Below are 134,131 nucleotides of genomic sequence, written 5' to 3' on the forward strand. Positions count from 1 at the left end.
CAGAGGGTTAGATAGGGTGGATAGGGAGAGCCTTTTTCCTAGGATGGTGACAGCGAGCACGAGGGGGCATAGCTTTAAATTGAGGGGTGAAAGATATAGGACAGATGTCAGAGGTAGTTTCTTTACTCAGAGAGTAGTAAGGGAATGGAACGCTTTGCCTGCAACGGTAGTAGATTTGCCAACTTTAGGTACATTTAAGTCGTCATTGGATAAGCATATGGAAGTACATGGAATAGTGTAGGTTAGATGGGCTTGAGATCGGTATGACAGGTTGGCACAACATCGAGGGCTGAAGGGCCTGTACTGTGCTGTAATGTTCTATGTTATATGTTCTATGTACTCTGAGGAGCTCCTGCAGAGGTGTCCTGGAACTGAGATGATTGACCTCCAGCAATTTTGACCATTTTCCAATGTGCCAGATATGACTCTGACCAGCTTCTTAATACCCATTGATTCCAGTTTTGCTGGGGGTCCTTGATGCCAAACTCAGCCAAATGCAGACTTGATGTCAAGTGCCATCACTCTCACCCTACCAATGCAATTCAGCTCTTTTGTCCATGTTTGAACCAAGGCTGTAATAAGGTCAGGAGCTGAGTGGCCCTGGCGGAATCCAAACTGAACTCTTGCAATTCAGTTAATGTGTACTCTCCAGACTGAGATGATTAGGGAATATGGGGATACAGCAGGAAAGTAGAATTAATTAATACATTTAGCTACAGGATGTTCTAATTGAATAGCACAGGCTCAAGGGGCCTTATGCTTTACCCTTCCCCTTTTTATTTTGTTCAAACCTACTGTCAACTTGCCAGTTGTGAATGGCTCCCTTATAATGATTAAGTCACAAGTGCCCATCCCCTAGCTCACTGCAATAATAAGGAGTGCATATGGGGATTTAATGCTTTTAAGTTCTTCTTAGACACCTGGAACACCTGATCCTATGTACCTTATGTTTCTTTGATCTTACAAGTAATATAATTGAACTGGGAATGCAAGGCAATGCCACTGAGTGAGATTACAAATGTCATTTTCTGGGCACCAAAAGGAAAGTAGGTAGTTCTGTGCCTCATCTCAGAGAGCAGGAAGCACAATTATTACTCAAAAGTTCTTTCAAATGTAAATAGTTCCAAAAATGCTGATCATGACATTAACCTTATGCTAACTTGTTTCGGGAATTGAATCTAAATGACCCTCCCTTGTCATATCCTTTCCTTAGCAGCACACTTGCCTCTGAGTCATGAAGATTAGGGAATTTGAGGCCTGCACCAGAGGTTAAAATGCAGTCTAACACCTGACTGAATGTTACACTGACTGAGGTAGGCCCTGTTTGCCTTCTTAAGTGCGTGCAGTGGAGACATAATCAGCATTTAAAGGAGGCCATCAGAGATCTATCTGGTGTTGTGGTGGGTGAATGTTTATCCTTCAGTCAGCATTGTTAAAACTGGTTATCTGGTCATTTCTGCTTTTGTGACATTGGAGAGTGTAGTTTGGTTGCTACCTTCCATACAGTACAATGTTCCCAGTGAAATATGTTGGAACGTTTTCGGGTTGTGAAAGGTACCATATAATTGAAAGTTCCTTCTTCTGTCTTCAGTACAAGTTCCAGAAATCAACTTTCCACTCTGCCTCATCACCTTCCTATATGCCTAAAACTCTTCTTCAGTGTGAGTTGATACATTTGGTCCGACGGTACTAGATATTTGAGAGATTCCAGTAATACACAGAAGAGGCCATAATGGTCATGTAACTGCATGAGTATCCACTGTGCTATGACGGCATGAGTTCAAATCCCACTGCAACAGTTGTTGAATTTAAATTCAACCAATTTTTGAAAATCTGAAATTGAGTGCCACTTTTATTTACAGTGATCATGAAACTATGATTGATTGTTGTCAACATCCATCTGGTTTACAAATGTCCTTCAAAGGAGGAAATCTGCCATGACTATAGACTCATTGCAATGAGGTTAGAAATTAGGGATAAGTTACAAATACCAGCCATGATAGTAATGCCCACTCTTTATGAATGAGTCAAACAAAAGTCCACATTCTCCAGGTCTGACCCTGTTCCAGCAGAATACCTTTACAAGGTAGTTGATGTCTTAATACTTTTGCAGTCAATCATTTAATTCTGCTTTCTATTTCTTAGAAAGTATGTTGCTGGTCATCAAGGAGGCTAGCTTTGATTTTCTTTAAATTACAGCATATGTCGTTTGTTTTGAATTAAGCTATTGTAATTATTTCACCCATTTAGCTTTCTTGGAGCATATAAACAATTGCTTACTTTTTCAGTCCACAGCAGGGACACCACAACCTTCAAGTTCCCCACTAAACTACTCACCACCCTGACTTGGAAACATATAGTCACTTCTTCGCAGTAGCTGGATCAAAATCCTGGAATTCCCTTGCAAATGGCATTGTGGGTCAACCCACATCAGAAGGACTGCAATGGCTCAAGATGGAAACTCACAACCGCCTTCTCAAGGGCAACTACAAACGGGCAATAAATGCTAGCCAGCCAGCAATGCCCACATCCCACAAATGAATAAGACGCAGTTGCCCCATTCTTCAGAAGCCAGCTGTGGATTATCCACGTATGGACAATGAGGGTAGCTCCCTATATATCCTCAGAAACCATTCATTCAGTATCCACTTATTCGGGATGTCTTTAAAACGAATAAATTTCAAACACTCTAATATCAAAAATTTTTTTCTATGTTTAAAATGTTCTCTTTCAAAGTAAGAAAATTAAAAAAAACTCAAGAAACAACGTATGATAAAAGCAAGCAGATTTTTATTTCACCAACCCTGCCAAAAATAGAAGATAATAAAACGCGAGGCTGGATGAACACAGCAGGCCCAGCAGCATCTCAGGAGCACAAAAGCTTTTGTGCTCCTGAGATGCTGCTGGGCCTGCTGTGTTCATCCAGCCTCGCTTTTTATTATCTTGGATTCTCCAGCATCTGCAGTTCCCATTATCACTGATACAAAAATAGATAATTGTTTGATAAATTCTTAAAATTACCATGCATAATCTCTATACAGCTCCCTGGTAAGTGGCTCTGAATGTTCTGAAACTCAGTTGAACATTCATAATGTCTTCAGCTATCAGAACAAATGACTCCAGCTCACAGCCTTTTGAATTTGCAAAAACAATTGGCACTTGTTTTTCTTGAATCTATACCAGTTGTCCTGTCAAATCAAGAGTCTAAATGCAGATAGGGGCTGTATTTCTTTTCTAACTGGCAGCTTCTGAAAGAGCTTCAAAGGACTCTGGGCACTGAAATCATTCTGAATTATTACTGTAGAAATCCCAAACACTGTTGTAAATACACACGTGTCTTACAATATAACGTCTAAATAGCAAAACTGACAGGTTTTCTTTCTGATTTCAAAGCTGACAAAAAAAAAATCCAGGAATCTGTTGATTCCCCATTTGGGAATGGGGATTAAGCCTTCTCTAAGATACATGTCTACTTACTAAACAATTATAGCTCGACTTAAACTGTGAGGGAGGTTTAACTGCCCAGACTTTCAATGGTGTTGTGCAGTGTGCAGCATGCAGGTGAGTTATCTAAATTTATATCTTGTGCTGGTGAAAATTGGCAGAAATGGAAAGGTAGGCTTGAATCCCAGATTCAGGATGGCAGTGGCAGGAAGTGTTCAGGCTCCTGAGCCCATCTGTTTCAGATCACCAGGCCTACCGCAATTTTTTATTCCCCATTTCTTTACATTTAACATCAATATTCATCTTACCATCTTTTAACGGCTTTGGGGGAGGAAGGATGTTTTGAGATGTGGTTGCAGTGGTGAATGTGGTGTGGTCCATTCCTTGTTGCTATTGTAACCGCGTCCTGGTGGGTCCTGCGGTGTGCTGGTCTGCCTTGGTGTCTTTGTTGACAATGTAGGTCCAACCCCGGGATTCCAAAGGCTCGGTGTGTTGGTCTGCTTCCACGCAACGGTCCAAGATTCGACAGGCTTGATGTTGACTTTCTGCGGCAGCAGAGAATGTGGTTCCTGTCTATTCCTTAACCCTGGGAGCCCACGAGCCATAAAAGGGTAAAGATGGACTTTGTCTTAATTTATTTTTATATATGATTTCTGTTACTAATATAGATGATGGAGTATAGCGACTTAAAAGCTTTTCACTTTGTAAAAATGCAAGTGACAATAAATTACTATCCTATTCATTATCGGATCCCAGCTACCATTTTAAAAGGGCTCACAAGTTGTCCAAGCTCAGTTAAAATTGAGGCCAATGTATCTGGTCTTCATCATATTGGTGTTTTGGCAGGAAGTGAGTGGGTATCTTGCCGGGTCCAATTTGACTACCCTGATCCCTAACCACAGCTACACTTCAAAAAAAGAGTTGTAAAGTGCAGTGGAGTGTCCTGAGGCCTGATGGAACATTGGCTAGGCTCCAGCTTATATGAGCAGGCCCCAGCACAGGGGGAGGGGCAGGCAACCAGGGTCCATACTCTAGGGTCCATACCCACCGGCTCACAGCTTCTTCAGTGCCAGTTAATGGAATGTCTGTTGCTAGGAGACTGAGGGTAGCTGGTGGTGTAATGATAATGTCACTAGACTAGTACAATGCCATTCTGGGGACATGGGTTTGAAGCCCACAATGGCAGATGGTGAAATTTGAATTTAACAAAAATTTTGAGTTAAAATCTAGTCTAATGGTGCCCATGTAACCACTGCTGATTGTTGTCTGCCCTAGACCTATGAGGACGTGGTTGAATCTGAACCACCTTCTTTCCAATTAGGGAAAAGAAATACAATGCTGGAAAGAACATGATCAACTTTGGTGGGATGATGTCTGGTCATGCCACTGAGACCATGTCCTTCTCTCAGGAGATTTCATTTCTTTGCAACTCCTTCCAAAACAAGCATAAAATGCATCTGTGTGGAACCAACACAGATCTAACAAATTGTTCAACTCTGCTGCTTGTAGAAGATGGCTGACTTTAGTCCTCAATTGTTTTCTCCACCAGCAACTGATACACTGTCAAATTCAAGAGAGTAGATAAAACTTACAAGACTCAGAGATTACATTAGAAGCTATGCTTGTCATAGAAAAACACTCCAAGACAGATCACAGGAAGATTATCAAAGTAAATTTGACATTGAGCCCCCTTATGTTGTTTGGGTGGAAGAGCAGAAGCTTGGTCAGTTCCGAAGAAGTTGCATTGGATTTGAAATGTCAACTCTGCTTTCTCTCCACGGATTCTGCCAGACCAGTTGAGTATCACCAACAGTCTTAGTTATTATAAAAGCGTTAGTGTTTATAAATTGCAGAAGCATTCACAGGGTTGCCAAATAAAGAATCAGGTCAATTGAAGACCAAAAAGGTCTTAAATTAACAGAGGACACGGCTGAGATGCTAAATAAGAATTTACATCCGTGTTCACTAAAGTTGAGGATGTTGCCAGTGCTACAGTTAAAGGAAGAGAAAGGTAGCATGTGTTTTGGTATCAATATGGGCATCGCTGAATGGCCAGCATTTTATTGCCCATGCCTAGTTGCCCTTGAGAGGGTGGTGATGAGCTGCTGTCTTGAACTGCTGCAGTCCATGTGCTGTGTGTTGACCCACAATGCTATTAGGGAGGGAATGCTAGGATTTTGATCCAGTGAAGGAACAGCGATATATTTCCAAGTTAGGATGGCGAATAGTTTGGAGGAGAACTTACAGGTGGTGACATTCGATTAACTTGATTGAATTCTTTGAGATATTGATGAAGGTCATGCAGTAGGTGTTGTGCAAATTGACATTTGACAAAGTACCACAATACTGGTCTTGTTAAGTCCAGGAGGCAGCAGCCTGAATTCCAAATTGACAGAGACAGAGAGAAAGCAGAGAGTAATGATGTATAAAGATAAAAGAAAATTCTGGAAATACTCAGTAGGGCAGGCTGCATCTGCAAAGAAGGAATTAGCTGATGTTTCCAGCTGTGATGCTGCAGCATTTGAAGTTCTGCTGACATGTCATCAAAACCTATAAAGTTACTTCTTTCTCCAAAGATGCTGCTTGCCCTGCTTGTTATTTCCAACACGTTGTATTTTTCTTTAGCATCTGCAGAGTTTCGATTTTGCAGAAACGGCTGTTTTCCAGATTGTATTCACAATCCAGCATCAATCTTCCAGCTCAGTGCTCACTCGCCACCCACACCAGAAGGCGGCGGGAAATGCATTCTGGGGGCTGTAGTCCACTTGCCCGCAGCAGGACTACATTTCCCGGCACGTGCCGCGGCCGCGCACGCGCAGTAAGCGGCGGTGCCGTGAACAGTCGGAGTGAGGCGGACACGCGGAGTGGGCCGGACGGAGCCACCCAGCGACCGACCGACCGACTAACCGACGAGAACTAGGCGGTAGGTGCGGGCCGGGAGGCCCGGGACATCCACCGCGCGGCACGTTACTGCGTAAGACGCCGATCGAGCCCGCAGAGAATGCGCGCTTGAGGCCTGTGAGTGCGTTGCCTGAGGCCGGGCTCAAGATGCGGCTTCCTTCCAGGCCTTTGGTCTACCTGACGGCCTCAGTCTGTCCGCCCACTCCCCTGGGTGTGGGTGATCGAGGCGGCTTTTTCTGAAATATGGACCGGGGCCTCTGGGCCGCAGCCAGTGACTAAAATACGCACAAAGCCCGGCCACAAGCCTGGAGGGGGGAGGGGGGGCTGCTGTCTTCCACGCTGGACTCTGCTCCCTAGTCACACCCTTCCCCCAGCTCCTCCACTCCCTGCTCGTTCACTCGCCCATTACCCCCGCCCCCAGACCCTTATTCCTTTCCCACACCCCCCATCATCCTCTAACTCCAACCCGAATAACATCTCCCGATCGCCATATACCCCAACCGCCCCCCCATCGCCCCCCGCTGCTGCCCACACCCCCCCAATCGCCCCCCCTGCTGCCCACACCCCCCCGATCGTCCCCCTGCTGCCCACACCCCCCAGATCGTCCCCCTGCTGCCCACACCCCCCCGATCGCCCCCCCACCCCCCGCTGCCCACGCCCCCCCCCGGATCGTCCCCCTGCTGCCCACACCCCCCAGATCGTCCCCCCCGCTGCCCACACCCCCCCCGATCGCCCTTGTGCTGCCCCCCCCAGGATCGCTCCCCACATGCCCCATCGCCTTGCTGCTTCCCACATCCCCCCACTTGCCTCCCTGCCCCCCACAACCCCCCTGATCTCCCCCTGCTCACCAACCCTGATGCCCCCCGCTCCCCACACCCCGCCATCGCCCTGCTGCTCCCGACACCTGCCTGATCACCCCCCCCCCCCCCGGCTCTCCACACTCCCCACACCCCCAATTGCCCCCTGCTTCCCACACACACCCCAATCACCCCCCCAGCTTCCCACACACACCCCAATCACCCCCCCAGCTTCCCACACCACCCCCCCCACTGCCCACACCCCCCTATCGCTCCCCTGCTCCCCACACACCCCCCCCAGATTGCCCCCTGCTCCCCACAACCCCCCGATCATCCCCCTGCTCCCCACAAACCCCACGATCACCCCCCCCGCTTCCCACACCCACCAATCGCCCCCCTGCTCCCCAACCCTGATTGTCCCCCCCGATCATGCCCCCATCACCTTGCTGCTCCCCACCCCCCACCATCATCCTGCTGTTCCTGACACCTGCCTGATTACCCCCCTGCTCCCCATACTTCCCCCATTGGTCCCCTGCTCCCCACATGCCCCCACCCCGACCGCCTCTGCTCCCCACACCCCCAATCGTCTCCTGCTTCCCACACACACCCTGATCACCGCCCCAGCTTCCCACACCCCCATCCTGATTGCCCCCATCGCCACCCCTGCTCCCCACACAACCCCCTGGATTGCCCCCCCCCACCCCACACCCCCCGATCGCCCCTCCTGCTCCCCCCCACCGCCGATTGCCCCCTTCTCCCCCAACCCCCTCAATCGTCCCTGCTACCCACACCCCCCCCCGATCACCCCCTGTTTCCCGACCCCCTCAATTGACCCCTGCTCCCCACCCTCATCTGATCACCCTATGCTCCCCACCACCCTCCTCCGATCGCCCACACCACCCCCAATTGCCCACTTCTCCCTGAACCCCTCAATTGCCCCCTGCTCCCCACACACCCCCGATCGCCCTCCTGCTTCCTGCATCCCGCGCTGATCGCCCCGTGCTCCCCACTACCCCCTGTTCCCCCCCGATCACCCCCGTTCCCCAACCCTCTCAAACGCCCCCAGCTCCCCACACACTCCTGATCGCCCTCTGCTCCCCACACACCCCCGATCGCCCTCCTGCACCCCCCGCGGATCGCTCCGTGCTCCCCACCATCGTCCTCTGATTGCCCCCACCACCCCCGATTGCCCACTTTTCCCTGATATCCTCAATCATCCCTGCTGCCCACACCCCCCCCAATCACCCCCTGTTCCCCAACCCCCTCAATTGACCCCTGCTCCCCACCCTCATCTGATCGCCCTCCTGCTCCCCGCATCCCTTTCCGATCGCCCCGTGCTCCCCACCGCCCTCCTCCGATCGTTCCCCTCTAATCGTCCCCCACTCCATGCACCCCCTCTGATCGCCCCGTGCTCCCCGCTGTCCTCCGATCGCCCCCACCCCCGATTGCCCACTTCTCCCAGACCCCCTCAATTGCCCCCTGTTCCCCACACATCCCCGATGGCCCTCCTGCTCCTTGCATCCTGCTCTGATCGCCCCATGCTCCCCCCCCCCCCCCCCGATTGTCCCCTTCTCCCTGCAGCCCCCTCCAATGGTCCACTGCTCCGCACCCCCCTCCGGTCGCCCCGTGCTCCCCGCACCCCCCACTGTGATTTCTGCGTCTGTTGCTTATGATTTGATTCCTTTTCTGAGTATGTGAAGGTCTCAGTTGAGGATAGGATTTGAACATTCTGGTGTTGCTGCCCTATCAGTTTTACATCCTGCCAATAATCAAAACACATTAGTCTGGTGTGACCAAAGGTCAGTTGGTAAAGCTGGAAAGGTTCACCTATTGAACAGGTGAGAGAAGTAATAAAGACGAGACTGCCCAGCCTGTGATTGGCATGTGTAATTCTCTTCTGTCATTTGTTATGATCATCTCCTGTTTTTCTCCGAGGGTTGAAGGGAATTTCAGAGCCTGTTAAGATATATGACAGATTCTGCATTGAAATGGTGCTGTTTGGTGACTGTGCTGTGTACACAGTTTCACATGGTTTCCAAAGTGTGAAAGGAAAGCGAAACGGTAACAGCTGAAGTTATTGTTATAAATTTGTATTTCTGTTTTTCTCAAACCTGTTTTTTGGGATCAATTAAACAACATCTATTTCCTGTGTAAACAGTAACTCTTTTTGCTTTGTATTCATTTCTCAGTAATTCAGGGTCAGAGATAGAAATCGTGCAGGAGAAGCAATTTATCTGTTACTTTTGCCTTGTTATTACTGTGTAATTGGCTTTTTTGCAGTGCTTTTTATTCCACATCGCCCTCATATACCAATTAGACTGACTGCTCCTCTTGCATTGTGAATTCCAGGGTGCTGTCAGACTGGAAGCAATGCAGCATGTACAGTTGTCGGACCTGTTGGTTTCAGCCTATAAATCATGTCTAATGCCGAACACCAATAAGCTAGAGGCCTAGAGTTTGGATCCTACCAACAGACGAGGCTCTGGCATCTGACTTCAGCTCATGGCATAGCTCCCTGCGCTGCCTTATATTCCATGGACAGCAAATGAAATAGGTCTGAGGGAGAGTGTAGAATTTGCTTATTTCCTTAAACAGAACAAACCTTATCCCCAGTACTCCTGGAATTTGAGATTGGTTCATTGAGTTAGAAATATTATGATTAGCTTTTGAAATATTGACTGCACAGCTTTTTAATACATTTGTAGTTGGTGCCTTTTTGATATTGGATAGTCTGCTGGGTTTTTAGTTTGAGCCATGAGTTGCTGAATTTTGCTTTGCTTTTCTGAATTATGCTATGGCAAGATTTTTTTCATCTGAATGTAAGGGTCCGCTGATGTTTCTTTGGGAGTATAGGGAGGTTCACATGCTTTATTCATTGCTCTTTGCAGATCTGAACGCAGAGAACGCGGGCTATTCATCTGATATGGACAGTTATTAAAAGGCGCCATTCAAAGAAGGAGCAGGGTATTCTTGCAGTGAACAAGGACATTAACCCATACTGGATCAGCCATACTCGAAGGGTGGGGAAAAAATATCAGGTCATCCACCCCACTGTTATGAGATCGTGGAATGTACAAAATGGCTGCTGCATTTTTTTTGCTTCAATTCAAAGTGAACACTTTTCATGGAATAACTAAAAGGGCCTCTGAGAAATTTGGCAATGTGACATATGACTGTTGTCCTCTTTCTCCTGTCTCTCCTTTGTGTTTTATTAAGAATAGGATTTTCCTTGAGAGTGTAGAAGGGAAATATTACAAGTGTTGTGAATTTAAGTAAGTTTTAAGCCTATTTGTTGACAAACGGTGGATTCGGAATCTGATGAAGTTTTCAGGCTCGTGAGATACTTAAGATTCTCAACACTGCTAAAGCATTAGCCTCATTGTCTTTTGAGTCAACAAGATGCCTTTCTGGAGGAAGAAGGAGTTATTGTGAGAAGGTTTCCTCCAACTAAAAGATGTTTGACACAGACATTCTCTTACATTGCAAAGGGTCTGCAAAGTTTCTCAAACCTTTTGCTTCTGAGGCTTTGCATCTTAAAAGAATTCCAGGCATGTGTTTTTTTTAAATCAGAAAAAATATATAGTTGAACATTTGTAGTTTAGTTTTACTAAATGTGACTGTTCACTGGTGCAGCTTTGGTGGGGGCCGGTGGTGGTGCATTGAATGGAGCTGGAAACTTGAGGTAAGAAATGAGTGGCAGACTTGTGTCAAGTTGAGCAGGTCCTTAAAGCCTACATCATGTAGCATTGGACACACTGGTGTTTTAGAGTGGAGCAGTGTTCTGCTTTGCAGGTACTCAGTGACGATTGTTTACTGTTGTTAACTGAAGGCAGTAGGCACATGGAAACTTTTAAGATGAGGTATAGAGACAAGAAAAATATAGATGCTCGCATCCAAGGTAAACGAACAGGAGGTAGGAAGAACATAGCAAGCCAGGCAGCATCTGGAGGAAGGGAGAAGTCAATGTTTTGGGTTTTACCGTTCTTCAGGTCTAGATGTGGGGGAAGGGGGAGTTTCAGATAAGGAGGGGGGGGGGATAGTGGAATGGTGGTGATTGGTACTAAGTATGATCTGTTTGGTCTGTGAGAGGAATGAATCTGTTTGGTCGCTGGGAGGGTCAGAAGATGGAATGAAAGGGAGGAGGTGGGGCTGGAAACAAAGCCGAGAGATGGGTGGGAAGGTCAGTTTGAAATTGGAGAACTCAGTGTTGAGTTCCCTCGGCTGTACGGTGTCTAGTTGGGAGATATGATGATGTTCTTCAAATTTGCATTCTGAGTCAGTGTGACAGTGGAGGAGGCCAAGGATGGCTATGTTGAAGAGAGAGTGATTGGGTTGGCAGGCGTTTGGTGAATTGGGAGGTTAGGTTGGCCGATACAGGCCAGGCGAAGATGCTCGTTGACATGGTCACCTAGTCTGTGTTTGGTCTCACTGCTGTAGAGAAGACCACATCTGGAGCACCGGATACAGTAGACTAAGTTGGAGGAGATGCAGGTGAAGCTCTGTCTCACCTGAAAAGACTGTTTAGGTCCCTGGATGGAGGTGAGGGATGTGGTGTGTTGCCAGATGTTACATCTTTTACGGATACTCCAGATGTGGTCTTCTATGTATTGGTGAGACCAAATGTAGACTGGGTAACCGTTTTGCTGAGCATCTTTGCCTGGCCCATAATAGCCAACTTAACGTGCCAGCCACAGACAAATTCAACACCCTTCTCCAACATGTCTGTCCTTGGCCTCCTCCAGTGTTGCAGTGACTCAAAGCATTTTTGCAGAGCAAGACCATATCTTCCTCCTAAGCACCCGACAGCCAGGAGACTCAACGTTGAGTTCTCCAGTTTTGAATAACCTTCCCACTCATCGCCGTGTTCCCTTTTCAGCCCACCTCATATCTTTCATTCCACCTTCTGACTCTCACAGCCACCAACCAGATTCATTCCTCCCATTGACCAACCAGGTCATACCTACTACCGGTGTCCACCTATCACCAATGTTCCACTATTGCCTCTTTCCTCACCCTCCCCAATCTTGCTTTAAGATAATGTATATTGGGGTTTATATTTTTCAGATAATGTGTATGCTGTCATTAGGGTTATCTAGCATGTGGATGAGTAAGTAAGTACTATATATTAATCTTGAGATAGCAAGAACTGCAGTTGTCAAAGTCAGAAATAACAAAGTGTAGTTCCTGTAGTTCCTACTATCTTTGAAGAAATTCAGTTGTTTTTGATTTTGGTGATTAACATCAGTGTTGGCACAGTTGTGACATCTGCAGCCAAACACCCTGCAGAGCCATGTTTTAAGCATAATCTCCCTCAACTTGACTCTGCCCCATCTCTAGTTGCTGTGTTTGTGAAGTGACCAGTAGACCGAACAACCAGATTGACCACGTGAATTAGATAATAACTGTTGGTTGGGAGGGCTGCAGGTTGACACTGGATGAAATGAGTTTCTCTTGGATATGTCAGGAGATCACTTGTAACCTTTCCATAACCTATCCCTCTTCTGCCTTGTGAATAACCCTCTCGTCTACATCGTGGATGCAGGCCATTCAGCCCATTTTGTTATTGTGGTGTTTATACTGTATTTGAGCCTCCATACAGCCTTTCCAATAGATCCTTTTGTCTGCTTTGTGTGTTCTTAATTAGTTGAGATGCTGTCAAATTATCATTCAGTTTCAATGTCCCTACTGCTCCGAGCTGCCCTGTGCCCTATTACATTGGGATGATTGATATGTCCTATCAGCTGTGGTCCTTATCTGTTTGTGGAGTAGATGTTTTGGCAGATTTCTGATAGATGTCTTATTGTAACTATATTCACTGTGTTTTCTCTGGGCACCCTCTCCCCACTGATGCTGCAGGAAGCCAAGTTATGAACACTGGATGTTGGGTACAGTCTGTCTTACATCTTTTTATTCTGACAGTGCCTGCATGTTTGCAAGAACATTACAAAGGGCAACAGAAACGTTTTATTACAGTGTGCAGTTTTCTGATCTGAAGCCAAAGTTTAATGACCTTTGATTGGAATGATTTCCCGCTGAACTTTGGGAGAGTTGAAAGCACCCTAAACCCCTAGTGTAGCCTGAGCTAATTCAAAAGTTGTAATTTGAGCTAGGTATTAAACTGACATAGATATAGAGCCTGGTGATAGCTAGTAATATAATCTGGTTCCTCTGATACTGGTAGATGTGCAGAATTTGATAATAGTTTAGGTCTAGCCTTATTCTTTGGATACAGAATACCTAGTATAGGTGCAACTACTGGTGTTTTCTACCTGTTCGACTTTGCAGATGGAGCAATGGGGGAGATGCTGGCTTAGAGGTAATGTTATTGGGATGGTAATTTGTGTTTTTGGGTCTTGAGATAAAATCCCATCTTGGCAGTTGGAAGGCGGAATTTAAAGTTAGTTAATAAAATCTGGAGTTTCAAACTAGTTTCAATAATAGTGACCGTGAGACCCATAATCAGTTGTGTTATGGATCGGACCAGACCAGGCCCCCCTCAAAATATATTAAGAACATAGCCTAGACTCTTTTTTTAATACAATGATAACTGCGAGGTGCTATGTTTCAGATGCCATTCAATTGGACAAACTACAAACTACTCAACGTTAAGCAAAACACAGTTTATTCAAACACAATAGTTAAAATACAACAAAAGAAAGAGGAACTTGGAATAAGTTAACTCTATTGGAAAATTTAACAGAATAATAGATTACTTAGCTACTAAGTTGTAAATGTTCCTTTATTTTGGGAACATCCCGTAAACACACCTGTGACAAAAAATGTCAAATTCAGAAAACAGGTTGCGTCATAAGCAGTTCTCCGATCCAGGAGGAAAGAACATCAAAAGACCATTCTGAGAGAAAATGCAGAGAGTGTGTAGTAACTGGGCGAGATTCACTGCCTTCCAACCCTGCGGAGACCCCAGCAATAAACGTTAAAACTAACTAGAAAATCCTGGATTTGTGAGAGCATGATCGCACCCACTCAGCCTGCTTCTGTTCTTCCAACTTAAACAAAACAAAGGCTTCTCAAGTTGTTTATCTTCTCATAGACTGCCTGGAACATGTTCCCCAATTTTTCTCTAAAAGAAAGCAGGACAAAGGATCTCTTAAAGCTACAGTATCATGCCGACTGTATTGTATTTTCTGCTCATAGTGTACATTCGAGCCTTATACCAGGGAGACGTTGGCTAAACTGCACCTTTCATGAGTCAGCATCTTCAGGAGGGAGTTCTAAGGAAGGGTCACAGGACCCAAAACATCAACTCTGTTTTTCCTTCACAGATGTTGCCAGATCTGCTGAGTTTTTCCAGAAACTTTGTTTTTGTTTCATCAGGAGGAGAGGTTTCACTATGGAGGAAAAGTAGAAATATCCAATCTCTTTAACTTACCTGAATTTGCCCTATAGAATAAGGGAAGTTTGAATAAAACCAACCCTGATTTGGACTATAGGTTATTATATTCCATTAAGAAGTGAGATTAGCAGCCTCTAATTAGAGTTGAATGGGGTGAGAATGTGAACAGTTTAGAACATAGAACAGTACAGGCCCCTCCTACTGTTATCGTATTAAGATCAAGGTTTCTCACCTAGTGTTTGAACATCTCTACCTCCCTGGGATTTCAATCACATATAATAGGTGCATGAGATTGCAGCATCCTCATTTGAAATGTGAAACACCCAGCAGTATGATAGATTTTTCTAAACATAGTCTGTGTCTGGAAGGAGCTTTTATGAGCTGTTACATGTTTGAGTCCTGGTAGAGTTGGTCCATCATTGAGTGCTGACAGCAAGCTGTAATGTTGAATGAATTGAGTATTATGCACAATGCATGATGTGTCTGGTTGTGATATTATTTGAATGAATATTTTAATGCGAGATGCTTGTCTAAAGATAGTGTTGAATATTGTGGATCCATTCTGCTTCTAAGACCATCTCATCTGTTTATAATTTGGGTGGTTGGCTGCCTGAGAGAAGTAGTACTTCAGGCAGAACCTGATTCAAAAGTGAATCACAACCAAAACTTTTTGATATTGTCACTGTTCTTATTCAATGTCGCTAGTTTTGAATGCAGCTAAATCTCTCAAATATCAGTGAGTTAAATGACAATCTGTATCCTATTGTCCTTCACATTCACTTCTCTGCTGATTTGGTTACTTTATCCGAGTTGAACACCTATCAGCCTTCACCAAGTACAACCCTCCTGGGTGACATTTGTCTGCACTGCAGTAACTATTCAAGGAGAAAGTACAGTTTTTTTAAAAATAGTACTTTTTGTGACTTTGAAACATTTAACATTCTTTTCAGGTAATGTAATGCTTCTGAAGTGTAGTCACTGTTAAAAGTTTGTGATTTTTATACATAGATATCATTTATTTTTGAGTTTGGATTTATGAATTTGCACTTGTGGCATTCAGGTTTGCATCTGTGTTAGGGTTTAATAATTCATATGCAAGTAATTCTGTAGTCATGGTGAGTTAGTAAACATAGTGGGAGAGAAACTTTTGGGAAGGTATGACTTAGTGTTTACATTGGGAGAATTTTAGGAGTAAACACAGTAAACAGTTGTGCATTAGCCTCCGGAATGTGGATCACAAATTAATCCTTTTCATTAGGAAAATGCTCAGAGCCTTGGTGTTTTTTTAAGTTTCAGTTGGGAACTTGTGCAGAATATTTGGCTGACGTTGGACATAGTGGGCAGTTGCTCCTGAAGTGTAGTTAGAATTATTAAGAAATAGATTATCTCAGTGTAAGTTATTAAATAGAAGTTCCAGAGCAAAAGTGTTTGGTTAAAATGCTGAAGGTTTTGTTTGAAACTGACAAAAGTCTAATCTCAATCCTGAAGGATCCAGGAACAGGCTGTCTAATTCTCAAGACTGGGAGTTGAAGCCACAGTCGATTTAAGCCCCATGAAGGCATTAGGGAAGGGAATATTTTTAGTATGAATGCAGTAAAGATGTGCTTTTGAAGTTATTTTTGCCACGTGCTTCCAAATCTTTGTACGTGCTATGTGCAAATAGTTTGCTTTGTTCCATTTTGTTATTGAAACCCTATCTGCAGCTTCACATATTTACGTTTCAGTGAGAGCTCACCTCATTAAAAAGCACACAAAATAACATATGTTCAGCCAGATTTCAGTCTGGGATCTGACTTGTCTGGCAATTACATCGACTGGGATCATAACCTATGTAGTAAGTGCAGCCGGCAGTTAAGCACACAGTGAGGTTCCATTGTGAGCATTTGTACAATGACTAAAAAATCCACTGGTTCAGATATAGACATTGTTCAAGACCGCAGGAGAAGTCCTCTTGTACACTTGAATTTTTACATACACTGGGACATGGTTCTAGACCTGAAACATCAGCTTTCTTGTTCCTCTGATGCTGCTTGGTCTGCTGTGTTCATCGAGCTCTGCACCTTGTTATTCTCATACAGATTGGGCCTTGGATTAACATCCAGTACTAATGACAATGCTTTCAGCAATGCAATTCCTTTCTAAAAGCTCGCTGTAGTATCAGTTTCGATGCATTGACATTCATTTGGAGCCTATAACATTGCAAGTAATGCCACCTGAGCCAAGCTAATACAGTACAATTCAGTGAAACAGTCCCTCTTCTTCACCTTCTCTACAATGTCTCTTTTCAATTTGCATTATATGTTGTTGCTACCCCATCACACTAACTGAGAGTTTGTGTTCTTTGACAGGTTGCTGTGGCATACTGAGATTGAGCCCTGTTAAGTGGCAGGTAAGCAGCAGCAAGTTGTTAATATTAAGATTGGTGGTTGCCCCCAGAGACCTGGGGAAGGATTCAAAATCAAAATGCTGATGATTTGTTCCACTTCAAGGAATCTCTGGTTTCTGCAAGGAACGCTGTATGCAGATCCCCACCAGTTGCTTGTTTGGATCACCTGTGTAAAAGCCTTCAGTTGGAAATGGAAACTCAGTAATATGTGGGATTCATTTCCAAAGGAGCTGCAGTTAACACTATCCACTCCCATTTCTCCCTCAGACTATTCCTGTTTCATTAGCCTAATTAGCAGTGTGCTTTGAGGAATTCTGACACTTGCAAATTGTGATTGAACCTTTTTGTGTTGCTGTTTATAGTAGACATGGGAGTGAGTTGTGTTTAAATAATTTATACAATGTAATTTCACTGTCATTAGGATGGTTTGATTATAGTAAGTTTGGGATCTGCTGTTATTCAGTTTGCGGTGAAGAATGGAAAACCAGGCCAGGACTGTGGTTTGTAAAACCTGCATGTACTTTAGTAGAGTTCCAAAGTGGCTCTTGTTCATCTATCTTTTGGGTCATAGAGTTGTATAGCACAGAAAGAGACTCTTAGGTTCAACTTGCCCATGCCGGCCAGATATCCTAAATTAATCTAGACCAGTTTACCGGCATTTGGCCTATATCCCCCAAACCCTTCCTATTCACGTACACATCCAGATGCCTTTTAAATGTTGTAATTGAATCATGATTTTTCCTCCTCATATTTTGGTGTAAAACTCTCTGAGGACAGGTATGGTGCAAGTTAGATATACAGCACAAGCATCTCTGCTATTAAGATATGTCTACTTTTCCAACAATTATAGCAAGCAACAGCAATAGGAGTAACTGGAACATTTTCAGTTTAGCAGGCTGTAGAGTGGGGTACTGTAAGGATCACTGATTGGAAATTCGCTATTTGTAATCTATACACAGTCCTTTAATTTAAGTTGATACTATGATGTACTGTGTTGGAATTAAACAAATCTAATTTTGTTAGATAAGTCTGGGGGAGGCTGGAGAGACCAATAGATTGGTGTGCGTGCAAGAACATGGTACATGGAATGCATTTTGAAGTGTGAAGGTATTCATTTTGGTTGTATAATTAAAGTAGCATATCTTTTGAATGGTGAGAGACTGGGAAAAGTTTACATTAAGAAGGAACAGGGTTTTGTCACAGATGAAGGGGGAATGGGGGTAATTTTAAATTACAATTGACTTACCTCTCAAGTCTGAGACAGCGGAATAGTTTTTGATTTACTACTTTACCTTTTTTAACTCCCATTGGAGACAAAGTTAGGCAAGGGCTTGTTCACCAAAACTTGGTTTTTGGATTCCAAATTGTGAAAAATATTCAACAAAATTGTTGAAGGTGAAATCAAAGATTTCAGGGTTTAATTAAAAAAAAATTCAGAATTGGGAGAATTGCGTCTGCACGCACTTGGGAAGTTAAGGAAGAATGAACGGAAGATAAGTTACAAGTTACAAATTTAGGTAAACGTTGAGATATTAAAAATCAGTTCATGTCAGTTATGATTTTCCAGAGGTAAGTTCCCAATAATGGTTTCTGGGCCCAGTGGTTTTCCTTTTAGCAGGCAAAGTGTGGGCTTCTTTCTAGCTAGCCATTTGGAGTTAGAAATGGAGGGTCTGAGGCCGGCTGCTAGCTCAGCCTTGAGTCCTTCTGTCCCTATGGAGGTCAATAGAAATTGATTAGAATCCCAGAATTGTATATTTATGGAATTGAACATGGTCTGATTTCGGTCATGTGACATTCAGAAGCTGAGGACCCATCTTGTTGGGTTAATTGAAATGTCATTAAGCTATTAGCACCTTCCGTCAACGTATCTATTGTGATTAAAGTGGCAACTAAAAGCACCTATTTTAACGTAATGGGTCTTGGGGTTTTCTTTTAACTGGAGTTGGATGGAAGCAAATGGCTCGTCTCCAAGCACTTTGTCAGCTTTAGCTGGGCTGTGTATACAGTGCATGATGTTCAGAAGCATCTGGAAATAGGATTGTGATTGGCTTCAACCTAATCTGAGTGCAGCAAGTTTGGCCACTTTTGCAGGAAAGATGCAGTTTTTGCGTGGAATTTCTGTTCATGACAGTTGCTTGTATATGAACCTCAGAAATTGGAAATGTATTCAAGTAATGAGTAAGACAGATGGCATATTACCTGTTGTTACAATAGGATTGAAAAAAAAATAAGACATACTATTATGTGAGGAATTTGTCACACTTGGAGTATTGTGTCTCATACCAGGCACTGGTAATCTGAGGGAAGACATACCCTTGACACGATGTGCTGAAAGTTTACAGGGCTGATTGCTGGGATGAGGAGAGATTGAATCGCCATGTCTGTTATTTCATGGAGTTTAGAAGAATGAGAATTGATTTAAAATTGAACCATAAAATTCTTAAAGGACTTTATATGTTCTGAAAGGAATTGAGAACAGATCACAGTTTTAAAAGAAATGGTTAAACATTTAGAACTAACAGAAGGAAAAATAAACACTTTTTTTCAAAAAGTTCTGAATCTTTGAAGATTTAATCACCAGAAAGCAGTGGATCATCAGTGAATACTTAGGAAAGGTTAATTGCTTCTTGAATGCTAAGAAGTATGGTGATCTTGTGTGGAAGTGGAGTTGAGCAGTAAGCTGTCAATGACCTTGTTGAATGGTGGAGCAGGCTAAGGGCTAAATGTCCCACTCCAGCTTGACAGCTGCCCAGAGCAGACTGTGGAGTTAACTATTGATTGTGCTGTTTTGGGACTAGATATTCATATTGACTGGAACAACCGCTGGGAAGTTAGTCTCTGCTGACTGGTAACTGCCTTCTGTGCCCTTCCCCACCCCTGGGATCCAGGGTCATTGTCAGAGTTGTGTTGGACTGAGAATAGTTCCATTCCTGCAGCTTTCTCTGAACATGAAAATAATTTCCTGGCAGTTGATTTGTGGGGGTATTGTTTGGTAATTGTACACTTTGAAATTTACTTGGTTCCTAAATGAACACAGTGTGTGATGGTGGTTGTGGTCATTGTATCATAGTTTTCTAGTAAGTCATGTTTGTTGCAGACCAGTTAAAGACGACCAGTTAAAGACAACCAGTTATTCTGTTTGGTTTGTGGTGAGGATCTTATGAGGAGCTACGTACTGCAGTCCAATGTGACCTATTCACTGATCAATGCAGTTAATTTTTTAGTAAATTAAGCAGAAACTTCCAAGTCCTCTGAGAAGAACTTTTCTAATAAACATAAAAATAAAATTTCTACAAAGCACATTCACATCAAAGCCATATCAGAGATAATGTGAACTGCTTTGCTGGAGAATCCAAGATAACAAAGTGTGGAGCTGGATGAACACAGCAGGCAAGCAGCATCTTAGGAGCACAAAAGCTAACTTTTCGGGCCTAGACGCTTCATCAGAAAAATTTTCTTTTTTTTTCTGATGAAGAGTCTACGCCCGAAACATCAGCTTTTCTGCTCTTAAGATGCTGCTTGGCTTGCTGTATTCATCCAGCTCCACACTTTACCAATCAACGTGCCCACCTAACCTTTTTGGTCATGGTGAACAGCTTAAGTGCCTGAGCCCTTTATGTTTTTTTTGTGCAGTTACTCCTTAATTTTAAAGAAGAATTTAGAGAGAATACCTGCAACAAATTCTGTGGCCAAATCTGGATCCAAGTCCAAAGCAAGCAAGATTCTTCAATTCTTTAAGCTCAAGATTCAAGTCTGAATCTGTTAACAAGTGTGCTGGTCTTTAGATTTGTTTCTACAGTTCCTCTGCTACAGATACTCGGTCTTGCTGAATCATAACAGCAACTGTGCTTCACTAAGTGGCCAAACTAGAGATATTTTCAAATCAACATGTTCAGAAAAGTTGTCACACATCTTTGGAGATTGTGGGATTTGAATGTAGGTCAGACTGGAAGCTGAGTCCAACCTATGAGTGATGATAGGCTAGATTCGTTGCCAAAAACATTATATTTGAGTAATTTCCTGTCTTCTGAACAGTTCTGAGCACTGGAGTCATTTGGGGAGCCCAGTCAGCCTCAGGTCAGGACTTGAACTCTGCCTTCTGTTCCATGTGACTCTGTCTCGCATACAAACAGTCCAACCCATCCCTACCATCAGATTCTTGCCCAGCTCGATGCCAGTGTTGCTGAGTTAAATTTACTCACAATAAAACCATTAGGAATATCTGTCAACATTTCTAGACCCTCACAGTTTTAGAGTTAAGACAAAAGCTGTCTGTAGATGGGAATATTGGGCAATGTGGTACATTTACTGTCTCCTTAAGCAAAAAAAAATCAACAGCTTAACTTCAGGTCGGAAGATCAGTGCTTTCTGAATTGAATGAAAAATATTCAGAGCTTCTTGTGCTCTTCCTTCATATCCCGTTTACTCAAGTGAATGTGAGAGAGTCCTGTCCACAGGGTTTGTTGGAATGATGCGGATTATTTGATTATTATAATGTAATAATTTCCTTTCTCTTTTTGTGTATTGGGAGTAGAAGTGCTTTTCCAAATGTTGAGGAGTTGGTTTACTCAGTTGCTGTTGTAGGTCTGGGGAAATTCCTACAACTTCCCTACCCGATCTTTGGAATCTCCCAAGATCTCCTGTTTTCCTCACACTTCTTCCTGAGTCATGGAATTAGTGACAACTGTGCTGTTGCCAAATCCAGGATGTTGTCAAAGCTAATCCTAATTATTTCCCCTTTCACTTTTTCACTTCATATTTTGCATTTCTAACAATTATTTAATACCATTAAAATGTTATAACCTCTGCTTAAGTAATCACCTATTGTAAAGCATGCAGTTTTCCTCGTTGGAAAGAGATTCTGCAATTTTTTTCCCCCTTTACTGTTATAGTCATATTTGAGTTTATCCCCTTTCATTATCAATCTGTCAATATTAACTCAATTTTGCATTATTTAGTATTGGAAAATCTATGGAAGCTTGAAAAGTTTATTCTCATGTTTAATCTTACAATTTTCCTCTTTTTAAAATCAATTTTCATGAACTCTAACAAAGAATCATTGAATTCTTTCTGTGATTTTCAGAAACATTTCAGTTTGGAGATCTTTTTAGCAGACCCCAACACCTTTCATATCATTTTGGTAGAAGACCATAGAAGATACAGAATTTGAATAAATACAGTATTTTTCTGGCTACTTCAGGATATTGTAATCATTTCATGCTTCAGGTAGTGAGTATCTCCCATAGTGTTTTTCAGTTCATATATTTGCTATTGGCCAATTTAATGTTACTATGATGCAGAGCATTGAAATCCATGAAATAGCTTAGTCCAAACTTCTCAGACTGGAGAGATATAGTGTGATGGTTTGATAGAATACTCCATACTACCCTTAAGACTGCAGCTGTGCTCTGCCTACTACTACTCCATTTGTATTCAATAGCCCTAAGTATAAAACCCATAATTCGGCTTGCCGTCTTTTTACGGGCCTGCTTAACTTCTGAAATTAAATAAAATGAGAAGTGCACAGATCCTTTGCTGTTGGGCCAAGTTCATGATTTTCCATAGTGAGAGTGTATGTTTGTCAAACCAGTTCCACCAGCATTCAGTTATATCTTAACTCCACTTAACCTGCCTTTGGTCTTCATCCATTAACGCTCTTGCCTATAAAAAGTCATCAATCTAAGCTTTGAATTTCTCAATTGCCCTCCAACTTCCGTTGCTGCTTTTGGGTGGTGGGGATTCCAGGTTTCCCCTACCCTTTATGTGAGGAAGTAGTTCCTGACAAACCTTCCATGTACTTAATCTGATTTTAAGATTGTTTCCTGGACTCCCTCATCATTGGAAGTAATTTCTGACTACCAGACCAACTCGTTTAATCATCTTGCTCATCTCCATTACATTTAACCATTAATGTTCTCTACTACTCACAAGACTAGTTCATGTAACTTGTTCTTATAACCATTATCGCTCCAGTATCATTCTAGTGCATCTGGGTTGCAGCCACTCCATGGCCAATACATCTTCCTTGTAATGCCTAGAAATTTATGTACTTCTCTAAATTAATTCATCTAGACCTTTGTACACTTTCAGCTGGCAGGAGAAGTACACTGGAAATTGAATCCCACTGCTCCACGAGCCATGCCAAAGTGTAAATTCTTTTTCAATTACCAAAAGTAATTCACTTGTTTCCCTCTATTACTGACAAATGGAACAAAACATACTTATAGTATCAGAGATAATGGGAACTGCAGATGCTGGAGATTCCAAGATAATAAAATGTGAGGCTGGATGAACACAGCAGGCCAAGCAGCATCTCAGGATGTGCTCCTGAGATGCTGCTTGGCCTGCTGTGTTCATCCAGCCTCACATTTTATTATCTTAAAACATACTTATATTCGGGTTTTCAATAAACTCAAAAGAAAGCATTTATTGAACAAGTGGCAAACTGGTCATCAACAAAGCCCCACGTGAATTAACTTACATTCCCCCTTAATACTAATACAAACACATTATACATAGATAGAACAAAGACTATACTTGACTCTACAGCGCTATTGTGGTTGGGGTATAAAAATAAGCAAAGAAAAAAAAACGTCTGTAGATCAAAAGGTAGATTTAGGCAACAAAACAGCTTGGCTCTTGGCAGATCTTGAATTCCTATTAATGGAATTTATTTGTTGACTTGCAGAATAATTGAAAATTTTCAGACAAGACTTTAGATTCAGACGAGATGGAAATAGGAGTTCTGATGTTTGAAATCTTCAGATTTCTTCAAGACACATGACTGAGAGAGATAAAACGTGTTATGTTCAGCTTTAAGCTCTGACTCTCACTGACTAAGACAGTATTGCTTGACCTTGTAACCTTCTCAAGCAACTGCCCATAGTTTGTAGATCTGTGCAGAGAAAACTCCCATCACCTCAGTCCAGAGGCTGTTACTAGGTGGCAGCATTGGCCCATTAAGGTTTTTCAGGTCTGTTTGGTCAACAATTAATGCAATTAAGATACCATTTTTATCTTGCTCTAACAGCTTTTTGGATACTGTTTTCCACAGCCCCTTATGTCTTAGTAAACCACAAATAAACTATTACCTCTTTGATCTTTTGACTTTCCACTTCTAAGCAATCATTTGATAAATCCTTTGGAACCCATTAATGTCCAAACATCAGAGATAATGGGAACTGCAGATGCTGGAGATTCCAAGATAATAAAATGTGAGGCTGGATGTACACAGCAGGCCAAGCAGCATCTCAGGAGCACAAAAGCTGACGTTTCGGGCCTAGACCCTTCATCAGAGAGGGGGATGGGGGGAGGGAACTGGAATAAATAGGGAGAGAGGGGGAGGCGGACCGAAGATGGAGCAATGGGAGAGAGATTCCCTGAGGTTGGTCCGGAGGGAGGAGGGTAACTTCTTCAGGTTAGGCATCCCTGGAAGAGGCTTCGCAGTGAGGTTAAAATAGTATCAGAGATAATGGGAACTGCAGATGCTGGAGATTCCAAGATAATAAAATGTGAGGCTGGATGTACACAGCAGGCCAAGCAGCATCTCAGGAGCACAAAAGCTGACGTTTCGGGCCTAGACCCTTCATCAGAGAGGGGGATGGGGGGAGGGAACTGGAATAAATAGGGAGAGAGGGGGAGGCGGACCGAAGATGGAGCAATGGGAGAGAGATTCCCTGAGGTTGGTCCGGAGGGAGGAGGGTAACTTCTTCAGGTTAGGCATCCCTGGAAGAGGCTTCGCAGTGAGGTTAAAATAGTATCAGAGATAATGGGAACTGCAGATGCTGGAGATTCCAAGATAATAAAATGTGAGGCTGGATGTACACAGCAGGCCAAGCAGCATCTCAGGAGCACAAAAGCTGACGTTTCGGGCCTAGACCCTTCATCAGAGAGGGGGATGGGGGGAGGGAACTGGAATAAATAGGGAGAGAGGGGGAGGCGGACCGAAGATGGAGCAATGGGAGAGAGATTCCCTGAGGTTGGTCCGGAGGGAGGAGGGTAACTTCTTCAGGTTAGGCATCCCTGGAAGAGGCTTCGCAGTGAGGTTAAAATAGTATCAGAGATAATGGGAACTGCAGATGCTGGAGATTCCAAGATAATAAAATGTGAGGCTGGATGTACACAGCAGGCCAAGCAGCATCTCAGGAGCACAAAAGCTGACGTTTCGGGCCTAGACCCTTCATCAGAGAGGGGGATGGGGGGAGGGAACTGGAATAAATAGGGAGAGAGGGGGAGGCGGACCGAAGATGGAGCAATGGGAGAGAGATTCCCTGAGGTTGGTCCGGAGGGAGGAGGGTAACTTCTTCAGGTTAGGCATCCCTGGAAGAGGCTTCGCAGTGAGGTTAAAATAGTATCAGAGATAATGGGAACTGCAGATGCTGGAGATTCCAAGATAATAAAATGTGAGGCTGGATGTACACAGCAGGCCAAGCAGCATCTCAGGAGCACAAAAGCTGACGTTTCGGGCCTAGACCCTTCATCAGAGAGGGGGATGGGGGGAGGGAACTGGAATAAATAGGGAGAGAGGGGGAGGCGGACCGAAGATGGAGCAATGGGAGAGAGATTCCCTGAGGTTGGTCCGGAGGGAGGAGGGTAACTTCTTCAGGTTAGGCATCCCTGGAAGAGGCTTCGCAGTGAGGTTAAAATAGTATCAGAGATAATGGGAACTGCAGATGCTGGAGATTCCAAGATAATAAAATGTGAGGCTGGATGTACACAGCAGGCCAAGCAGCATCTCAGGAGCACAAAAGCTGACGTTTCGGGCCTAGACCCTTCATCAGAGAGGGGGATGGGGGGAGGGAACTGGAATAAATAGGGAGAGAGGGGGAGGCGGACCGAAGATGGAGCAATGGGAGAGAGATTCCCTGAGGTTGGTCCGGAGGGAGGAGGGTAACTTCTTCAGGTTAGGCATCCCTGGAAGAGGCTTCGCAGTGAGGTTAAAATAGTATCAGAGATAATGGGAACTGCAGATGCTGGAGATTCCAAGATAATAAAATGTGAGGCTGGATGTACACAGCAGGCCAAGCAGCATCTCAGGAGCACAAAAGCTGACGTTTCGGGCCTAGACCCTTCATCAGAGAGGGGGATGGGGGGAGGGAACTGGAATAAATAGGGAGAGAGGGGGAGGCGGACCGAAGATGGAGCAATGGGAGAGAGATTCCCTGAGGTTGGTCCGGAGGGAGGAGGGTAACTTCTTCAGGTTAGGCATCCCTGGAAGAGGCTTCGCAGTGAGGTTAAAATAGTATCAGAGATAATGGGAACTGCAGATGCTGGAGATTCCAAGATAATAAAATGTGAGGCTGGATGTACACAGCAGGCCAAGCAGCATCTCAGGAGCACAAAAGCTGACGTTTCGGGCCTAGACCCTTCATCAGAGAGGGGGATGGGGGGAGGGAACTGGAATAAATAGGGAGAGAGGGGGAGGCGGACCGAAGATGGAGCAATGGGAGAGAGATTCCCTGAGGTTGGTCCGGAGGGGAGGGTAACTTCTTCAGGTTAGGCATCCCTGGAAGAGGCTTCGCAGTGAGGAACCTCACTGCGAAGCCTCTTCCAGGGATGCCTAACCTGAAGAAGTTACCCTCCTCCCTCCGGACCAACCTCAGGGAATCTCTCTCCCATTGCTCCATCTTCGGTCCGCCTCCCCCTCTCTCCCTATTTATTCCAGTTCCCTCCCCCCATCCCCCTCTCTGATGAAGGGTCTAGGCCCGAAACGTCAGCTTTTGTGCTCCTGAGATGCTGCTTGGCCTGCTGTGTACATCCAGCCTCACATTTTATTATCTTGGAATCTCCAGCATCTGCAGTTCCCATTATCTCTGATACTATTTTAACCTCACTGCGAAGCCTCTTCCAGGGATGCCTAACCTGAAGAAGTTACCCTCCTCCCTCCGGACCAACCTCAGGGAATCTCTCTCCCATTGCTCCATCTTCGGTCCGCCTCCCCCTCTCTCCCTATTTATTCCAGTTCCCTCCCCCCATCCCCCTCTCTGATGAAGGGTCTAGGCCCGAAACGTCAGCTTTTGTGCTCCTGAGATGCTGCTTGGCCTGCTGTGTACATCCAGCCTCACATTTTATTATCTTGGAATCTCCAGCATCTGCAGTTCCCATTATCTCTGATACTATTTTAACCTCACTGCGAAGCCTCTTCCAGGGATGCCTAACCTGAAGAAGTTACCCTCCTCCCTCCGGACCAACCTCAGGGAATCTCTCTCCCATTGCTCCATCTTCGGTCCGCCTCCCCCTCTCTCCCTATTTATTCCAGTTCCCTCCCCCCATCCCCCTCTCTGATGAAGGGTCTAGGCCCGAAACGTCAGCTTTTGTGCTCCTGAGATGCTGCTTGGCCTGCTGTGTACATCCAGCCTCACATTTTATTATCTTGGAATCTCCAGCATCTGCAGTTCCCATTATCTCTGATACTATTTTAACCTCACTGCGAAGCCTCTTCCAGGGATGCCTAACCTGAAGAAGTTACCCTCCTCCCTCCGGACCAACCTCAGGGAATCTCTCTCCCATTGCTCCATCTTCGGTCCGCCTCCCCCTCTCTCCCTATTTATTCCAGTTCCCTCCCCCCATCCCCCTCTCTGATGAAGGGTCTAGGCCCGAAACGTCAGCTTTTGTGCTCCTGAGATGCTGCTTGGCCTGCTGTGTACATCCAGCCTCACATTTTATTATCTTGGAATGTCCAAACATGCCACACTTATGCCCACCGATATAATTTAGCGATGTTTCATATCAACCTTTTGTTCCTTTCTGCATTATTTTAGTTATCAACCTTAGATATACAGTTTCTTCCTTCATCTTAAGTCATTTATAGATATTCTGACAAACCTGGGCCCCTGTAACCACAAAAGCACCCTCCACCAGATCTTATTTAAGGAATGTCAGGCACACCATTAGTATCATGAGAAATAGGAGTAGGAGTTGAACCTTTTCCGCCATCAAGATGATCATGGCTGATTTGATTGTGGCTTCAACTCTTTAGACCTACTCCCCCCAAAAAACAAAACCCTTGATTCCATTGTTAATCAAAAGTTTGTCTAATTTGAGCCTTGAATATATTCAATAACCCAGCTTCTACTCCTCACTGGAGAAGAGAGTTCCAAACACTAAAGATCCCTGGAGAAGCAAAAAAAAATCCCCCTGATTGCAGTCTTAAATTGGAAAACCCTTAACTTGAAATTGTGTCCCCTAGCTTGGCTCATACTTTAGTCAGTCTGTAGAACCATATATTTCTTTCATTGTGCTTAACACACCCAGACGTTTCTAACTATAGTGAGGTTAAGTGGTCATCATTCAATAATGATGTTATAGTAAAGGATTTATTACTTTCTGTTCATTCTGTCTACAACTGATCCAGTCAGCATACTTTTGGTTGAATAATTTTAATGTTGCCCATTGAAAGGGAAGTGTTAGGAAATAGCTGAACATGTGATGCTGGATACTGTGAAGGGAACCTGCAGGTAGTTGAACTAGGTCATAGTAGCAGTTATGGTGCCTGGCTGAAATAAAAGTCCGTCTTTCATTCCTGTAGGCAGGATACAAATCTATGTTATATTGCTGCAGTCTGGTTACTTTGGATGTGACTGTCTGGTGTAAACCATTGATTATCGATGAAGCATAGCTGTATGATGGAGGTTGCATGTCCTGCAATTTGTATGAGAAGTGATGCAGGTTCAATACCAGTCTTTCGTGTTTTCTTTTCCCTTCGTGCCAGTCCAGACCGAGGTGAAAGAGTCTGATATTGTACCAATAGGAAATCTGAACTGTTCCCCTCATTGTCTTAGTCATAAAACACAAACCAATTTTCTGGGCAATTGAAGAATGTCTCACTAGTGCAGTGGGGCTTGCTTTTCTGAGGTTGAGTCACCTTAAAAAGAGCTTTACTCTTTGACTATACCATGTCCTACCTGTCCTGGGTTCACAATTAAAATAACTTACAGCTTCAAAGTGAGGTTTAGAACTACTGTGCATTGAAAATTTTTAGTAAGGAAATGAAGCACGTGTGTCAAAGTTGCTCCATTCATCTGATAATGCATTAATAGGAGAGAGCGTTCTCTTTATAAGAACACCATGGAGAGTAGCAAATCAACTACTCACGCTGTGAGATTTATGTTGCGTTTTGTTGTGTGAACTATGAATTTTTGCTAGGCACAAATGGACTGCTGTCACCTGGAACAGTTTTGCATCTTATGGTAACCAGCTGCTCACTGATGCTGGCAATCCTTAAAAGTTGTCGCAAAATTGAGAAATTTATTTTCCATCCCTGCCTTTGCTGCCGCCTCTATTTCCTGTCTCATCTTTTACTTCCAACGTAAAACGAGGAGTTTTAGTAACTTGTAAGGTGTTATATTTTTGGAGTTTGGAATGTTGCAGGGAAGCAGCATTTACCTGATTGGAGTCATTAACTTTGTCTTTTTGTCGTGTTGTCCTGTTCCTCTTTAGAAGACAGGAGGCTGGAATTTATTTCAACAATAATCTGGAGAGCCGGATAGCTGATAAAAGTCAGTTCATATTGCATTACAGTCCCAGTTATCTTAACTGGAGTCCTTTTTCTTTTCATCTCAGCTTGACTATGATGTGGTGGATGTGTTTTTCAAATTTAACAAATACCTTATGTTTTGGCACGGAGTGGTAATTTAGTTGAACGCAGGACAGAGCATCCATTCTAGAAATGGTCACTTAACCCTTTGCTTTATTTCTCATTAACTGGTTCATTTAGGTCCATTTCTGAACTGGCAGCTGGTATATGTGAGTGGAATTTCTACTTAATTTTTGACAACTTGCAGCCAGCTGAACATGAACTAGCACCCCTGAAACAGAGGAATTGAACAAGAAAAGTCTGTCAAAAAATTATTTTTCTTTTAATTTATGTTTTTAGGTCTTGCTTGATGAACTATTCTGTCTTCTTCATATCCATATCTCAGTTGTCTTTACCGTTGTCTTTCCTTTTCTCATCACTTGCTGTTTTCCCCTAAGGGCTCACTCAGCCCCGTTCTCATGATTCTGCCTGCACTATTACTTGAGGATGCTGTTGTTGTTTTATTTATCTCATATACACTCACATTCTGTGTAGCATCTTGTCTCTCTTGCATATTTGCTAGTCTGTGACTTGTATGTTGACTATCAAGGCGATTAATCCAAAATGCTGATAAGTGTGTACGGCTTATTTGCTGTCCACTTATAATGGCATGACTATTACCTGGTGTTGTGTCATGCGTGCTCTCTTTCTGCAAGCATGTTAAATGAATCAGGTGTGCCCTTGGCTTTCTCTGGCACTGACCGTTTTGTGGATTAGGGTTTGATTCTTTAATCGTTAAACCCTAAAGCACTGCATGATGCTGGAAATCAAAGTAACCAGAATTTTGGTTCTATACAAAGAGTTGATCTCACTTTGCAAAAGTTTCAGTAATTGATCTGAAAATGGGTTGGGAAGCATCTGGCCTCTGCTTGTTCTGCCGCCTTGATATTGCTGCCATCTAGTAATATACTGTGGCATGGAGCCAGGTACTCTTGATTATAAAGCTATCAGGTTGCTTAGTATCCAGGCTGATCTGCATCTTGTGGTGTTGCAGTGAAGTAGAACTCTACTAAGTTTTTTTTAAGATAAAGCTAATTTGATAGTTTATGAATGAATAATTGCCAAGTAGAATAGATATTTGTAAGTGGTGCACGCCATGTACAAGTGTTTAACACACTTGCATTATTAATTTATTGAGTTCTTTCCTGGCTCTTCATGTTGACATCTGGTTTGAGTAACAAAGCTGGCACCAAGAATCACTTGAGCTCCATAATCAGCTCTATGAGTAATTCCTTTAATGTCAGGCCTCTGATAATCCTTGTTCTCCTGTAAGACCCTGCATTATTCACATTCGCTCTACTTGAAACACTATTCCCAACCCTATCTTAATTTTCCAAAATTGTCTTCTAGCATGGCAAGGAGTTGAAGATATCCATCAGCAAGCAGAGGATCCTGAAGATGAAGCACGTTGTAAATTTCGGGGTCTGTACCCCCCCACCCCGACTGCCATGTCTCTATAGTCAGGAGCTTACCTTTATGGTCCAATTGTGACTTAAATAGCATGATTCAGTCTTAACAAAAAAAAACCTGGATCTGATGTGAATTGGATACCATAATCTTCTATGCCCTTAATGAAGAATGGCATTTTATGTCAGAGTCAAGAGAGTATGTGGTTGAGAGCAAAACTAAAGGTTGCTGTTCCCATTTGTCTGCCACCCTTGTCCTCTTGCTGTTGTGCATTGTAGGTGGTCAATAAAGAGAACTTGGCCATAGTCCTTAGATGTTTCTCCCAGGCAAGCGTATGCTTTAGAAAGCAAAAATGTGCCAATAAGGCCAAAAATTGCACCAGCAGCTCGTCCACATTTGTCAGAATGACCAGTAGATCCTGGACTCGGTTGCAAGACGTCTGTATACCTTTTCATGTGCTCAACATTCTTAGTCATTGTGGACACCCACTGAAAGTGGCTGAATGTGCATTTATCAAACAGGGTGATGGCAATAGAAATACTATGTGCATTTTTTACAATACGTGGGCTCCAGGACGTGGTCACTGACAACAGCAGATCGTTTACCAGTAGGGAATTTGAGTATTTCCTAAAGCCAAATGGTATTCTGCATGTAAAGACAGCTCCATGTCATGGAGCGTGAAATGGTATTAGGAATGCTAGTGCTGGACACAAGACTCCTCTGAGGAGAAAGACTGTTTAGTTCAGGGGATGAGCTTTAGTGCTGAAACTACAGAAATGGCCCGCATGGATAAGGGGCATGATCGATATGAAGTCCGATCCTATGACATACAAAGATCACTGGGGTGAGGCAGTCCTGAACAAGCACGTGGACCACATGAAAGTTGCAAATGGGGCAGGAACACAACATACCTGGCCCCTCAGAACAGTCAGAACGGCCGTTGGAAACCCATGGGTTTTCCCCCTTCTGTCTGGCGTTGAAGAAACCTTGGAGTCTGAGGTCACAGCCTTGACGCCTTTACCGCCTGAAGAAGAGAATGAATTTCTTCTGGAACACTCCGGGAACAAGAGGCGGGCTATGGTCCAGTACACGCTGCCCATATCTGAGGCTGAGTTGGAGAAATCAGACACAATGCGAAAATGACCCAAGAGAGACTATAAGAAAAAGGAATAGGTGTGCGACCCTGGACTTGGTGGGGGAGGGACGTAGGGATTGTAATGAGATCAGCCAAGTGGCCCTCATTGAATGAGTTCCCCGATTGGACCAGATTAACAGTCTCAATTAGGGAGCCCTGACAGGCAGACACAAACAGGAGTGTCAAAAATTCTGTTCATTCTGAGAGTGGCTCTGAGGAAGCCAGAACAGTGTCAAGTATTACACAAATGTAAATAAAGGGTGACTTTGTGATGGAATTCTGGTCTTAGTGGAGTTATTTCATAAGAAGTCAGTTGAACAGAAATTTAAGGAGTCATGATATTTGGGTAATTCCTCTTCGTTTGACTCTATAACTGTGTTAGAAAACAGTTTAAAACTTTGTTTTGATGTGTGCCTAAGATCATTGTAACTGTCTTCTAGATTTAGAAAAGTTTTATGTGTAATCTTCTGTTGTAGCATTAAACGTATATGACCTTATGTGAAGCTAGTTTAGTGACAAGACACCACATTGACTAAACCAAAAAAGACCTGTCAAGGAAAGTTTAGTTCTAGGATCTCAATTGTCCAATAATACTATTGGCTGGGATATAAGGCTTCAGGCTAGTGTTGGCGTGGGTGGTGGGATGCTCTTCGTAGGGCTGGTAAAGATTTGATGGGCCAAATAGCATCTCTCTGCACTGTAGGGATTCAGTGATACAATTGTATGAACATAGGCCGCTCAGTCAGTGGTCGTACCATCGAACTGTTCTTCATGATGAATTTGGATGAGGATATTAATGTACATTCTGTACTCTGGCTGTGCCTGTACCATTTCCATGTGATGTTCAACAAGGACTGATTCACTTCGCACTTAAAGCAGATGGATTGCCAGAATAATCAAATTCTTAACTCATAAACACTCAGCAATCTCTACCTAGAATGTGGTCAGTTGAGTTGCCAGTAAACTTGCTTGCATCCTCTTATGTTAGATGTCTGGACAATCAATTCCTGCTGAATTTGCTTGAATGAAACCATTCTCATTTATCAGATGAGTGCCAGCCAGAACGTGAAGGAATATCCTTCATTGTCTTAAGTTGACTTATGATGCTAGAAACAGCATTCTGGATAATTTACCTCATTGTTGTTAGTAGATGCATGTTCTGAGTATACTCATTTAAAAACTGAATTGAGCTGGTTATATGAGGAATTTCAAGTAATTTGTATTAATTTCAATGATCAAAAACCCCAGAACATGATTGCCATTAAGATAAAATAATGATGAGATGAAACCTTTCTGCTTGTAAGTATTTTAAAAATACCTGAAGAAGTTGAGCATATGACCAATTTGAACCAATTTTTCTGGCGCAAGTAAAACTGATTTATTTCAATATTCGGCCTCAAATTGATCCGATTGGTTCCTCTATCAGTGGTAATTGTAATTGCCGGTGTTCGAGCCCAATTTTTACAGCTTAAAATGTTCTGATTGATGTGATAGATTTGGAAAGAGAGAATCTCCATTTACAGTACTATTTTTAGCTATTCAGGTGGAGGCAATGTGAAAACTTCATTCATACCCAAGAAATACTGAAGTTGCATTGGCAGTTTTGAAACATATATTGTATTTGGTGGTCCAAGATACTGAAATGATTGTTAGAACAGTAAAGAGAAGAATTTCATTTGTACGTTGGACCTAATCTTTGCACCTTGACCACCTCAGCCCAGCATCCAACTGCATATATGTGTCTAATGTCTTTATCCAGTAATGCATCCTGATGGAATCTTCCATTTTTTTATGCCACAAAATAGTGCTGGTTACTGTCTGTTGTTGGCTTGTTTTCACCTCATCATTATTTTATCTTAATTTCATCCTTTTACTTTATTTTGAAGTCATGTTCAAGGATTCTGAAACCCACCGTCACCTGTTCTACATTCTTTCCATGTAAGCTGCCTCTCTATCAGCATTTTAAAATTTGCTTTGCCATTGCTTATAGACAGTTGAATTTGTTGGCTCTTATCCCTGTCTCTTTCATACTTTGGGAGCTAGTTTAATTTTGTTCCCTTTACAACAAAGTGAACATGCACTCCTTGAACTGTACAGTTTTATTGTAAGCTCACTTTGTCATCTCATAGCCTCATAGCATGCGTAATTTTTAGATTCACTGTTTCTAGTTTTCAGTGTGCCCATGTACTAGATGTGATGGTTAAAAAATGTGGTAGTGTAACTTGAGTGGTTGCCTTCTGTGTGAGCTGTTGTGAAGAGTGAGTGAGCGAATGTTGAAGACCAAGAAGCTTAACTTGAAGCTGGACCACCTGTGATCAGCTGTTATCCGCAGCTCTGATGGCAGATCAGATGGTAACAGGCATTGCAGATATAACTTTACAGCTGTGAGGCTAGCTATAAATAAGCAGTGGTTTATTGTGGCCACATGTAAACTTCTTCCCACCACTGTCACTTGGAAAGGTAAAAGTCTTGTGGAACATTTAGAACTTTAAACAGTTTGTCTACATTTTCGTTCAGTTTTCTCCTTTTCTAAAGGCTTTGACTCGGTGTAGTGTTTCCTCATTGCACCTTTTCTTTGGGAACCATCTGTCAAGTCGCCCTAGTCAAGAAAGTAAGCTTGTTTTTAAGAATATACATCTTTGAATCCACAGAATTTGGTACAGATTTGTTCAGTTAAATTGCTTTTGGTTAGATTCCATTGTGTATAAGCATTTACATCTTCATGTATTTTCATTCCAACCATTGATTAGAAGGAATGTCTTCGATGTTGTAAAATTAGCTGTCTCCCATGGTGAGTTGGATTGCTGGCACTTGGATTGTGTGTGAGGATTGAGGACTGGAATGGGGCACTGACATGTGAAATGCTGCATCAGTGTCAGCCCGCATCTTCAGGGAGGAGTTGATTACATGAGGAACAGAACAACTAGATGATGAGTGCACTGTTCTCAACTCTAAACTCTGAGATGTGTTCCGCTGATGGACTGAATAGCATTCTGATTTGAGTATTTGGAGCTTGTCCTTCATGTCTGTGGTTAGTCCTCAGATTAGTCTGAGAGCACCGAATAGCGCAGAGGTGCAGTTGTTGCAATGATACCATTCTTGCACATGCTCTAGTAACAGGTAAATGATGAGATTTAAGATTCATACTACGAGAAAGGGGGCAGCAGATTTTGTAAGTAAGTTAAGATTGGAACGAATGTAACATAAGTGCCCTGGCTTATATGAACATAGTGTATGTGCTAGTAGAGTCTCTATATTGATTCTCTGTACAAAACCCAAGGGCGTTGATTGGATTCTGTTTTGGAGCGTCGTTGACAACATAGTTATGCATTGTGTGTTATGGTTTATGATTATCTCCAGTCTCTGATCTGTTTTTGGTCTGTCTTTTTAAACAATTTATATTCTGATGAAAACCAAAGGACGTTCTGAATGCCTCAATTCTTCTTCTGCATTGTTCAAAGCCCCAGTGATGCTTCCTTCAAACAACCAGGCCTAGTCTCTCATTGTTTCAGAGATAGTAGGAACTGCCAATGCTGGAGAATCTGAGATAACAAGGTGTAGAGCTGGATGAACACATCAGGCCAAGCAGCATCAGAGGAGCAAGAAGGCTGACATTTCAGGCCTAGACCCTCCTCTAAAAATGGGGTGGGGGAAGGGGTTCTGAAATAAATAAGGAGAGAAGGGGAAACAGATAGAAGATGGATAGAGGAGAAGATTAGTGGAGAGGAGACAGACAGGTCAAAGAGGCGGGATGGAGCCAGTAAAGGTGAGTGTAGGTGGGGAGTTAGGGAGGAGATAGGTCAGTCCAAGGAGGACAGCCAGGTAAAGGGGGTGGGGCTTGAGGTGGGAGGAGGGGATAGGTTGGGAGAAGGAAAGGCCAGGGAGGCAGGGACAAGCTGGGCTGGTTTTGGGAAGGGGAGATTTTGAAGCTTGTGAAGTCCACATTGGACTACAGGGTTTCCTCTTCCTGCAACCTTCGGTTGGCATCGTTATGGCACTGCAGGAGGCCCAGGATGGACATATCATCTGAGGAATGGGAGGGGGAGTTGAAATGTTTTGCAGCTAGATGCCCTAGAGGAGCTCGAACAGTTCATCCACTTCACCTACACCTACCACCCCAACCTTCAGTTCATCTGGACCGTCTCCAGCACATCCCTCACCTTCCTGGATCTCTCAGTCTCCATCTCAGGCAACCAGCTTGTAACTGATGTCCATTTCAAGCCCACCGACTCCCACAGCTACCTAGAATACACCTCCTCCCACCCACCCTCCTGCAAAAATTCCATCCCCTATTCCCAATTCCTCCGCCTCCGCCGCATCTGCTCCCACGATAAGACATTCTACTCCCACACATCCCAGATGTCCAAGTTCTTCAAGCACCGCAACTTTCCCCCCCACAGTGATCGAGAACGCCCTTGACCGCGTCTCCAACATTTCCCGCAACACATCCCTCACACCCCGCCCCCGCCACAACCGCCCAAAGAGGATCCGCCTCGTTCTCACACACCACCCCACCAACCTCTGGATACAATGCATCATCCTTCAACACTTCCACCATCTACAATCCGACCCCACCACCCAAGACGTTTTTCCATCCCCACCCCTGTCTGCTTTCCGGAGAGACCACTCTCTCCGTGACTCCCTTGTTCGCTCCACACTGCCCTCCAACCCCACCACACCCGGCACCTTCCCCTGCAACTGCAGGAAATGCTACACTTGCCCCCACACCTCCTCCCTCACCCCTATCCCAGGCCCCAAGATGACATTCCACATTAAGCAGAGGTTCACCTGCACATCTGCCAATGTGGTATACTGCATCCACTGTACCCGGTGTGGCTTCCTCTACATTGGGGAAACCAAGCGGAGGCTTGGGGACCGCTTTGCAGAACACCTCCGCTCGGTTCGCAACAAACAACTGCACCCCCCAGTCGCAAACCATTTCCTCTCCCCCTCCCATTCTTTAGATGACATGTCCATCATGGGCCTCCTGCAATGCCACAATGATGCCACCCGAAGGTTGCAGGAACAGCAACTCATATTCCGCTTGGGAACCCTGCAGCCATATGGTATCAATGTGGATTTCACCAGCTTCAAAATCTCCCCTTCCCCCACCGCATCCCTAAACCAGCCCAGTTCGTCCCTTCCCCCCACTGCACCACACAACCGGCCCAGCTCTTCCCCTCCACCCACTGCATCCCAAAACCAGTCCAACCTGTCTCTGCCTCCCTAACCTGTTCTTCCTCTCACCCATCCCTTCCTCCCACCCCAAGCCGCACCCCCATCTCCTACCTACTAACCTCATCCCACCTCCTTGACCTGTCCGTCTTCCCTGGACTGACCTATCCCTTCCCTACCTCCCCACCTATACTCTCTCCACCTATCTTCTTTTCTCTCCATCTTCGGTCCGCCTCCCCCTCTCTCCCTATTTATTCCAGAACCCTCACCCCATCCCCCTCTCTGATGAAGGGTCTAGGCCCGAAACGTCAGCTTTTGTGCTCCTGAGATGCTGCTGAGCCTGCTGTGTTCATCCAGCCTCACATTTTATTATCTTGGATTCTCCAGCATCTGCAGTTCCCATTATCTCCAATACTGTATCCTGTTCTCTTTATTTTGCGAATGTAGTAATTGTGTTTTTGTATTAGCCAATTCATACATAGAGTATAAAAAGCGGGGACTGTCCGCTGTTTGGGGAGAATTGCTTATGGAACTCAGCACTTTCTGCCGTGTTGTGTACAGTGATCCTCCACAGCTTGTACTTAATAATAAAGGGTTGTGTTTTGTAGCCAGGTCAGTGTCTTGTTATTACGTCAAGTCTGTGAGGATCTACAAAAACGAACCTCACACTTCCTCCCATCTATCCCCTCCTCTCACCTCAAGCCCCACCCCCATCTCCTACCTCCTAACCTCTTCCCACCCCCTTGACATGTCCGTCCTCCTTGAACTGACCTACCTCCTCCCTAACTCCCCATCTACACTCAACTTTACTGGCTCCATCTCCCTCTCTTTGATCTGTCTGTCTCCTCTCCACCTATCTTCTCCGCCCATCTTCTTTCTGCCTGCCCCTCTCTCCCTATTTATTTCAGAACTCCCTTCCTCTCCCCCATTTCTGATGAAGGGTCTGGGCCCGAAACTTCAGCTTTCCTGTTCCTCTGATGCTGCTTGGCCTGCTGTGTTTCCAGCTGTACACCTTGCTATCTCTAGTCTCTCATTGCTTGACATTATACCAGACATTGGCTGTTGACCTGTTGCTTGATGATCAACCTTTTATACAGGGCTTGGGACTAACATGAGACATGTGCTGGAAGACCTAGAACAACAGTTACTATTACAAAAGCAAATGTTATAATGACAGTTGTTGCCAGCATTCTTGCTTAATGCATCTGGAAATTAATAAAAATCTGGTGTAATTACATGCATTTGTTCGCTACTAAAATTATGTGTAAATCACCAGAATTCTGACCTTAAATCAAATCATTTTGGCTGGGACCCGTTGGCCTCTGTTTGCAATTGAACTGTGCAGTCTCAGTAAAGAGCACTTTTTCTTTCTTTCCCCCGTCACTTTTCTCCCTTTGTTCTCTCCTGAACTAATTGAAGCTTTACAACTGAGTACAGTTCAACACTACTGGCTATCCTCTGGATATTCCTACTATGTGGTTGAACGCTGAAAAGCTGTGCTGACACTGAGCCACATCCCGTCTTTGAATTCTATTCAGAGGAATCCCACTCTCTGAATGTGGATAAGATTTGCGAGTGTTATGTAAAGCAGAATCTCGCTTTCTGTCTAACTGTTGTCATTGTCATTCACTCACTAGTGAGTATAACTGTCCACTCAGGAAATTCCATCTCACTGATCATGGGTTCTGTGCATCCTTGTGTGGCTGATGAGTCTGATCCTAAAGCTGCATCTCTGACAGAAATGGCAGACATCTTTGGCAGAAGTCTGTAGATAAAATTTGGTCTCACTATAGCTAGTACACTGTACCACTGTTTCTATATTGGATCATTAATGAAACTAACTACAGCTGGGCCTCGTATGCTTAAAGCAAATTTATAGCTAATTGAAGTTTGATGATGATCATGACAAACTGATCTTTTTCTCTTGGTCTGATGCCCAGAAAAAGATTAGGGTGAATGAAAATTACGATTTTGAAAACTTGTGGCCTTGTTGGACACAGGGTCAATGTCATTGGTCAGAGGAAGTAATTCAGGTGTGGGAGGTTGAGAATATTTGGCTTCTTGACGCTAGTTTTGTTTAACTTGAAAAAGCATAGCACACAACCAGAGCAGTGAGCAAATGGGAAGATCATTGGCATTCGCAGTTGCTGCGTCTTGCTTTTCTAATTGCTGGGATAAGAAATTCTGTTGTGTGATAGAATTCTGTCTTTTTGAGTGTGAAAATCTGCCATCTCAAATATTCATGAACTTATGAACATACTGACGAATTCTGCCTTCCATGTTTTTTCCTGGTCCCTTGTTTCACATTGCATGTACATAGTCCAATAAGATCATGATCTATATTTAGTGTGGACTTTTGCACTTGCAAATACATTTACATTGAATGCTGAGATCAGTTTTGCGATCTTATGTAAATATATTGCTGACAATAGAAAGAAAAAAAACTAATGTCTCTTTGCAGTTGAAGTTTAAAAATCCCACCTATTTGAAGCAGCACAGAAGCACTTGCATTTCACTACAGATTAACAAAGTGATATATAAGTATCTGCCTCCTTACCCTGCAGCTTCTGCTTGGTTGTACATGTACCTGCTGCTTCATAGCAACTTTTCAGGTGTTCTTGTCTTGTTCCCATTCTCATCCTTGTCATCTGCCAACCTGAGACCTACACCAGCACGGAAAACGTGCCAAGTTAATATATAAATAGTTATCAACCTTCAAACCGGTATTACCGTCTTATTCCAGTATGCCTGATCAGCAAATTTACATTTATTACATATCCTTTTATTTTAATATTGAGCTTGTTTTGAAAATTTAATTTGACCTATATTGGGAAAGATTCGTATTGCTCAAAAGAAAAATGTTTCATTACTGGCCTGGCTTAAGTTTCAAGTTTGTGTACCTTGTTTCATATTTTTCCACTGTATCAATATCTCTTTATTGTTTTATATACTACAGTTTGATTCCCCCTGGGCTTTTTTAAACTCAGGAGAATACAAGCCAAGTTTGTGAAATTTCTTCTCATGATTTAGTACTACTGGCTCTGATTCCAGATTGGTAAATGTATGTACCGTCTCCAACTTGATTGTATCCTCCCAGAGGTGTGACACTTAGAACTGCATGGAGTGCTTCAGTAGGTGTATGACTAAGCTCTTTCCATAACTTTCTGTCCTTTGTGTTTGAGATGAAACCCCGTATTCCAGTAAATATTATATAAAATTTAATAAGGCAGTGAGGTGATGTATTTCAGTGCAAATAATGAGACAACACAAAGGAAATGGTAAAAGCTTTGTAAAGGAATAGAGAGCCTGAGGATCTCTGTACAAATCCATATGATTTCGAAAGTTGTGGGACAAGTTAATAAAGCCACTTATGTTTATAAAACTATTTTATTGACAATTTCTTGAATAAAAATTAAGAGCAAAAACAACCTGAGTGAAATCCAGTTATGTCATTGGTTAAGGCCACAGTTATAGCGTTTATAGTTAGTTTCGGTTGCCTTATTTTAGGAATGCTGTCAAGGGTTAAAGGGAGCATGCAGAATAAAATCTTCAGGATAATGAGAGGCCGAGGTTAGGAGAGACTGAAACGTTTGGAGCATAAAGGTTAAAATGGGCTCTGACAGAAGGATTCAATTCTGAGTAAGTGCTTCAGACTTAATTAAAAGAATGTTGAGAAAGGTTAGGGAAACATTTTAATGCTGTGGATGATACGAAAAACTAGTGGAATCGGAATCCGAAACAGTTTGTCTTTTAAATGGCAGACACAAATTTGGAAGAGAAAACGTTAAATGATGGTGAAGGAAATGATTTAGGACAACTTGTAAGGGCACTTTCAGAGAACATTTGCAGTCTTGACAGGCCAAATTACAGTCTGTTTTTCTGATTAGATTTCTAGTTCTGTAGAAAAGTTCAGGATTTAAAACTCAATCCATATTTGCTTTACATCTGTCTATTCTCATAGGCAGTACAGTACAGTGCGTTTAGTACCTACCCTACATTGTTAAAGATGTTAAAGCGTTTGTATATCTACTCAATAACTTGACAACTTAGCATCTGTGAAAGTTAGATTCACATTAATGTTGGTGCAATATTTTATGCAATTTGAAAGTGACTGACAATGAACACACAATTGCCACCCACCAGTGGACACGTTTGAAACTGTCTTTGTCATGTGATGGGTTTGCTGCAAAGGTTGGACTTAACTCTATGGCAAGTGTTGCTTTTTAGACCAGATATTAAATAGGGCCCTGTTGCATCCTTGGGTGGTTGTGAAGAGATCCCAGTATGCCATCTTGAAGACAAGCAACTTTTCCCTGGTCAAATTTATTTCTCACCTGATATCAGAAGAGTAGATTGACTGGCCATTTATCTTGCTGTGGAAGCTTGCGGTATGCAAAATGGCTGCTACATTACAACAGTGAGGACATTTTAAATAAAGGGCTTCATTTTTTGTCATTAGGTTTGGGTCATTAAAGTTGCAGAAGGCACAACGTGAATGTAGACCCTTCTCTTGCTTGCTGAGTGGAGTCACTGGCACCGAGCATTTCGATTTGCCAAAGGAAAGTACAGAAGGTGAATTGAGAAATGACTGGTAATGTGAATCATAAGGGGCTGAGAACTGCCTTCCCAGCTATGGGGCTGTTAAACTAACTGATGCACTTAGCATGCCTCACTAATTGAAACGCTTCTGGAGCATCTTGATTTTGTAAAGTAAAATAATTACTTTATTAAAATGGTCTCTCTTTTATTTAGTGCAATAGTGAGCACAATTAAAAGAAAATTTCCCTTCCTTCACTGTCTTGCCCAGCTGTCAAAGGAGGAGCCACTACTAGTGTCTGTGGAGATGAGAGCTGCAAATAGCAGTTGTCACTTTAATAATAGTGTGCCTGCCTCTCTTGGAATCTGCTAAGCCCTACTTGGCTCTCATTGCTGTTTTCCAGTCATGTTGAAATTACTGATCCCTATGGAGTGGGGGAGGCAATTCTGTGCCTGTGCCAAGAGAACTCTTCCAAGGCACATTACCTTGGAAATTAACCAACTGTGTGCTTGTGTTAAATAATTTTAAACACTTTCTGGAGCTTATTTCTCAGGGCTCTCTCCTGCTGTCTCTTGGACAGTCTGAACCCTGATACACCACAGTCCCTCAAGCAGATTGTTCCCTCTGGCAGTTCTTCTGGATGCTCGATGCAGGTTTTCCTGATTGATTGTCAGGAAAAATCCCAAACAAGGTGCCTTCATGATTCTTAGTCCCATTGGCATTCCTACAAGATGCCAAAGTGGATGTACTGGCTCAAGAAATCTTACCATCTTGTCAGCTTAATTAGGGCTGGGCAATAAACATACTTTCCCTGTATGCTTAGAGCGATCAGCTAAAGAGTCTTGATCCAATATGAATTCTGTTTGCCCCCAAACTGTGACTCGAGGCTGGTTATTGTGTCACGCAAGGTATGTAAGTTAAACTTGACCCAATGACCAGCATGTCATTCTCGATCAGTACATGAAATCTGACTATTATTCTTCCAAGCTGCGAACCTGATTACGTACTACAACTATCAGTACTACAACAATGACCAACTAAGCAGATGGGAGGAAGCATTTCTGTGGTGGCTTCAGCTGGTGAAGTTTGTGGTTGTAGAAATCTGCTCATTGATCAATTAAGAGAGTTGTCTGTATTTCTGTAAGATAAATTTTGATTTATTTTTAACTGGTCATACGATATTGAAGCAGCTTGACAGTAGTGACTCTTCTCAATAACTTGAAAATTTCACTGGAATTTTGCCGAATTGTCAATTTATGGTTGCCCGCACCCTGGTGCTGTGGAAAGTCTTATTGTTCCAAAGTAATTGACTTCAATGTGTGGAATAACCTGTAAAATTGTGAAGAAGGTGATGTGAAAAAGAAGGTCAATGGTTTAATTACAGGAATTGTTTTAATAGTATTTTCAACTCCGATAATGTGCATGATATCCTGTTCCTGACTTCCCCCAAGGCACCAAATCCACTCCAGTCTTGCTGCGTTTGTGGATTTCTCCAACCCTAAGAATTGTTTGTACCATCTGACTCTGCTGAACATTCTTTCCTTTTACCCTTCACCTTTAGATCCTACAATCATATTGCCTTTAGATTCTACAGTTCTGTACAGCATCTTCAATTTCCTATCTTCAGGTGACCTCTCAGAAATACTGTTAGTACTACTGACCCTAACTCTTGAGTCCAGAGTCCAGTTCATGAAACATTAAGAATGTATCGTGATCTGGCAGATGCTGTTTCAGGGTAAGTAGTTGCTTGTTATTGATTACGATTAAAAATGATCTGGTACTTTAGTTTTTTCAGGGAGCTGAGGAGAAAGCATACTTTCATCTTGAATAAAATAGTATTCCTTTTCTCATTCTTGGTGAGAGCTGCTGGACACTTGGCTTGTGGATTCATTAGTGACAAACTAATATTCCTGACCCATGAGCCCCTACTTGCCATAGCTCCATGGAAACATAGCTTTGTCCTTGCTGGTTGTGAAGATGAGATGCAAACTGATGCTGAAAATTCTCATCCCCTGTTCATAAATGAGCTAGGGCCAGTTGCATGAAAACACCTCATAATTTGACACTAGAAATACTCTACTCCACCCTAAAATCACCCAATCGTCAACATCAGGCAAAAATTCCCACCATCAATTACTATGTTTAAATCAGCGACTGCATTTTCTCCATTACAGTGAATGCACTGCAAATGCTTTTCAACAGTTTACAGCTGTGTAAAACATTATAATAAATGCAAGATCGATCTTTAAATATGAAGCCGTATCTCCTTTTCTATTTTAAAGCTTTGAGTGGTTTTGTTGAGTAATTGGAACAACTGGATTTTGCCTTCAGTTCTCATAATAGTGTATCATCTTTCCTGTTCAATAGTTTGGGCCAGTAATAAGATGTGTAGAGCAGTGTATCAATGACCAGCTCTCTGTCAACATGTCAATTTAGAATTTGTGGTTTATTTGAATCTTGGGAAATGTTAGTTATCTTTTAACTGAAGTAACTGATCTACTCTTCATATTTCATTTAAAATTTCAAATAATGCACTAGGGAAACTCTTGACTGTAACTTGTGGCAGAATTTGATGCAATTTGATATCAAAACTGTTTAAAACCTTGCATTAAGGTGCTGGGCATCATGGTCAGGGAAAGAGTTCCGTGAGAGAGGTTGTACAGTGAGTTGCTTCTCTTGTATCCAATGCTACCAATCAACTTCCAGCTCATCAGGTTAGATGTATCTCCACGACTTATGTAAGGGTCAGCACCAAGAATCAATGAACTGTGCTTGTTTGTGTCTCAAGCTACCACTTGCTGGGTTGACAATTGTGGAATAAGTAGAATTCTAAGTAACTTACCATAGCACTGCAACTGCAGGATTCATACTGGGATTTTCTTACGTGTCTCTCACAGCTGTATCTTTGGGTTCCTTCTGTCTCTTGTGTATGCATGGCAGCTCCCACAGCTTCATTCTTTGCCATAACCCTTCACAAGGTGCATGGATCTCTTATACTGTCTCCTAGTCATTTACGTTTATGACCGCACAGATGTTTTGTTGCTGTTTTGCTTCATTGACCCTGGGATGCTGCAGCTTCCGTTTTCTTCCTTTTCTAGACTGGGCTTAGTCAAATTTCAGGTGAATCGGCATATGTTAGAGAAAAGATAAGTTGATACTCCATTTGGGCCCAAGGTTTGTTTTTGTGAAAGTGTGAACATCCAGTAAAATAGAAAAGGAGATACGGCTCCAGATTTAAAGATCGACCTTGCATTTATTATAATGTTTTTCACAGCTGTAAACTGTTGAAAAGCGTTTGCAGTGCATTCACTGTAATGGAGAAAATGCAGTCGCCGATTTAAACATAGTAATTGATGGTGGGAATTTTTGCCTGATGTTGATTGAAGGATAACTGTCAGCCAAAACATTGGGTGAGAAGCCCCTGCAGTACCTCCTGTAGTGTCATGAGATCCTTGGTATCCTATAGAGAGTATGGCTGGTGCCTGTTTAGCAATTTAGGTGAAAGGCGTGTGACAACCTGATCAAAGCAATGGGGTCGTATTGCCAAAAGGCAAATTTAGGACAGTGGCTTTTTGAAAGATACAAATGTAAATCAAACTGGGTGATGCAGTTGTGCAGAATCCTTTGGGGAAAAATGGAAGTAACTGTTGGATCCTGTGCGTGCGTTCTGAGGAATGAATAGTATGATTTTTGTGCTATTCTCTCTCAGGTGTTCACCTTCACTGAATTACTCACTTGCTTTTTCTTTCCCATATTGACTCTGGATTTATGGATGATGTGTGGCAACCTTCCAGGCTCCAATTGACTTATCACAATGCCAGCAAGCATCATCTAGACTCTGGCACTGCTCTAATTTGTTACCCTCTGTTGAAAAACATGTCAAAGAGCTAGAAACTCAGAAGGCTCCCTATACATTAAGCATCAGAATCCAGGTGCTGTAGGTGGCTCCTGAGGTTGGGTGTGGTTGAGCAGAATGTTTATAGTATCTGATCTGGATAGTGTAAATTCTGGTTTGATCAAGTCATGTTGTTTTGCTCAGGAGGGATACTTTAGCGACTAGAATCTAACTAGAGTAGATTGAAGCTCCACTACAGGTCTTGAGCCTCTAATCTATTCTCAGACTTCAGTATTCTATCAAGCGTGTTTAGTTAGAGTTCCTGCCTCTGATAAGATGTTAAACCACCTTGTTCCGATTCATTCCAGTGACAGACACTCTGCAGTTGCACAAAATTTATGTCTTTTAAAAATGTACAGGCATTGAATAGGAACAGGAACTTCTCTGGTCCTGTTCCTTCACCAACACACACACACACACACACACCCCACCCTCTCCTCATCATCTGCAGCATGAACAGGTTTAGTCATTTATCTCCTTCCTTTCTGTATGAAATTGTGCAGCATGGCTGCTGTGTCTGTTAATGTAATGAGTAGATACGCTTAAATTACTTGCTGGATGAAAAGCAGGTTTCTGGCATTCTGACAGGATGCAAAAGGACATGTACATTTTCATTTCTAGTTACAAGGTTCCATTTTACTCCCACTAGTTCACATCATACTTGAGTAATATTTGGGAGACAGGTTTTCCTAATGGTTCAGTCTAAGAGTCATATGGATGAGAATGATCTCTGGTTCTATCTCTCTGTGACTGTACATCTCTCACATAAAGGAAGAAATCACATGAATCATTATATGTAATTGATGTCCTGAGGTAAAGGTGCAATAGAAATGCAAATTCTTTCCTGATGACTGCGTCTGATCAATGATTAAGTCATCTTTTTATAACATCTACTCCTGTGACAAGGAGTTTTCGTGTAATTATGCTCCTGTCAAGTGCTTGGGATATATTTCGGTTTTAAAAATGCTCCTTAAAGGCTAGCTTGTGCTGGAATGGATGTAACATTCACTTTCAGTCAGTCGTCATTTCAAGCTTTATTTACTTTATTCAATGATTTCCTTATGGTCATACAAGATATTCTGAATTGTTAGGGCTGGAAAAGAAGACAGTCAACACTTTCTCTGAGTCGCTCAGCGTTGATGACTACTTCTTTTGATATACCTTGGGCACAATACCTCTGCTTGTTGATTGGTGAATGAGTTATGAATAAATTACTCTCTAGACTCAAAGGATAAGAACAGACTCTCTGGTTAAAGTAGTAGAGATCTGCAGCAGCCGAGAGACCTTATCTAAGTGATGCTATGCACTTTTGGAAGGTGAAAGACTTGACTAGCCAGTTGAATGGGTCACAGCTTGGTGGATGGGGTATGGGTATTCATTTTGTGCTTAAGGTGTTAAAGGTATGAGTGGAAGAGTGTTCAGTCAATCGCAAGTAATTCAGGAGCTTTAATTTCTGGAAAAACTGAGTTAGAAAATTGTCTTGCTGACTGGGTATTGTGCCTTTTTTGTGTGTGCCATAATTGATTCACTGTGTGTCTGGAGTTGTGTGGGATTTCTGCAAGATATACAGACAGTTCCCTGGAAGCTCAGGCAGTAACAGCTGGTTTGAATTGGCGATGGTGCAGTTTTTAATGAGAGTGAATATTGAGCCTCTTCAGAGCTTGAGTCAGATTGTCTTATTGAGTAAAATATGCTGAGTGAACAGCCTCTACCACGCTGTGTTTTAAGTAAAGTTTTGAATTAGCTGCATTCTCCGCAAGGTGATGGTAAGGCAAAGGTATCTGGCGAACTTTGCTCTGGTGCTGCAGAATGGAATGTTCTTTCTTTTGACACTTCACATACCTATTAATCAATCATTCCTTTGTCTGTGATACCTTGTGCAAGTAGAATTTAACCTCTGGTCTCCCTTTTTTATTATTCTATATGTTATAAAATGTTGGATAGATAAGAAATTGCTGCGCTTCCTCTGATTTAAAGCTGGATCAATGCATGTGACTAAGTGAACCCTGGAGGTTCCGACAGCAGCTGGCAAAATTCAAAGGCGGCAACATAGTTCCCTACTTGTAAGGAACCTTGTGCATGGTCAATATGGTGGCAAAGTGGTTATTAAATTGGATTAGTGATGTAAAGGCCTGCACGATGATCCAGCAGCAAGCGTTCAAACCTCTCATAGCTGTGGAATTGAAATTTACATAGGTTAATAAAACTAAAATAAAAGCTAGACTTGGTGATGGTGATGATGAAAGTACTGGATCATTGTAAAATCACATTGAACTGTACAAAAGGAAATCTGGCCTGAGTATGACTCCAGACCAGAACAACGTGGTTGACTATTAACTGCCCCTCTTCAAACAGCCAAGAAAATGTTATGTAAGAAAACTGGATAGATCAGTGCTAGTGTACGTGTTTTTCCCCTGAATGCCGCATGCGTGTTCTGCTTTAACCCTGGCTCCTCTGCCAGTTTTGATCCATTGCAAATTTTCTATGTTCAGTACTCACTCTTGGCTCCTTTCCTTTGGGCGCGGAGTTAGTAAATGTGCCAATGGCAAAAGTTTATTCCACACCACTCATTTTTAAATCAGTTGACCCTAAAATATTCTGAACTTAGCAGTGTGGTGTTGATTTGGTTTGTTCTTTACTCTGATGGATCCTTATCTCCATAATTGTTAGGGATGGTGGCAAGGAGGTGAGGGGGGTTCAAATTGGTAGCTCCTTTAGCCTCATTCCACACCTTTTTAGTGAGGGATAGAAAATCAAATCAAATAAATCTCTTGGCCTGTTTGCTAGCTGCAGAAAGTTGACATGTGTGACAGTACAGAGCTTCCCATCTGAGGCTGCTTTGCATTGACAGTGTTCTTTGGTGACTGTCTCAGAGCTGCTTGGTTGTGGGAATTGAGGCTAAACCTCATCTTGTCCTGGACCCTTGATGATGGGAGATGAGGACAAGAATCAGTTAGCGGTCAGATCAGGAACTCCAGTTTGTTTATTTCCTCCCTAGCTTTTAAGGTCCCCTATTGGAGATGAGCTAACGCAGACAGACAGGGATTGAAGCTGAGAATTTGTCTTTTCATTTTCTGACCAATCTTGCAGTGTGTAAGAGAGATTAGAGAGGAAGGAGCCTGTGGAAGCACACTGTAATAAGTTGTCAAATGGTTATTGGAGCTGTTTCACCTCAGTCTCTTAACAGACTTTGGGTTTTAAAAAAATTGCAAAATTTTGATTTAGAACTATTCCACAGGATAACTTCTCCGATCCTGTTCTAGATTTGCCACTTTTTGCTCTTTGTGTTTTTTAATTTGTGTATTTACTTTAGTCATTAAACGTTCCTTGTATGAACTTCATACTGGACAGTGCTTCGAGTTCCTTAGAATTTATAGCAGAGTTACGGTCATTTGGCCCAACTAGTTTATAATAGTGGTTATACTTGTTAGCCTCTTTACTGCAAGTCTGGCTTTCAAGCAGTTTTCAGAGAGGAAGGCACCATTCAGTTCGTAAAACTACCATTCCATTCTTCCACTCTGCAGAGTAAGCCTCGAGTTTTATATTTCAGGAAATGGTTTGGAAAATTATTAGGTTAGGCACAGGAATTTGATCAACCAAATCTTGGGAAATTGTTTGAGAGGATTCTGCAGGACAGGATTTGCATGTATTTGGAAAGGCAAAGCATGGTTAAGGATAATCAACATGGCTTTGTGCATGGGAAACAGTGCCTGACAAACTTGATTGAGGTTTTTGAAGAAGTGACAGAAGGTTTATGCAGGCAGAGTGGTGAATGTTGTCTATCTGGACTTTAGCAAGGTGTTTGACAAGGTTTTGCATGGTATACAGGCTAATCAGATTAGACCACATGGAGCAGAGCTAGCCATTTGGATACAAAATTGGCTTGAAGCTAGGAGGTGGGAGGTTTTTTTTTATCAGGCTCGAGGTCTGTGATTGGCAGTGTGCCTCAAGGATCAGTGCTGGGTCCACTGCTTTTTTTCCTTTATGTAAATGAATCGATATGAATATAGGAGGAATGGTTGGTTAGATTGCAGATGACACCAAAGTTAGTGGTGTAATGACAATGAAAAAGGTTATCTCAGAGTACAGCAGGACCTTGATCAGATGGCCTGGGGAATTGCCGATGGAATTTAATTTAAATGAATGTGAGGTGTTGCATTTTGATAGGCAAATCAGGCAAGACTTAGACACTAAATGGGTACGGTCCTGAGAAGTGTTTCTGGACAAAGAGACCTTAGAGTGCACGTTCAAAGGTAGAGTCACAGGCAAACAAAGTAGTGAAGAAGGCATCCAGTACACTTGCCTTTATTGGTCAGTGCATTGAGTATAGGAGTTGGGATGTCATGTTACAACTGCACAGGACATTGGTTAGGCCACTTTTGGAATACTGTGTTCACTTCTGGTCTCCCTGCTATAGGAAAGATGTTGTTAAACTTCAAAGGGTTCAGAAATGATTTGCAAGGATGTTGCCAGGGTTAGAGGGTTACAGGGCTGCAGGGAAAAGCTGAATAGACTGGGGCTGTTTCCCTGGAGTGTTGAAGGCTGAGGGATGACCTTATAGAGGCTTATAAAATCATGAGAATGGATAGGATGAACAGCCAAGGGTAGGGGAATCCAAAAGTAGAGGGCATAGGTTTAAGGTGAGAGAGGAAAGATATAAAAGGGATCTAAAGGCAGCTTTTTCCACATGGAGGGTGGTGTACGTATGGAATGAGTTGCCAGAGGAAGTGGTGGAGGCTGGAACAAGTGCAGTTTTTAAAACTGCATTGAGATGGGTTTAGAAGGATATGGGCCAAATGCTGGCAAATGGGACTAGATTAATTTAGAATATCTGGTCAGTATGGACTGGTTGGACTGAAGAGTTGTTTGTGTTGTGCACTACATGACTCTGACTTTAATCACATGTGCCGACTTACATGTGGATGGTACAGTGCCTAAATTTACAGTCTCAAGTACTGTTGTTGCTGGTAAAGCTCGCAGGCAGCAAATAAAACCCCGGGTCTGAACTGATACCAGCTGAGATTGTCAGTGACTTTTAAATGTAAGTTCTGCAGGTCACATTCTCAGTTTGTCATTGTCTGATCCACTGCACCTTTTTCCCAATTTTTATATATTTTAATTTAAAAATCTGGTTTCTAATATGCAAGTAAAACTCAAACCCAAGGACCATGAGCTTCTAGTTAACATTTTCTCAACAAAATGGAATGTGTTTAATCTACTCTACAGATCCCACATTTATACACTAGAGTTTCATTTGACACAGAATGTTGCAAAGTGTCTATTTTCTTGTGGTCATATGACTATCATTGGATTTGCTGTAAACCTGGTCAAACACATATGGCGTTCCAAGAATACACAGTCAGCATCAGAATAATCTTAAGTACAGAGAGTGAAAACAGAATGTCAGTTGTGTAGTAAGATAGTATACAAGACAGGTCCTGTCTACATTGTCTTTATTTTTACAAAGGTTCAACTTGTAACAGAAGGTGCGTGAATAATTTATCAGTAATAGAGAATGCAACGCCTGTACTTTTCAGCACCTCCTTCCCCAGTGTACAGGGCCCTAACCAGTCTGTGGAAGATATGTTGAAGGTGGATTGCTTTTTGTATGTAGAAGTATGTATGTGTCAGTTACTTTGAAAATAAAACTTAAAGTACTAACTTGTTTTCTTGTGCTAATTGAATAAATTGGTATGTTGGAAATTAGTATTTTCCTTGTATTTTGTGGCTTTTCCTGGTGATGATTATTGAAATTGAATAATGCTTAGTTCTGCTTCATGCAAGTCTAAATGCTCCAATTGTCATTAAAGTATCTTTAGAACCACATATGGAGCCTGTGATGCTTTCTAAAGACACACTCCCCACTCCATCATGAATCCGTTTGTAGAGGCTGCGCAGTTTTTGTACCCATAACTGAGACTTTGATTTTAAATAAATTCGTAATTTCAGTTGAATAAAGTACTTGACTTCAGCAGAGTGCAATGACATGATACTGGCCTCATCTGGGTCGTTAAACTGGGGAAATTTGTTGGAAATTTTTGTATAATCAGTATAATTCCATCTCTTTTTGTATAGACTTCTAATGCCCATATTTAATAAAGGGCCTTTGTTGACAGTGATAATGGGAACTGCAGATGCTGGAGAATCCAAGATAACAAAGTGTGGAGCTGGATGAACACAGCAGGCCAAGCAGCATCTCAGGAGCACAAAAGCTGACATTTAGGGCCTAGACCCTTCTTCAGAGAGGGGGTTGGGGAGAGGGAACTAGAATAAATAGGGAGAGAGGGGGAGGCAGACCGAAGATGGAGAGAAAACAAGACAGTTAGAGAGGAGAGTATAGGTGGGGAGGTAGGGAGGGGATAGGTCAGTCCAGGGAAGATGGACAGGTCAAGGAGGCGGGATGAGGTCGTAGGTAGGAAATGGAGGTGCGGCTTGAGGTGGGAGGAAGGGATGGGTGAGAGGAAGAACAGGTTAGGGAAGCAGCGACAGGTGGGCTGGTTTTGTGGTGCAGTGGGAGGAGGGGAAGAACTGGGCTGGTTTTGAGATGCAGTAGGGGAAGGGGAGATTTTGAAGCTTGTGAAGTCCACATTGATACCATTGGGCTGCAGGGTTCCCAAGCGGAATATGAGTTGCTGTTCCTGCAACCGTCGGGTGGCATCATTGAGGCACTGCAGGAGGCCCATGATGGGACATGTCATCTAAAGAATGGGAGGGGGAGTTGAAATGATGTGCGACTGGGAGGTGCAGTTGTTTGTTGCAAACTGAGCGGAGGTGTTCTGCAAAGCGGTCTCCAAGCCTCCGCTTGGTTTCCCCAATGTAGAGGAAGCCACACCGGGTGCAATGGATACATTATACCACATTGGCAGATGTGCAGATGAACATCTGTTTGATATGGAAGGTCATTCTGGGGCCTGGGATGGGGGTGAGGGAGGAGGTGTGGGGGCAAGTCAGCACTTCCTGCAGTTGCAGGAGAAGGTGCCGGGTGTGGTGGTGTTGGAGGGCAGTGTGGAGCAGACAAGGGAGTCGCGGAGAGAGTGGTCTCTCCGGAAGGCAGACAAGGGTGGGGACGGAAAAATGGCTTGCGTGGTGGGGTCGGATTGTAGTTGGCGGAGGTGTCGGAGGATGATATGTTGTATCACCCCACCAACCTCCGGATACAATGTATCATCCTCCGACACTTCCGCCTTCAACAATCCGACCCCACCACCCAAGCCATTTTTCCGTCCCCACCCTTGTCTGCCTTCCGGAGAGACCACTCTCTCTGCGACTCCCTTGTCCACTCCACACTCTCCTCCAACCCCACCACACCCGGTACCTTCCCCTGCAACCACAGGAAGTGCTACACTTGCCCCCACACCTCCTCCCTCACCCCCATCCCAGGCTCCAGGATGACCTTCCAGATTTTCACCTGCACATCTGCTAATGTGGTATCTTGTATCCATCGCACCCAATGTGGCATCCTCTACATTGGGGAAACCAAGTGGAGGATTGGGGACTGCTTTGCAGAACACCTCCACTTGGTTCGCAACAAACAACTGCACCTCCCAGTCACGAACCATTTCAACTCCCCCTCCTATTCCTCAGACGACATGTCCATCATGGGCCCCTTTTCTGCCAACATCCTTTTCCAGTCCACTCACCATATCCCTATGTAATTTTTTTTAGCATTAGAACATTTGTTTCTGACTTAACTTTCTCCCCCTCAAACTAAATTCTAAATTCTACCATGTTATGGTCACTGTGGTCAAGAGACCTTTTATTTTGAGTCCATCTATTAGACTCGTGATCAGAGATAATGGGAACTGCAGATGCTGGAGAATCCAAGATAACAAAGTGTGTAGCGGGATGAACACAGCAGGCCAAGCAGCATCTCAGGAGCACAAAAGCTGATGTTTCGCGCTTAGACTTTGTTATCACCATTTATTAGACTCACCTCATTATGTATTACCAAACCCAAAAAAAGCCTGATCAGCTGGATCCACAAGGTATTATTCCAGGAAACTGTTCCAAATACACACTGAATTTTTCCTTGTGGCTGCCATTACTAATTTGATATTCCCAATTTACATGAAGATGTGAATCATCTGCATGATGATTTATATACTGCATTTTATACATGTCCTCATTGTTTATTGTGTCTTACAGAACAGCTCTTGTAACAAGACTTATAGACTACTCCCATCAGTGTTAGTCTTCCCTTGTTATTTCTTACATCCATCCATATGGAATCTGCATCATCTGTACATGCTAACAGCATTGTTGGCCAGCATCTTTAATAGTGTAAGGGGTGTCCAAGATGTCCATGTGCTATGCATCAGAACTATGGCTGGCAACATTTCATTCTGAGTTAACATTTAACCTTCAACTAACTTGTACTTTTTTGTCTGGTCGTCACATTGGGGTTTGTAATGTGACTCTAAGCTTTGGCTGTAAATAATTTGCAATGTCCTGATCTTGTGAAATCTACCATACGAATTCAAGTTCTTCAGTAGCAACATATTGTATTTATATGGGGGTATGTTGCATTAGTTTCTAACAATCCATTGCCTGGTTGGGGGTAGGTATGGGAGGTAAGAGATGAGTGTATGTGGACTGTTATTTTGCTTACCTACTCTCTGTGTCACACTCGGTGGGACCTGACCTTGATGAACAAGTGCAAATATATGGAATAGCTGATCCAGTCTGGTCAGCAATTCATTGCCTCAAGTTCAGCCGTATTTGTGCAGTTTCTCTAGTATCAAATATAATCAAAAGCTCTGGGTGCTTGTAGTACCTGTTATTGCCAAAATCAGAATGTACAAGTAGTGCTTTGGGTTCAGAAATAAACTGGCTTAGTTGAGAAGAGAATATTTTATAGAAATAGTTGCAGCTGCCGAGGTAGATTGAAGTTGTTTAAGAAAGATACCTGGCGCGTTCTGAAAATGTTGCAGTGCAAGTGATGTGGAGTAATAAGAACCAAGTTCCAAACCAAAATGAGCGAGTACCAAAGCACTTTGAGAAAAGATTTTTGTATTTTAACAAGAGAGCGTGAAGCAAGGCACTTTTTTTCAAAAAATGAAATTCCTCTGGCTGAAATACTGTCCATTGTCATTAGCAAGGCTGTTTTAAAAGCTGGGAAAATTTCTTAAAGTTAATAATTACTTATTGCAGACTAACTTATTTATGGGGTTGCTGCGGCAATATTGTTCAGAAGATCCATTTATAGTTTACCGTGTTCAGCTCATCAATGGACGAGTTGGACCGAAGGGTTTGTTTCTGTGCTGAGCATCTTTGATTCTATCTCAGAACATCCAATTGAATATCCACTCATACTGATGCTTGGATACTGCGTATCACTCATTATTCATTCATGGAATGTGGGTGTGCCTAGCTAGGCCAGAATTTATCAACCATCCTCATTGCCCTTGAGACAGTTGTGGTGAGTTGCTGTCTTGAACTGCTGTAGTCTATTTGGTGTAGTGACATGATTGAGGGATTTCTCGGATTTTAACATAGTGACACTGAAGGAACAATTTCTGAGTTAGGTTGGTGAGTGGCTTGAAAGGGAACTTGCATTGTTCTCTTGTATGTGTTTTTCTTGTCCTCCTAGATGGTAGTGGTTGTGGGTTTGGAAGGTGCTTTCTCAAGAAGTGAATTTCAGTGAATTTTGATAGTGCATTCTGTAGGTGGTTTACACTGCTGCCACTGAGTATCAGTAATGGAGGAAATGAATTTGTGGAAGCAGGGCCAGTCAAATGGGCTGCTTTCTCCTGAATGGCGTTAAGTTTTTCAAGTGTTGTTGGAGATACTTATTCAGTCAAGTGTAGAGTGTTCCATCACACCCCTGACTTACGCCTTCTAGGTGGTGGATAGGGTGTACATAGTTGGGTCGTGAGTCACTTGCTACAGAACTACTGGCCTGTGATCTGCTTTTTTGGCCACAGTATTTCTGTGGTTGGTCTAGTTTGGTTTCAGGTCAGTGGTAATCTGAGGATGTTGATAATGGGATAGTCAGTGATGGTCATGCCCTTGAACATCAAGAAACGTGTTTAGATTCTTTCATTGGAAATGGTTATTGTCCAGCAGTTGTATGACATGTTACTTTGTGTGTCAGAAACAAGTATCAGAGGGAAGTAGACTGTTTTTTTGAATGAGTCAATGTTTTTGGAGGCTAGCTGTTTACATGTGGGATGCCAAAATATTGTGTCCCTAAAACTGTTGTTGAATTACTTGAATTCCACAAAGCTCAACTTCATCTGAGCTGTTAGGCTGGGGATATTTGAAGATTTTGAAAACCAGCATAATTCTGTCTCTTTCTGTATTTGTGTATGGACTTTTAATATCCATGTTCTATAAAGGGCTTTTGTTCATTTTTGCCTTTCTCTCTTTGTATACTTAAAGTCATATGTGCCACAGAGTGCTGACAGATACCTGCAACAGTATAGCAGATTGTCAGGCTCCTTGTCGGAGACCCTCATGGACTTGATGTAATAGCAAGGCACTGACCTGGCTACAAAAATGCAAGCCTTTATTACTAAGCAAGTACAAGCTGGAGGATCGCTGTACTCAACCCTGCACAGAGCGCTGAGTTTCAGAAGCGATTTTCCCCGAACAGCGGACAGTCCCCGCATTTTATACTCTATGTATGAATTGGCTAATACAAAAAAAATTACTACATTCGGAACATAAAGAGAACAGGATAGAGCATTGATCGTTCGCGAAGCGACTGATAACGCCAGGATGCGTTTTCAAGTCACTGAAATGACAGAAGACAGTTTCAAGCCATTGAAGTGTCTGGTTTGAACAAAAGGTCACTGACCTGGTCACTTCACTATAAAAAGAAGTTTCAGTCCTTTACAGAAGTTCCACCCTCTTACAGAAATTTCATCCCCTTACAGAATTACAGATGTCTCTCACCTTTACAAACGTTTCCCACCCAATCCTATTCAGGCAGGAAGTTTAAGACAGTTTCCACATACCCCTGTGTAGGAAGATAAAGAGCATAAATATTAATGGGATGTTATCCCATTAACATCTTATTCCCTCCCTTTATCATTCCATGATAACCTATAATAGGGCTGAGAAGGGAGCTACCAGTCTGTCAGTAATAATTCTGCAACAGGATTTGAGGCATACCATGAATACACAACAAACAGTTACGACAGTCACTAAGATAACAACCCATGCAGTAGGTGTGAGCCCCAAGACCCGCCCAGAACCCATCCCAAACATCCTTGCCCAGGTCATTGGACCTCTCACGGTCCCTTGTCCCCAACGAGCATATACACGACAACGAATTGTCACACGCTCCGTAAGCGAGGAGTTTTGCGCTGAGTGGCAGGATCCAGTCACCTTATGCTCTCCCTTAGGATATGCTTCTCTGCACCGGTCCAACTGTCCCTGTATGGCTTGGATGGCCTGGGTAATATTATAGGATTCATTAGTAACATGGGTAATGCATTTATCCCCTATAATTGTACTTACTCCTCCTTGTTGAGCTAGCTGAGCCGTCTGGCCCACTGCGTGCCGGGTTTGCTGAGCAGTTGGGCTAATTCCTGATTTACTGCTTCCAATGCCAACATTATGCTGTTTCTCAGGATGGTGAGCCCACATATAAGGTAGTTTTGGTTTTTAGCGGACACCAGCCCTGAGGAGCCTCCCAAACTGATAGTTCCCAGGAAACCGTATCCTAAGAGAGAGCCCAAAGTGACTGGATCCTGCCACTCAGCGCAAAACTCCTTGCTTACGGAGCGTGTGACAATTCGTTGTCGTGTATGTGCTCGTTGGGGACAAGGAACCGTGAGAGGTCCAATGGTCCCAATAGCAAACAGCACCGGCAAAGTTGGAGTAGCAGTAGAAAGGGTCCCATTTAGAAGGAAAACAGATCCCTTCTTAGCTCGGTAGCAGGTAACGGACTCATGTATTATCTTGTAACTGTTCCAGGAGGATTGATCCTTAAACTGTTGAAAGTCTGGGGAGTGAAACGGAAATATCCCATACCCTGTTTTTACATGGGTGCCACTACAAATCTCTCAAGTCCACTGTATGCCTGAAGTCACATTTACCGGGCTTGATTCCAAACAGGGGCAATTCAATAAGCCCTCCTTTAGCTGTACAAGTTCGTTTTACACACTGACGGGGCCAGGAAGCATCATGGGGATGGTTGGTGACATTTACTAACGCATGTACAGAACAAGTCCCAGTACCATTAAAACAAAGTGGATAGCTGTTAGGATTCGTACAGTTGGTTCCTTCCTTCCCAGGCTTAGGTTTCGTACCTGCACAATTGGAGGGGCCATTATTTACCAATTCTACGCATTTATCCTGTACACCCCTCTTGCAAGTTCCTCCCTCCCCTTGGCAAGCTCTACCAGAATAATCTACTTCATAGAGTTGGTGGGGGTTCCATCCTGCTGTTGCTACAAAGAAGGCCTCTACAGACTGTGCTGGTGGATGACACGCTGTCCGATTACCATGCAGTTGGGTATGTGTCCTATAAAACAAATTATCCTCCAACCCACGCTCGGTCAGAACAATACTCAGTCCAGTGATTAGTTGCAAGCTGGTGAGGCGCCCCGTCATTTGCAGTCACTTAGGTGGATCCAGTGATTCTGTCCCTTAACTTTAAGGGGTGTCGGACTCTGGAGAAGCACTTGAAATGGCCTTTTCCACCTTGGTCCAAGCTTGGGACAGTCCCAGTCCCGAATGAGCATGAAATCTCCTATCTGCAGCCACGAAGAGCAATTCCGATTCTTAAGGTCCTGGTCTGATATCCGCGCAGGTGGTCTGAAGGCGCACTTTACCTGTGAATGGAGAAACTTTAGAGACAACATTAGCTGTTGGAAGTACCTTTGCATTTTTTCGCCCATAGCATTCAAACCTATTTGGGTGGGTGGGCTGGTATTGGCATCCCAGGGTGCCCTACAGGGTCTGCTATAGAGTATCTCTGCCGCCAAGAGTCCAGTAGTGGAGTGGGGTATTATTTGCTAGGGCCAAAACCTTTAACCAGTTAAGGCTGGATTTGGATGTTAGCTTAGTCAATTTATCTTTGAGAGTTCCCTTAGCCCTTTCCACTATTCTTTCTGCCTGGGAGTGGTAGGCACAGTGGAATTGTTGTTGGATGTGTAACTCATCACACAGTTCCTTATTAATCTTTCCTGCAAAGTGGGGGCCATTATCCAAACTAATTTGTCAAGGCACTCCAAACCTTGATATTATCTCATTAATAACAATTTTACTACCGTTGAGACTTTGTTATTTGTTGTTGGGAAAGCCTCTATCCACCTCCTGAACACATCAACAATCACAAGACAATATTTATAACAATGTACATGCGGTAATTCAATAAAATCTATCTGAATACATTCAAATGGTCCATCTGGCAAGGGTGTCCTTCCTGGTGAGCATCTCACCCCCTGACTAACATTGCTTTGCTGGCATGTTAAATATGATGCCATACGAGACTGGGCTGCATCATCCAGCTGGGGGTGCCACCAGGTACGGAGCATGATACCACTCATTTTCTCCTTGCCAAGGTGGGTTTCAGAATGAAGACAATCAATGAGCAAAGGCAACAAAGCATCGGGCATACACATTTGGCCGTTTGGAGTAACTCAAAGGCCTGATGGCGCAGAATGCGAACGTTCATGCGCCTTCCATATTTCTTTTTCTGATTCAGGGGCGTCCCCCTGTTAAGTGCTGAACAGACAGTGATAATCCATGAAAGCAACCTTTTCAGCAAGCAAGCATTTCCAAGTATAGTCAGACAGTTTCTCTAAGTGAATGGCAAAGCAATAAAGTTAGACATTCATGGTACATGGTAGGATTTATCGTCTTAGGTTTTCCGACTATCCCTGCAAACCAAGGCTACAATTTGTAAAATAGCGGAATAGTTAAATGTCCCGTCTTATTTTGAGGCGACCAGTCAGGAGAGAACAGTCATTTAAAATTTAGCTTCCAAAAAAAAACTATGTATAAAAAGATTTGATGCTCAGTCTGGTCTACTGGCCATAAACAACTGAACGGCTTTTCAGCTTGAAATTGAGGTAACAGTAGGCCCCAACAGGTAGTAGTGTGTAATTGATTGTTGAACGTACAGAGAAATACATGATAAACGTCATCATTTGAGAGGTTTTGCAAAGTGAAATGTCCAACAAGTAACCAAAGGCTTCCTTAATTTGTTTTGGTCTAATGCATATTTCAGAAGGTTCTCTTAAATCAACATTCATGGAATGACATTTTAAACAAATCACAGTATGTATGTTTTTTTTAAAATAAGACATAAGGCAGTCTTTGTTGGAAGATACAATTGAAAAAAAACAAATTTGGCAAAAATACAACTGGATAGTACCTCAGCTTTCAATGTACAGACGAGTATGCACCATATTGTCCGAAGAGCCAGCTGAGACTATGTCAAGGTTTTACAAATTCTGATGGAAGCCAGAAGAAATCAGCTTTGGTTGTACTTTGGCTCAACACTAAAGTCTTACTGTCAGAGATTCTCTTGAGAAACTACACCCTCCCCATCTCCCTGGCCTAATAAAAGTTAAAAGTAACAATATTGTCAAACAGAAAACAGGTTAAAACTCTACATAAGCGTTTTACATCTGGTTGAAACATTACAAAATGAAAAAGAGATCACATTTGTGTAAAATACATGAAAATACGAATCAAGTATGTTTCTTACAATCTACTAATTTAAACAACTATTCTTGATTGAATTATACAAAGAACTGAGATTGTTGCTTCCTACTTACAAAACTTTAAGTTTGCTTTGAAGGTATCAGAATAGAAAGTAATTTAAAATGCTTTTGTATCCAAGGCTTGTTTTTTCGGTTTTTTTTACAGAAAGACTTTGATTAGGCATTAGTTGCAGTCCTAAAATTTTAATAATATGTTAAAAGTGATGTTGATAGTAAGAAGTTCATTTCTTTTTTAATGTCAGGAGGCAGGTTTTGGTCAACTGGTTAACCAATTTTCCTTGAATTCATTTGAGGTGCAAAACTGGACAGTTAAACTTCAAACATTACTGAGAAAAATGAAAAGTCAAAGCAATAGAAACAGTTCCACTTTATTAGTTGTAACATAAGAAAAAAATCTGTTAAAATCATTGAGTAATTCAGTAAAAAAAGAAAATTGCTTTCAAGTTAAAAGTACGTACAGAAAATAAGTTGTACAAACTGGGATTGAATAACTTTTATAAAATTCAATTATATGACAATATAGAAATGTTATCAGGTACTCTTGTTTCCTCTTTCAATATTTAGACTGTAAAAAATAAAATGAATTTAAACTAAATTCAGGTATCAGTGTTTAACTGTCCATTCAACTGAAAAAAATTATCCTGCGTTATACGTGTATAGCAGCACGTACCCCAGAGATTGTCAAACTGATTGATTTAATCAGAGGTAGTTATAGATAATGGGGTAATATTGCAACTGTCAATAAAAGTGCTGGTTTAACTGAGTATTCATGGATTGAACGAGTTTGCTTGATCCACATGGCAGTGCATCTGAGGTGAAGTCACCTTTACATGTGATTCTTATTGGCTGACTGATGAGGAAAATCAGTTCCCTTGCCAAATTTCAGTGACTGACACAAGTGGAATTTCTTGATTTCTGTTTGTTTGCCTGGGGCCACCCCAACATAACCAATACAAAGGGGTTCAGGTACACAACTTATCCAACGTCTGTCCCATTTAAATGCTTTTACTTCTTGCTTAATTCTGTATACTATTCCACTGTCCCTGGTCTCTACACCCACTTCAGGGTTTTCCCTCTTAATAACCGGTCTAAGGCAGGGTGTTTGAGACAGACACTGTAGTTCCCTGAATTCCCGACACTTATCTGGGGACTCGAACCCCGGTATCGGAGGACTCTATCCTCCGAATTCCAGATACTTATAGTTGGGAGGACGTTAACCTCTGAATTCAGATGCTTATCTGGGGACCCGAACCCCGGACACCGAAGGACTCTAACCTCCCGGACTTACTGTATCAGTGTCCAAGATCATAGTCGTCTCAGGGTACCATCAGTACAGAGACACGTAGGGACGAGGGGTCGCATGGTTGGTAGGTCAATGAGAGAGTCCAAGGTGAATCATACCTTGTGGGCCTGTCCATTTCACGCCACCAACACTCAAACGGTCACTTATTCAGTCCTCCACATGCAGGAGCAAGAGCAAGACACTGACCTGGCTGGCTACAAAAACACGAGCCTTTATTACTAAGCAAGTACAATCTGCGGAGAATCGCTACTCAACCTGGCACAGAGCGTTGAGTTTCATAAGCGATTCTCCCTGAACAGCAGATAGTCCCCGCTTTTTATACTCTCTGTATGAATTAGCTAATACAAAAAACAATTACTACATTTGGAACATAAAGAGAGCATTATACAGCATTGATCGTTTGCGAAGTGACTGATAACGGCAGGATGCGTCTTCAAGTCGTTGAAATGACAGAATGCGATTTCAAGCCACCGAAGTGTCTGGCTTGAACAAAAGGTCACTGACCTGGCCACTTAGTATAAACAGAAGCTTCAGTCCTTTACAGAAGTTCCACCCTCTTAGAGAAGTTTCATCCCCTTACAGAATTACAGAGATATCTCACCTTTACAAACGTTTCCCACCCAATCCTATTCAGGCAGGAAGTTCAAGACAGTTTCCACATACCCCTGTGTAGGAAGATAAGGAGCATAAATATTAATGGGAGTCTGGTTATTTCTCGATAGTAGTGGAATGTTCTTTTCTAAAGGAAATCACTTCTGCCATTCTCTCAGACTCATGGATTTGTAATGTATGAAAATAAGGTGTGCTGTGTATCAGGGCAAAAAATACGTGCGAGTGCTTTTTGTTGCCACTTTGGTTTGACCCAGATTGATTGTGCCAAATTATTCAAATGTATATTTTTGTTTTATAATTTCTCCTTAAAATAGGAAGTCAGTTCCATAATATCATAAGCCTGTGCTCTCCCCATGCCCTTTGATGCCTCTATCTAGAAATCTATCACTTTCTTTCCTAAATATACTTAGTGATTTGGCCTCCATGTCCAGTTGTGGAGATTTCTGTAGTTTTAACAACCTCTGCGTGAAGAAACTTCTTCTCGTTGCCATCCTAAGTAGCCTACCATGTATCCTGACACCAGGACCATGCCAGTACCCCCAAAAAAGCAAAGTCCTGGGAAAGCATTATTTCTGCATCCAGTCTGTTTGGTCCTGTCAGAATTTAAAACTGTCTCAACTTGCTGGGGTGGCATACTGGAAATCAAGCACTTCTCTTCCCGGAGTTGTCACAAAAATTTTGAAAAAGTATGCAGAATTCCCCAATTTACTGCTTTTGGGTGTAGGATGACAGAAAGCTCAGAGCAGGTTTCTGTATTTAATAAGAATTACTACTTATTGTGGGTAATTATTCTTTAGTTACAGATAAACAGGTATAAACAGCCAACGTACAATATTACTTATTAAAGCTGTAATCCCCTTAAAATCTCCTCCTTAGAAACAGACACAAGCAGATGTGGACAAGGCAAACCAACATGCACAGAGGAAAAGCAGTTCAGTACAGTCTCTTCTCACAAGAACTGTTGAGTTGTTGCTACTGTTCAAGGTTTCTTCTTGCCCTTCATTTTTCCATATGTTTCCACTAATTTGCAAGAGGTTCAGAGTGGCTGATACATTTATAAATAGTCTCTTACATATAAAGTAAAAGTCACAATTTACAACAAGTGCTGAAGGAAAGGTAAACCAGCTTTACTTCAGGTTTAAAGTGGCTTGCTGTAGCAAATGGAAAGACAGCTCCTGTGCTGGTGGAAGTCTGACCACTTCTCTCTGTACCTTGTTCCCAGCCCCAAGCTGTTCAGTTACCTGACAACCAATCACAAAGTTGTTGTCAACTGAAAGGCCTTTGTCAGCAGCAATTTTTCGTTAGTCCATAAACCAATATTTCTTGTTGCTGATGAACCTCCATCCCACTGCAGGCTCCCTTGGCTCCAGCTTGTCTGGAATTGAAATTTCAATTACTGACTATTTAAACAGTAGGTTAAATGGTGCTGACCATGAGCGTCACTTTACTTGCTTTACAAAATGTATAGCCGCCCTTGGTTTTTACTCATTTCAGCCCATAATTTTAAAAAAGCACAAAAAAGACATATCTAACAATACATTTCAATGAGAACCCCTCATTATTATAAACTCCATTAAACACATGTCTTGTCAACCCAGTCTCCCCTCATGATAATCCTGTCAACCCTGGAATGAGTATGGTGAACTTCTTTGGTAAATACATCCTTTGATAGATAAGGAAACCAAAACTGCATATAGTGTATTAGAATGATCTTACCAAGGCTTTTACAGCTCTGTAGAGCATATTTGTTTATTCATTCGTAGGCAATGGTCTAGGTCAGCATTTATTGCTCATCCCTGATTGCTTAGAGGGCAATTAGGAGTCAGCCACATTGCTGTGGATCTGGAATGACATTAGGCCAGAACAGGAAAGGATAACACTTTCCTTCTCCAGAGGACATTAGTGAACCAGGTAGGTTTTTCTGACAATCGGGAATAGTTTCAAGATCATCATTAGACTTTTATTTCTAGATGCTTGTTGAATTCTCATTCCATCACCTGCTATGGCAAGTTTGGAATGCAGGTCGCCAGAACATTGCCTAGGTATCTGGATTAATAGAACCAGACCATTGCCTCCCCTATCTTGCATCCTTGTGTTAATACACAAGTCTTTTCGCAATGAAGATCAGCATGCCATATGGATTCTAAACTTTTTTCTTCCTGTTTCATGCTGTTTGCAAATAGTTTATTTTTAATTATTAAGTCTGTGCAAAACTGAGGTCTCACCTTATGGTTTGAAATAATCTTTTACAGCGTCTGAGTGAATTAGTGCACAGTTCTGTTGGTGGGGTACTTAGAAAACTGATCATGGATGGTTAGTGTTTGTGGTATGAACAGTTGCTTTACCATATCGCTCTCATTCTCATCCTTGCCAATAGAGATTTTGTTTTGATATTGAGTTACACCCAAAAGAATTACTGGCTAGAATCTGAATTGTTAAGGTGGTTTGTATATATGTCACAGTTAGTTTATGATTGCAGTATCACACATAATACATAAACTCTCTGAATCACTCCATCGATTCCAGCCTGTAATTCAATGCTGTGTACGATCGTCAACACAGGAAAAAAAATCTGCACAATCAAGACAGTGTACTGAGTAGGTTACAGCTGTCACATAACATAATTGAAGGTGCTGGTAAATCTTATCCCTTCCTTGATTCACCAGTGGTGACATCTTTATGAAGAGGGAAATTTGTGTCTATTTTAGATATTGAAAAACATTCATTTGCTGTGGAGCTTCTGGCCTTCCCAGCATAGACTGTGTGTAGAGAGTGCACAGTGGCCACTGGGATGATATATCTTTTGCAGGTCTGTCACTGGTAGACATGGCAGAAGTCAGAAATTTGATCCGGTTCATCTCCTAGGAGCCTGATAATGTTATGATAAAACCATGATGAACTTATTGATGAATCATATCATCAGTCTCCATCAAAGTTAGTCTGTGGCAGACCCAGATGGAACTCAGGTGATGTATGGCTTTGGAATCTAAAGATTCAAGGCTTCCCCCCCCCCCCCCGTCTAATATGCTGCACATAAGTCACATCTCGTATTACTCCTAAATGTTTTCTGATCACCCTGTTCAGTGATGTTATCTCTCACCTCTGGAGCAAGTGGGATTTTAACCCACTGCTCCAGTACACCAAGAGCCCTCCCTTCAAGTTACTCCAATACTGCATCCATTGACCCCTTTAATTTGCAAATTAATTAAATGTGTCATTTTAAAGAAGCCAGCTTGAACCGTTTGCATTGGGACTTTTCAGGTTCATGTACACATACCACTTTGGAGGAAAAATTGACTATCCAAAAGTAAAATATCCCAAAGGACAGTAAGTTAAGTTAAAATGCTTTTTAATCAATGAGTTACAATCTGGAACGCATGGTCTAAAAGGGTCGTGGAGATACAGTCAGCAGTGACTTGCTGGTATTCATCCAGCTTCCTCATCAGAAATTGCAGACCTTTTGGTGTGTGAGCATAACTATAGGACTATTTGCAGAAAATAATCGAGAAGGCTAATGGAATGCTGGCCTATAGGACAGGAATATAAAGAAGCAGAAGTTATGCTACAGTTATACAAAGTCCAAGTTAGCCACTACTTGAAATACTGAGAGCAGATCTGGGCACCATACCCAAGAAAGGATTTATTGGTCTTGGAGAGGGTATGACATAGTTTATAAGAACGATAGCTGGACTTAAAGCACTAAGTTATGAGCACAGATGATACAAATTAGGCCTGTTTTCGTTAGAATTTAGAAGGTTAAGAGATGCTTTGATCGAAGTCTTCAAGATATTAACAGGAAAAGGCAGGGGAGATTAAGTTAACTATTTCTACTAGGGGCATAGTCTGAGAATTAGAGCCAGACCATTGAAGGGAAGGACAGCACGTGGTGGTAGATGTTTGGATCTATGTTTCCATCTCTGGCAACCACCTGGAAACCAATATCCATTTCAAGCCGACCGACTCCCACAGCTACCTAGAGTACACCACCTCCCACCCACCTTTCTGCAAAAATGCCTTCATCAATTCCCAATTCCTTCGCCTCCACCGTATCTGCTCCTGGGATGAGGCATTCCACTCCCGGACACCCCAGATGTCCTCATTTTTCAAGGACCACAGCTACCTCCACATTGGTCGAATACGCCCTCTCCCCGCAATAACAACCAAAACAGGATCCCCCTCGTCCTCAGGTACCACCCCACCAACCTCCGGATCCAACACATCATCCTCCGTCACTTCTGCCATCTGCAATCTGACCCCACTACCAAAGACGTTTTTCCTTCCCCACCCTTATCTGATTTTTGGAGGGACCACTCTCTCCATAACTCCCTTGTCCACTCCACGCTCCCCACTACCATCCTGGCACTTCTCCCTGCAACCGCAGGATGTGCTACACCTGCCCTTACACTCCCTCACCCCCATCCCAGGCCGCAAGAAGACCTTCCACATCAAACAGATGCTCACCTGCACATCTGCTAATGTGGTATACTGTATCCGCTGTTCCCGATATGGACTCCTGTACATCGGGGAAACCAAGCGGAAGCTTGGGGACCGCTTTGTGGAACACCTACGTTCGGTTCGCAACAAACAGCAGCACCTCCCAGTCGCGAACCATTTCAACTCCCCCTCCCACTCCTTAGACGACGTATCCATCCTGTAGCTCCTGCAGCGCAACGATACCACCCGAAGGTTGCAGGCTCAGCATCTCATGTTTCGCTTGGGAACCCTGCAGTCCATATTGGTATCAGTGCGGACTTCACAAGCTTCAAAATCTCCCCTCCCCCAACCACATCCCAAAACAAGCCCAGCTCATCCCTGCTTCCCTAACCTGTTCTTCCTCCCACCTTAAGCCCCACCCCCATCTCCTACCTACCAGCCTCATCCTGCCCCTTTGATCTGTTTGCCCTCCCTGGACCGACCTGCTCTCCTCCTGTCTCGCTCTCGCTCTCTCTTCCCCCCCCCGCAAATAATGGGAACTCAGTTGCTGGAGAATCCAAGATAATAAGGCATGGAGCTGGATGAACACAGCAGGCCAAGCAGCATCTTAGGAGCACAAACGCTGACGTTTTGGGCCTACACCTTTCATCAGAAAAGGGGGAGGGGGTTGGGGAGAGGGTTCTGAAATAAATAGGGAGAGAGGGGGAGGTGGAACGAAGATGCATAGAGGAGAAGATAGGTAGAGAGGAGACAGACAAGTTAAAGAGGCAGAGATAGAGCCAGCAGAGGTGAGTGTAGGTAGGGAGGGGACAGGTCATGGGGGCGGGATGGGGTTAGTAAGTAGGAAATGGGGGTGTGGCTTGAGGTGGGATGAGGGGATATGTGAGAGGAAGAACAGGTTAGGGAGGTGGGGACGAGCTGGGCTGGTTTTGGGATGTAGTAGGGGGAGGGGAGATTTTTGAAGCTTGTGAAATACACATTGACACCATTGGGCTGCAGGATTCCCAAGCGGTATATGAGTTGCTGTTCCTGTATCTATCTTCTCCTTTATCCGTCTTCTGTCCACCTCCCCTTCCCTACCTATTTATTTCAGAATCCCCTTCCCCTTGCCCATTTCTGAAGAGGGGTCTAGACCTGAAATGTCAGCTTTCCTGCCCCTCTGATGCTGCTTGGTCTGCTGTGTTTCTCCAGCTCTGCACCTTGTTATCTATGGTAGATGATTGGAACTGTCTTCTACAAACAGGAGTGGATATGGGATTAGTCGTTACTTTTTAAGTCAGAGATTGCTTAACAAAAATTAATCTAAGGTAGGAAGTAATTTGGGCCAAAGGCAAGTATATGGATTTAGGCCGCAGATCAGCTGTGATCTCATTGAATGGTGAAACAGGCTGTAGGGGCTTGGTCCTTTTCCGATGATTACGATGGTTCAGCAGGTGGTACATTAGACCAAGTGTTTTTTGGTATTGTATCTTTCTATGATCTTAGACCCTTTTAGAATGTGACAGCAGCAATCATATCACTTCTCAGCATTTTTTTTCAGGTGAGGGTCGTGCTCTATCTACATGATCTTTCCTCATAATTTGATCCCTCCATCCCCTCAACCAGGCTCTTTGTTTTCTTTCATTTTCTGCCCAATAGCTGAAATATCCTTTTTGTACTGTAGCAACTCGAACTGCATGTGGTATCAAACTTGTTCCCACTTACCCCATCAGCTTGGAAACTCTCGATCTCTGCGAGAATTGAGACGGGCTGGCAAGACCCATGAGAGCAGCAGGTGAGACACAAGACCTGAGAGGCTGGGAGACAGGGGCAGAGCAACATGACAACTGTTTCTGACTCAGCTCTCAACTCCAAATGTCAGGAATTCCAGCCTCCACTTTGGGAAGACCAGATGTAGTGTTTGATTAGTGTTTTTACACCAATAATTTGTAAACTGATAGGCTATCTCATTATTGACCTTTGAGTGCATCCTAATAGCTGATCTTGAGTTGTTGTCTGCCATCGAGCATCTCACAAGAGATTCAATTCATTCTGCTGAGTTCTGTTACTGTAAAGATATTGATATGGTAAATAACTACTGTCTGAAATGCCATTAGTGATTCTGTTTCTTCATGGGTTTAATTGGTTTCTATTCCTATTACTTCAGGCTTGATACACTGACATAGGTTAATATCTCCATGACTAATTGGATTGTAATGTAATTAAGATATAGTACGCTGAATAAGGGTCCCCAGTATTAGACTGTTTGAAAGGTATATTCTGGCATATAGTAAAATCACAATCTTTGCCTCCATGTGCTGTTTATATTTTACTGCTCATTCTAATCTCATTACAGGAATACCTGATAACCAAACCATGACGTTGGGGATTTGACAGTCTCTAACTTCAACTGATTTATAAATGTGTGTGAAGATCCTAGCTTAAATAAGCATGCAGCCTTGTTAGCAATACAGTGCAGTGTATTATAGTTTTTTTGCTTTATGCTGTTGGTGATTGATCTGACATATACAGGGACATTGTAGTTCTGCTCTTGAGCAGTATTCTGCTGAAATAATACAATTATATATTCTATTGTATGCTGCATAAAATTAATTTTTACAAGAATTAACAAGTTGTAAACATAGGCATATTGCTGTCATTCTTGCATTGTTACCTCCAGACTTGACTACCCCAGTGCACTGTGGCTCGTGTCTCACATTCTACCCTCTGTGAACTTGAGAACATTCAAATTTTTGCTACCTGTGCCTTTAACAGCAAGTCATGTTTCGCTTTTGCCCTGTGCTTGCTGATCTGTGTTAGCTCCTGGTGAAGTCTTGATTTTAAATTCTCGCTGTTGTTTTCAAGTGTTACCATGGCCCTGTCCCTCCCTATCACTGTAATCTCTTCCAACATACGTGTACTCCAATTCAGTTTTAGTTCCTTCACTATTGGTAGCTGTGTCTTTAGTTGCCTGGGCCTCAAGCTCTCAACTACTCTCTCTAGTCATTGTCTCTCTACTTTTTGACTTCTGCTTTTTGAGTTCAGCCTTTATAAGGAAATTTAAATGGTAGCACAAGCCTGCCAATGGCTTCTTGCATTGTCAGCTGTGATGGTGAAGCTGGATTTATATTTTCCAGCATCATGTGGGACTGTTGAAGGAAGAGAAGGAAGTGTTTCTTAGCCCATGGTTGGAGTCATATCTAACACAAACAAAGTTGGTTGTAGCTGCAAGAGACTAATCTCAAACCCAGAACATTGCTGCAAGAATTCCTCGGGGTAACCTAGGCTCATCTGTCTTCTGCTGCTTCATCATGACATCTTTCTTTCCAGCATAAGGTCAGAAGTGGGCGTGTTTGCTGATGATTTGTGTTCAACACCTTTCTGACAACAAAACGGTCTATATTCTCTTCACCAAGACTTGGACAGCATTCGTGATTGAGCTGATGAATGGCAAGTAACATTTACACCACATCAGTATTAGACAATGACTACCTCCAAAATGAGACAAGTTAACCTAACCATCTTCCCTGATATCCATTGGATTACCATTGCCCTATTCCCCACCATCAATATCTTTTGGGGTTCACTTTCATGGATCAAAAACTTAATTGATCAGCCTATTAATCGCTGGTACAATAAACAGATCAGTATAGGGCACTTACAGCATAATAGTGGTGTTCCCAGCTCTAAGCCAGAAAACCTTGGTTCAAGTACCACCTGTTTCAGATGTTTGTCAGAACAATCTGAACAAGTTGATTAAAGTATCTGAACAGTTCAGTGATTGAGAATTTTTCAAAATGATTGAGAAGCCTGACCACTGTCTACAAAGCACAAATCAGAAATGCGATAGACACTCTCCTTTTGTCTAGATGAGTATAGCTCCTATAATGTTCTTGAAACTGACCATTATCTAGGTCGAAGCATCCCATGTAATCGGCACTTAATCAACCACCTTCCACCACTGGCTCATGTTGACGGTAGTGTGCACCGTCTAGGTGATGCACTGTATCAACTTGCTGATATTCCTCAAGAGCACATTTTCCAAGCTTTCAGCTTGTACCACCTTGAAAGTCGAGGGTTGCATATGCATGGGAACACCACAGCCAAGCTTCATTCCAGGACTCTCAGGAGTACATACTGTCCTTGTATTGAATTAACAATTTCCTTGAACACCTACTGCTCCTCATCTATATTATTACCTGCTTGCAATCTCACCAATTTACTGTTCTCATTTCTCCTTCATCTCTTCATAGCCCCACGTAAATTTCAAACCTTGTTTCATGCCCTGCCCATCTCCCCCTCCAACCTAGTGCACTTTCAGTCATGTCCTGTTTGAGGTTAGGAAGGTGGTAATATACCTTTAATTAGTTGACTAACTCTGGCTTAGTACTTTTCACTGAATTTGTGGGCCCTGCAGTGAGGAATTGATCTGTGTTTCATGCCATTCACTGGTGTATGGCTCATCTAACCCTGTCACACTCATTTGATCTAATGTGGCATTGCACCCCCGTGGTTTAGTGTGTTGTTTACTGAACATTTGGTCCCCATTTCCATTTTTGGTTTGGGGTGCAACTTCTAGATTGGCATTTTGAGGACAAGCAGATGGAAGATGCAACAAGAAATGGGTCTAATTAGGGAAGGAAGGCTGGCTGGAAAGGTAAATTAAGACTTGAGACTACATCTAAAATGCCCATTCTCTACATCTGTGGTACTGTCTAAGCACTCCTCCACTATTAGTATAGCAATTTATTGTCACTTGTATTTATGAAAACACAGTGAGATGTGTACAAATCGCCATACTAAGTGTCATTTAATATAAGTGTACATAGGTGTCTCTTACCTCCACCTTCTTTAAAGTCCTTGAACATAGACATTTTATAATAATGCTGTTCAGAGGTGTTCTTACACATCTCTAGAGTAAGTGGTGCTTGGATCTGGACCACTGTACCATAAGGATCACTTTGAACATATTAGTATCTCCCATTCTGTATCATTGCTGAACATTGTGATACTATCCTAGCACTCACCCACAGTGTAGGGTGGGTGTTGAACTTGCATTAAGTTGAGGTCTTAATGTAGAACTCAGTAGACGTACAGTGACATTGACTGTGGTTTGCGCCATATCTGAAGATGTCTGCATAACTGAATCCATTGTTTCTATTGGCACAGAGTTGATGATGCAAACAGATGCTGCTGTCAGTTTGCACTACAGCTGTCTGTTGGATTTGGGCTGTGACATTAGGAGCTGAATAATCCTGAAATTTAACCTGGGATGTTTATAGCTATAAAAATTCAAATGTGATTATGCTGCCTTCCGTATGCCATCTGGCTAGGGGACAGCTGCAGGCAGTTTGAATTCACTATCCATCTGAGATGTTCAAACATGTTGCGCCTCATCTCTGTGAGAGTAGGTTTTCACACCTCAACTAGGAATAGAAGATTGATATCCATATAACCTTCTGAGAATCTTTTATTAATATGGTTTTACTCATGATCAGCAAAAAGGGTATATTTTAATCCTACCTGAATGTGGGACTGCGGAAAGTACCATGTCACCTAGACACTGATGAAGTTGCTGTCTCCTTTCGCAGCTCTGTCTCTTGAAACGAGAAAGACTTGCATTCACATAGAACCTTTCAAAAAGTCAGGATACCTGAAAGCACTTGACAGTTCTTAATTTGACACTTGTGGTACTCACTGTTGTAACCTAGGAAATATTGAAGCCAGTTTTGTGTACAGCAAGTTCTCTCAAGTTGATACAGTAATGACCAAATATTGTTTAATTAATATTGATTGATGAATGAACATTAGTCAGGACCCTGGGTAGAACTCACCTGCTTTTCTGGATTTTTGATGTCTGCTTAAGACAATTGGTAGGGCCTTTTGTTTAATCTTGCTTTCAGAAGATGGCACCTACAACGATGTGGACTTCCACACTGAAGTGCAAGCATAGATTATGTGCTTAAGTGGAGTAAAACATGAACCCACAACCATCTACAGAAGATAGGCACTTCCACTGAACCTTGACTAATCTGTTTGAATTGAATGTGGTATCTGTGTGACTGTATGGATGTCAGTATGCCAGACAACACTATCTCCAATCTGTTTGCATGCCATGAGTTCTGAAGAGTCCTTATTGGATGTGACACACAAACTCTGTCTTCGTAGGTGCTGTCAGACCTGCTGAGTTTTTCTCAGCAATTGTTTTTATTTTGGATCCCCAGTATCCACAGTCCTTTCTGTACGCGTCACCTTTTCAATGTGACATTGTAAACTGAGGTAAAGACCATCCAAACAGTTGCCCATGCTGATTTCTGCCCTCCCACTAACGCATCAGACTTAATATCCTCCCAAAAAAACCCCTACCCCTTCCTTATCCACCTTGGGTCATTAGGCCTTCCCTTGCCGCTGTTCCACACAAGCTGTCATTTGAGCATTGAAGACTTCAAATGATCAGGATTGCATGACTCTGTTGGTGAAGTTGGTAAATTCTTGGAAATGTTTCATTGTTTGGGATATCCCTCAATTACAGTTGACAAAATTTGTTTAGCTATATCCAACTTCTACCTAAGGGCCTTGCAGTAGCTAACACGAATCTTGAGGCACCAGTTGAGACACAACCAGAGCCTGGACACTATTTAGGAAGCTGCCCGTTGATGTGATCCACTTTCTTGCTGGCTGTTCCTGAAAGAGATGACCAGGATTACTGCTCTTGATGTAACTTGCTGCCATGTGGCATGTGACCCAATAGCCCTAATCCTGAAGTTGCATCGTTCTCTTGCTTCTCTTCTACTTTCCTTCATGCCCTTCTTGAATTCATTATGTCCTTGAGACCCACATCTTGCACCACTGACTTGATTCCCTCTAAACACCCAGTGCCCCTGCAGATACCCATTTTTTGTTGATATTGTTAATTATTCACTGCCATTAGATGCCATCGCCCTCCTAAATCAATGGTTGACACTACTGTCCTTGCACACAACAGCCCTGTCTCATACCTCCACCTCCTTTGAAGCCCATAAATCTGGATACTTTCAAACAAATCTGTTCAGAGGTGTTCTTACACACCTATGGAGTAAATAGGACTTGAACCTGGGCTTCCTCGCCCAGGAATGCTATCATTGTGCTAAGAGCCATAAGTCCTTGAACATATTGACATCTCCCAAATTTGTACCAGACTTTCCAGGAGCTCTCATGTTTGAACATCTCCAATGTGATTTTCACCCATGCTGCTGTACCAAAATCACTGTTATCAAAGTTACAAATTGCATGCTGCTGTTACTGTGATGAAGATAAAATATCCCTCCTCACCCTTCCTGATCTGTCAGCAGCCTTAGCTATGCTTGAAAACATAATTTTCTTCCTCTGTCTCTTCACAGTTGTGCTTCTGAGTGGTCTGCACTTTCTTTATTCCGTTGTTATCACCCTTTGCAACCCTCTGAAATATCTGCACTTATCTAATTCTGCCGTCTTGATATAATTGCTCTTCTGGTGATAGTTTCTTTTGCTGTTTGAGCCTAAACTCTGGAGTTCCTGTCACTCATCCTCTCTGGTACTGCAGCCCTCTTTCTTTAAGATGTTCTTTAACTTTAACCAATCCGTTTGACCATCTGCACTAATATGCCGCATGACGGAATGTTAAATTTTGCTAAATTAAACATTATCCATTTGATAATGTTATAGGCTACACATACATATAAATTGTTGTTGAAAATGAGCATCACCCTCACCTACCAAACAATTCAGGTTATTACCCAAAGACAAGCCTTGTTCCCTGCCTGAAAACTGGTGTTCAACCCCAGTCATTACTAGTGGATAGACTCACTCATGACACATGTTGAAATAAACCTATCTACATACCGCTATGGTACAAAACCCACTATGACAGACCAGACCATATAAATTCAGAGCAGGACAGAACAACAGCGCTTCAACGGATGCTAGACACTACTGACACTATGGAGCTGGAGGAACGCAGCAGGCCAGGTAGCATCAGAGGACCAGGGAACCTGAAGTTTCGAGTTGGGACCCTTCTTCAGAAATGGGGGAGGGGTAGGGGGTATGTTTGTTGATTGCCTTAAGGGTTGAGAGCTATGCCTGTAGGAATACCCGTGCGTGTCTATGTTTGGCTTGGGCTACTGTAGTTACATTTTCTCTGCTAAACCAATGGCCTTCATTGTCCGAGTGTACCAATACTAAGGAGAATTTGTCGTATTGTTTAGCTGCTAGCTGATGCTCATGTATTCTGATGGCTAGTTTCCTTCCTGTCTGTCCAATGTAATGTTTTTGGAGTGTTTACATGGTATTTTGTAAAGTATGTTGGTTCTGCATGTTATGGGAATGGGGTTTTTAATCCTTGAGTAGCATGGCTGTGGGCTTGTGCTCTGCTATGGTTCCTAGTGGTCTTAGGAGTCTCAACAGTTCTAATACGTTCTTAATGTAGGGCAGTGTGGTCAGTGTCTTTGGGCGTACTGTTGCCTTGTTGTCTATTTAGTAGACACCTGCGGATGTAGTTGTTCAGTAAAATATATAGCCGTGCGCCTTTGTTCTTTGCAGTGGGAATCAAAGCAGCTCCCCTCAGGCTAGTATTTCCTTCACCTGTACTGTAGAGGTACAAGCACACTGCTAGCTTTTACAGCCATGACGTTCTGATAATGTTATGTAAGATGCAACAATGCTTTGTGCATTTTAAGATTGGTTTTAGAAATAATTTGACTGGAAAGGCATTCAGCTGTGCATTAATAATCATAATGGTTGACTTTGTCTGTTCACTCCCTGTTTCCAGCACAAGTTGTCAGTTCACTCCTTTTCCCAATAATAATTGACATGGCCAGTTTTCTCAATTTATTTTCCAAAAGCTTCTCATGAATATTTTGATTCTTAACTCTGGTTTTGACCCCCTCCTCTCTTTGAATGTGTTAATTTTGGGTATGTTTATGTGGGACAGGCAACTGTACTGCACTTCAATTAAACAGGAATTGGTCGAATTCGGATGTTTTGGAAAATTGCTGCTTGTAGCCAATCTTGATTCTGAGCCTGCATCGTCACTTGATTGTGATCAACAGCAGTTGGGCATTCGGTTGTACTTCAGTTTCTGCCCTGATAAGATCCGCTCGCTCATTACAAACCAGGGCAAAGATCCTGGAGGCATCAGGTTGTATTTAGTATTGAGTCATAGATTTACTGTACCAGTTGTTGGAAGCACATAATTAAGATACTTACTGCGTCCTAGTCATGTTTCTGGTGGGCTGCGTCTTTCTCTTGGTATTTTCAGTGACCGTAGAAACGTCAGCTTTTGTGCTCCTAAGATGCTGGTTGGCCTCCTGTGTTCTTCCAACCCCACACTTCGTTATCTTAGAAATTGGGGCACCTGTTTTGGAATTAGGCTCCAGTTTTAAATCTTTAACGATGCCGCTCTGTATCAGTCACAAATATTCTCTCTCCAACCTAAAGCCACCTATCCTATAAATGTAGGAACTTTTGGGATCGGGGCCAGGAATGCTAAACAAAATTGTGCTGCCGTTTTTATATAAAAAATAACAATAATAAACATTGCAGCATTGTTATAAAAATATACATTCCTCAACCTATCCATTTGGGTGGTTACTAATCTTTGCTTCTGGTTCTCAGTTCCAAAGAATGGATAGATGTCTTTGTATTGACCGTGAATTACGCAATAAATTGAAGTGATTAGGGACGGAGATTTTCTGATTACTTTGACTGCAGCAGTTCTTTTCCTGCCATTTGTTCGTTTTCTGAGATGTTTCTCAACACCATTCTTTAGCCTCTCCTTTGACCCCCTAATCAATCAAGAATCAGTCTATATCTTGAATACAATCAGTGACTTGGCCTCTACAGTCTGTGCAGAATGAGTTCCACAGATTCATCACCACCTTGCGAGAAAAATTCCTCCTGAGTCGACCCAACACTCTGAGGCTGTGGTATCAGGTCTTAGTCTCTCCTACTAATGGAAACTTCTCTGTGTCCGCTGTAGCCAGCCCTCTCAGTATTCTATAAGTTTCAATAAGATTTTTCCCCCATCCTTGTAAACTCCAAGTGTGGACATGGAGTACTCAACTGCTCCTCATATAACAAGTCTTGGAATTATTCTTGTAAACCACCTCCTCCTCTCCAATGCTAAAAAGTCCTTCGTTAGATACGGGGCCCAAACTACTCTCAACATTTACAAATGCAATTTGACCAGAACCTTTTACAGCCTCAGCAGTACATCCTTGCTCTTTTATTCCTGTCCTCTTGAAATGAATACTAGCATTACATTTGCCTTTCTAACTGTTAACTGAACCTGCATATTAACCTTGAGAATTCTGAACGAGGAATCTGAAGTCCCTTTTGATGTTCAGACTTCTGAAGCCTTTCCCCATTTAGAAAGTAATTTATGCCTCTGTTCATCCTACCCAAGTACCTAATGCTTCTACTGTGTTCCATATGCCACTTCTTTGTCCACTCTTTTCACCTGTCGAAGTCCTCCTGCAGTCTCCCCACTTCCTCTGCACTAATTGCCCCTCCACCTATCTTTGTGTCGTCTGCAAACTTAGCGATAATGCCCTCATCCAGATTGTTAATGTATAACATGACTAGTTGTTGCCCCAGCTCTGACCCCTGTGGAATTCCATTGGTCATCAGCTGCCATCCAGAAAAAGATCACATTATCTCACTCCCTGCCTGCTATCAGTCAGCCAATCCCCTATCCCTGCCAGTAACTTGCCCTAACACCAAGAGCAGCCTCCTGTGCAGCATCTTGTCAAAGGCTCTCCGGAAATCCAAATAGATCATGCCCACTGGTTCTCCTTTGTCTAATTTACTTATTATGTCTTCAAAGAATTGTGGTGGATTTGTCAGGCATGACCTTCTCTTGACAAAGCTGTGCTTACTGAGTCCTATTTATCACGCATTTGACCAAGCACTCCTCAGTGTGATCCTTATTATTGGACTTTAACATCTTAACAACCAAGCGCAGGCTCACAGACCAATAGTTTCCTGTCTTCTGCCCCCCTGTCTTGTTAAATATGGCTATTACATTATTCATTGTCTAGTCCTTTGGCACCCTCCCCGACTCAAGTGATTCCTGAATGATCACCACCAATACCTCTACAATCTCGTCGGCTATCTCTGTTAGGTTCGTTTTTCAGAGACCCTCACGGACTTGATGCAAGAGCAAGACACTGACCTGGTTACAAAAACACTATCCTTTGTTATTAAGCAAGTACAATCTGCGGAGGATCGCTGTATGCAACCCGGCGTGGAGTGCTGATTATCGTGAGCGATTCTCCCCGTACAGGGGACAGTCCCCGCTTTTATACTCTTGGAATTGGCAGATACATAAAACAAGTTTTACATCTGAGAACAGGATACAGCTTTGATCGTCACGAAGTGTATGATAATGACAGGATGCGATTTCAAGTGGTGACAACTGCCTGGCTTGATCAAAAGTCACTAACCTGGCCATCTCAGCAGAAACATGGGGAGGCAGCAGTGTGGATAGAGCCATAAAAATTACAGAACTTAATGCCATTTATTTTTACAAATGTTTCACACACAATGCTATTCGGGCAGGAGGTTGAGACAGTGTTCACATATCCCTGTATGAGGAGCATAAAAATTCATGGGATGTTAACTCATTAACATCTCATCTCGTACAGAACTCTGGGGTGAAGTCCTTCTGGTACAGGCGATTTATCTGCCTTCAAACCCTTCAGCTTCCCCAGCACATTCTTCTTATTGATGGCCACTAAATTACCCTCTATCCCAACTCTTGAAATTCTGGAATGCTACCCATGCTGTCCACCATGAAAATTGAGTATCTGTTCACTTCTTCTGCCATTTATTTGTGCCCCATTGCTACTTTCCCAGCCTCATTTTCCAGCAGTCCAACGTGCGCTGTTGTCTCTTTCTTTACTGATATGGCAACTCTTTTTGAATCTCTTACAATCTTCTTTTATCTTGCTGGCTAGCTTATCTTCATATATTTAATCTTCTCTCCCTTATTGCTTTTTTAGTTACCCTTTGCTGATTTTTCTTGTGCTACTTCCTTGTGCAACCTGACACAATCACTGCTCACTGGCTTCCTATGCACATGGAGCAAGGGAGAGATGCACATTTGCAAGGTTTGACTGTTGGCTGTAGCAAAAGGATTGTTATTGCATTACAGTTTAAAATCTGGCATCCTGGGCTAAACATGGGCCAATCTGCCCACAGACCAATTTGTTTTGGTCAGGGAAAGAATATTCATGGGAAGTGTGTGCCCCAGTCCAGTTAAACAAACACAGACTCCACTTGGCAGGACTTCAGGCTACAAATAACCTGTAATATTGCAGTTATCAAAATACATTACCTGCCGAAACAGCAGTGTTATAGGGTGTGAAAATTCACGTGAAAACACGCTGGGCACGGATTGTATCCAGTGAATTGTCTTCCAGAATCCTGTATTTTGAATTCTTGGAATTCAGGAATCACTTGTTCTGTTTGGGATAATATGGGTCCAATATAAATGTGAGTTCTTTATTTTAGATGAAATTGTCAAGTTCTGATGTGCACTTCTGCCCCTTGGAAAAAACAGGGCCCTCCTGGCTTACCTGGTTTGTCTTGTGTATTGTATTGCCATTCCTGAGTTTGGCAGTACTGTCTGTCTTTTATTAATGATCAACAAATGTACAGATAATTCCAGCATCTGCCTGACATTTAGATCCTGTTGTGATGGATCACAGTGCTGGGATTTGTCACCATGGCAAATTTGTTCGTAGTCACTAAGCAGCAAATGTAAACAAATCCCTGCTCATGGTCCTCCGGACCTTGCATTCCCCACATTAACTCAGGGAACTGTCACAGCAAAGTTTTGTCCACAACCAAAACTGGCTTTAAAAAGGGTAACCCACTTACCAGACTGAGGTATGTGGGTTTTATTTTGTCAGAAAAACTGTAGGACTTTTAATTTTCAGTTGTGGAATAACCTTTTCCATTCAGCTTATACTGATGCATTTGAAGAGTGGGGTAGAAAGACTAGCCAAGACGTTACTTTGCAAAAGACAGCTGAACGAACAGCCAACTGGATAGTCGTAAGTTTAATGGCGGAGACAGATTTATCATCTAATTTTAGCTGTGTACTTGTCTAAACAACTTCTTGACCTGCTCAGTAAGCCATCTTCCACAACCTTCCATCTCATTTCGTAACAATCATCACTGTAAGATGTAAAAGGACATCAGAGAATGGAGCAGTGAAGTTGAAGTTTGTTTCAAGTGGAAGATGCCTCACAAAATATGCCCTTAATGAAGTGTCTACTGTCCCAGCCATAGAGATATGTTATGAAGGGAAAGCAGTTAAAATAAATAAACAATCTATTTTCCGTGGTGTTGAATGGAGAAGGGCTTTTAACTAGAACAGCAGAGCTAGCATTCCCATTGAAGCTCCAGTTTCACAGCATAAGCACAACCCTCTGCTAGTCATGAAATTATCTTTCGGGGCCCCCAGAGTAACAGGAGGCCACACATATAAACTTGCTGGAGGAATAGCAGATAAAATTTAATCTAGATAAAAGCGAGGTGAGGCAAACTAGACCAGAACTTACAATCAATGGTAGGACCCTGGGGAGTGTTGTCAAACACAGAGACCTAGAAGTGCAGGTACGTAGTTCCTTGAAAATAATGTCACAGGTAGACAGGCTGTAAAGAAGGCATTTGGCATGCTTCCCTTTGTCGGTCAGCACATCAAGTAGAGGAGTTGGTGTTACGGCTGCGCAATGCATTGGCCAGGCCAGATTTGGAATATTGCGTACAATTCTGGCCACTCTGCTATTATCAAACTTGAAAGGATGCAAAGAACATTTACAAGGACGTTACTGAGACTGGAGGGTTTGAGTTATAAGCAGAGGCTGGAAATGCTGGGCCTTTTCCTCCCCTGGAGGGTCGGAGGCTGAGGGGTAACCTTTAAGAGGTTTATAAAATCACGATAAGGTGAATAACCAAGGTCTTTTTCCCCAAGATAATGGAGTCCAAAACTGGAAGGTATAGGTTTAAGGTGAGAGGGGAAAGATTTAAAAGGACCTGAGGGGTAACTTTTTTTTACACAGAGGGTGGTCATACATGGAACCAATTGCCAGAGGAAGTGGTAGAGTCGAGTACAGTTGCAACATTTAAGACAGATTCTGTTAGGTGCATGCATAGGAAGAAGCTGGAGAATTATGAGCCAGTCAGAGGCAAATGGGACTAGTTCAGTTTAGGGAACCTGGTCAGCATGGACGAGTTGGGCTGAAGGGTCTGTTTCTGTGCGCTCACTCTAGGGTATGTATTTCTTATTTGCAAGTGTTTTGGATGATCACAATTAAGTTTTGCAGCCATTTACAGAACTTTGGTGAGGTCACAACCAGGAGTATTCAGTGCAATTCATGTTTGTATTTTCCTGTAAGTACAATTTTTGGAATGTATGCAGTGAAGATTTGCTAAATTGATTTTGCTGAATCGCTCTGAAGGTCAACAACCTCACCCAAGAAATCAATCTATCTGCTCTGGAGTTTAAAAGAATGAGGGGTATTCTCCTTGAAGATCCAAGATTCAGGGAGGGTTTGGCAGGATGGATGCTGAGTGACTGCTACTCTGGATATAAAAGAACTAGAGGGGCATAGTCTCAGGACAAGGGTTAATTTTGGGGCTCCAAAGGAATTGAGGTACGTGAGGATTGGAGGGGGTAAAATAGAGTTAAATTTGAAGATCGGATATAGAATGTTGGAGCAGGCTTGGTGGACTATATGGCCTACTCGTCCTTTTATTTTAATGTCATGCAGATCTGTGTATGCACTGTGTACTATGGTAAGAACTGCTGAAATACATTTATTTCTGAATCTAAATTACTGCACAAACCTAACTGTCCAGGAAGAAGGTTACAGGCTTAATTGTAAAGGGCAAAGAACCTGAAATGTGTAATAGTGAACTGCTAGCTGTCAGTGGCATAATTTATTACCCAACCCACACCCCTGGTTCTCATGGTACATTCAGGCTAATATATTTGTGTTGTGGAGTGGTCCAGTAAAATTATTTCACTGCAGTACGATGATAAGGAACAAGAGAAAAGTCTTAGAACTTCAGTCAGTTTGGAGCAATGCATAATTGGTTTTACAGCTCAAGTCTGCCCAGTCTCATTCATTCTCTTACTTCTCTCTGTTGCACACTCACTTTAATTTGCTAATGATATAAAGTTAGGTGGATTTGTAAGCTTTGGGGAAGCTTCAAAGGGTTAAGGAAGAGTTAAGGGAGTGGTATAGAATATGGCAGTTGAAAAATGATGTAGTGAAGTGTGAGGCCACCCATGTAGTAGGAATGACAGAAAAGAAGATCATGTTTTAAAGTAGTGGGAGCTGGGAAATACTGGTGTTCAGAATGACCAGGATGTTCTTGTAACAAAGACAACATGCAGATTCAGAAAGCAGCTTAAAAAACCAAATAGTCTGTTAGCCTTTTTTTACACTTGAGGGATTGGATAACAAGGGTGAACTTAGCACAGATGTGAGGAATTGGTAAGGCAACATCTGAATCACTGTATAAGATTTCCGTAAGGAAGGATATAGTTATCTTTAAAAGAAGTGCAACTAAAGTTCACTAAACCAGGTGTTCTCAAGGGAAACTCTGAAAAGAGAAAAGTACTTGTGTTACGGAGAGTCAGAGGTTTTTTTTATTTTTAGGATTGGGAGCTTCAAAAGCAAAGCGATCAAGAAGCCTTCCACTAGACTTGTTCTTAATCTGAGAAGATTGTCCAAAGAGAGATGATTGAGTATCCTAGGCCTGTCTTCCCTGTGATTTCATTGAAACATACGTTATTCTTAATTCGTTAGCATTGCTGCCTCACAGCACCAGGGACCCAGGTTCGACTCCTTGGGCGACTGTCTTGTGTGGAGTTTGCACATTCTCTCCGTGTCTGCATGGATTTCCTCCGGGTGCTCCGGTTTCCTTCCACAATCCAGAGATGTGCAGGTTAGGTGGATTGACCATGCTAAATTGTCTGTAGTGTTCAGGGATGTGTAGATCAAGTCGGCTATCGGGGGATGGGTCTGGATGGGTTGCTCTGTGGGTCAGTGTGGACTTGTTGGGTCAGCGTGGACTTGTTGGGCCAAAGGGCCTGCTTTTACACTGTAGGGATTCTGTGACTGTCGGGGAAAGGGATGGGAAGATGTTTCCCCTGGCTGAGGAGTCTGTAACTAAAGATAACATTTTCAGAATAGGGGTCAGCCACTTAGAATTGAAAAGAGAAATTTCTCCAGTCATATGCTGGTGAGTTATTAGAACTCTGTTCCCTAGAGAGCTCAGAATGTTCTGTCTTTAAATATATTCATGAGTGAGATTGACAGAGTTTTGGATAGCAAGAGAATTGTGGGGTATAGAGGTACTGAGCAAGAGAGTGTAGGAGATTGGTCAGGATTTTGAGTGATTACTTACGTTTTGTATCTTCTTTATTCGGCTCCCGTTTCTTCTTTCCCCTTCTCCATTTCTTCTCCTCTGTCTGCTGTAGTTCAATTCCTGGGATTTCTCTTAAATGGTAAATGTTACACTATCTCCGTTATTTGGAGTTGATGCTTATAGCTCCACTGTTTGGTAGACAAATAATATTCATTTGTCATGTTCCTATGTTTGCTGAGTCTAATGCATTATCCCATGCTATTCGTTATTCCCGTAGACACATTGAAAACTTGGAATGAAATGAAATCTCACATATTCCTTGGGTCCTTCCATGAAATGTGGTGATTTCCAGTTTCTTAAAGACACTTTAAAGTTCTGAGAGTTATTTTCAGAGCTAAAGACTCTCAGAATCCTGTTTCTAAATTAAGGTAAACCATTGTGATCATGAAATGTGAAAATGATTTCTCGCGATTCCAGACTTAGTGATAACTGTCTGAATGATCAACCAGATGAGGTCACTTTAGTATGCAGAATTGGGTTTCAATGAACTGTAGGCCTGTTTCTCAGTTTCATCTTTCCTGGTGTTTTGTTACTAGAAACATGGAGGTCTCCTCTCTCCCTATTAAGATCAGTGCTGGGGAGAGTTCTGTGTGCCACTCTCAGTTAAGTGAGTGAGAATGGCACCTGGCTAAGGGAGAGAGGTGTAACTTGGCGTGCTTTGTTTGCAGCAGCAGTGGAATTTCTTTTTTTTTATTCTGAGATTGACCTACTGTCTTTTTTAAAAGTTAGGAAAGCATATTGGCTGCTAGCTTGGTTGTACTTCTCATCCGACCAGGGGGTTTCCATGCATTGTGTCAGAACTAAATTAAAACGTAGGTCTGGTTTTGTATCGGATGTGTCTCCCAGGATAAAATTCATTCTGGCCCTAAGTGTAAGGGCTAAAGAAATGTAGATCACTTTGTGGCAATACTATAGCTTGAAAAGTGTATTTTGTCCTGTTTTCTTTGATTAAGTAAGATTGAGATAGAGGTGACGAGTGGACTGCTCAAGCCAATAAAGTAAGCAGCTTGTGAGACCTTGGGTTTTTTTCGAAATTGGAATAGGAACAGTCTGATGAGTGGGGTCAAACTCCCACAGAACTGGACTTCTTAAGTTTTAGCCTTCAGCAGCAGTTGCTAGGATCCTGAAGCTGGATGTTGAAGCTCTAATTTCTGTCTGTTACAGCTGTGGTTCTCTTCCTGCTGTTAGAATTGCATGTGAGGCAACCTATTTTTACTGAATTTGCCTTTGCCAAGGGTATGTTTATGGGATGTTACTATATTGGAACAGTTAATTAGTAGTTCATATATATTATTTTGTTAAGCATTTTGATATGTTACAGTTAAGCCAACTCTTTTATTTTTACTTTTCTGTATTTTGACTGTAGTGTAAAAATAGTGTGTTTTGCTTAAAGTTGAGTAGTTTGACCAATTTCATTGCTAATGGAATGCAATGGCTTACACCTCCCTTTAAAATTAGAAGAAGTTAGGATCTAGGCTATCTTAATATATTTTGAGCAGGGGGTTTTGGTCTGATGCACACCAGTGTGCAGCATGAGCTTGGTCCTGTAGTCCTCCTTCTGCACAGATCCACATCCTGGCACAGATTGCTGAGGCAGTGGTGAAATTGTCCCATAATTGTGAGTATCAAAAATATTAGTAGCATAATGGTGAACTTGGTTCCTTGCATTAGCAAGAATCTGGTTTAGATGCCATCCGTAAAAGAATAGGGTTGTGAGCATCTGAGGTACCTGAGGCATTCAGGCTGTTCCCCCACCTATCTTAATTTATTCCCAGAACCCAACTCTTCTTCAGCAATCAATTTCCTCACCCTTTTTGTTCCCATTCAATTGCAGTGATGGCAAAAGACCCAGAGAATGCTGTTGTTCCACATCATCCTGCAGTCAAAAGTTGCAATGATCTCTTAAAACATAATTGTAAAATTAATCTTTTCTGTAAATTCCTACTCAGTAAATCCATTTTTTGTTATAATATTGAGGTCTAATATGTGCTTTCCAGTTTCAGAGCCTTCTTTTGCCAGTGACATGGGAATGAAATTGGAGAGGGGAAATAGTGTAAAACTAAAAACAGCATTGAGTGTATGACACACTCGATCCAACTGCTCGCATTGATGATGGCTGTATCTGTTTGCATGCTTGTATCTTTCTTTTGCACTCACTAATTTCTCTGGTATCCTCTTGTTAAGTTTCTACATCTCCTTTTTGACAGATACAAAGTGACAAGCTCACTTTGTCACATCCACATTGAAAAATGTCGAAAGCTACCGGTTCAAAGTCCAGGTCGCAGTCGTCTCATTCAAGGTCCCGCTCTCGTTCTCGCTCCCGGTCCTTTACAAGGTCTCGCTCACGTTCTCGTTCCCGATCTCACTCTCGCAAACGGAAGTACAGGTGAGAGAATTTCTTGAGATCATTACATCCTGATTTTGTGAAGCTAACGCTCTCTGATTATAGCTGGGTAGGTTATCAGTCAGCTTCCCGGTGCTCTCTGCTGGTAAAGTGTATGGTTCTAGCTGATTAAAATCCAACAGTGCCCCTACCTGTGTTGAGCATCCTTGAAGGCCAATAATAATAACCTGCATTAGTTTAACTTCGAGATCGTGACTCCAATGAATATCAAGGGGGAATAGTTAGATTCTCTCTTATTGATCATTGTCTGGCATTTGTGTGGCGCAAATGTTACATACCATTTTTCACACTTGTGTTGGGCTCTTCTGCCGTGGGGATGAGGATATTTGTGGAGCCGCCTCCTCCACCATTCATGACTAGATGTGCAGGACTGCAAAGCTTAGATCTGATCTGCTGGCTGTGAGATTGCTTAGCTGTCTATCACTTGCTCTTTCTGTTGTTTGGCACACAAATCGTCCTGTCTAGTAGCTTCACCAGGTTGACATCTCATTTTTAGGTATGCCAGGTGCTGCACATGACATGTCCTCCTGCACTCTTCTTTTATCCAGGGATTTCCCTGGCTTAATCATGATTGAATGGGCAAATGTTTAACTATGAGGTTGCAGATTGCGTTGGAGTATATTTCTGCTGCTGTTGATGGCCCACATGGATGCCCAGTTTTGATTAGCTGGATCTATTTGAAATCTGACCTGCTTGGCACAGTGATAGTGCCACATAACATGATAGAGAGTATAAAAACCGAAAGAACTGCTGATGCTGTAAATCAGGAACAAAAACAAAGTTGCTGGAAAAGCTCAGCAGGTCTGACAGCATCTGTGAACGAGAAAACAGAGTTGGGTCCGGTGACCCTTCCTCAGAACTAATGTGGCTGGGAAAACATCAGTTTATATGCAGGAAAAAGGGAAGGTGGATGGGGTGGAGAGTAAATGATAAGATAGAACCCAAAGAGAGAGAAGAGCAGTTGGACAGACAAAGAGTTGATAACGATCAGGTTGGGAGGGTGAATAGTTGTTAATGGGGACTGTTAGTGACTAATAACAGGTAGTATGTGATGGCAGGCTATGTGGTAACAAGACCTGGTGTGTGCGTTAGGTTGTTAGGACATGGGAGAGTTTAGGCCATAAAATTATTGAACTTGATATTGAGCCTGGAGGGCTGCAGGGTCCCAAAGGGGAATATGAGGGATTGTCCTTCTAGCTTGCATTGAGCTTCGGCAGAACACTGCTGCAAGCCAGAGACAGAGATCTTGGCCAGGGAACAGGGTGGTGCGTTAAACTGGCAGTCAACGGGTAGTTTAAGGTCTTTTTTTGCAAGCAGAATACAGATGTTGTGCGAAGCAGTCACCTCGTCCACATTTCGTTTCCCCAGTGTAGAGGAGACCACATTGTGAGCAGCAAATGCAATAGACTAGATTGTGGGAAGTGCAGGTGAAGTGTTGCTTCACTTGGAAGATATGTTTGGACCCTTGGACACTGGGGAGGGAGGAGGCAAATGGGTAGGTGTTGCACCCTTCACCAGTTACGGGGTAGGTGCCGTAGGGCTGTGGGGGTGCCGTTGAGTGTGAAGGAAGTGAGGACCAGGGTGTCCCGGAGGGAATGGTCCCTGCGGAAGGCAGACAAGGGAGGGGACGGGACTATGTGTCAGGAGGTGGCAGAAATGGTACCTGATGATCTTCTGGATGTAGGTTCTGGTGGGATGATAGGTAAGGACAAGGGGATTCCTATCGCCGTTGCAGGAGGGAAGAGAAGGAGTCAGGGTGAGAGATGGATTGGACCTAGCTGAGGACCCTGTTGACCATTGAGCAGGGGAATCCTCAGTTGTGGAAGAAGGTGAACATTTCAGAGACTCCCTCGTCGAAGTTGGCCTCATCTGAACATATACGACGGAGTGGGAGGAACTGAGAGAATGGAATGGAGTCTTTACAGGAAGTGGGTTGCAAGGATGTATAATCTAGAGACTATTATCAATGTGAAGGCAGGACTTTACCTCCACAAAGACTGTGCAGCAGTCACACTCCCACCTGCTGTCATGGACATGTGATAAGATCAAAGATGTTTTGCCCTCTTGTTGCCCTCATCGCCTGCAGCAGACCCAGTCTGGCAGCTGTGTTCTTAAGGACCTCACCAGCTCAAACGGTTTTAGGGCTCTGGGTAGTGTTGTCGAACTGAGAGATCAAGTCGTGCGGATACCTGGTTCCTTGAAAGTGGCTTTATAGGCAGACAGGGTGGTGAAGGCAGCATTTGGCATACTTGCCTTCATCAGGCAATGAAATGAGTATAGGAGTTGGGATGTCATGCGATAACAGTACAAGACATCATTAGTGAGGCCACATTTGGAATATTGCATACAATTCTGGTTGTCTTGCTATAAGAAGAATGTTATTCAAGTGGACAGGGTGTAAAAAGATTTACAAGGATGTTATCAGGAATGTTTCAGTTATAAGTAGAAGCTGAATAGGCTGGGACCGTGTTACCCTGTGGAATAGCAGGCTGGGGAGTGACCTTATAGAAGTCTATAAAATCATGAGGGGCATAGGTCAGGTGAATTACCAAAGCCTCTTCCACAGAGTAGAGGAATCCAAAGCTAGAGAGCATTGGTTTAAGGTGAGTGGGGAAAGATTTAAAATAGACCTGAGGGGCAACGTTTTCACACAGGGAGTGGTGCATATATGGAACGAGCTGCCAGAGGAAGTGGTAATGACGGGTATGATTACAAATTGAAAAGACATTTGGACAGGTTCGTGGGATAAGAAAGGTTCAGAGGGATATGGGCCAAACACAGGCAAATGACTCTACTGTTGCTGCAAAGCAACTTTTGGTGGACATTGAAATCTTCCAGCCGACGTACATTTTGCTTCTTGCCACATAGTGCTGACAGCATTGTGGCAATGGTACTGAAGGCTTGTGATCCAGAACTTGTTATGCCCCTGGAAAGGTTACCATTGACCAGAAACTCAACTGGACTCACCACGTGAATACAGTGGCTACAAAAGCAGGTCAGAGGCTCAGAATACTGCGGTGGATAGCTAACCACCTGACAAGATCAAAATTCTGGAATTATCTCCCTACGGGCTTTGTGGTTCAACTGACGGCACATGGACTATGGTGGTTCAATTCGGCAGCTGACTATCATAGATCATAGAATCCCTACCGTGTGGAAACAGGCCCTTCAGCCCACCAAGTCCACACCAATGCTCAGACCGAGTAATCCAGACCCGTCCCCCTGTAAGCCATCGAATCTGCACATCCCTGAACACTTGGGCAATATAGCATGGCCAATTCCCCCTAACCTGTACATCTTTGGACTGTGGAAGGAAACCCATTTGGACACAGGGAAAATGTGCAGACTCCACACAGGCAGTTTCCCGAGGGTGGAATTGAACCTGGGTTCCAGGCGCTGTGAGGCAGCAGTACTAACCACTGAGCCACCGTGCCATCCGAGGTCACCCGGGGACAGGCAAGACATGCTGGCCAGTCAGTGATGATCATGTCCCAGGAGTAAATATAAAAATAAATGAATATAAAAAAATGTTCCAATACATCCGTTAGCCTTGTGCTTCTGGATACTGTTTAAGGATCCGTGGTGAATTTTGACAGTGCATCTTGTAGATAGTGTACACTGCTGCTACTGAGCATGGGTGTTGGAGGGACTGTACATTTGTGGATATGGTACCTGTCAAGGTGACTTACTTTGACCTTGATGCTGTCAAGCTTCTTGAGTATTGTTGGAGCTGCACCCATCCAGGATAGTGGGGAGTATTCCATCACACTCCTGACTTCTGACTTGCAGATGGTGATCAGGATTTGGGGAGTCAGGAGGTAATTTGTTCTCTGCAGAGTTCCTGGCCTCTGATGTGTTCTTGTCGCCACAATATTTGCGTGGCTGCTCCAGTTTGTTTTCTGGTCAGTGGTGACCTTCAGGAAGTTATTTGGAAGTGGGGTTTCAGAAGCAAACTGCTATGAATGACTAGATTCTCTTGTTGATGATAGCCATCGTCTGGAACTGTATTGCAAAATGTTACTTGTCATTTATTAGCCCAAGCTTGAATATTGTCCAGTCTTGTCACTTTAGGGCAATGCAAGGTTTGCTATCACTCTGAATGAAAATTAATGCACGCACTAGAAGTGACATGTAATTGGGGGCCAATTCCGTGAAATTGTACTCTAGCTTAAAAGACAAAGTTTATGAAATTCCCTTCAAACACAGAGGCAGACAAACATGTTTTTTTGGAAGCCGTGATGAATTTGGTACTTTCCCTCGTGGCACTCTGGCTTAAGACCAGCCGACTCTGTACACATTGGGAATTTGCATTGGAGTCTACCTCGTCTCCATAGGATTGTGCCATCTCGGATTGCATTCACTGATTGATCCATTGAGCAGTGTATTTTTTTCACTCGTACTCATATCTAGAATGTTGAACATAGAATGTAGAATGTAGAACATGGAACAGTACAGCGCAGTACAGGCCCTTCAGCCCATGATGTTGTGCCGAACTTTTACCTTAAACCTAAGGTCTATCTAACCTCCGCCCCTACCTTATACTATCATCCATATACCTATCTAATAGCCGCTTAAATGCCTCTAATGAGGCCAACTCCACTTCCCCCCTCTGGCAATGCATTCCACACCCCTATCACTGTCTGAGTAAAGAACCTACCTCTGACGTTCCCCCCTGTATCTACCTCCACTAACTTTAAAAGTATGGCCCCTTGTAATAGCTACCTCCACCCTAGGAAAATGTCTCTGGCTGTCCACTCTATCTATATCTCTGATCATTTTGTACACCTCTGACAGGTCACCTCTCATCCTTTGTTGTTCTAAAGAGAAAAGGCCTAGCTCTCTCAACCTTTCCTCGTAAGACCTTCCGTTCATTGCAGCCAAAATCCTGGTAAATCTCCTCTGCATGTTTTCCAACACTTACACATCTTTCCTGTAATGACGTGAACAGAACTGGACACAATACTCCAGAGGTGGTCAAACCAGGCTTTTGTATAGCTGGAGCATAACTTCACGGCTCTTGAACTCAATCCCTTTATTAATGAAAGCTAACACACCATATGCCTTCTTAGCAACTCTATCCACCTGGGTGGCAGCTTTCAGGCAAGTGTGGGCATGAACCCCGAGATTCCTCTGCTCCTCCACACTGCCAGAATATTTCCGTTAACCCTGTATTCTGCTTTCAGGTTTGTCCTTCCAAAATGAATCACCTCACACTTTTCTGGATTAAACTCCAGTTGCCACTTCTCAGCCCAGCTCTGCATCCCAGCAATATTCCTTTGTAACCTAGAGCAGCCCTCCGCACTATCCACAACTCGACCCACCTTCGGATCGTTGGCGAACTTGCTAATCCACGGTTCCACTCCTTCGTCCAAATCATTTACAAAAATCACAAATAGAATAGGACCCAAACAGATCCTTGTGGTACACCACTCGTAACGGAGCACCATGTTGAATATTTTCCATCCACTACCACTCTTCGACTTGTAAGGGTCAGCCAGTTCTGAATCCAATCTGCCATATTTCCCCTATCCCATGCTTCCTTACTTTCTGCATGAGCCTACCATGGGAAACCTTATCAAATGCCTTATTTAAATCCATGTATACCACATCCACTGAACTACCTTCATCCACATGTTTGGTCACCTCTTCAAAGAATTCAGTAAGGTTTGTGAAACATGATCTACCCTTCACAAATCCATGCTGACTGTCACAAATCAAACTGTACCTATCTAAGTGATCATAAATCCTATCTCAGAGCCCTTTCAAGTAATTTGCCCACCACTGAGGTAAGACTAACTGGCCTGTAATTTCCAGGGTTATCCCTATTCCCTTTTTTGAACAAATTAATTGTTATTGGTTCTGCAACTATGCATTGCTGAGATTACACTAACAAACAAAATTGCCATCCGTTTAACCAGGGCTACTCCCATTCCTCTAATCCCTGTGGACTCAGTAGGAGTAAATGGCACAGTTGCAGAATGCAGACAAGTCTCGAGTAGATTACGACTAACCCACTCACCAGCTGCTAAACACTTGGAGCTGTCTAAGGCTTGATATATAGGGAGCTAAGTGAAATCAGTTCTTTCCACAGTAAATGAAATCTTTTGGCTGATTCACTCCCTGACTGTTGCTGGCAGAACTGGTTCCAGAAATAAAGACTTCTGAAAAAAAAATTCAAACCCTGGCTGGCTTGTGTTCCGAACAGCCGGCCTCTTCCTGTGAGAGTTAGAGCTGAGGTGAGCTGTTCACTTGATACTGGTAAAATGGATTTAGCAGGCAGGCTGTAGCTGTGTCATTCCTCGCAATGTGGTTGATCACTGGGGCACACATTCCTCTCGATGAAAAGCTACGCCGGGTAAGCACTGCAATTTGAACTTCTCAATCTGTTTTTTGCTTCTTAATTTGTAATTTATTTAGCTGAAGGGTTTCTTTTCCTTCTGTTACCCTAGGGACAGCTTTGTAGAACGGCTAGTTTAGCTGCCAGCACGGCTCCTGTGTTAGCTTTTAAAGTTCTCTTTTCATGTGCTTAAAATGCTGGTAACCTGGTGTAGCATGCAACTGAAAGAACGTTTGCAAGATAAGTATCTGTTCACTACCTTCTCTCTTTTTGAGTAACTTAGAATAAGTTTAACGAAACTTGATGTTTGAGCAAGGTTTTGTTCGTTTAAAAGATTAAATATTTCAAGATTTAGAAGATTGAAAACTCGGCATACCTTTTGCTTCTCATTGCTTTCAAATCTAAGGGGCCACAGCTGGGAATGAGAGGTAGAGAGAGAGAGAGAAAGCGAGAGAGAGAAACAGGCATTTTCTGTTAACTGCAGCTGTGGGTGAGGAGACGGAGGCATTTTCTGTTAACTCTTGATATGGTGAATGCTGTTTTGTCTATACTGTACTACCCCTCGTCATCTTTGTTAGTTTGAGTCATTAGAAATTATGTTCAGAATTCAGGCGTGGTCATACTGTGTTGTTCATCTAATCAAGCAACTAACTGGGTAGAAATTGTTGGGAGGGTGTGGGGAATTTGGAGAAACAACTTGTACTTGAGTGTGTTCTCCAGTTTTGTTACTGCTGCAGGGCTCATAGTGTCAGAATTATATGAGTCACTCCCTGTTCTCTATCACCCATACAACTTTGAGTCAGCCTGTATATGTCATGAAAGGTTTCTCCTGATTGGCCTTGTTTTGTCAAGCTTTTGCCTCCCACTCTTGATGTGTGCAGCATCCATTATTTGCAATGACATGCGTAAGATTGTAACCCAGCGAAAGCTGAAGAACTCTGAGAATTAGTGAAGTTTTTGATGGATGTGAGAATGGTGATAGGGTAGAGGGGGACAGCTGTTTGGTGATGGTGTATCTGAACAGGATATTGGTGTTATTGACGTCATCATTGTGCATCCACATCTCTTTTGAACTACCGGTAGCCTGTAGGTTGCTGTTGTTGCTGTCTGCCTCCCGGCTGCTGTTCTGCCACTTGCCTAGCTAAGGGAATGGACAGTGGGTGAGTCACCGAAGACTCTTGCTGAGCACTACTCGGAGCCAGTGGTTTCTAATTTATTTCAGGCGCACCGGCTGCATTGCAAAATAAACTTTAAAAACTATGCTACAAGACTGGCGTCACAGGGAGGTTACAGGCACCATGCCTGCTTAAGCTTTGATGGTGCCTCTCTCTTCTCTCTGTCTCTCCTTCTCTCTGTCTCTCCTTCTCTCTCTCCCTACCCCCCACCCCCCCCCCCCCCCACCCCCACCACAGTTCCACAGGTTTTCACCTCTAAGTGTGTTTTTTCTCTCAAGTGGTTTGTCTCCTTTCACTCAGCAGCAGTTGCTAATCTGAGCAGCTGACAGCTCCTATTGCTCTGTATGTATGCCTGTGCTGCCCTGTGTGGCAAATGTTGGGATTTCAGTCAACCGACCCTGAGAACTTCAGGATGGGCCTGGAGAAAAAGAAATCCTTCTTCACTGTACATGGCAATAAAGAAATGTAGAGTTATTCATAAAATAATATCCAGATGTTATTCAACCCTACAATCCTGCTGGAGCTTTGAATTAGATTGTGGATGATCTGTATCTCACCTCCATAGCCCTTCACCTAATAACAATCTGTTAATCTCAGTCTACAACACTCCATAGCATTCTCCCCGCCATTCACAACCTTTTGAAAGTGTCCAAAATGTTCACTATTCTTTGTGGAATGATTCTTAATGTTTTACACTAATTATAGGGTTCTCCCTAATTTTATGATTCTTTAATATTGTGGATCTCTCTACTAGAGAAAGTAGTTTCTGTATATATCCTATTGACACTTTTTGGTTGTAAAGTGTTCACTTAATTCTGTCCTCATCTTCTAAACTGACAGTCATAAAACATGCTGTCTTCACATAATTTAACACTTCAAGTATGAGCATCGTTTACCTTGGTCTTTGTGCTTTTAATGAGCACAGCCAGAAAGGTACCTTTCATAAAGGAGCTGCTTGTACGGATTAGAAACTGTAACTCCTACATAAGGCACCGTGCTAGCTCCTAACCCCTTTCTGAATGAAGTATATTGTCTAAGAGAGATATTTATTAAGACCATTGTTTGTATTCTGATGTCCGCTGAGGCTTCATTTAACTGAAAGCATCTGTTTTTTTTGGGGGGTTCTTGTTTCTTTCCAAACAACCAATGCAAAATTCAGCTCAGCACTGGACCCTGCTGGTGAGACAATGCCTTGTAGACAAAACATCAAACCAAATCCGTAACAGAGTCTTATTTCCAGATCGGTCAGTTCCTTTGTATTTAAACAGTTGACAGAGTTTTCAGAAAAAGCTGCAAGAACTGCGACCATCTAATAATTTCGTTAATTGTTAATTGGCTAAGATTTGTACTCAACATTGTCCCACACCTTGGGAACTGTCATGACTGTAGCTATTTTCAGTGGGTAGTGGCCCGCATCTGGGGCCCTTGCTTGTTTCTGGCTGTATTATGGCTACTGCCTGGTGGTGCCTTTGTGGGGGTTCATGGTACCCCTTCTTGCTCACTGCTCTTATTGTTGGTACTCCCCTCATAGCTGGCTGGGAGTCTGAATAGAATTTGTTCTGCTGACTACAGGTTACAGTCTGCAACTGCAGAGGCCGTGCAGTTCAACTGCTGCATCATCAGTGAGAGGGATCAATTTGTTCCTGAAATTGCCAGTGCCCAGTTTAGGGTGGGGTGACAGAGATCAGAGTGGCCACCACCCTGTTAGCCAGGAGGGGCAGCTGCAGCATGGCTGGGCTGGTTCTGAGGGTGGTGGTAAACTGTCAGGAAATGCTTATGGACAGTGGCAGCATCAATGCTAGGGGTGAGCAATTGTCCTGGAAATTGGTCTGGGACCTGATGGGTGGGCAGTCCACAATGAAGACCATGGACGTCAATGTGGCACAAGGAGAGGCTGCAAACCAGAGAGAAGGGTAAAATGGCAATGTGGAATTTTAGTGCCTAATTACTTAACCAATCTCAAAGTGAGCCAACATCAAACAAATGAGGCATCTTTGAACAAGGACTAACTGGATTCATGATAGTTGAGAGAAGGAATCCTGCATCTGCAACTGTATCTCAGCACAGGCATCCTCCCTGATCATTCCTGAGTCATTTTGACTTTCTTCTCCATCTCCCTCTGGCCTCTTCTCCCTTCCTGTCTACAGGCCCTGGCCTCTTCAATTGCTGTTTTTTTTGTCTGTCTGTTTTTTCACAGGCTCCAGCTTCCTTGCTCATTTGAGGTTTTGAGCAGGTTTCTAAAGGTGAAGGTGCCGATGAGATGTTCCAGTGGTTCAAACCAAAAATGTATGAATCATTCAGGGAAAAGGTTATGGGTTGCACATGAGGGTTATGACAAGTTAGGGGTGAGTAGAAACTTAAGGCAAGAATGTATATTTATGGCAGTTTTGCCTCTGTGGGAAGATTGTGTGTGGCCCGGGTAGTGTGTGAGTATTGAGAATGATTGCAACTTATTCAGTACAATTCATGACTCCACAGATACTAAAGCAGTTTACATGCAACAAGACCTGGACAATATCCAGGCTTGGGCTGATAAGTGGCAAGTAACGTTTGCACTACACAAGTGCTAGGCAATGATTATCTCAAGAAAGAGAGAATCTATCCATCATCTTTTGACATTCGGTGTTATCACTGTCACTGAATCTCATGCAACCAACATGCTGATCCTTACCATTGAATAGACACTGAACTGGACTATTCACTTAAATACTGTGGCTACAACAAGTCAGAGCCTAGGAATGCTGCACTGAGTAATGTGCCTCTTGATTCTCCAAAAACACCATCTACAAAGATCAAATCAGGATGTGATGGAATACTCCTCACTTGCTTGGATGAGTGCAGCTCCAACAACACAAGAAACTTGACACCGTCCAGGACAAAACAGTCCCCTTGATTGACACCGTGTCCACAAAGATTCATTCCCTCCATCACCAATGCACAATAGCAGCAGTGTGTACCATCTACAAGATGCAGTGTAGGATTTCACCAAAGTTCCTTAGCATTCCAAACCCACAAATACTACAATCTCAAAGAACAAAGATAACACATACAATCAAACATCACCAGCAAGTTCCTCTCCAAGCTATTCACCATCCTGGCTTGGAAATATATGACTGCTTCTTTGCTGTTGCTGGGTCAAAATCTTGGAATTTCTTCCATAAGCAGCCTTTTGCCTGTACCAACACCAAATGGATTGTGGGAGTTCAAAGTGGCAGCTCGTCAATACCTTCACCAGGGATTTTAGTGATAGCAATAAATGTTGGCTAGCCAACAAATCCCTGAATGAATAAAACAAATTCTGAAGCTGAAAGTACAAATAATAAACTCAGTGGCATGGAGGTGGGTTGGGCAGAGATGGGAATAAGCCTTTTTGGTGATAGAAAGGATACAGGTTCAGAACACAACTCAATCAATGCCAAATCAGTCAAGGCAATAAACTGTTTAACATCAAAAATGTATTAATGCCTCCTAAAATACCAGTGACGACATTTCACACGAACGTTGAGCAATTACCCAGTACAAATATTGGCACCATTTTGCTATCAATGTGCCTGTCTTGTTGTTAACTATTCCACTTACTTACCATATCATTGATTTTGTCACAATCCTAATAAACAGTTTGGAAAAGCAGCAGAAATGTTGAAGTACAAAGTAGTTAGTCCATAATTTTGATTTAACATATGCACACAATATATCAAACTATCATCAAGATTTGGGGGCCAACTGGCAGTTCATGTTCTTCCAGCACTTCGTCTTTAAGTTTTAGACTGTGTATTTTTATGTTTTATGTTAATACATCAACAGCATCTTGAATAGGTGCTTTAGCCCAGATCAAAAGCTTGAGCATAATTGATGGACACTGAAACAGCCACCTCATTAATAGTTACGATTATAAATTCTCAGACTGGAGACAGCTATTCATTCTGCCATGCCTATCTTGGAACTTTCAATAAGCTATCCAATTAGTTCCTTTTCTCAGCTCTTTCCAGTGGCTAAGTGAGTTCAAGTAGCCATGCATATTTTTCCATCTCAAGTATCTGTGTACCTTTTTGAAAGTTGCATTTGAATCTAATTCCAGTACCCCTGCATGGAGAGCATTCCAGATCATTCCCTGTCTGCTTCAATTTGAGGACATCTCCCAGATCATAACTGTATAAAATCTTATTCCCCTGGTTCATTTGGCAATAATCTTATCTTCTGTTTATTGACGTGCTTTCTTCCTTTCATTCCATCAAAGCTTCTCAATCCTTGAACATCTCTATACTTCTGCTAAAATGACATTAAATTACTCTTCATTGGGAGTTTGCGTGTCAGCTATTCTGCGCACATTGGCTGTCTTTGCCAACCACTTGAGAAGGTTCCAAGCTGCAGCCGTTACTCAGCGTTTGTTTCTCAGGATTTGAACAGGACAGCAGAGCCAACAAGCTGCTTGGAAGATTGGAGTTCACTGGCTTGAAAGGGGTGACATGAGGTTGACAGTTTGTAATGACATCACCCTTGGTAGTGTGGATGGTCTCTCAATTTGTAAGGGGAAGTAGGGCATTCTCAGAGTTGAAGCAAAAAGGCTATGCGATTTTGAATTATAATCACTGTTGAAGGAAGCAAAGCAGCAATTTTGCTAAGCTAGCAACCCATGCCACCCGAAGGTTGCAGGAACAGCAACTCATATTCCACCTGGGAACCCTGCAGCCTAATGGTATCAATGTGGACTTCACCAGTTTCAAAATCTCCCCTTCCCCAACTGCATCCCTAAACCAGCCCAGTTCGTCCCCTCCCCCCACTGCACCACACAACCAGCCCAGCTCTTCCCCTCCACCCACTGCATCCCAAAACCAGTCCAACCTGTCTCTGCCTCCCTAACCTGTTCTTCCTCTCACCCACCCCTTCCTCCCACCCCAAGCCGCACCCCCATCTACCTACTAACCTCATCCCACCACCTTGACCTGTCCGTCTTCCCTGGACTGACCTATCCCCTCCCTACCTCCCCACCTATACTCTCTCCACCTATCTTCTTTTCTCTCCATCTTCGGTCCGCCTCCCCCTCTCACCCTCACCCCATCCCCCTCTCTGATGAAGGGTCTAGGCCCGAAACGTCAGCTTTTGTGCTCCTGAGATGCTGCTTGGCCTGCTGTGTTCATCCAGCCTCACGTTTTATTACTGTGAATAGAGTTTAGTTTGTTTACTGGTGAGGCCAGACCAGTGGTGCACCACAGCATTGTGCTGAATTGATTAATCATTGGTGAGCAATGTCAGTACAATATGTCATCAACCAGTTTGGTAGCAAGGCAGTTCCATGCTCAAGCACTGAGGTACTCTGACCATCATGTTGACTTAACTCTCCAGTGTTTCTTTTTAGAAAGGTGTGGTTTAAAACCTTACAGTCTTGACAATCCAGGAAGATCCCAGATTGCAAATGCTAGTCAGTACCAAGTTCCCTGCCCTTGACCTAGGTCATTACTAGAACTTTAATAGTCCTCAGCTGATGCTCTCTAACCTCTAGTAGAGACGAACAATCAGGAAAACCTGGCTGTGTGGGGCCCCATTGAAAAATTCCTTTCCAAGCATCTGATTCGAATATTGTAGCAGAGGAAGAGGGGAAAAAAGAGCCCACAGTACCTCTGCAGCCTTCTGCAACCCTCTGAAATCCCTGCATCTATTCAATATTGCTCTGCAATTTGGCAGCTCTGCATCTTGTATTTTTCAGGTTGCACCATTGGAAGTCAGTGCTTTCAGTTTTCTAAGCCCCAAAGTGTAGAATTCTGTTCAAAATCTATTCACATACTGCTGTCCACGTAAACCAACACTGTCCCATGTAAAAACTGTTTCCTTGACCAAATGGTGTTGTTTAGCCGAATGTATTCTGAAAGTGTACCCAGCTGTCTCAGAAAGTAACTATATCATTGAAATAGCATTTTAATCCATTTTTAACGTGGTTTTTAATTTTGTTTCTGTTTTGATTTTCAGCCCCAGGTCTCGTTCCAGGTCGTACTCTCCGCAGCATAACCGGGAACGTAACTACCAACGGGAATACCAGCCCAGGGAATTTCGAGGCCATCGAGGCTACAGGCGGCCCTTTATCCAGCGCCGAGGACGAGGCTATTATCCAAGAGGTAACTGGAATAACCGTGGGGGTTACGGCAACTACGGCAATTACAACCATTATGGCAATTACCGGCCCAACTGGCACAACTACCGCTCAACATACAGCCCGCGGCGGGGCCGGTCCCGTTCACGTTCACCGAAGCGGCGCTCGATATCGCCGAGATCAAGAAGCCGCTCCCGATACACAGACAAATCGTCGTCCAGCCGGTCAGGAAGATCCTCATCCTCCAGGTCTCGTTCCTCGCCTCACCGTAGTCGCTCACCTTCCCCTAAACGAAGGAACAAGAAAACCAAGTCTTCTCAGAAGGAAGCAGCTGCTTCTAAACCACCTGTCCAGGAGGGAGAAGATCAACAGAAACGGTCATCTGAAGATGGGCAGGCTGGCAATGGCAGCTCTGAGTCCCCTGCTGGCCTGGCCCCCAAACGCAGTGACTCATGGAAAGGCCTAACTGCTTATGACACCAGCCCTAAACATCCCAGTCCGGCCCCACGTTCTACTGTAGTGTTGAAGACCAGTCCGGCATTGCATTCCAGCCCAAGCCAGCAGAGTCCCTCGTTGTCGGGTGCAGCACGCCATGCTTCACCTCACGGGAGCCCTGGGCAGATGAGCCCACAGAGCCGCAGCCCAACTAGACCGAATGCATCTCACCAGAGTCCCCCGTCACTCAGCTCTACAATTCGCAATGTGTCACGTCAAGCCCCAGCTAACCACAGCCCACCAGCGCCCCTGACTCAAGGCATTGCCCAGAAAGAGGAAGTACGGCCAGGAATGTCTGGCCTGTTTGTGGAGCAGACGGCCCCAACCATCTCTTCATATCTAAAGAGGTATGTTCCGAGAAGGTCAGTATTGAATTCTTGATTTCTTTCTTGTTTTGTTTTGTTTATTTGGAAGTAAAGAGCTGTGTGAAGAGCGTTGTTTCAAAAATTGTCAGAAATTCCAGGCTACTAATGGAATCAAGTAATGGATAAGCTGGATATTCCAAAGGTGAGAATTTGAGACTTTCGGGCAGCTTCTGCCCGTAATGTAGTGATATATCCTTTCACGTAATCTGAGCAGCTTGTTAGCTGAGTATTTAATATCTTTTGGATGTCTGAGAGCTTAATGTAACATTAGGTTGGGAACACATGAGCAGGATTCAACAGGTCTTATCAATCACATGTAGAAAATCCTTAAGGAAGCAAACTTCTTTAAACCGGGACTTAATCTTCTCAGTACTGACCCAGCTGGTTTGGGAAGAGGCTTTCAAACAGGATAATTCTTTACTTTTTTTTCTTCAAAGTTACGTACCTTAAATTCAAAATTTCCAAGCATCTAACTGGGTTGCAAGATCGTTTGGGTAAAAGAGTACACTGGAATCAAACTACATTAATGACCTTAAATAAAGTGTTGCCTGCATTTTAATCAAAACAAAAACCTGGTTATTTGAGTTGCAAGGACATCCATTAACAGTATGTTACTCTTCGTGACATGAGCTCAGTCAAACATCCCGTCTAAGCTGCTGTGAGTGCCTGCACCTATAGAGTTCAGTCTTTGCCCCAGCAAGTGTGGTTTTGGACACTAATTATGGTTGCCACCTGCAGTGATTTGGTTATCTACTTGTCCCTTGTGCTTCAAACATCAGGTGAACAAAGAATAAGACATGAACATGAACATAAAAGCCTTTTTATACAGTATATATGTTTGGCCCATTATGCACATGCTTGAGATTTACCTTAGTGCCTCTCCATGATGATGATGCAGCTGGGATTAAAATTTCAGAATTAGGTACAGGAGTAGTCCATTTGACTCATCAAGCCTGAACAGAGTAGCTGGATCATGGCTGATCTTCTACCTCGGTGCCGTTTTCCTGCATTTGCTCCATATCCAATGATGTCTTTAATATGTAGAAATTTATCAATCGATTGAGGATGCTATGGATATTTTAGCTCATGCCTTTAAGATTTATGAAGACCCCTTTTAAAAACGACTGTTTTTATACGTGGAACAGCATGTTTGATGAGGCTGAATCCAGAATGCTCTTTCAGTATCTAATAGCCATCATTGTCCATTTGTTCTGGCTTGTTTGGTTAGAATTTCCTCCGAGGTGGGGACTGTCTCAAATGCTCTTGCTCTACTGCAAATGTACAGTGTTTAATGGAGGACTTTACCCTTAGCTTTACTTCCTTATTTCCCTCTGTGAAGGAATCTTTCAGCTATTAGGTCATTGGGAATGATATATCGAGAGATCTTTGAGACATTATCCAGTAAACGCACAAGGATATGCTGGTAATTTACTACGTCGCAAGTCCAGTGTTGAGCGTCCAGTAGAACTCAAGATGGCACGTGCTTCACCTCAGCGCCTCATTGAACCAAGAGTTGGAATCCTTAATGTTGTACATAGATAATCTTTCTCAAATTAACACTCATTAAGTCAATCTCAAGATCTCAAAACTGTGAAACTGTATCAGCCTTTCCTCTTTCATGTTATTCCTTCCTACTTTTTAAACTCACAGTTTTTGTTCCTAATCACCACGTTTTCATGCTGTTTCAAACTTTGATATCTTGCCAATTGGACTTTGGCCTTTTACCCAAGTTTCTTGATAGAAAGTATTTGAGTGGACTTCGCATTTGAGTCCTAGCTTCAGCCTTGGGTAGAAACAAGACCTTTTGAGATGGACCCTTGCCGTAAGATCTTGTTCGTTTAAGCACAGACCCCTGATTATGTAATGCGTTGCATTTCTTTTCTTTTTTGTGTGTGTTTCTGTCTTTTTTTTTGTTGAACCACAGGTTTACAGAGGAACAGAAAGCTAAAGTGTTAATGCAGGATAGGGTGAATGGAAGAGAAAAGGAACAGAAAGGAACAGATTTAGAAAAAGAGAAAGGGAGAGACCAGGCCAGTGCTCACGATAGGCTTTCTGCTTGCAGTGTGGTGAAAACGGAGTTCCACGTGAAAAATGTTCCAGAGAAAGGCAGCCGTAGCAGTCAATCCCCAAAACGTTTCAAGGGTGGAGTTGCCGAGGAGTTTGAAAAAATCTCAAAAGCAGAGATGCGTCACAAATTTGGCTATGATGAAGAGGAGGTCGAGGAACATGACAAGGACTACCCAGCCAAGAACCAAAAAGAATATGGATATGAGGATGAGCTCAAGTACAGGAGCAAATTAATTGCAAGTAAAACGCAGGAACGATATGATGAGGAGGATGAGGAGGAGGAGGAAGATGATGACAATGATAGACCACGCAAACGGGAAGAGATAAATTTCTTTAAGCACATCACCATCTCCAAGGAAAAGTTTAGAGAGGTGGAGGAGGTGGAGGAGGAGGAGGAATTAATGCCCGAGAAATTCAAAAAAGAGGAGCGATTTCTATCAAAGAAACCTGATGGGAACAGATATCGGGAGGTGTCACCTGTGAAAGCATTAAAATATAAGGCAGGCCGAGCAGAAAGTCCTCCACCCCCAAGGAAAAGCTCTGATAGCAAAGAGCAGGAAGGTGTGGCTGCTCAAGAGGAAAGCACCCCTGTGCTCAAACCAACACATCGTCCAACAGAGGTGACACTGAAAATGGATTCGTTGCAGTTTGGCGATGACTCACTTGGGTAAGAATTGGATTGATTGCTGTGTGTTTGTTTTGTCAACAGTTAATGTTAGTTCCTGCCATGGCTGATGCTTTTGCAAAATCAGACAATTTCACTGCTTTCTATGCTTCCAGAACAGTGAAGGAAATTATATAAAAAGAGAGGCATTCTGAACTCTGGAAGGGGCTGAGTCTGTTTGTTGTCATCCACCGAGTTGTTCAGCTAAATGTCCCTATTGATGTTACAGAACGTAGAAACATTTCACGTCTTCCCAAGGGAGGGAAGGGGCCTTTTCAAATCATTTTAACTATGTAACCCAGAAGTAAGAGCAACGTTCAAAAATGTGCCCTTCAGCTGACAAGGCACAGAGCAGTGGTCCGGTCAGCAGAGTCCCATTGAGTTATTATTCCTCTTTGCGGCCAGTCAGCTAATAGCAGTACTTTGAGTTGGGAATTAAAGTTGTGGTCTTAACTTTGTGACGTAGTCCATTATTGCATCACTGTACTGTCCTTATTTAAAATTCTTATTCAGGAAAGAGTCCTGTAGTGAAACTTGAGAACAGTGCTTGGTTTGTTTTTTTTTTATTTTTTTCCCCCATAACACTATTTCTAAGCATTAAAAGAATAATTGTCCCCAACTCCATCTCCATACTATATCATCCCCTTCCTAATCCCTACTTCCTATATCAGATGCATATCCAGTTGAGCTGCCAAACTGCTGTAGTGACAGTGCCAAACCACTCAGCCTGGTGATGCTGTATCCTGCCATTTCATTGCACACTATTTCAAATAACCAGTTCTGATGGCCAAGCTTTGTCATTGCCACATGATGTGTTTGCGAGGATGATGAACTCCTCCCTGGGGGAATTATTGCAAACATAGCCAACCACAGTCTGGTGTAGCAACAGTGTGGCTGTCTGTAGATTTATATCATCCCCATAAAGCAGAATTTCATGTTTAAAGATGACATTGAACTGATATTTTGAGAGAACTGAGACTATGATCTTGAAACCTGTCTAATCTCAGCTCTGTAATTTGCAATTAATCATTGTGCAATTTCGACCTTTAAATGTAAATGATAAATGACAATATATTGCACTTAGCACATGGGTCCTTACTATATGTTCATATTTCCATCGCGTTGAATTTTATATCTTTTACTTCTTAACTTGTGGTGATGAAAAATACCTTACGGTACTTATCTCGAGTCTGCATTTCATGTGGTGACCATAGTAGCGAGTATTTCTTGTCTCTTCGAAGCATGTGTTTACTGAACACTTTTTAGGAGTTCTTTCTCTCCTCAGCAAAACTGACTTAACACTGGAAGATACATATGTTTAAATGATTAACGTCTGCACTCGCCTAAAGGTGACAGCTTGTGTTTGAGTCACTGCTGTACAACGGGGAGCGCAAGCCCACCAAAGTCAGGATGGTGTGAAAAATGAGGCAGTAGTAATACTGAAGTCCATGATGCATTGATAGGCTTAGCATTTCTTTGGAATGACCTTTCAAAACAAAAAGCTCTTCTTGTTATCTTTCCAGCTCTGCCAACGTCCTGACCCATGAGCGACGCCTCTGTCGCGACCTTGTTCACAAACCCAAAAAAGATCAGGAGTTTCGTTCTATCTTCCAGCATATTCAGATGGCACAGTCTCGACGTAGTCCTTCTGAGCTTTTTGCTCAGCACATTGTGACTCTGGTTCACCATGTGAAAGGTAAGTTAGTAACAGTTACTGTTTAGTTAAGGTTTTCCATCTTGTACCTGTTGCTGAGGTATGTATTGCACATATGTATTTTAATATGTGCTTTGGTTTTGGTGTAATCCAGCATCTATAAAAATCGCCATTTGTAATGAAAATTCATCAACATTTGTGCAATCTTGTATGTTGAATGCATATATAGGAAAAATTATTTCATGATTTTTCTTGGACTTTCATTGCAATGCCAGTTGTATATTGATCCCATGATAGTATTTGGATGGGATCATTTTGCCAAGGTTTGTTTGCCAGCATTTAATGCATCCATGTTATTTGCCTCAACTGTTCCTTGTGTCCATGGTTTGAACTGTGTTACCCGTCTTAGTATCAAGGTGTTTTTCCTTAATTCCTTACGAGATTTATTAGTAAATATCTCACTTTTATTGCCCTTGAGAACCATAACGTAGTAAACCCCTTTCCTGTCCACTCCCATTATGCAGTTTCTAATTAATTGAACCACTCACAGTGTCAAAAAGCAAACTGTTCTAATAATTCCTATTTCTTAAGTCACTGAATCCCTGTGCTGTCTCCCCTTTGACTAATTTCTCTTACCACTTTAATCCACTCAGTATTCTCCAGTTAATTATTCAATAAATGAACACAGCCAGTGAGCTAGCAAATACAGACAAGGAAAAAGAATGATTAAACATTCATCAAGGCACGTAGCATTTATGTTGAAAAGTAAATGTTGGGAATTACGAATACAGCTATCCATTTGAACTATTCTGTGCCTGAATTGAGCAGTTTTCTTTTTTGCTGGGTGTTGGCAATAGTTTTCAATGTTTGTTTCAGATATCTAGCATCTGCAGTGTGCTTTGGGTATTTTTTTTTGCCTTCAAAGTACACTGGCAGTCTGCAGAAATCTGATTACATTAGTTAAATTGCCTCTCAATTTTTTTTCCTGATGTTTATATATAGATGTGACTGAAAGCCAATGAAGTGATATGTGATGTAAACTTATCCCAACAAGTGATATTTTTCTGGAACTTAACTCACATCGGAGCTTTGCAGGTTATTTCCTAATGGACACGTTGTGGGTTCACAAGGAATCTAAAATAAGATGCGGGTAACTTCACAATGATAATTGTCTGGAGTCTAATTAATGGAGCTAAACTGTTAGTAGTGGTGATAACTACCAAGTAGTTAAATTTTTAAAGGAACTTCATGGCTGAAGTTGTTTGAGTGAAGTTGATACATGCTCACTGATGTTTGGTTCTGCTTTAAAGTTGTAATGATTATTGACTTACTGATCCTGAATATTGACTGTGGAGAATATCCATGTGGTTGTCCTCTCTCTGAACCTTGCTGACAATGTTGACTATTGCCATTGTACTATGCTGTGTGGCGGTCTGAAAAAGGTCAGCCAGGCTGTACGCTGTCTGGGCTTCTCCAGGTCCTGTAACTAAAAGTAGCTGAAAGCTGGTAGAGGTTTGGGCCTATCAAACTGATTGAATTAATACCGCATGGAAAGGAAATAAGAAGTGATGGAGTGAGCAAAGTATGTTTTTTCCCCCAAAAACAAAACAAATCAGGACTGGAAGAACCTGAAAAAGAGATGGGGATGGAAAAGATGGACCAGGGAGAGTGGTGACGAGCTCCTCTTTTTAATGCCACCCTAGTGGGTGGCGGCTGATGACCGGTTGCTGCATGCATTTAACTATTGTTGTTTGTAAACTCTTCGTGCAAATGTAAAACGGTTTTTTTTAAAGGTTTTGGGTTGCAGTGGGGAGTGAATGTGATGCTGCTCAAGACAGTAGTTGATGTTGCACTCTCATCCCCTGTAAAGTTGCTATGTAGAAGCATCTCAGAGCTTGATGGGCAAACCTTGTCTCGATGACAAGGCTCAGCTACAGAGATGAATCCATGTCTCCTGTGCTGTTTCAGCATCTTTGAAATGATGTATTTAGCCATTCCCAAAAGTTGTCAGAGTTGAAATACAACCAGATGTTGCTTTGCTTCTCCCCTCTGGGTTATATTCGGCTTGCATAATTTTTAATGACTGGAGTTTTCTATTTTCTTTAAATGTGGTGATTCCTGTCACTAACAAGTCTTAAAACAGGCTATCTTCTTTCTCTGGCACCCACAGAACATTACTTCAAGTCTGCAGGAGTCACATTAAATGAACGCTTTACAATGTACCAAAGGAGAACCGCCGAGCAGGAAGTGCCCAGGCAGAAGAGCCCAGAGATTCATAGGTACCTGGTTTTGATTTTTATTTGACAGAATGATATTAGTAAACATGAGTAATGTAATTTCAAGACTACATATACAGAGATCCTCAAGTTTAAATTCCAATTTCAATTCTTGTTGATTATTTTGACTGTCCTGCATACAGTGCAGAGAAGCTCCAGTCTGTTGTGCACCTGTTGGATTTTGACCTTTGCATTGATCCTTTGCATCAGAATTACCTGCTGACACTTAGCTTAATGGGTAGCACTCTAGTGTCCAGATTAGGAGCCTTTGGGTTCAGTCCCACAATTTGAGTACAGAATTTAAGTTTGCAGTACTTTGGGGCCACTGCACAATCCAAGGGCTCAACTTTCAAAAGGAATGTTACACAGAGAACCCTACCCTTTTAAATTGGTTGTGGAAGATCATGTAACACTTCTCAAAAAGCATAGATGTTCTCCTGTGTTAACGTTGATCCTTCAACCAATGTCACGAAAATGATGTAAATGATTTATCTTGTTTGTGGAATCTTGCTTTGCATAAATTGGTTAATGAGTACCCTTGCATTAAAATTGAAGTACTTCATTGGGTATGATGTATTATGAAATGCCATCAAGTTGTAACTTCCTTTTTTTAGCTGTGTTCCCAGTTTCAGCTTGATTGTCTTATAGATGGCTCTGAGAAGGGTCAGCAGGATCTGCTGGTTAGTTAGACACAAATATTCGCAGTTATTTAAGAGCAAATGTTTACCTGCTCTGTCCTCAGTACAAGTTGAAAGGTTTAAGTAGAAAATAGCAAACATTTTGTTTGCTACATAAAAGGCACAACTTCGGGATTATTGTTTTACCTGAAGAGGTATTATCACTTTGGCTAATTTAAAACGGATGGGGGAGTGAGTAGCACAGGCAGTTTGCCCTTTCATTCCTGGAACTGAATTTGAATCCAAACCACAATGATGAGATTAAAGTTTCTCTCTGTCTGTTGACTTCCAAGGATTGAGTGTGAAATGGGTTTTGGACAGTCTGTATCCACTTCCGAATGGACGTGAGCCTCCAGTGCAAAGATGTCCCTAACTCTATATTAGTTGGAACTAATTTGATGATCTTGCCCAAATGCTGAGAGGATAATGCGTGCAGAATATCTAAATGCCCTGCTGATGATAGCAAGAGCTCGTCAGAGATTTGAGATTTAGGTTCATTGTAGAGAGTGCTTTACTCTGCATCTCGCTATGCTGCATCTGATATGGGACACCTTATTTCTCACACCGAAGACCGAAGTGGCAAAATGTTCTACTCTTCTCGCAATAAGCTTTTTTCTCGTTGAGCTCAAATTTAATCCAGTCCCCCTCAAAAGTAACCGACCAGACCTTTAAAGACACTGCTCCCTTAATGTTCTTCGTTCTGATGGTGGTTTCCATTTTTAAGGCGGATTGATATTTCACCCAGTGCTCTAAAGAAACGTATGCATTTCCGTGATGAAATAAAGAGCCAGAAGGAGAGCAGCTACAAGGTAACTTGATTGTGGACTTACTAATATTGTGTTTGTGCTTTTATTGCATGAATATTGGGTAATGTCTGTACAATGACAAATGACTCTTTTGTTTTTGTTTGGAGTTTCTCCTATCATAAGTTTGTGTTTTTCTTTTAAGGCCCCCAAAACAATTGTTCTAAAAAACTGAGCTGCAAAAGTGTTTAATTTATTAAATTAATCCTCACCTCTGTGACGTGCTTAAAAGTATGGCAGATGCTGTCAGAGCCTGTTGAGGTGAGCTTGAGACACTGGGAGACATTTTTGGAAAAAAAAACTTTAGGAAAATGCAAACATATATAAAAAAATGCGAGTGGCTGATGCAGGAAAACTTCTTTTCTGACTGAGCTGTAAGTATTTTGGATTTTTTTCTGAGGAAAATATTAATTTTAAATATAGTTGACATTTTTAAGATTTCTGTCTTGTCATCTCTTGTGCTGTGAGGTTACTTGTATTTTCTTGCATTAGCAGCTTATCTTTGGGGGGTTGTGTTAAAATTAGGAAGTTGAAATATTGTGCTCAGTGTACTTGGATGCCAGGTGTTTGTATATCGAAAGTCATTTTGAACGTCATTTTGTACCAGAGCCTGCAGTTGGTGTAAGAATTCATTTCCAGCTTGCAGACCCAAATCTCCAGACAACAAATGGTGGATTGAATCTGAGCAGGAGAGTTGCTGCAGTGATTAGAGGCTGTCCTCCTCTTGCAATACTTGGAGCAAAGGTTTATTGGTGTCCTTTGTAGAAAATGTTCGGGAGTTCATCCCTCTTTCACTTTCCCTTATCTGCAGTCACTTCTGTGGTATCAAACGTACCAGTGATATCTAATGGTAAATGCCTTAGCCATTATTTTAAGTCAAAAACTGACAGATTTAGCTTGAGTCCTTTAAAATTTGCCTTTGAACAGTACTTCCTGTAAGTTACTGTGTCTCTGCTGTGTGTGGAGATTGTGAACTCAGGCCTGTGACATAAGATGAACTAAAAAAAAGTACATCTGAATTCAACTGAATGTAATACTCATTCAAAATCATACTCCACCAGCTTGATAGGCTTTAGTCACTCTATAATAAAATGGCATTGAAATATTGAATCCGCCTGCTATTATTGCCACCAGTCTGGTTCTGTGTTCAAAATTAATTGCAACCTCTCCTTGATACTCAATGAAATATCATGCGCAGAACAAATTTTATTGTCATTTATTCCTTTTCATATTTTCTTCTGACCCCTCCTATACTCCATTATAATCTGTAACTCATTCAATTCTGTCGCTCGTACCTTGTTCACCCGTTGTCCCCCGTCTTGCTGACCTATGCTGAGCGGCCTTAATTTCGAGATCCTCACCGTTGTTTCAGAATCCTCTGTTGCATCCCCCAAGAAACCTGCTGCAGTGCTGCCTCTTAAAACATCTGATTTTAATGATGCCATCATTTGTTCCTTGCTTTCAAGTGTTTTGGCCGTAATCCCTGAAAGTTACTCCCTGAACCATGCTATATCTCTCTCCTATACCCCCTCCTCCTCCCCCGGCCCCTCTTAGGATGCTCCTTAGAACCTACCTGATTAATCAGGGTCACCTGTCATAACATCTCTTCTTGTCTGTCAGTGTCAGAAATTTTTTTTTTATTGAGCATGCTCTTGTTAAGTGATTTGGGCTGTTTTGCTGTGTTATCGTTACTGTATGAAAGTGAGTTGTTGGTTCTTCCCTCCTGTCTACGTAATTCTTCCCGCTCCTCTTGCTCTGCTCCAAGTGCTCCAATTCTAGACCATTCCAGAATAACTTGGAATGTTCTGTGGCAGTGGCTTCGTTTTTTTTCATTTTGAAGCTGAAATGTCAGGTAACCCATATATATAATCTGTTAACGCCACAACAGACTGTTGGCGCTTGCCAAATAACACCAGTACCTTCAGGAGAAGAAGGGGAAGAATACTGAGTTTTTCTTTAAAAGTAGTTTTACCACATTTAGCCTGGATACAGTGTTAGGCGGAGCCTACAAACTGTAATGTTTGCCCAGAATTAATTTTCCAGACATCCCATTCTTTCCAGATGTGTTGCACTTAATTCTTTGTTTGGAAACTTCTCTGACAGATGAAGAGAGTTGTGTTCGTCATTTGTGTTAGAACGTTGCCTCAGTGGATGTAAGCTATCATACTCACACAATGGGAGTCTTTGTGAGAGGGCCAAAGCCTTGTGTTGCAAACATTTGGACTCTCAGCTGCTTCTAACACTTTGCCAGAAACTGGCTGCTACCCAGCTGCAGCATTGTGCTAGACAGTGTGCAGCTTTCCGATTGCACTTAGTTTTAGAAGGAGAAAAAAAAACAGCCTGTTCTCACCAAGTGGGATTGACTCTTTAAGGGTGGATCCAACGGTTGGCTTAAAATAAGAATGCAAATTGAACCTGGTAGGATGGTGCTATCCACTGTTTGCTGTACCATGATAACATTTCTCAATCCAGGGAGAATTGTCATCGCCATGCTAAGTGCCCAGTTTCTTACTGCCCAAGGCCAGCATGATCCTCTACCACTTGCTGTGATATTGAGGAAAGCTTCACCTAGTAGTGCAACATAGTTAAAAACATTATTAATGCTCTCAATGACACATTTCCCCTTTATTTGGTATTAAATTATACTTTCAGGATAAGAAAAGGGAAGCACCCTTACTTTCTGCTCTGTCACATCCTGTAAGCATTTTAGATGCTCCTAAACTCTAGGGAATCTAGGCCCGTTGTACTCTGTTTCGTCTCATTAGTTAATTCGTTCATCCCACAAATCAATCTGATGAACTTTTGTTGCCTCCCTTTTAGGCGAGTATGGAAATGGGACCTGAACATAGTTCTGCAGGTGTGCTATAACTGAAGCCTGTATATTTGCAGCAAAACCTCCTTAGCCTTGCACTTAAATCCCTTTGCAGTAAAGGCTAAAATGCCTCCCTGATTGCTTGTTTTAGCTGCTTGTTAACATTCTGTGACTCACACCACTGATTTCAAACAAGCTGCAGGGAGAAGGCAAGCATTCTGCTCCCATTTTGCCTTACATTCCTCGATGTGACCTTTACTATAAAAGTGACCACTGTAGCTTTTCATGGGGCTCAAATGTCATGTCCACGGCAAGAATGGGGTATTGCTGTCAATTAGGGGTCATTCAGTCTACATGCATCCTGTTCTGCCCAGGATATTTCAAGTTAATCTCTAAGTTTTGCCATTTTACTCCCTACTGAAGTGGGTAGTAATCCAACTGCAATTTAAATGCTTTAGCCCATTTTATTTTTGTTGGGCCAGGCAACAGTCTGAACCAACAATCATTAACTGTCTGAAGAAATTATGTTCTTTATCTTTATCTTTAATTATTTCCTTCCCTCACCCTCCCAAATCTTGTTTACTACCCTCATAAATCACGAAGTTCGACTCTGATTCGCTTCCTTGTTTTTAAGTGATGAATTTCTCTCGTTTCCCAACATTAGTTGACATGTGTAATGAGTACATTGGAAAGACCATGCAGTGATTTTAAACTATTAAACTACTCCAGCTGGCTACCTGAACCCAAGCTGGGGATGTGGATGTTGGAGATTGAGCAAGATGAAGACATTCCATTTATGGAACAAGAAGATTAGGAGATGGTAGTGAGCTGAGGAAATGACAACCCAGATACAAACTAAGGGACGCCCCCTTCTCATAAGGGAAAAGTTGACTTTGGACCAAAAGAGAATATGTTTCCAGTTCCAGATTTAGTGAGAGGAATGTCATAGGGCCAACCATAGGGAAGGCGGATGTGGTTTGTCTGGCCATGTCCACTAAGATCAGCCTTTGGCTGAATATCTTGCTCATTAGTTCTTTCACGTCCGTGGGTATTCAAACTACCCTGGCGTCGTGACAGGCAGTTATTTTTTATTCTCCTCAGAAATTGTTCTGATGTATACAGAACGTTGAGGAAGAAGGAAAGGATGATGAATGTGTATAAGTGGTGATGTTTATTTAAACAACTTATGCTTTGAAGTACAATGTTACATTTGTGATGGGAGGCCAGTATGTAATCTGTAGAATTCCACAGGAATGCTGATCAGTGTTAAATCAGCTTGTATTTTTGGTTGGGCTCAAAAGTTAAAGGAATCATTTGAAAGTGGAGGTCATGTCCTTTAGCAGCATTAAAAACATTTTCTCAGTTCCATTTACTGCGTCCGTGTATGTACGTGCACTACAGGTGTACTCCCAATAGTCCTGAGAGAAAGTAGATCATACAAATTCTGTTATCTTTTTAAGAAAGCATGGAAATGTAAAACCACTTCACTGTCTTTGAAGCAACCCTTTGGGTTCTTTTACCTCTTGTCAGTCACACTACATCTTAAACATATTCCTTATTTCTTATCCCAAATGCTTTCTAGCAGGGAGAAGGGAAATTAAAGGATGAGCCTGATGACCTTCGCCTAGATATTGAGCACCGTAGGAAATATAAGAGCAAGGAAGGAGAACATAAAAAAGATAGTTCCAAAGATTCAAGAGATTCCAGCCATTCACGTGAACGGTCAAAGGAAAAGTCTGGAAAAATTCCCAAAGCGTACAAGGAGTCTAAAAAGCACAGGTAATGTTCTGTATCCTTTATCATACTGGACAGTCTGCCTCCGCTGGCTGTCTTTCCTTAGGTCTTTCTTACCAGTAGATAGTGGATACTCATGTCGCACTGACACTATTTGGTTCCCTCCCTTCTACAACCTCTGATCTGCTGATGAAGGAAACTTTGGAAAAGTGCTGCAGTGCAGATGGTGCACAGTCTGTGCTGGTTGTGGAGGGAGTGAATAAATAAGGCTGTGGGAGAGATGAGATTAGACAAACTGCTTTGTCCTCAATGATGTTGAGCTGGCTGTGTGTTGAAACTGCCGTCGTCAGCCAAGTGAGCAGCACTCGCAGTGTATCTTGTAGATGGTGAACAAGCTTTGAAAAGTCAGGAGATGAGTTACTTGATGTGGTATTTCCAGAATCTGACCTGTTCTTGCAGCAGTAATGTTTTTGTGCCTGGCTTAGTTAAATTTCTGGTGAAAGAAGCACACAAAATGCTGGAGAAACTTAGCAAGTCTGGTAGCATCTGTGGAGAGAGAAAAATAGTTAGCATTTTGAGTCTAATACAACTGTTCAGAATTGGTCAGCTGGTACTTGGTCATTTGAGGAGTCTTCATTTTGAAGAAGTCATATCACACTTGAGTTTCTCTCTCCACAGATGCTGCCAAACCTGCTGAGTTTCTCCAGCATTGTTCATTTCAGATTTCCAGCATCCACAGTATGTTGCTTTTATTTAAGTTTCTGGTGAAATGAGATCTTCAATGTGTTAAAGGTGGAGGAATTCAGTGGTAATGCTATTGCTGTTTCATGTGTTTTTGTGAATGCTAAGAGATGCTAAGAGATGCTTAGATTCCTTCTATCATTGAAAATTGACCTTGCCTGGTATTTGTATAGTGCGAATGCTACTTGCTACTTACCAGCTCAACCCTATAAGTTTCCAGGTCTTGTTGCACGCAAGTTGCGAATGATACTGAATACTGTGCAGTCAACAGTCAATATCCCCTTTTCTGATCTCATGTTGGGAGGATCGGTGAAGAAGCAATGGCAATGGGTTTCACAGCCTAAAGAGTATTCCTGTTCTTGACAAGAAGAAACTGTTCTAAAGGTAACATGGGAGGTCTGAGTCCAGGGTGGTTATGCTTTCATGACATCTTGGATTTCAGATTAACTGCTGGTCTTGCCATATTGCTACAGTGATGGCAGAAGCCTTCTGATTCACTGCTACACTAAGCTACACAAGAGTCTCTGTTTGTATCTTGTGCCAATCCAAATGTCTTCTAACCCAGCGTTCACTTCACTTCTCTCAGCACTGATTTGAGGTTCAGCCTTGTCTGTGGGGTAGTTGGTCATTGGTTGGCAAAAAAAGTTGTTTACATGTCACAGGTATGTGGAAGGGAGTAGGTAACCTGGCGCCAGTGCACCATGCCAGTTGGTACTTGGTCATTCAAGAATGGACAGATTTGAATGTGACTAGCCAGCCTTTCCAAACCCAATGTGCTGCCACTCGAAGGACCAGTGACACACATAAGTGGAATTGTTGTAAAATAACATCCTTTTTCTCCCCCCAATTTTTTTTGAACAGGAAGCGCAAGAAAGTCAGAGCAAGAACCAGCTCATCATCCACTTCATCTTCCTCTTCGTCTCCATCACACGAGGGAAAAGATGATCAAGAAGAGGGAGTGGGCCGGGAGGAGACCTCGACCGGCTTTAACAAAGCTCGCCTTGGAACACGAGAATTCACTGGCCCACCAACGCGAGGCAGAGCACGTGGAATTTTTGTAAGCAGAAAGTGAAAACTGATGCTTTGTGCTGTCAGGCCCTCAAGGTTTTGTTTCCTGGTTTCCAGTTAGTGTTTCATTACGTGAGGTTAGACAGCATGTTAATTCTAATTCTAGGAATCTGAAATAATTTGTCCAGATTAATGATTTTGCTTTGGCGCAATGTTTGTTGTTAAGAGTTACTGAACCAGCACTGGAAGTACTTTGGAGGTTACTGTCTGTACTATATTCATAATCTAGCTTGTGCTTGTTTTCCAGAGATGCAGTTTTACAGTCCCTTATGTTTTAGAATGCAGTGGGGCTAGATTTCAAATCGGGCAGACATTTCTGGATGGTGACACATGATTCTTGAAAGGGACCATTTTTCTTGAACCTGGCTCAGTATGGGCCCTGAGTTACAAGTTTATTTGGACCTCCTGAAAACAAAGATCTGTGTATCAAGATTATGATGCTTCCATCCAGAATTTTTCATCAGTTGCCCTCTCACCTCACAGCTTTAAACCTCCAACCTGTGGTTTTTATGGCATTTGCTCCTAACTTATGTGGAGATCTCAATTAGAATTACACAGCCTCCAAGGTTTGAACGTGACGCTGAGCAGCTTCCGGGAGAGGGTTGTACAGTTCTGAATTTATTGATTTGAGTCTTTGACTCTATCTCTCTCTGTCTCTCTCTCCACTGTGGTGGAAGGCCAAGCCTGGCCATAAAGCTTGGCGCTTCTATCTTTTTCACATAAAAATATCACAATTGAGATTTTGGTGTGCAGAAATGTCTTGCTGGCAGTGAAGGAGCAGTTTTGTGGGGTGGGAGGTTTTTGGCTTGAGGTGTTTTGCCAAGTTAGCATGGAGAGAGCATCCTGTGCTGTCACCTTGGCATGCTGAGTAAGTGGACATTCCATTTTCCTTCACTTGTACTTTGCATCAAGGTCTGAAAATGTAACTCATTAAAGTTGAATACCTGTCCCAATTACACCTTCCTTTTTATGCTAATGCAGCAGTTCAGAATAAGAGGAAGAGGATATGGCAGGGGAGCGTTTCCTGGTCCCAGCAATAGCAGTAACCCCGGTAACCCAACTTTCCAAAAGAGGCCCCGCGAAGAGGACTGGGATCCCGAGTACACACCAAAAAGCAAAAAGTACTATCTGGTACGTGTCCACAAACATCCAGAGCTCAGGTTGTTTTATCTGTCTGGAGGAAGAAATGTCACTGAGCCTCCAAGAGCTGTTTGTAACCAAGCCAGGCCTCGGCCCAGGCCCCTAATGGCTCAGTGAGTTGATCCAATGAGCAGTCAGGCTGTGCAGAGCAGGCAGGCTCCTGGTCTTTACGTGAAGGTAATTCTTGACATCAGTTGTGTACGACCTGGCATTAATTGTAAGATTATGCCTCGAGCAGAGCAAGCGCCCCTTAAAATTCGAGCTAAGTCATTCAGGGTTGATGTCAGGAAACAGTTCTAAACGCACAGGATGATAGAAATCTGGAGCCCATCCAAGGTGATGTTGAGGCTGGAGGATGAAGATTGGAGGGAAATCATTTGGAAGGCAAGAGTATATAAAGGAATAGAACAGAGCTGGAAAGTGGAGTTGAGACACTGATCAACAGTGATTTAAATAAATGCTGGAACAGGTTGGAGGGGGCAGAATGGTCTCCTCTTGATCCTGTGGTTTTGTGGCTTCAGTGTCGCACTGGATTGTGAGGAGGAGAAGTGTGGGCTTTATGGGAATTGTGAGCTTTTACTTGTTCCTTGGACTTTGCACCAATATCTCACTTACCCAGAGGCTATAGACACTCAGCCCAGATAAACAGAACATTTTGTAACATTGAAGTTAAAACTGATTTAAGGGGCCTGAATAATATTTTTTTCTGTAAAAAATGAAGGAAATAGTGGGATGCGGCATATTTGGGAATGGACACTTTGGGGGAGGGGGAGAGAGAGAGATAGAAATCGGTTTTCCTCCAGCTCGGAGCAGTGGAATATGTTCCATGCCCAGAGTCTTTGCATTGGAATCTGAGGTGACCCTGCTTGATCTGGAAATGAAGGGGCAGCAATTTACCTTTTGTTGGGAGCTCAGGAATGTGGACGCCTAAAAAATAAAGTTGCCTTTTGTTTTGGGGGAATGGTTGAATTCCAGTGGTTTTCATTCATTATTTTTATGAAGAGGATAAATACAAACTCCAATTCAGGAAACAATCCACCTACCTCTGTTAAAACATTTTATTAGATGCCAGTTGTTGGCATCTTCCCTTCGGGTACATGTTTTGCTGGAATAATGGGGTTTCATTTATTATAGCACCTTTCGCTGCCCTGGGACTTCTCAAAGTGCTTTATGAAATAGATTTGAAATGTACTTCCTATTGTGCTGTTGAAAATCCAGTCGCCAACTTAGACACAGCAAGACCAAACCTCTGGCATTGCTATAAAGGCTGATTCTTTTTTGTGTATAGGTGTTAGTTGAAGAATAGATGTTAGTCAGGTCACTGGAGAGATTATCCTTGCTTTTGAAGCAGAACATCCACTTCCCAGTCAGACTTTCATGTTCACCCAAAAGGGTAGATGTGGACAGGGCCTCCTTTTAATTTCTTATCCAAAAGATAGCACCTCCCTCAAGAATGTACTGAATGCCAGCATAGATATATACTCTAGTCCCTGGAGTGGGGCTTGAACCCAAACATTTTTATCTCAGAGTTTGTAACTCTGCCAAGTCAATGAAAGTTGACTCCTAATTCCTGAGGTGGTAAACTTAGATCCAGATTGTGTTTCATTCAAAGGGAGCCAGTGTCATTGCGGTGACGCAGGAGAGGAGATTGCAAAGACCCAAGACTATATTCCCTACACCAGTCCTGTTGCACTTTTAAAAGATTTACCTTTGAACTGTTCATAAGATCAATATATAGATACCTGACTGTACTGGACTGTATATTTTAATGTAATGTTTCTTCCCTTCTGTTTCTCTGCAGCATGATGACCGTGAGGGAGATGGGGACAACTACTGGGCAAATAAAAGGGGCCGTGGTACGTTTCAGCGAGGAAGGGGTCGCTTCCTGTATAAAAAGTCCAACACCAGCCCCAAGTGGACTCATGACAAATATCAAGGCAGTGGGCAGGAAGGTGTAGAAGAGGAGGAAGAGGAAGAGGAGGATGATGGACAAGTTGGCAGCATTGCATCCCAGGAAGAGAAAAAGCTGGGCACTATGGAACAGTAGTGCCAAAAGGGACTGGGCCTTTCTCTGGCGTCTCTGCATCAATTCAAGCATAGAATCTGGTCACTAGGATCACACTGAGAGAGATTTCTTCGTCCAGATCTCCATAGGGTTTACAAAGTAGTAGATTATTTGTTGTGGTGGGGGTAAATGCAAAGGACCCTTTGGGATTGAAAGGACCAAAAACACCTGTCTTTAATGTGACGTACAAATATGTATATGCCCCGCAGGTGTTGTACCTGTCTTGTAAGATACACCGTTAGCTGACATCGAAGAGCTACAGGTCGTCCTAGGAGTGCAAGTCCTCTCACCTGCACCCCCCCCCCCCCTCCCAAGGTATTTTGAGAATTAAAATATGAACATGTATGATGGTGCGACTTGAGTACTCCCTGATAATTACACCGCTACCTGATTCAGTTTGTAATAGGAAGCTGCTCCCAAAATGTGCAACTGACCAAGAATTGAGTGTACTACAAGTCATACCCTGTGCTACGGAAGGATCCTCTCCCCAAAGCTGGCGTTTTCCTGAGCCCCGGATGTTGCCGCATGTTTCTTTTAACAACATGGGTTTTAAAATGCTTTCATTTTTTTGAAGCCAGCTTTAGAGCTGAGCAAGTTTCCAGGATCCTTAATAATTTGTTTTTCCCCTAGTTCCTTTTGGGATCTGCCCATCTACATATTTGGTTGCAATGCTTGGCTTATGCTTTTTCACAGATGTAATTGACGGCAGCAATTGTTTTGGTATTTTTGTTTTTAAGGTTTTTCTAAAAAAAAAACTGGCAACGCAGCTTGGGCCTCGTATTGTGTTTTTGTAGAGTAGAGGGAAAGATGTTACTTCCCATTAATCTGTCCTAATTTTTCAAACAAAGATTTGTCCAAGTTAATGATCTTGCTGAGCCACAAGAATGACTTTAAATCCCCCTCTCCCTACCCCTTTCCAATCTCTCCAATGGACCAGACTAAGATGTGTTCAAAGGTTAGAGATCTCTGATGGTTCGGCATGTATATTCAGTGATGGAGCTCATGGATCATGGTTGAGTTAGTTGGTCTCACCATGGCTGACATTTTGGTGCCGAATCACTGAACTAGGCAGCGAATCAGTCAGCGTTCTTGTTCTTGATCACAGTTATGTGACATGCACTGTAAAGCAAGTGTGTTTGTATATTGGTTGAGAACAGGCTTGACCTTGACCAACTTGCTGGAGGGAAGAACGTAGAATTGAGTGGAGAGGGGACTCGCCAATTGAGAAAGAAACAAAAGGCAGTGTCTACATGATTTGCACCCAACTTTAAAATCTGCATCAACCTCCACAGTTTTCCCCTCCTATAGACCACTGTTGGCAAAGACAATTGTATGGGATGAGAGGCTAGACAAGGAATAGAAAAACAAGATTCACATGAATGGAGAGTTCAGTTGTCCTCAGATTACCCTTCAAACATTGGCAAAATAAAAGTCTCAAAGATATGCAACGTAAAATAATTCAATGAAGCAGAGGCTGATTTCTAGTATATCAACATCATTAATCCTTGCTTACTCGTTTGTGATTAAAAAGTATCAAACAGAATAGTAGGAAACACTTGCAACAGTAATGTCCGTTGCATAATTTCCTTGAGACAAATTGGAATTTTCTTTTTGTGAACACAGCAAACCCACCAAATGGACAAAAGCTACAGCAATGATTGCCCTTTGGAGCTTTGCAGTTCAGTTGCTCCATCTATCTTCAGCAAATGCCCTTCTTTATATAGCCACTTGAGTCTCAAATAGTCTTAAAATGCAGTCCTAGAAAGCTCAAGAGCCCTAATCTAATGTCAGAACGTTAAACTTACGTTCCTTCTGTACTGGCCTCTTCCTTCACGTACAACACGAATCTGCTCTATTGAATGATGTCTACATAAAAGCTATCAGTGACACAGTTAGGAGAATAGTCCATTGCAAACAGGGAAAGGGGAAGGAGTACAAATATCAAAACAGGATTGTAAATTCATCTTTGAGTTTTTTTTATTGTGAATTCCTTTGCATAGTCTGAATTTAAATGTTACATTGCTTATTGTATTAGACCTTGGGATTAATGTTAATAAACAAATATTGGATAAACATTTAAATACGTTTTATATTGACAATCACATATCTCACTTCTACTCCATGCCTGGCCTCCCCTATTCCTGTCAGTGCATCTTGCTTGATCTCTTTAATTTGTATCTTTTTATGTGTATTAAAAAGTTGTAAAAAAAAAAGTGACACGTGCTCTCGACTGCAATAACTATTGAATTTTTTTTATACATATAGAAGTAAATAGATTTGAGAGGAGGGGAACACTCAATGGGGGGAGTATGATGGTTGCACTATTTTTGTAATTTTGCTGAACTGCCTTATCACTTAAAATTGTTAAAATTCATTCTTGTCCAGAATTTAATTGGTTTGTATTTCTCCAATTATTTGTGTTCTGTTTTGTTACCATGGTTTCCTCTCTCAAATGGCATTCTGTATTAACTCTGTTCTTCTCCCCTCCTTCAAGTCATGCTGAGGTTCGAAGCATTGTGTTGAATTTTTAATTAAATTTCTGTGCCAGCATCAATAGTTGTGGATGTCCATTATTGGATCTTCTTTGTCTCAATTCTCATTCATGATGGGGTGTTAAAATTTCTTTATGCATTCTTTGGATGTGGTCTTCTCTGGCCAGGGCCAGTAATTGCATGACCTTAGTGGCTGTTGAGAAGATGGTAATGAACTGCTTTCTTGAACCACCAGAGCCCATTTAGCGTAGGTAGACCCCAAAGCCATTTAGGAGAGAGTAGAAAGGCTGAATAGGCTGGGACTTTTGTAACTGGAGCGTAGGAGGTTGAGAGGTGACCTTTATAGTAGTTTATAAAATAATAAGGGGTGTAGGTAATTAATGTTAATTGTTCTTTCCCCAGGGTGGGGGATTTCAAGACTGGGGGACAAATTTTTAAGGTGGGCGGAGAAAGATTAAAAAAAACATGAATTTTTTTGCACAGAGGGTGGTTCACATGTGAAATAAACTTCCTATGGAAGTGGTGGATGTGGCAAATAGCTTTGCACAAGGTCTTCCAAATTATCATGAATCAAGCAGACCATGTTAAGAGAACATGCAAACTCATGGGCACTGATTAATCCCTAAAAAAATCTGAAATGTTGCCTCGAATCAATCTTTTTAAAAATCTGACCATTGGGTACACACTGAGCAGGCAGGTGGAACTAGTTTAGTTTGGGATTATGTTCGGCATGGACTGGTTGGACCAAAGGGTCTGTTCCTGTGCTGTTTCCATGACTGTATGCCCCAGCGACACTGAAGGAACAGCAATCTATTTCCAAGTCAGGATGGCAAATGGTTTGAAGAGGAACGTGCAGGTGGCAGTGTTCCCATGTTTCTGCTGCCCTTGACCTTCTAGATGGTAAAAATTGTGTGTTTGGAAGGTGCTGTCAACGAGCATTGATTGATATCTGCAATACATCTTGAAGATTGTACACTATTTCTAGGTGTTCGTGTTGGAGAGAGTGAATGTTTGTGAATGTTGCCAATCAAGCAAGGTGCTGTATCTTGGTGGTGCTGTTAGAACTGCAATCATCCAGGTGAGTGGGGAGTATTCCTTCAAACCCTGGGATGTGCCTCATAGATTGTGGGCAACGTTTGAGGAGTCACAGAGTGACTTACTGTCTGCAGGATTCCTAGGCTCTGACTTGCTCTTGTAGCCAGAGTATTTATATGACTAGCCTAGTTCAGTTTTTGGTCAGTGATGGGGTGATGGCTAAATATTCTTTTGTTGAAGGTGGTCTTTGTCTGATGTTTGTGTGGCATGAATGTCATTTGCCACTTGTCAGCCCAAACCTGGATACTGCCCATGACTTGCTACATTTTGTCATGTGTGCCTTTAGAATCCCAGGAGTTGCAAACAGTGCTGAATATCACCAGCATTATTGCTAAGTATGTTACTTGACAGTAATATTCAACACACATCCTTTGCCCATAAATCTATTGATACATAGCCTCCCAAAAAAACTTTTTAAAAAAAAATCACTTGCTATCCATGTGTTGCTATGGAAACAATACAGTTAAAATTCATTGATGACTGGTAAAAGTAGATCTTTGCATGATTCCAATTGAATTCTTTAAAAAGGTTGCTAAAATGTGAGTATAACTGAAGTGCATAGAGCAAAGGGAAAATACTGCAGATGCTGGAGATCTGAAATAAACACTGGAGAAACTCAGCAGGTCTGGCAGCATGTGGGAAAGCAGAGTTAATGTCTCGATTCTGATGTGACTTTGCTGAATAATTTGGCAGCCACATTACTGTTATTGATTTAACCCGACTAAAGCCAAATTTGATAAAAGCAAAGTGGTAGATAGCTTTGCATAAGGTCTTCCAAATTATCATGAATCAAACAGACGATATTAAGAGAAAATGCAAACTCATGGGCGCTGATTAATTCTGAAAGGACAGTGAAATGTTCTCTCGAATCAATTTTGTTTTTCAAATCTGACCATTAGGCACACACTGTGTTAAACCAAGTCAACTGTCCAACCAGAGTAAAGGACTTACACTAGGTCTTCTCACAGCTGAGATAAGACAAAATGTACAAGTTATGCTTTAGTTGTGAATGTCAGTGTAATATTTACTTCAACTTACTACTCTTGAGGATTGTTATCTCACATCTTTCTAGGTAAATGTGTGAGCTCACATTTATTTCTGTAGGTGGATTTATTATTCTATACTTACCTCCTGATGAACTGATGATTTTAACTTCATTTTTCATAATATTATATCCATAATAATCCAGGAATTATTCTTCAAATATTCAGTTATTATAGAAGTTCTAGGCTGTCAGTTTATACCTCAAAACTCTAAACTTCTATAGAATTCTAAAACAGGGAAATTGATGACTGTGGAGTTTTCACTGCTCTAGAAACCTAATAAGTATTCTGAGATATCTTTGTTTAGTCTAAATGTACTTTGAAGTGAGGACATTTTATTTTCAGACCATCTATAGTTAGTAGCATTAAACTGTTATGATTTAAAATTCCTATTGGATTAAAGCTGAACAAAGTTACTTTACAGGGAGAGCAAGATAGTAGAACCATTACAATATTAACCAGAAACTAAAATGGATCAGCCACACAAATATTACAGCCACAATAATAAGTCAGAGGTTGAATATTCAGTGGTGTGTGTCTTGACGACTCAAAGCCTGACTACTGTCTACAAGTGAAAAGTGTGACAATGTGCACCATTTGCATGAGCGCACACGGGATTAACAACACCATCTAGGTGAAAGCAAACCATTTGGTAGAGGTGGTAGGATCTGCAGATGCTGGAGAATCTGAGATAACAAGGTGTAGAGCTGGATGAACACAGCAGGCCAAGCAGCATCAGAGAAGCAGGAAAGCTGACGTTTCAGGCCTAGACCCTTTTCTGAAGATGGGTCTAGGCTCGAAACGTCAGCTTTCCTGCTCCTCTGATGCTGCTAGGTGTGCTGTAGTTATCCAGCTCTACACCTTGTTACTTCCCATTCATTTGGTACTTCATTCATTTCTTAAACATCCAGTTCTTTCCACCACTGGTGCACACCAACCGTTCTTTGGCAACACTGTCCTAATCTTCAATCTCTCCCACTTCAAAAGCCAAGCACGGCAAGCATGTGACACCACCTCCTGCAGATTATCCCAAAAGTCACTTATAGCACACTGAGATGTTTGCCAAATCTTTGTAATTAATTGGAATCACAAATAAACAAGGTTTGTGAAGGTTTTATTAGGTACGCTTGCCTTTATTGGTCAGGGCCTTCAGTGTAGGAGTTGGGAGGTCATGTTGCAGCTATACAGAAGATTGGTTAGGCCACATTTGGAATATCGTGTACAATTCTGGTCTCCATGCTATGGAAAAGATGTTGTTAAACTTGTAAATCTTTTCTGAACCCTTTTCAAGGGTTTTGGGGTTGGAGGGTTTGAGCTATAAGGAGAGGTTGAATAGGCTGGGGCTCGGTTCCCTGGAGCATCAGAGGCTGAGCGGTAATCTTACAAAGGTTAATGAAGTCATCAGAGGCACGGATAGGGTGAATAGCCAAGGCCATCCCCCCACCACCCCACCAAGGTTAGGGGAGTCCCAAACTAGACAGCAAAGGTTTAAGGTGATGGGGAAAGATTGAAAAAGGACCTGAGGGGCAACGTTTTAACACACAAAGTGGTCTGTGTATGGAATAAGCTGCCAGAGGAAGTAGTGGAGACTGATATAATTACCACATTTAAAAGACATCTGCATGAGTACATGAATAAGAAGATTTTAGGGGCATATGGACCAAATGTTGGGACTAGATTAGGATATCTCAACGGTGCAGACGAGTTGGACCGAAGGTTATTTTTCAGTGCTGATACAATTGTATGACTCTTGTCCTTGACCTCGTCAAACCAGTTTGCTTTGGCACTGGTCAGCGCTACTAAATATCTTTGAACTCAGATTACAGATAATAATTTTGACAATAAAACAAGCAGTTCAAGCTCTCAAAAAGGAAACTCCAGGCTGCATTAGTACATTCATTGAACTCTGACCTCTCCTAGAATGTAATTTTATCTCCAATGCAGAGCCAACAACTAACAATTATATCATGCCTTTTATGGTAAGGAATGAAGTTTCTCCATATATAGGAAAGTAAGAGTGACTTAAAACAAAGACGGATTTTGAACAGGGTTTGTAATGTAGTAGAGGCAGTGCTACTTCTAGGCAATAAGGCTGAGCAACAAAACTGCCAACAGATGATGTTGCTTGCTTTAATAACAACTTATATTTCTATGGTACCTATTATAAAAATGAAACATTCCAACATTGTTGTAAAGTATGGTAACAAGCCAGTTAGGGGGAGATTAGATCAGATAACCAAAAGCTTACAAAGAAAAAAATACCCAATAACTGTCTGGGGAAACAGTTGAACAGTTTTCAGCGAATAGATTAGGCTGGGTCACCAGGGCCGTATTGAGAGTATCCCCTCACACTGTGCTCTCCCACATTCCTACTGTTTACCTTTTTCTCCTTTTGAAATGCTGCACACTTTAGGTGGAGAGTCATCTAGAGTACTGTACTCCAGTACAAGTTGATTTGTTCATTGAGTCTGTACAGGCTGATAAATAGTGAGCACAACGGCACTAAAGTTCTCACAAAGATCCCTGGACTCAAAATGTTAACTGATTCTTTTCTTCACGGATCCTGCCAGACCTGCTGAGCTTTTCCAGAAACTTCTGTTTTTGTTGGCAATAATGCTGTTGGCCCGTAACCCTGAATGTTCTAACAGTGCTGTGCATTCCCATTACTTTTCATATTTGATGAGTTTCCTGTCTCTAGCCCATTTACACATGGTATGTGCCAGACTCCTCTCAAACCTCTGGGTGAAAAATTCTCAATTCCACATTAAGATTTCTGCCAATTCCTTTAAATCTACACTCACTGGTTGTTAATCTCCCTGCCAGAAGAAATGTCATTTATAACCAATATCTATCTGTAGGTCTCTCATAATTTTATTCACCTCAACTAAATCTCCCCTCTTCTCCCTATTCTAAAGAAACAATCTCAGTCTATCCAATCTTCCCTCATACCTAAAATCTTTCCATTTCTGACAACATCCATGTAAATCCTCCCATACCCTCTGGAGTGGAATCTTTCTGTAATGTAGAACTGGGATTGTATGTGGTACTCTAGCTGTGAACTGACTAGTGTTTTACACAATTTTGGCATTATCTCTCCGTTCTTAATGTCTGAATCTTGGTGAATAAAAAACGTTATCCTACATGCCTTTTTGCTGACCACTGTTCTGATATTGCCAAAGGTTTGTGGACATGAACTTTAAGTTCCCTCTGGTCTTCAAGTATCCAGTTTTGTGATGTAAAATCACTTATTTATTCACTTATGGGATGTAGGCATCATTGGCTGTGCCAATATTATCCATCTCCTACCTACTAAACTCATCCCACCTCCTTGACCTGTCTGTCTTCCCTGGACTGACCTATCCCCTCCCTACCTCCCCACCTATACTCTCCTCTCCACCTATCTTCTTTTCTCTCCATCTTCGGTCCGCCTCCCCCTCTCTCCCTATTTATTCCATAAGGCTCACCCCACCCCCTCTCTGATGAAGGATCTAGGCCCGAAACGTCAGCTTTTGTGCTCCTGAGATGCTGCTGGGCCTGATGTGTTCATCCAGCCTCACATTTTATTATCTTGGATTCTCCAGCATCTGCAGTTCCCATTATCACTGATACAATTTATTACCCATTCCTAGTTGCCCGTGAGCAAGTGATGCCTTCTTGAACCTGTGGTCTATTTCATACAGGTAGACCCACAATGCAATTAGGGACAGAGTCCCAGGATTCTGACCCAGTGACAACTGAAGGAACACAATAATTTTCCAAGTCAGGATAGTGAGTAGCTTGGAGAGGAATTTGCAGATTCTGATGTTCCCATGTATCTGCTGCCTTTGTCCTTAAGATGACTTGCTCATGAGTTTGGAAGGTGCTTTCTAGGGAGCTTTGTTGGTCTTTCTCAGAGCATTACCTCAATGATTTTCCACTAATTTGTCCATCTTTACTGGGAACGCTGTGGCATAGTGATGATGTCATCAAGCTAGTACTGCCAAGGCCCAGGCTAACATCCCTGGTAATGTAGGTTCAAATCCCACCATGGCAGATGGTGAAATCTAATCTCAATTATTAACTCTGGGCTTAAAACTTCGCCTAATGGTGACTATGAAATTAATATCAATTGCAGTAAAACTCCATCTGCTTCAATAATCCTGTTTAGGAAAGGAAGCCTGAAGCATTCTCAGATGGAGTTGCCCAGAGACTCCCCTCTTCAAAAGCAATGGCTAATGATATAGTAGATGTGTTGTTGGTGTTCATTTTCTAAAATGTGCGACATTTGAAGGGTTCCATCGGATTAGAAAGTTGCGAACACAACACAGTGTCCTGCTTGCATGTCCTTTTGTCTGACCTCAGCATACTGCAACACTCCATTGAATCATAATGTAAACTGGAGGAGCAAAGTCTCATCTTCAGACTAGGCACTTTTTTAACCTCTGGACTCAATATTGAGTTCTGCATTATCAGATTGTGAACCCACTCCCATTTCTTCCCTTTCCTTGAGCATTAAATCTGACCATTGGGTACACACTGAGCAGGCAGGTGGAACTAGTTTAGTTTGGGATTATGTTCGGCATGGACTGGTTGGACCAAAGGGTCTGTTCCTGTGCTGTTTCCATGACTGTATACTGACTGTATTACTTGTTGCATTCTCTGTCACCATGTCCTGTCTACTACCACCACCGCCACCAAACCTCCCCCCCCCCCGCCCCCGGCATCCCAGTGGGACCATCAGTTCTTTCTTGTTTGGCAATTAGACACATCATTGTTCTGCCATTCTCACTTAATCTGAATTATCAACATCCTTTCTCCCTCAGCACTCCACCACCACTGCCTCTGCACTTCATGTCAGCTCTGATGAAATGTCCTCTATACTCAACGTTAGCTTGCTATCTCTCCATGGATGCTGCCTCACTAGCTGTGATTTCTAGCATTTTTTTTGTTTTCAGTGCCCTTTATTCAAGAAGGAAGATATTGGCCAGTTGGGTTGACATTTGTTCTGGACAGTGTGATGCACAGAGTCCCACAGGGATCAGTGCTGGGGCTTCAAATATCTACAATTTATGACAGTGACTTAGATTCGGAGGGATGAAGGCTTGATAGCTAAATTCAGAGATACACAGATAAGTAGCAAGTATGCTGTGAAGAAGACACAGGGAGATTTCAGATCGATATAGATAGATGAATGAATGTGAGGAGATTAAGTATAAAGCAGGAAAATGTGAGGTTGTTCACTTTATCAGGAAGAGCAAAAAAGCAGAGCATTATTTAAATGGTGACTGACTGTGGAATTCCAATGAGCATGTTAGTACGAAGGCACAGCTTGTAATCAGGAAGGATGAATGGTGCTATCTTTCATTATGAAAGAAATTAAACGGAAGAAAGTTGTGCTTCACTTAAACATTGCACTATTGAGATGACAGCTTGAAAACTGTGCAGTTTTGGTCTCCTTCTTTGAGGAAGGATGCAGATGGAGTGGAGGTGGTCCAGAGGAAGTTTACTAGATTAGACAACAGGGCCTCGTTTTTGCTGACATTTAGAAGGGTGAGCGTGATTTGATTGACGTGTATGAGACCTGGAATGGTCTTAACAACGTGTACAAGTAAAGGATGTTGCCTCTTACGAGTCAGTCCTGAACAAAGGGGCCACTGTTTAAAAATTACAGGTACCCTTTTATGACTCAGACGAGGATTATGCAACTTTGGAACTCTGCCTCAGAAGGCAGCATTAAACATGTTTCAGGCAGAGGTAGATAGATTCATGTTAGGTAGGGGAGACAAGGTTTATCAAGGATGGATGGAAATTTGTTACTCAGAATACAAACAGGTCAGCCATGATCTTATTAAATGGTAGAGCAGCATCAATGGGCCAAATAGTCTACTTCTGCTCATATTTTGTATGTATGTACATATGTTTAGGGCAGCACAATGGTTCAGTGGTTAGCACTGCTGCCTCACAGTGCCAGGGACCCGGGGTTCGATTCCACTCTTGGGCGACTGTCCGTGTAGAGTTTGCACATTCTCCCCTGTGTCTGTATGGGTTTCCCCCCTCAGTCCGAACATGTGCTTGTTAGGTGGATCAGCCATAGGAAATGCAGAATTACAGGGAAAAGGTTGGGGCAAATGGGTCTGTGTGGGATGCTGTTTGGAGTTACAGTGCAGAATTGATAGGCTGAATGGCCTGCTTCCGCACTATATGGTTCTACAGAAACCTGTTGCAGATGCTTCTGTCCATGACAGTATTGGTAGAGATGGACTCTGCACAGTACATGGGCACAAGCTCTTGTCCTCATATTGAGGACACGTTCCATCATATTGTGTGGCACTACAACTGTCCGAATTGGGATAGATTTCAAACAGATTAGCAATGCAAGGCTGAATGTTCATGACACAGCAAAATTGTGCTTGACCACTATCTGCAGCCTCATGTCACCCAAGTCTCACAAATTGCCATCAACATTGCCTTCAGGTGGCATTGGTTCAGAAACAACCTGTTTGCTGAATCTGGGTTCTGCCAGGGCTTCTCAACTCTCCTCAACTGACCTTATTTCATCCTCCGTAGAATGATTGGAAAAAGCAGCTGAAACCCAGAGGTCAGGTGCGAATCACTTCCTCAACCATAAGTGTGCATTTAACCATGCACAGTATCAAGGAGCTCAAGCAAAACTGGAGTCAGTGGGATTTTGGGGCCAAACACCTCACAGGTTGGCCTGACATAAAGGAAAATGAGGTAACAAGTTGTAGAGCTGGATGAACACAGCAGGCTAAGCAGCATCAGAGGGGCAGGAAGGCTGACATTTCGGGCCTAGACCCTTCTTCAGAAATGCCTGGGAGAAGATTGTGTTTGTGGAAGATCAGGCATCTCAGTTCCAGGATGTCACTACAGGAGATGTTCAGGGGAGTGTCCTAGGCCCAACCATCTTCAGCTGATTCATCGCTGACCATCCTTCCATCATAAGGTCAGGATGAAGCTGTGATTGTAAATGGTTTTATTGTCACACATATCTCGGGAGATGCAGGGAAACATGTTTTGTCACCACAATCCATGCCACTTTGAGTTACAAAAGGAACTGAAAAGAGCTACTCAGATAGTGTTCACCTTCATTGGCTGGGCTCCCAAAATGGCTCTGAGGCATCGGCAAGGTAGATATCAAGGAGACCCAGCTCCAGGCACAGCAATGATGATACCAATGCCCCAGGAGACTTTGGCTCTGCCAAGAGTCCCCTCACTGATACCACTCTAGTCACCAACCCATCATCAGCACCGTTTAGGATTCCTTCAAAAACAGTCTGATATGGACAATGTCCTGCTTTAGAGTGGTAAGAAAGAAGCCACACGCTATCCCATCTTGGAAATGTATCACCTTTCCTTCAGTATCCCTAGGTCAAAATTGTGGAATTCCCTCCCTCTCGGCACTGTACCACACCACATGGATCGGTTTATAAAGCCAAATGATCATCACTTTCTCCAGGGCAGTTCAGGACAAGCAATAGATGTTGGCCTGTTCTGTGATGCCCACATGAAAGACCAAAAGTATGTTCACAGCCTTCTTCCCCTCTCTCACCAGCATGTATGTACATCCTGCAGATTTTATAATCACGTTCCCTGCCTGTCAGTCTGCACGTTAATACCTGCTACAAACTGTAAATGATCTAACCCAGCTAAAACCCTGACTGACACAGCCAGCCACTCAAAACAACGCCATCAACTGCAAGGTTTGCTTCCCGTCAACTTCAGGCAACTTTGGACCCAACTCATCACCTTCCCTTGGATTTTGTGGGCTTTTAATTTCCTGGCCAGATTGCACTGTGGGGAGTTTTCAAAATCTTTGCTAAAATCCATGTAGATTACATCAAATGTACTGTACACATTGACCTTCCTTTGTTACTGCCTCAAACCATTTAATCAAATTAAATAAACATGACCAAACGTCCTTTATCAATCCCTATTTTCCCAAATGAAGACTGTTACTACTTCAAATTGTGTTTTTTTTCCCAAACATGTCATTACCAACAAGGTGAGTGTGACTTTCTTCTAATTTATCTGGCTACACGGTCTACCTTTTTAAATTTAAAAAAATCAGAACCGATGGATTTTCTTTTGCTAACGGTATTAATGATTACTGAACAAAGGTGAGGGAATAAAGTTAACACCTCGGCCCGGGTTGTCGTCTCCTCGGCCTGGTGTGGTGCCCCCTTGGCCTGGCGTGTTGTCCCCTTGGCTCAGTGTGGCATCCTCTCGGCCCAGTGTGGCGCACTCTTGGCCCGGTGTGGCGCACTCTCGGCCCGGTGTGGCGCACTCTTGGCCTGGTGTGGCATCCTCTCAGCCTGGTGTGGCGCACTCTCGGCCCGGTGTGGCGCACTCTCGGCCCGGTGTGGCGCACTCTCGGCCCAGTGTGGTAGCTTTGAGGCGGTACATGGTGATCTATCTGCCTGGCCTGGTGTTGGTGAGGAGTTACAGCCTCAAGCTATTACTAGAGCTACTCCCGGCCTCATGAACCCTGAGGTGAAGCCAGGCACAGTCTGCAGTCAAGGCCCAGTGTGCGGACTGGGGGATAGGTGCTGGCATGGACTGGATCGCAACTCTGTTGTTCTGAGATGACAAGGTGTAAAGCTGGATGAACACAGCAGGCCAAGCAGCATCAGAGGAGCAGGAGGGCTGACGTTTCGGGATGAGACCCTTCTTCAGAATTTTTTTTTTCTGAAGAAGGGTCTCAGCCCGCAATGTCAGCCTTTCCTGCTCCTCTGATGCTGCTTGGCCTGCTGTGTTCATCCAGCTCTACACCTTGTTATCTCAGATTCTCCAGCATCGGCAGCTCCTACTACCTCAGTTGTTCTGAACTTTTTTTTTCTCCGTTTCAATGTTTAATCCTAAATCTGCAATGCTGGACTTTTTTACTCCTCTATTTTGCCAAGAACTGTAACTGAAAAAGCTGTATCGCGGGACATTGGTCCCTAACATGGCACCCATAGGTAGCAATTTTTACGCTTTTCACTGCACTTATTTGACTGCAAGTGACATTGAAGCTAATTCTATTCCATTCTAATACTACAAGTGTGAGGTGCTGCACTTTGGTAGGAGTTTCCGGAAGGTAAAGTACAGGGCTAATGGTAAGATTCTTGGTAGTGTAGATGGGCAGAGAGATCTCGGTGTCCTTGTACACAGATCCTTGAAAGTTGCCACCCAGGTTGACAGGGCTGTTAAGAAGGCATACAGTGTTTTAGCTTTTATTAATAGAAGGATCGAGTTCCGGAACCAAGAGGTTATGGTGAAGCTGTACAAAACTCTGGTGCGGCCGCACTTGGAGTATTGTGTACAGTTCTGGTCACCGCATATTAAGGAGGATGTGGAAGCTTTGGACAGGGTGCAGAGGAGATTTACTAGGATGTAGCCTGGTATGGAGGGAAGGTCTTACAAGGAAAGGCTGAGTGACTTGAGGCTGTTTTCATTAGAGAGAAGAAAGTTGAGAGGTGACTTAATTGAAACATATAAAATAATCAGAGGGTTAGATAGGGTGGATAGGGAGAGCCTTTTCCCTAGGATGGTGATGGCAAGCATGAGGGGGCAGAGCTTTAAATTGAGGGGTGAAAGATATAGGACAGATGTCAGAGGTAGTTTCTTTACTCAGAGAGTAGTAAGGGAATGGAATGCTTTGCCTGTAATGGTTGTAGATTCGCCAACTTTAGGTACATTTAAGTCGTCATTGGATAAGCATATGGACGTACATGGAATAGTGTAGGTTAGATGGGCTTGAGATCGGTATGACAGGTTGGCACAACATCGAGGGCCGAAGGACCTGTACTGTGCTGTAATGTTCTATGTTCTATGTTCTAACAGGCCAGTTATGATCTAATAATTCACAGATTTGAGTGACTGAATGGCCTATTGATCTGAAGCATTAACTGCATTTCTCCTTCTAAAGTACAGGGGAGCCTTAAGCAGCAAAAGTTGTGCCTCTGTAAGTGTGGCCGATAAATCCTTGCTTTCCCACACTGTGTGCGAATGCACCATGCAGGAAATCATGTACCTTTGTTGCTCTCAGAATAACTCGCACAGAACATCCTGTTGTCATCGCAAAGGAATCACTCTGGTTTCCTCTTCTGTAGACTGACTTTCAATTCCAGCCGTAACTGCTCACAAGTAATATCGGAACAAAATGCAAATTGAACAGGAGGAGCAGTCAAAAACATGACTATTCTTGGGCAAAACTCACCTTAGTATCTGCAAATAAAGTTTCAGTTCTTGACAGATCCAATCCTTCACTGGTCAGTAGCTCAATTTGGGTTCAGCTTAAATCAAGGTGCAATTTTTTATATTGATCACACCACATTGCTAAATGCAATGTCGATGGCATTTAGATTTAAAACTGATGAGAGCTGGGAGTTACTCAATTAGATCTAGTGTGGTACGAGACTGAAAGTAATTTTGTAATTAATTAAGTAAGTAATTTCTAAGCTCTCTGTTTGAGATTCCATCCTCTCAATCCAAGCTTATCCTCACAAATCTGAGCCATGGTCTCATGTCCCATTGTCTGAAATTACCATTTCCCTCAAGTGCCTCCTGTAATAAAGAACTCATTCTGTCTCCTTCATAATCTTACCTTCGCCTGTCTGAATCCAGTTATTTCCTTCTGAATTCATCTCTGCATCTTAAGAGTTTCCTTTCATTCATGAATGTATTATTATGGCACCAAGCCAATCCTCAGCCAATTCCCAAGTTTATTCTCTTGATTCTTTGAACCATTGTATCAATTCTGAGCCTGTCCTCGATCCCATGTACCTATTCCCTCAGTGATGCCTTATGCTCCCAACCTTGAATTCCCTGCTGATTCCAGTCATGTGATGTTGTTTTCCCAACTGCATGTGTCCCCTGTCTCAGTCAATCCCAGCAATTGCGCTAATACCTGCCTCCATTTTATAGGTCAATCAAATAGCCTTCTAAAATCTGCCAGTCACCACTCATCCTATCAGCAACCAGGATCTGGGCCTCAGTCACCAGGCATAGTTTCCAATCACTGCCCCAAAACCCAACCAGTCCAGGCCAACATTTCAGCCTGTGATAGTGCACAAAGACCAAGCGCCTGTTCACCTGGACACCAACTTTCCAGGTCAATCCTGGAGATCAATGATCGATCTCCAGGGCATTGCCTGTGTGCACCCGGGGGGGACATTGAAAAAGATTATGCTGTTCTGCAATTTCCTGTAAGCTTTTCTTTTTGTCAGACGCCAACATATTTAAAATAGGCTGGCGGGGCTGGAGGTGGAGTGGAGGGGTTGGGGAGGTGGGGAATGGTAAGAAAAGATGCTTGGTTGACAGTCATGCATCATCCATCTGGGTAATGAGCATTTTTGTTTTCCAATTTGTGCAGGGATTAGTGTGCCACAGGAGTAGGCATGCTGGCTGACTCGTGGCTGGATAGTGGACACAGCTTGAGGCCGTGCGGTGAAACAAATATGTTTAATCCCAGTTGGCAACCTTACTCATCATTTCTGAGACTTGAGCACAAACCTCAGGCTGACATTCTGGAATGTTACAAGGAAAATGCTATACTATCAGAGATGCACTTCTTTAGCTTGACACCTTGTCTGCTTTACTGATTGGTGTTTAAAGACCCCAGTACACCATTTGGAAGAAAAGCAGCCACTCTTTACTGATGCCAACAGTGCAGGTTCAATTCCCATAATGCCTGTGGTCACCATAAGGTCCCACCTTGTCCCTTGCTTGAGGTCAGGTGACCCTCAGGTAAAATAACTGCCAGTTTTTTGTCTTGCTCTTTCTTTAATGAGAGAGCAGCCTTCTGGGACTGTTTGTTTACCCCTCAGCTTAGCATCATTAAAGTAAATCTCTGGTCATTACTCTCATAGTGTGGGATCTTGCTG

The 134,131-nt window shown here is 42.6% G+C and overlaps 1 protein-coding gene across 7 annotated transcripts; it reads left to right on the forward strand.

Moving 5' to 3' along the window:
- The first annotated feature begins 6,252 nt into the window (after positions 1–6,252).
- LOC125464841 (thyroid hormone receptor-associated protein 3-like) lies at positions 6,253–120,191 on the forward strand. 7 transcript variants are annotated; one of them, XM_048557664.2, is made up of 12 exons: positions 6,253–6,367; positions 16,845–16,885; positions 85,283–85,461; positions 98,956–99,933; positions 101,861–102,670; positions 104,191–104,363; positions 106,492–106,600; positions 107,999–108,083; positions 112,472–112,668; positions 114,226–114,421; positions 115,414–115,563; positions 117,374–120,191. In XM_048557664.2, the coding sequence occupies exons 3-12, from the start codon at positions 85,325–85,327 to the stop codon at positions 117,617–117,619; spliced, it is 3,081 nt and encodes a 1,026-aa protein (XP_048413621.1). In that variant the 5' UTR covers positions 6,253–6,367; positions 16,845–16,885; positions 85,283–85,324; the 3' UTR covers positions 117,620–120,191. The 7 variants fall into 7 exon arrangements, with proteins under 7 accessions (XP_048413621.1, XP_048413626.1, XP_048413623.1 ...); XM_048557669.2 differs by having other exon boundaries at positions 101,999–102,670; XM_048557666.2 differs by having other exon boundaries at positions 98,956–99,918.
- The last annotated feature ends 13,940 nt before the right edge of the window (positions 120,192–134,131 follow it).

The sequence above is a fragment of the Stegostoma tigrinum genome, chromosome 24 (assembly GCF_030684315.1).
Source record: "Stegostoma tigrinum isolate sSteTig4 chromosome 24, sSteTig4.hap1, whole genome shotgun sequence".
NCBI lineage: Eukaryota > Metazoa > Chordata > Chondrichthyes > Orectolobiformes > Stegostomatidae > Stegostoma > Stegostoma tigrinum.

What these genes read in the sequence shown, in the direction of transcription:
- LOC125464841 (XM_048557664.2), top strand. Translation starts at nt 85,325, where the DNA reads ATGTCGAAAGCTACCGGTTCAAAGTCCAGGTCGCAGTCGTCTCATTCA. An exon ending in TTTGGCGATGACTCACTTGG is followed by an intron (nt 102,671 to 104,190) that starts GTAAGAATTGGA and finishes TTATCTTTCCAG; the next exon opens with CTCTGCCAACGTCCTGACCC. An exon ending in AGAAGGAGAGCAGCTACAAG is followed by an intron (nt 108,084 to 112,471) that starts GTAACTTGATTG and finishes AATGCTTTCTAG; the next exon opens with CAGGGAGAAGGGAAATTAAA.